The sequence below is a fragment of the Argiope bruennichi genome, chromosome X2, assembly GCF_947563725.1.
Source record: "Argiope bruennichi chromosome X2, qqArgBrue1.1, whole genome shotgun sequence".
Lineage (NCBI taxonomy): Eukaryota > Metazoa > Arthropoda > Arachnida > Araneae > Araneidae > Argiope > Argiope bruennichi.
Genome location: NC_079163.1, coordinates 101,091,522 through 101,235,700, shown reverse-complemented (window position 1 = coordinate 101,235,700; position 144,179 = coordinate 101,091,522). Strand labels below are relative to the sequence as shown.

Here is a 144,179-nt window from a genome sequence, read left to right as displayed (position 1 = left end):
TCCTTATTTTTTAAAAATTTATTTCAGAAGGTTTTGAAATACAGTAACAATAATGTTCTATCACTTTTTTGTAAGTTCTGTTCCATATCATTCTGAATTTTTTATTGATTTGAATTAGTTATTTAACGGTGCCTAAATTAACTGAAAGAAAAAAACTGACATGTCTTTATTTTCAAGCGATTACAAATGACCAAGTTTCAGGAGTAATGAATCAAGTTTTGTGGCATAATAAAAGGATTGTGTAGATTAATTTATTCAAAATAAATTTCTGTATTAAAAATACTATATGTGAAAATATTTAAATTCCGAGCACCGCCGGATATATCAACTAGTACATACACATATCCAGACAACATAAAAAAGAAAAATAATTCTAAGGAAATTCATATCACATTCGTACCTTCTGAAACTTTTCAGTTTGTTCATTTTGTATAGTTTCTAACTCTGTTAGCGAAACTAGCACACTTAGTGCTATTCAAACAGTGCGACAAAACAATCCGTGCTTTACGTAAATGGTTCACATTTGTTTAGTATTGATTTGTAAATAAGAGGTTTCAAATAGCTACGTTGTGAAGATAGTTACGGAACATGACACAAAGAGACAACAGTCAATTCAACCTCATATAAATGTAGGTACTAAAAAAAATCAGCTTGAGGCTTACTTCTTAACTGGAAATTAATGTAATAAGTCACGATCAATCAGTTTTCGAAACAAAATAATTTTACCTCATGATCGAAATAAGGACTATTCAGAATTAGCGTAAGGTTACATTGCGCCTCTTGGCAAAAAATTCATTTCATTCATATGTATTTACTTACTCATACGCAAACATAGCAACAAAGCCCAAATATGAAATAATATATATATATATATATATATATATATATATATATATATATATATATATATATATATATATATATATATATATATATTATTTTAATGACCACCTCTTGGAAAATCAGTTAATCAATCCGTTAGTTACATCCTCGATGAGGATATTGATTGACCCAAAATAATGAAATTCAATGCTTCACAGTAACCTCAGACTTAACCGCAGAAGAGCGGATTTTTTTTTAAAATTTTAGTTTGTCAAGAATATTTTACTAAGTATAACTAATAAGACCATGTTATTGTATAAAACTTTAGACAATGATTGTCTCAGGAGAGCATTTATTGATTCAAACAACATAAATTTAATTCTTTATGCCATTTAGAGTATTTTTTCTACTGCAAGAATATACCTATCTCTAGTAGTATAAATATTACATTTTATTAATATGAACACCTTGTATATTCAAGAGACAAAGAACGTGTGAAATTTCTTCCAAAATTTTAATTAAAGATTTCTTTTCAGGTTGAATCTTCTTATTACTTTTCTATTTTTTTTTGGAAGAAATTTATTTAATATTAACGCCATTTATTGAATATCCAACTGACTCACTTTCTAAAATTAAGAAAATGAATCATGTAAAATTAGTTGCTAACATTTCTGAATGTATTGTTTGAGGCATTTTTTAACTTTGATCAAGATTTACACACTTTAAAAGCTCTTAATGAAAAGTTAATCGATATTTTAACTAAATGTTCATGTAACAATATTAAATTAGATTAGTAATAATAATAAAACATCGACAGCGAAGGTTGATTAATCAAAGGGATTAACTCTTCTAAAGGAGTTAATTCCCATTATGTATTTAATTACACAATGTTGAAATGAAATACTTAATGCATTTAATTGCAAAGCACATAATTGCATTTTCTCTATTTTTCACTTAACTATTGGACACACCCTGTTTTTAGCGGAAATGATAATTATTTAATGTTAACAATGTTTCAATTCTTTGTCCTTACCTATCTACCGTGGATAATCTAATTTTCGTATATAACATTGATCTTGTGCTTTTTTTTAGTGCAAGGATCTATAATTAAAATTAAAAAATCCATTTGATATTTTCAATTCAGAATAGCTGTAAAACTATTTCTCGTAAATTCCCTTTCGGAAAAAAGAAGCCTCGAAGCATATGAAGACTATTTCATCTAAATGTGTCCTGAAATATATTAAACTATATCAATCAAGTTAATGTAACATTGACAGTGAACGACGAAGCAGGGAAATTTTCGCTTATAAACATAACACTCGAAAGCACGCTGCTTTCAGTCCAAACAGCAATTTATTATCATTGCTAATGTTTGTCCATCATGGAGAAATCTTTGTTTCTGACATTTAGGGGCTGTATTTGAATATGTACCTTATCTCCCAGTATTTACTCCAGCAATAACTTTCTGCCTTATCAGTTGTGGGTAATAGCGGTGACGTGACTTAATGCGAACATGGCGTGATAGTCTCGATATTCAAGAAGGACTCGTGACGTCCGCCACTGAATGAGCGACGGACCTTGTAAATGATGTATGGCAAGCTGCGATCAAGCGTTTATTTTTGATTTTATTAGAATCGGAAGAATTTTGATTTAATATAGATTCAGGTGACTAGTTTTTAGTACAGAGATTCAAACTGTTGTCCACAACTCTAAATGGGACTGAAAGAGCTTTCTCTGTACGCTCAGGTTTCCTATTCAGATTATGAATTACAATTCTTAATCGTTTAGATTCAATGTACAGCGATCTCTGAATTTTCCTTTCATCACTCAACGTTTTGTTAATTTTTGTTTGGAATTTCGGCAATTAATTTAAGAAATTATTTACTTGTATTCATGTTTCGTTCTCGTATTTTATTATAAGATGCGAACCATTGCATTTTTACTAGGATTTAATTACTTCACTTGACATGTAAGCATAGAGTTATTGTCGGAATCTGATTTGACTTTGTCTTATAGGCAAGGTTATATATACCTTTTTTCTTACTATGAGTAGCGAGTATCAGTATTAACATCAGTTCTAATTCTAGTACTAAGAGCTAGTTCTTGTGCACGCATTAGTGTCGTAGCAGCTTCTCGCACTCGCAATTTCTGTTGTCAGTAGTGTTATCGGATTGGACTTAGTCTGTCCGATAGTTGAAGATAGCTCGGAAAGTTGAAGATGCTGTGTGTTGGCCATGCTGGTTATTATCATACGAAAGATACTTATTTTTAGTTCACAGTTGATTATTGTGTTATTTCGAGAACACAGATATATTAATATATAATACTGTATAGAGTAATAAAGTAAAAGTAAATGTTTTGTCTTCTAATAAAACAGTTTAAACAATCTCTTTCGGTCAAGTACAATCTTTGGATTAGTTCTGCTTACTCAGTAATCAACTGTAAACTAAATGCCTTGATTCTACATATGCTAATAACAAACATGGCCAACACGCAGTATCTTCAACTTTCCGAAATATCTGTGTTTCAGATTGCTATAAGCATTTAAGAAATAGCTATCTATCGAATAGCATTAAGAATAGCTATAATAGCATTTATAACTCTCTCTAAAGTCTCTCTCTCTTTATGTAGTTATATAAAGAGAGCAGAACTAGCAGCACTACTTAGAAATGCAATCTTAAAAGGCAGTTGCGTCTTTAGGTTTCTATGAGCATTTAGTAAATAGCTACCTGCCTATTTTACTTTCTATGAAGTCTCTCTTATCTCAGAAAATAGATATCAAGGATTCTGAAGCCAATGCGTCCACTCGAATTTCTGTATTGAATTACTTAGAAAGTCGTCATTAAGTTTTATATCGAAATTAGTAATATAAGTTTGGTTTGTTATCAATAAATAACAATTTCAGTTTAAGACATGTATATGCCTCATACTTTTCAGTATTTAATGCGCAAAAATCCTGAAAATTCTTTACAAAATTTCTTTCTTTATGTGCTTTTAAATGGAGAATATTAAATGTGATGTTTATGGGGAAAGTGCTCTTTTGTATTTTGCATATTGTGCTTTGATACAACTTATGTTTTTTGTAGCATAAATGTAAAATTTCTTTGTGTTTTGTTAAGAAATGAATTATCTGGGGTTATGGAAGGGATGCATGTTCTCGAATAAGCACAGGGAATGCGCTTCTTCACGGCTTAAAATAATTATTTTGTATTCACGTGAATTCAGTTTCATTTCGGAGCTATGCGCATTATTCCTTCCTACACTTTTCAATCTACACTTGCGCAAACTAAATACTAACTGAGCTAAATTTAGGGTAAATTCCCTGTTGAAGTTATAAAACTCTGAATGCTTTTTCACACCATTTATTCCTGCTTCCTGAGTTTTCCTAATAGGAATGTATCTCTCACAGGTCATGGATTTAACAAGAAACTTTTTAAAAAATTATCTATGAATGCATATTTTGGATTACAATTATGAGGAGAATAAAGAAATTATATTAAAGAACTTGTCATTTACTTCCCTTCCCCCCCCCAAAAAAAAATTACCAGAGTCCTCAAATTTTGAAACTAAACATTTCAGGCTTTACTGAATTTTTTAAAAAAAGAAGGGGAAAAAACCGCTTTGTAATTATATTTATCTGCGAATACGTTGAGTTTTGAAATAAAAGAACTGAACTAATGAAATTTGATTATCGAGTTTTTGAATTAAAATTAGAAATTTGTATTAAATTTTTGAAGAAATTTCATCCATCCTTGAGCATACGAACATGATAACTCCAAATTATTATTGTCTACACAGATGAAATTTGGTATAAGGTTTTATTACCAGAAATGAAGTTGTGCATAGAATTTCAGAACAAATCCAGCCAATCAAATAGCTGACAGTCTGTTGTCTGTATGTTAGCGATAGTTCAAAAAATCAAACAAATTAGAAAAATGAAATTTAGTCTTGACTTCACACCACAATTTTAGATTTGATTCAAATCTCGGATTCATTTAATCATGAGCTGTTCTAAAATGCATACTCTCTTCTCTTCATTCTACTTCTTCATACTCCATTCTCTTCTCTTCATTCCATACAAGAAAGGCGAGGGAAGAACTCTTCCACTTAATGGATTAATTTTTGTTTTTAATGTAGGTTGAAAAAGAAAACTATAATAATAGACAATATTATTCAGAGATACTCATATTCACACCTATATGTTAACAAATTGATTTATTCAAGGTAAATGACTCGTTTGCACTAATTAACTTTAACGATATTCATAAAAAAGGTAAATTCTGAGTGATGCTTCACAGAAAGGTGATCGGTTATATATTTCTCTTGAATCTTCTAATCCATAAATCAATGTCAGTGCCTTACATGAATTTGCAGCTCATTGTGCATGAGTAGTCGATAATGCTTCAGAAAGCTTACATTAATACTTACGATCCTTCATTTGAAACGGCATCCATTTCTCAGAAGCAAAACATTTGTAGTTTAGAAGGGGATTCAATGCAGATATCCACTTTCCCTTTGTAAAAGTTGTTTCGACAGTTAGTGGATTATTCTTACTTATGATTATAAAACTCTAATAATTAACAAACATATATATCGTTAAAACATTTCAGAGAATTTGTGAATATAAAACCCTTAACATTTATAAAGCGGTTATAATTTACACATGGAGAGTTTTTTAAACCATAAACCTATAGCCGACTCGTGCAGAATAAGGGTTGCGAAATTTCTATTTAGTCTATTTCATTTTATTGTTTGCAACTTCACTGTTTGTAAGGAAAATCAATTGCCTTAAAGCTGTGTTAAAAATTACTTGTAATTTTATTTCTTTTGAGGAATCATCAATTAATTCCTTTTCAATATATAGGGCCGTGGTAAACATTTTTAGATTGATATAGAGGTCAAGAATGTTTCTCCAACCAATAAGGTGTTGCAAGTTGGAAAAATATATAAATTCCTAGTCTAATCAAAAAGCAGAAAGTTTGACTTCGGATTTGGACTGAAAAAATCAGCTTTGAGGAGAATTATGATTTCCAGTTCAATAAATTCGACAGAAAAATATTTAATTATTTTACGTAACCACCAAATACATGACCGAACAGCATATGTTATTTTGATATGGTAATATTTCTTTTTGATGAAAAACTGAAAACAAGATCATTCCAACGTATCAATGGATTATGAAGTAAGGATGTATTCCACTACCCACAGCATGAGTCGACACACTTTTCCATAGAGTATAAGACAGTTAAACAGCCGAGAGGGATGAGTTCACATCCTTTTTTTAGAAAGCACGCATGTAATGTATTACATTCCCGCAATACGTAATACATTACAATACGATACAATAAGTAATAAAACATTCCAAGTTACAGATTGGTTAAAAATCATGTATTGTTTACAAATAGATAAGCAGAAGCTGAAGCCACGAACGAGAATGCTCCCAAAAAATAAATAAACCTATGCAAATTATTATTCAAGTATAAGGAAATCACAAATTAGATAACAAATTTCCATAATTTTTGAGAGCTTAACAAACAGAAAATAACTTTTGCTTAACTGAGAACTTTTAAACCGACGGGCTTGTCATCAAGAAGTTACAAGATGAAAAACAAAAGGCTTTGCACCATAGATTTCTCTAAGGGCAAAATTTTATATTCAGTAAATTTTATATTAAATTTACCGAAGACAATGCAGCTAAATTACTAATTTGCATCTGAAAGGATAGGCGGGAAAGGTATCATGGTTAGTAACAAAGAAAATGTGCGGTCGATTAATGATTAGGGCTTTAGTATTAGCTTTGAGCAGAAACTCCCAATGATCTCAAAGTCTTTACAGTATATATTGCAGTTCGAAATCATATCTTAAAAGCAGCATTTTTAAGGAAAGAATAGTCGGGACAGTCAAACTTTGTTCACAATCAGTGGCAATTTATGCAAAATGGTTTTACAACTGATTTTTTGGGTTAATAACATGCTCTCGAATTCAGGTGAAACTAATAGACCATTTGTCCTAAGAATATTTCATTTTACATTTAAAAATAACTTTTATTTAATGGAAGTTTAAGACAAAATATTGATCAAAAACCAACTATCTGAAAAATGTTTAATCTTAACCCTGTTTTCGAAGGCTCAGCGCATTGCATTATCAATCGCCAAAAGCTTGGCCTCAGCAGAATTAAAATAATCTAACTTGAAATATAAAACGGCTGAAGATTACTATTATCGAAGATATTCACCCAGAATCCAACGCTCTATCATCGGTGTACACAGTGATATCTTCCCCAACTGGTGAATTAAAATCCAAAATCTTAATTGTATAATCAGTCTGTTCCTGGATCAGTACATTTTTTCATCCTATTGATATCTGACCTGTTTAGTCATAAATGGCCTTTAATAATAAAATACATATGCTAAAATTTTGCTTTCTCTATGATTTCTAGACTGGCTTCCGGGACCCACTCTTTTGTGCGCTATTGTTACTTAAAATATATCCATCATCCATTCAAAATTAAAGAAATGCACGATTATGGAAATGAAACACAAGAAAACAAAAGAAAGTCATGTTGCGTTTCATATTTCAATTTTGGATAATTTCCATAATTGAAGTGGATTCGATAAGCTATTTTTAACATTTTAAGGTAAATTGTTTGTAGAAAGTAAGAACATTGAGAAAAGCGGTATGGGTAGTTAAAAGGTTAAACTCCAGAAGAATTAATCTTCTTTTTTTTTTTCCCCTTCAAAAAATTCTTATTCAAAGTTTCGTTTTCATCGTATGCACTCTTTGAATAGACCGTTAATACAAATTCAAGATTTGTTAAAAGGGAAAAAAAAAAAAAAATGCTGTCAAATATCTTACATTTTACTAGGCTTTACTCTCATCACTTTATATCATTGTTTTTAAATTTCCCTGCCCATCTCACTCTTACTGTCAGAAGATTAATTTATCCATTTTTCTTTGTTATACTTTTATTACAGGCTGCAATTATAAATTGTTTTGCAATTTATAATTACAATTACAAAAAGCATGTTGCCTTAGAATAAGTTTATTCCCATTATTTTATTGGATTTTACTTACGTAATATGCTAGTCAAGCTGTTCTGAAACATTCTAGTCCCTGGATCTTGAAACCTCCAGTTCCGAAAATTACATTGTGGTGCGAACAATTCCATGCAAATTTTATATAAGGCCTTGATTACCATAAACATCATAAATACTTACTGTACTGTATTTAATAATACTTAATAAATACTTACTGTACAGTACTTAATAATACTTAATAAATACTTACTGTACTGTACGTACTGATCTGTCTCAAAGTCATTGAGGTAACCGCCTTTTCTAGATAGGCAGATCACATGAGCGACTTTCATAATCAGAGTCAGCATTATTGACCCAGGTGTGTTTAGTTATGATCTGAAGTCGCGATGCTGCATGTCAAAGGCCAACTCAGTGCAAAGGTCGACCAAATCCTCTCGAGTTTCAAGATATGAGCAAACTCTTGAAAACCAGTCCTTAAATCAATTTCAGGAGACGGAGGTCAACACTCGGAGTTAGTAGTCGATATCTTTAAAAGATACAACTTCTTTGTTTGTTCCCTGGGCATCTGCTCAGAAAACATACAGAGGAATTAATGCTTTTTTTTCCTCAGAAATACCTCGTAAATGCTGTTTACAAACATTCGATGGCTGATAAATAACGGAAGTAGAAGATGATTTTATACAAAACTATGGGAAATGATTTTATGTTGAAGTTAGTAAATCAGTGTTTAATAAGATCAGTCTTTCAGATACAGTCAGAGCTACTCGATATAAAAAAGAACGGTCGATGTCGGATTACAAGACATCACAAAGAAAATATATTTTTATGCAAAATATCCTATACCATGCACTAAGCTAAATTACTTGTATGATATATATAACACTATAAAATTATTATAAATTAAGTATAAATTGATTATTAATTAATTATAAATTGATTATAAATTGATTATTAATTAATTATTAATTAATTATTAATTGATTATAAATTAATCACCTAACCCTATATTTTTTAAAATGTTTAACATCATTAAAATGAAACGATAAAGGCAAAACAGTTATGTTCTAATTTTAAAAAAATATATTGATAGTAAGTTACTTCCCCGACAAGTGATATTTTCTGGCAACTATGTCACAGAATATTACGGAAAAGCATCACGCTCATACCTGATGCTTCCTTTTTATATTTAGGGTATTTCAGAGTATTTTCATTTCCGTTTTGTCTATTCTTATGAGCCATTTGAACACCAACGATCTCACTGAGCTGTACCGCAGGATTACACAAATAAAAAAAGCAACTATTTTTACTTTAGTTGCCAGAAACCTAGAGAGGAACAAATGAAACTCTGATTGATTAAAACACGAACACAGGCACAAAATATTACCAGGTCGGTGACACTATCGCAGCCATTTAACCGGCTTGATGTCTCCAGAAACAATAAAAGTGCGACAATCTGTGTGTCATTTCCGTTTAACACCAACCAGACCCACTGAGAGGAAGAGAAGAGTCGGAAATGGCTTGAGCAAATAATGTTAAAAATACCAGCAAAATCCTGGAGGTATTGGATAGGAAAAAACATGTTTTTCTTATTTTCAAAAGTATTTTATTTTTACCCATGATTCGGTAGTTCAGCATGAATTAAATTACATTTTTATATTTATTTTGTCTGAACATAAAACTTATACATTTTCATTATACTAATCTAATTTATATAGTGTCGAAGTTAGATTTTGCTAACTCAACGTGATATGACTGATCAAACAGAAATAAAACATCTGTCTGATCACTGGTCTTCACATCATAAGTTTAAATTATCAAGTCTCAATAATTAATATTAGTGGCGGGCGCGCACTAATAGTATGCCCCAACATTCGGCTAAGCTCTCGACAGCCCTGTTACCAACCAGTTTTTACGCTGCTCAGTTGAATACTATAAAATTGCAGGGTAAATTTTTCGATTAACGATTTTTAATTTGTTCAGAATCGATATTAATTAAAGCAGAATACCCCATAATAAGATGCTAATTCTCAAATATTCGAATTCGTATAAAAGAATTGCTAAGCTATAAACAAAATGGAAAAATCAAATTATAGGGCTAATAAATATGACTCCGCCTATTTTTAATTTGAATGGAGAATGAAAGGAGAAATGTTCAAAATCCTGCGAAAGACATGGCAAGGCTGTTTTCCAACAATACACATGTTGCCAGACCAGTGACAAAAATTTCGCTGAGAAGTGTTGATCCATCCGTTATATTCACCAGATTTTGTTCCTTCAGACTACGATTTGTTTTGCTCCATGCCGAATGCTCATTCTGGAGATATGTTTAATTCTTTCACAGGCATTAAATATTGGCTTGATAACTGCAGGGCATTTAAACAATCGCACTTTTTCTTTGCGGAATTCTTTTCTACCCGAAAGATGGGAAATTACTGATGTTACTAAATGCAAATATTTTCAATAAATCAATCATTAATTTTAATAATAAACAAGTGCCTTTTTCTAACTTAAAATGACGGAGTCATATTTTTACCTCCAATAGTTCTGTTAATCGAATGGTTTTTTTCCATTTACTTTTTTTTTTTAAATTTCATTCAATATTACAGACTATGGTCAATTAATACAGAATTATTTAAGAGTATCTAAATAAACATTTTCCAAATTTCTTTTAAAGATATTTATAAAAATGAAAGAAAAAATATTTTTAAATTAAAAGATATATCTTTCACAATTAAGAATATTTACAATTTCAAGCAACAATTTTTGATTTTAAATTATGGGCTTAGAGCTGTTTAAATTTCAAAAATATCTCTATGAGATAAGAGCTTTAAATTTACCACATCTCGCACATGCAGCAGTGTCAATTCTACAGAAAAATATGTCGACAGTTACACTTAACATTTTATAAGCATTAAAACATTTAATATCTTATAAGCAGAATTCAAGGAAAAACCAGAAATTTTCGTTAAGCGCATTTAACTTTCTATTCCCTTCATGGATTAAAAACTCTTCAGAAAAAATTATTAATTTTATAATTTAAAACGTATAAATGTTTTTAATGCAGACTCAGATGGCGATAAAAGTAATGAAAAACTGTGCGGCACAGATCTAGATTATAATATACTTAAACGAAATAAAAAAAATATAATATATTAAGAAAACTTTATCTATTGATCCAAAAGAATTGGCACATTTGAAACCTACCTTATAATTATAAAAACACTATATTTGTTATCAAAAAACTTCCTGTGCTGAAAAAGAACACTACAATATTAAGAAATCATAGAAAAGAGCATTTAATTCGAGCTATAACAGATTATGCTTCAATATAGATTCTATATGGGTTTATGAAATAGATTGTGAAATCATATCTACAATCATTTTTTTTCGGAGTTCTGAGTCGTTCAATTTTTCTAGCTAATTCGATATGCCCCTAAAGCAACAATATGTGTTTACTTTAAGTGACATTTTAGTGAGAGAATTTTTTCTCAATATAACAGAATTGACTATTCAGTAAGTATGACTTTGGATTTTTCTTCTGTCTCCTATAAATTTCACCACCTTTCTTCTTATACATTTATTCTTCTAATAAATACTGATCAAAAATTTATTCTTATCAAGCGCCTTTATTGAAAGTTTAAAGACGGCTGAAACTCTTTCCGTGGATAATATTAAAGTGGGATTCTTGTGTTCATTTTCAGTCGTCAAATAAGCTCTGTTCGTATATATATATAAATTTCCTGCTAAGGATAAATATATATATATATGCCTGCTGGTTTATTTAATTTATTCCTTTAAGAAGCGAGGCACTTAAAGGCTTTTACTCTAGATTTTATTATTCAGCTTTTAGAGTAGCAAATTTAATTAAAGCAGAAGAGGCAATCACTCAAACTTTCCTTCTAAATTTATTACTTTCTCGCGTGAAAAGAGAAAGTAATGTAATCATCGAAATATGTGACTTCGACATTGTGATGAATCTCCACATTTCAAACCTTCCTAAGTCCAAGGCACACATTTTTGGAATTTTGTTTGTTTGTCTGTCTGTGAAGGTGATAACTCGAAAACGTTTTGAGGCAAATGGATGAAATTTGGTATATGGTCTTTCTGCAGCATTTGCAGATTTATTTCAAATTTTGAACGAAATCCGTTCTCAAGAAGTGTGTTTTGCATCTCTATTCAAGTGCAAGTGAGCGTGATGACCACAAAGTGCAAAATTTTAGATGAGTAAAATTTGGTGTTTTAATTTAGTATCGAAAATGTAGATCATTAACTAATTTTGACTTAAAACCGGTGGTTGGTTTGTCTATTCGCATGCTTGTAAACCCAATATTTCAAAGAGCAAGAACTCAGATAAATATAATTTGATTATTACTAAAATTGACCTTATTACTAAAATTGAAGCTCTTTGACAAATTTTGGTTCCAATCAATTGAAAAGAATTCACAAAAATAGCATTTTCTTTATTGTACTACCAAGTACAAAATGCTCATATGCTGGATTCTGAAAATGAACATCTGAACACTCATCTAGTAGTTCACGGTCTTGCCAAAACCCATAATTTGTATGCGGGGAAAAATGAGGATAACATTTTCAATGGGGAGTGTATGAGAAAATCTTGAGGAAACCGCTTCGTTAGTTTTTGAAATAATTATTTCTATTGAGGCATAAATTTTATCTTTTAGATTTTCACTTCCGTTTGCGCAGTTAATCAGCATGGCCTAGTGGCAGAGTTTTTTCTTCAGGGTAGGACAATCATGGGTTCGAAACCTGCTTCAACCAAAGATCTGCACCATGTATTAGCGTGGTACGCGTTGAATATGCTATGGCAGACCAACTCTTAATCTTTTGCTCAAAATGTCGTAGTCTATTCTGAAATAGCCTTCACGTAACCTTAAAAAGGGGAAAATATTAGGACTAAACTCCTGTTGTTTTTATTGATCCCACTTTATCTAGATGCACTTTCTATCCAATTCCATGTTCCAAAGACTCAAAATAAAGGAGAATATGACAGTATCTTTTGGTTAAAGAACCTTCCGCATACTAGAATTACAGTCTGTTTTCAACTTCAGTAGGTCGAAATAGATAGCCCTACTTGAGAAATATCAGGTGAAACTAGCCCACATTTAAGTTCAACAAGTAGTCAACCTTCCAAAGATCACATTAGTCTTACAACTTTTAAATAATACCGATTAAGAGCACATCATGAGGAGTAAACTCACAATCTTTCAGCCAAGGTTAGTCAGATGTGCGACGTCTAAAGCTACTGGCTACACTACTAATCTTCTTAAAAACACTAGCAATACTAAATGCGTAAAATTTATTCTTTAGAAAAATGTAACCATTTCTAATTAGCGCAATCGTTGTGAATAACTTCATATATCTGAATCATGTATCGTGTCTGAATGTTTTCTTTTAAAGCAGAAAATATCTTTTTGTTTGAAAAACAATTCATGATTAAAAAATGACAGGAACATTAAAAAACTTATTTATTATGTTTTAAAAATATTCATAGTTAATATGGTATATTTAATTTAAATAAGAAGTAAAATTGTCTCAAAATGTACGGAACGCAATTACGTACTAATGAACGTTTTGTTAGCATAGCTAAATAAAGTATAGGCATAAGTCAAATTTAATTGTAAAATTATTTTTCTATTGTTTTTTAAATTCTTATATACAGAGCTACACGATGTAGAATTTAAAAGCGATTAAATAGCGCAATTGCTGTTTATTTGTTCTCAATGCATTGATGCAATTAAGTATTACTCACACTTATGGTAAGCTACACAAAAATTTACTTAGCTCTACATTATTCCTTAATCAAAAAAAGAAATAAATAAAAAAGAAAGAAAACGCGTTTCCCATCAACTGTTGTATTTTTGAGATAAAAAAAAGTGTGCCATTTTAATTACAATTTTATTTTTAATTGTTTTCATTTGTTGTTTGATGATTTGATGTTTTCATTTGTTGTTCCTTAATTATATTCAATTATTTTAGAAACATGCACAATAAGATGAAAACTGATTTTGAAAGTTATTTCCTCCGAATTTCTGCGAATCATCAAAAAAAATGTTATAAATTTCACAACCTCTATTCTTTTTACTCCCTCCAACTACAATTTTAAGAAATTGTCGTAATTAAGAAACAGAAAAGAAAATTACCTATACTTAAAGATGCCAAGATGTAAGAAAAGGAAGATTAAATTGCTTCGAAGAATTTGTCTGTTGGAAGAATAAACGGCTGCATCTGACACTACATTGTTAGAAAATGCTAATTGAGTTATTTCGGTTTTGTGTTCCATAGCTGTAAGGGATATTTTCACAATGCCTGCTTTGTTCATTTTTATAATCTTACATGAATTTATCTTATTATTAGAGATGATAAGATTTAATGTAATATTATTACGATCGAAAATTTGGCTTCCCAGTATTTAAAAAAGAAAAGGGAAAATTCCAGAAATTCTCATCTTGCGGTAATTTAAGAGAAATTTTTACTATTTATTGAAAAATTAATTAACAGACAGTTCCAATTAAGCACTTTTTCCCTTAAAAAATATTAATCTTTTTAGTTATTCAATGTATTAAGGATTTGTTATGATACAATTAAATGAATATCTTTGCCAAAATATTTTTTAAGAAAAATTGTTAGTCACATATTTATGATATTAGCATGACTTTTCAAATACCAATGTGTTCGTTCTTCAATTTCAATCTTTTTAACGACGGAACTGGTCAAAGTTTATTCAAACTATAAATACAAACGCCGGCGTCCTGGCATAGGGGTAGCGCGTGTTCCCCGTGATCTGGGCGTCCCGGATTCGAGTCCCGGTTTGGGCATGGTTGTTCTTCTGTTGTTCTATCTGTGAGATGTGTGAATGTGCCCTCCTGTAAAAAGGGGTTGTGCAAGCGAATGAGTGATGCGTGAGTGGCAAAGTCGTACTCTTGGCCCTAGTTGGCGCTGCTATAAAAAATAAGAGACGTTCCCCCTCAGGCTTAAATCGCTGTCTTCGTAACAGTGGGCTTGTCAGTGGCAAGTGCCATAAGTAACAAACAACAAACAAACAAACAATAAATCCAAACTTCTTTTTCAGGAAGAGAAAAAAAATCTATCAAATAAAAATGTTTTGTTGACCTGAAAGGTTGTGAATTTGGTTCACTCTTTTCATTTTGAAGCTTTATCAAATTTATTTAAGTCCGGTAAAGAAAGAATGAAGGCTGAATCGGCATTAAAAAACTAAAAAAAATATATTATTAAATGGATTGATTAAAAGTGCAATCTACTTAGAGTGTTTACTTTTTACTTTACTTTGTTTACGACACATGCTTTTACGTACATTTGTTTTGATCTACAAATTTTTGATTAAAAAACTATTTTCACATTTTAGTACAGTGGTAAAAGTCTGCTTTAATTTTTTAACCAACACTTACACAAAAATTAATTGAAGCTTTGTTTGAAGTTGAAAAATTAGGCTCTTAATTATTGAGACAGATGATTTTTTTTTAAATTTTTATCAATTGTCCTTTGTTGATAAAAAATTTCCTAAGATTTGTGGTGTATTTTTTCTTATAAAAAAGAATATGAATCATACAGCGAATATAGTACTATTATCATGAATTAAGTATTATTTTCTTATCTGATCTGTAGTATTAAGTATTATTTTTTTATTCGAAAGATTACTGTACACTGGTCAGCGCATTCCGAGAAGTATAAAAATTGTGATAAGAAAAAAGGTTATTGTCAAGTGTGATGTTGTTGAAAGACAATCGCTACCCCTTCCATTTCAGTTGCTTTTTACTATATAGGTACCAACAGAGAGGGACAGAGACACATGCATAGAAACAATTAGAAAGCAGGATGAGAACAATCACGCACTGATACATTGTTTCAAAAGCTTCAATTTATGTCTGTGGAGCTAGAGTTAGTAAAATTTACAGTTAATCAATTTAGAATGCAAAAAATACAAAACTTTGGGGATTAGTATTATACCTGAACTTTCTGAGAGAAAATCTTTCTTTACACAGTGTATTAGACAATATGAAACTTCTATACAAGTTTTTTCATCGATTTTAAAACAAGCATTGTTTTAATGGTTTTTGGCTTAAACGTAGGTCGATGTCATAGGTATTTTGTACTTAATCTCACGAAGTTTTAATTTAAGTTGAAATTTTTTACAGATCATCTCTTCTGTAGTGATATGAAAATGCTTTGTTGAAGTAGATTGTAAAAATTCAAAGTATATGAGGAATAACAAATATTTTATAGAATATACGTACAAACTGTATGCTTCATAATAAAAAGGCAACAGCGAACATTTTTTTCACCAGTTCATAACTAAGAATACTGATAAAATGAATTAAAAAGCTTTCTCTTAAATAATTACGTACACGCATGCACGCGCGCGCGCACACACACACACACACACACACACACACACAGATATATATATATATATATATATATATATATATATATATATATATATATATATATATATATATATATATATATATATATATATATATATATATATATATATATATATATATATATACTAATGCGTTTTATTGTAAGATTTCAATCTCTTAAATTTATTTTGAGTTTTAATCAATTTAAAAATAGCAATCTCTTGATAATTTTTTTTAATTTAAACCTTGGTTAGTACCTACATTTAATTAAAAAATAATTTTATTTTTTATGCTCTAATATTTTAATTATTCAGTAAAGGGCAAAATTTAATTATAAAAATATTATTTATTGAATGGTGTTATATTAAAGTCTACAATAACCCTGCTGTTATAATGAAACAGCTGTCCTTGGTGTTATGTGTTGCATTGCGACGTACGGAGTCCTGTAATCTTCGGCAAAGTGCACAAAAGTGTTCTAAATTAAATCGGTGTGACTCACTAGAAATGATGAATGCGAGTGAATTTGCCTTGTTTATTTCCATGTTCCAATATTATATACAAGTGTCTAAATCCATCTTCTAATTATTATTATCTATTAGATTAGATTATTAATTATTATTATTTTAATTATTATTATCTATTTCCTTTTAATTATCTATTATATTATCTATATCCAATTTTTCTAATATACATTCATTAGTCTTGGTATTGTGCTGGAAAACATATGAAGGGGTACGAAAAATGCTCTGCTCTAGTCAGAGTTAATGACATCCACATTTTCCCAGCAAGGGACTTATCATGCCACTAACTCACTGTAAGTTCCATATTGCCAATGGAATCTCCCGGGAATATTTTATCTACCGTTAGTGAATTTTTTCGCCGGGACCGTTCAATTAAGTCCCCTAGGAGCCCTGAGGCAAAACTCAAAGTCCCTTTTTCTCCTCCCCGAAACCAGGTTTTTATTTATTGATTTTAACTTAATAGTTATAAGCGGTTTAAACAGCAGATTTTGACAAGCTGTAATAGTAAAACAATAAACTGTGGATCACTTTTAAGAGAATTTGCATATAAAAAAGGCAAAATTTAAATTCAAAACTAGTTTTATGCAGAATAGTAAAAATAAAAGAAATGAAAACATTCTAATACGATCTAAATGCTATTTAATTATATTATATATTTTTAAAACGAACGCCTTTAGCAAATCAGCTTTATCCCCCACTTAAGGCTGTTAAACTAAAAGTTAATTTCACATTATTTGATAAGATTATAAAACATAAATTTAATTAAATCAGACAAGTACAAACTATTGAGCATACAAATAAAAAAAGTAGTTATGCTATAAACTAAAAGCGAAAATGAAAATCCTCCTTGATTTGAATTAATGTTTGTAGAAAGCAATTATTGTTTTATTTTTATTCTGATACTGACTAAACCATGCGAGTGAATGTTTGGGTGGGTAAATTTCACCATAAGATTAAAAAATTGTTACAGATCATGCATCAAATTAATTTTAAAACATTTATTGATAACGAGGAAGGAAATTGTATGGAAAAAAATTGATATCATTAAAAAAAGTAATTTATTACTTTTTAAAATTTATTTACAGTTACAAATTATATACATACGAAATTAAATACATAAATTATGTACTTCCACTTAAAAAAAACCTGTTGAAAGGGTGCGGATGATTGGAGAGAAGGGTGCCAACTCAACTGTCGTCTGACATTGGCTAAAAGTTACAGATCCATCTCAAAATAGTTATCGTTGTAGCAGTCGCATTACTCTATCTTCTCTTATTGAAAATAGATGGCGATGTCTGATTAGATACGCAACCCATAGTACATTGCGATTGTAATTATAATCAGATGATATGCTGTTCTGTTAAGATGTGCGCGCGTTAATGTCTTGTCTTGTCTTTTGTGTTTGTGTTTGTTTTGTGTGAAATGTGATCATTAAAGAAATGTTCCCGAAAACATGGATCCTCTTGCTTTCACTGCACGGATCATAACGATCTTCATTCCACCACATCGTATAGCTTTAAAACGGCACGTTAATTAATAAGTTAAACTAATTTGTAAAGAAACTTGACTTTTTCCTTTTCTTCATAAGGTCGCTTTTTCTAATCAATTTTTCATTCATTCTTGATCTTTAAAGGCTCTGAAATTGTGCGCCTTTGCTTATTTGTAAAGTTGAATTATAATGGTTTCAGTAGTTAATGAGTACTTATGATTAATTAAATATTGACTCTATACAAGTAAGTCATCCAGTAGCAAAGAAAATGTTTTCAAGATTCAAAAATATTTTAAATATGAATTATAAATTAAACATTAAACCATAGGAAATAATTTTTAAAAGTTGTACTTTTTCAGAACGTCAATAATTTTTTTTTTTTTATTGTTCTTTTCTTGGGTATTACATGAAATGCTACTCATGCAAGACCATTTCTCTCGCTTTCAGTGGGGAAAAAAAAAAACATGACATGGAGATTCCTAAAATTATGAAACAGTTAAAATTGCTAAAGTACGATAATATAGATAAATTTATTAAAATGATACCTTTGCTTCATCGAGAATATGCTGTTTGTGAAAAAAATTGGGTTTATTGATGTATTTGAATATAATAATTATTGCAAAAATGTATAAGTTTTGACCAATAGGGCAAACTATGAGAAATGCACCACTGCAACACTACATAACATAGGATTAAGTTTGATCGAAATGAACTTGCTACTCTTCATTACATGAGACCCTCGAGAAGCATTGGTCTTAGTTTAATTTAATTATATCAACGTCATGTTTTTAAGTCATATAAGGGCTGTTTCGGAACGGATTTCGTAATTTCAGTTCGCTATCAGATGATGAGAACGATGCCAGAGTTGATGTCTCCTTCTCTAAGTCTTCACACCACACCAGCGAGAAGGTATTTGATTCACCGATGCTTGATTTAACGAGCATCAAGCTTACTTACATGAGGGAATTTTGGTGGAATCGGGTTTATTACAAGGAGCTATTTGAAGTCTTGCCGCTAGCCACAACAACCACGCGATATATTGGAATACATAAAAATAAGTTATTTCGTATTTTATTCGGTGGTATTTTTACTCTCTCTTTCATGTACTATGCAAACGGAAAGTATTGTGGTTGCAAAAGAAATCAGCCTCGAAAATCTGATGAACGTTCATTATTCGTTTTGATATTACAGCTATTTCGTCAGCGGTCTTGCCTATGGCAAGTGCCATGAGTAACAACATATTACAACTGTAAATATGTATCAAAATTTAGATCCAACTAGTGGACGGGGAGAGGTTTTGGTCAATTCTTATTCGATTGTCTTCACAACAAATTTCTATGATAAATACGAAAATGCTAAGTGTAGGAAAATCCCATATTTAACCAAATCTCCTTTAGCTTGTCGTTTATCAGCTCATCATCTCTATATTTATTATTATTATGCTCACATAAATATTTAGAATTGCGATTTTCTTTCACCGATTGTTTACAGATAAAGTTGTGAAACTTTTCTTCGCTAAAAATATGGTTGCAAAGATTGGAAATTATTTAAAAAAATTATCTATAATTTAATTGCATCTTCTTCATAGCTTCGTGATTTAGATATCAAAATTTTGGGAAGATGTGCGCTTCCGTTCATCGCTGAAATATAAAGAAATAAACAAAGAACATTTTTAAAAAAGCAAAAACTAAACCAAACATTTTTTCTGCATTAGAATCGTTCAACAGCGTGACCTCTGAGCATCTTACACACTTTCAAAGACGTTTACTTTCTCCCTTTTACTTTCTACTCTCCACCTCCCCTCTCACTTTACTTTTCATTTTTTCTTGACTTTTTTTTTTCTACATTTTCAACCTCGGGAATGAAATGAAGGGCTACAGCGATTTGTATGGTTCATAAATATAACAGGTTTTGTTAAAAATCATTTTTATCTTGACACCCCTTTCCTTTCAAAGTTACAGAATGGGGGCGGCCCTCTCACAGCCCCAAGGTGTGAGATAAATCATGTGACTCCACGACTCCTTCCCCTCCTTCTCCTAGTCTTAAAGCGAAGCAATGTCAACACAGAAAGATGGCTCCTTTTATCGCTCATTCGGCGACGAAAATGTCTGCCAAGATTGTTGACTTAACTGACTGTTTTGGATAAGGAGATAGGCTGAGTTAATTATCGCAGTTTAAGCCGGTGTTCAAACAAGGAAAAGTGAAAAATTACAAATATTTCTGCTGTCGTTTCAATAAGATTGGATTTTTTTAACGACGCGCTGGGCGCCAAATAAACGCACTGGCGAATTAAAATTCGCGAAATAAAAGCAGTTAAAGCAGAAAAATTAAACTAATCTGAAGCCGAGAGTGATCAAAATAATTTGCAGTTTTCGGACTTGAGCAATCTTTTTATGCTTTTTTAATGTTTTCAGCTTTTTGAAGATCTTTAGAAATTCTAATTTGATCATACTGTATATTTCAAAAAATGAAAATATATGGTGTTCCTGTTTAAAATGGCACGTCGTCCAACTGGGACAGTTGCAAAGTTGAGATATCTCACACAAATTGCCTTTAAAAGAAACTGTTTTTTTTTCTTTGAATAATATTTCTTAAAGCTTGTCGTTTCTTTTAAAGTTTTAATTAAATAGTTCATATTTTTTAAAAAAAATTAATTTACCTAATTTTTCCATAACGGATTTTCCCTTTTTTGTTATATGTAAGATATAGTCATAGTAGTTCAAAAACAAATACTGGAAGCATAACATAATTTTTTTATTGTGATGGGCTTGACTATCATTATTAATAATATTAGGACAATTATAGTTTTTCCATTTTGTCTGGGATTTAAATTTTATTTCCAAGCGTCTGGAACGATTGGGGCCCTAATTTGGTCGTTCCTTTCAGCAAATGTCCTCCCGTAGGTGTATAGCAAAAGTTGGAGACAATTCTCAGAGTGCTCATTACCATTTGAACATGGTTCAGAATTCTGAGGTTAATCCGCAAATAGACGTATATATATATATATATATATATATATATATATATACAAAAGTATTAGAATCAAGTTAATAGGAAAAAAAAATCAAATAAAAATTAAACCAAAAAAATTATTAAAAAAATATTAAAAAAAGAATCCGGCCTGAAGATTTTTTCAAGGGTCACCCTCAGGCAGGGATTAATAAAGGGATTTTTTCTGTGAGGACATACAGACATTGTCTAATAATGATTCCTCGTGACCCGAAAATCCCCTGAAATTATGCTCAAGAGATATACCATTTTAACAGAAAGGAAATACAAAATAACAAATTAGAAAAAAATAACCACAACAAAGTAAAAATACAATAACAAAAATAACAATAAAAACAAAAACAGCATTAAAATTAAAATCAAAAACGAAAAGGCCAGAACATACCATCCAACAGTCAAGGAAACTTTAAACAATCGATTGTGATTTCCTGTTTTTAAAAAACGGTAAATTATGTAAACAGAGGTAGGCACCCAGCGCCATCTATTGAGTGATCCAATATGCAAGTAAAGTTCTATTTTTATTTAAGCCAAAGGATTACTCCCAAACCATACCTTGTTTAATTAAAAAATTGACAATATATATATATATATATATATATATATATATATATATATATATATATATATATATATATAGTTCTTGACCTCTTATTATACATGAACGTAGATGGACTAACAGACTATCTTTCCCTTCACCGAATTACTGCGAAACAAGAATTCAGTTAGTTATATCAACATGCGACTCCTGGGTAATTTTAAGGCGGAGTTCGTAATTTTGAAGAAAACCAGATGACGGGGACGGCACCTAGGCTGGCTATACTCTTATTAAGTTTCCTCTCCACATCCGAGGAAGAATATGTGTACCATGGTATCAGATTTGGCGTGCACTACGTGCGCATGCATGTGATCTTGAGGTGTTCGAACCCAGACCCCTCAGATACCAAAGCCGCTATTTTATCACAAGGCAGTGCGAACCGAAGTTGCGGAAAGAGATTTATAATTTGGGAGAAAAAGTTATGCATTAAAATCACCTATCTCTCATGTTGTATTTTTGAATTGTCACATTCTCAAACAAACAAATAAATAGAAAAACAAAAACACTTTGAAAAATTTGATTCAAGATTTAATCCAATTCTAAGTTTTTTTAAAAAATGTTTATTAATCTTTTTTTTCTTTCAGTTTTGCTGTTAATAGAAAAATAGAGCAACAAAACTTTTTTAAATCCGGAAAAGCAATGTGGTTAGAAAAAGTTAATTAACAAGTTATCGTAAAATATTTTCTTTTCGAAATTTTTAAAGTTTGGTAATATTTATTTTATTTAAAAATAGTCTTAGAAAATAGAAAAGACAAAAACCAATCAAAACAGTCATTTTTAATTCTTTACTGGCAAACATTTTTGAGATCGACTTAAAAATAGCAATTTGAAAGCTAACAAATTAATTTAAGATTTTTTTTATTTACCTTTTTCCACAGCGTATATAATTTTTTATCAATTTTTTAAATTCAAATTTTCAAAACTTCTATTCATTCTATTTTTTGTAAATGTTTAGGAAGAATATAATTTATTCTCACATCATTCATATTCCACAGTTTACATCATTCATATTCCATAGGTTACATCATTGTTATTCCATATCTGCTGCGCTCTTCCCATTATTCATATTCCATTTCCTAGTTAATGCGTCTCACAGGTGGTTAACTATGTTCCTTTGAACTCTCTATACATAGTGTAATTCAGAACGCAAAGAAGTGAATATAAATTGTCCCATCCTCTTACAATTTTCTTCTATACGATACTTGAAAAGAGAAAGAATTATAATTGTAAAAAATCCAAGCTCGGGAACGTGACGAATCTTCAAGTCTAGAGCACGATAACATAAAAATTTTCCGGAATAGATAGATCAAATATGGTATGCGGTCTGTACACAAAAACTGTAGATTTTTAGTTTGGATTTAAAATTTTGAGTGTAGGACTAAGTCTGTCAACGAGAAGTCTATTTGCGTTCACTTCTATCTATAGAGGCGAAAATAACACATGAAACGATTCTTTTTAATAAAGTGATTCTCCATAGTGTTCTTTCGAAATGACGTTTCGTTTGGCACAATACTTTCTTTTGGAGCTAAGCTCCAAACTAATCCTACACATGCAAATACACGATAAAAGAATTATTTTTCCTCTTATAAATTCTCTTCCGAAAAATAATGTGCGTTAAAGAAGTTTACATTCTACAATCGTCTTCGCAACATTTTCAAATCGTATATAATTGGCAGAAGTCACAGTTGTCACCTCGCTTATGAGAATAAATGGGAAAGAAAACCATTTTTAAAAACAAACTTTTATTAATGTACTAAAATGTAGTTTTTAATTTTAGTTTTTTTTCTAAAATCGTTATTTTTTAAATTTTTTTTATTCATTATTATAATTATTACGGATATTTGAAATTTATCACTTTTCACCAATTTACTACAAGGTGGTGCCTTAAAATATGAAATCGAAATTTTAATTTAACTAATTGATTAATTTGCAAGTAATTGAATTATGAAAATATTAATGTGTTGCCATTGAGAGCGCATAATGGAGCTAAACTTCAAAACGATAGCACGACAGGAAGTAACCGAAAATTCAGTCAAAAAATTCTCTCTTTGAAAGCATGAAACATGTCGAACTAAATAAAATTTTATATAAAACTTTTTGGAACCTCCTTTAAAAAAATCCTTTAAGTAACGAATACATTAAATTACTTTTAATGAAATTTATTATAAGACAAAGTTTTATTCCGTAATCATAACGCTGTATAGTTTTTTTTTTATAAAAATCATCTTATTTCTTATTTTATGTAAATAAGTTTTTGATCTAATCTTATATATATTTAACTGAAGTTGATGCCACCAGCGTCACAGCAATGTGACTAATGTCATGTTAGAACTTTTCATAAGCTGCGACATCCTCTTTCAAAACGGACTGCAATGAATTTACGTGCTACTATGCACATTTTTTTTTTTGTATCATGAGCATGAATTTATTCTACTGTGTGGTGCTATATTTCTATTGGATTTCATCACACGATATAGAAAAGCCGTATAAGAAGACACTTATTAGCCTGTTTACTTTGCTTTAATTAAAATGAGGTTTTAATTAAAATTGCATGTTCATTATATATTTACATGTTTAGAAATTGCATGTTTAAGAACAGAAATATCAAATCAAAATAAATTATTCACAATCTACACGATTTTTTATTAGGGGAGGGGAGTAATAATCCTCAGTAGTGTAAATCTTCAGAGCAGAAAAAGGCATTTTGAGCATAAATCCTTAGTTAAGCTAATTAAAAGTTATAATTATTCAATTAAAATTTCTTTATTAGAAGATTTTCTTTACTTCGAGTAAAAAAAGTATTAAAACATTATTTTATTAATTAATTATTAAATCACTGAAAATTTATTTAAAAAAAAAAACAAAATATGAGGCTTGCAAGTGTGCAGCGATGCACAGTGACTTTTATGCATGCTAGAAATGTGCATCGAATAATGAATTTAACGCATTTTAGATAACTTTGCATTGCCTCATAATTTTAACACATTTTGGATAACGTCACGTAGCTTAAAGAATTGAATGAATTTTACATAACCTATATAGGAACATTTGGAACCTATATTACTAAAAGATGAAATAGAAATCTCGAATCTAAAAACGAATGAAAACCATTTCCTCAAAACATCAGCAATGGTCTATCGTAATGCGAAATCTCGCGTCAGAGTAAAACATTTATATGTAATTAGCATATTTAATTTTGTCGATTTCATTCTTTAAAGTTCAGATTGCCTAACGATTTCAATGTATCTGATTTATATGTCTGACAAGATTTATTATTTAGATGGCCATCAGATGAGGTAGAAATAAACTTAGTTCAGAAAAGATTTTTGAGACCTTTTCCTCAAAAAATTAATGATGGTATTTCTAAGTGGGAAGTTTCCGTCAGAGGAAAACATTTATGCGTGATCAAATTTATTTTCTTGCATTATTTTCCTAAACACTGAAGATACGATTTCATGTCTTTTTAGCTAAACACCACAAAAAGGATCCCGTATTTATTTTCCCACCTTTCCATTTTGGGATAGAATGAAATATTCTAAAGCCGAAATCGAGACTTTTTGGCGTTTTATGTTTCTCATTGAATTTTTCTCTATTCTCTTATTCAATTTCAATTTGTGTTTAGCTGCGATAAAATATTCTTAAAACTGAAATTCTAACGATATTGAATACTTAAAAATACATGTAGTGGGTGTAGTTATATTTATATACTACGAAAAAAACCGCTGAAATATTGAAAGTAATAGCTATGATAGGAATGTCAGCTTATTGAAAAGTTTGTATGCTCTCTATCCAGAGGCGAACAAACAATCGAAATGTCGAAGTAACTGTTTAAGTCGGCCGAATGGCTGCATTTGGCAAAATAACTGACAGATTAACAAGATGCCGATTCTTTTTGGTCGGTCGTTTAAGAAATCAATGCGACTGATATCGACGACATTAAGTCAGCAGTATTTGAGATATCTGATGCAAATGTTGCTCATTTGACTTATAATTTGCATTTCTTTTGGCAAATGAACCGTCGAAGATGACAAGTGAATAAGATATTGCATTTTTGCCGTCTGTTCTTTGTCTTTCCGCTAAGATATCATAATTTATGAAAGATTAAGTTTTAATTTTCATTCATTCCTATAACCTGTCGGTGGAATACTAAGAAAAACTGAAACCTTTGCATTATATATGAATAGGGATATAGAGTTAATTTCCTTGATTCCGAACTCACTGAACAGGTCGGAAAAGAACCGTCATTTAATTCATATAATTGTTACTTCCTCGGTAATGAATTTGTAAATTTTTCTAAAATATTATGCTTATTTCACTATGATAATTCTCTGACTAAAATCTGATTAATTGTTAAAGAAATTTAATAAAACATAGGCAACTTTTGTTGATACTCTTTTGCAATATGCATGCTAAGAAGCAATGCTTTGCTATAACCAAATTAAGTGAATTAATTATAAATTAATGGGACAAGTAAAATGTGCAATTAGGTTTATTTAATAGTAAGATATCTGTTTTTTTGCAATATAATTTATTAGGCTGCAATTATTTCACAATTGAAATTTTACCGATTGCGATTGACAATAAAGAATAAATATATATGATATAGTAACTTTTTAGCTACAATAAATGAACTTTTTCAAGTATGCATTAAATTTGTTAAATAAATTAGTGCCTAAAATTTTCAGATTCTACATTCAGTATTATAACTATTGAATCAGGAAATGTAATTTTTTTTTTCTAATTTTTTCTTTCGGTTACTCTTCACGATAAAAACTACATAATTGCAAATGCATCAAAATTTTGAACAGGTTTCGGATAAAAGTGTTTTAATAAAACGATGATTAAAATAGATATTCATAGAATATTTATAAATAACACATTATGAAGAAACAATGCTCGCAATTGAGAGAAAAAAAAATTTTTTTTGTTAGGTGGGAGGAGAAGAGGAACAGTAACTTGCAAATGCTCTGAAGAAAAAAAGTACTTAACGATAAGAACACGTGCTCAAAAATGGAGATAGGGAATTCAATATCTTTTTTTTCCCACTAAGATACATTGGTTTTTAAATCACTGGCTAAATATACTCGCATAAATAAGTATATGAAGAATCTATTGTTTAAGTGATTCATTTTTTACATTTTCAATTTTCATATCTTATTAAGCATTAAATAAATGATTAAGGTTGTGCAGATATTTATAAAATATTTTCTCTAGCCTTCTTAGAAAAACATAATTGCATCTTTTCCGCCTTCTACATTGTTTATAACTGAACAGTAGTAAATTTTTATTCGTGCCTTCAAACTTATTCGCATCTTCGCATCATATTCGAAACTCATCTGAATTCCTGCTCGTTGTTGCAATCTTTAATTAAATTTTCTTTTTCCTACGTGGCTATGCTTTAAAAAAATTTAAAAAAATAAAAGCTATTTTAAGTGAAAATATCGAATATTTTTTTATTAGTTATTCTGTATTTCTATTTTTTTTTTTTTTTATACAGCCGTTTGAATTTAGTTTCTACATTCATTTTATAAAGCTTTCATCTAGCAATACATGCATTCGTTAGATGCATAACTTGCAATCCGAACACAATCGATGCAGAGATGAATACGTTGTTTATCAAGAATGCTTGTCCAAGTATATTCCAAAAATGCTGATTGCGCTAAAAAACGCATGAGCGTGAAGCATGCCAAATTAGTACAGGGTCTTAGGAGGGAAGTAGGAGGGTGAAAAGGAAGAATCTATGGGAAATTATTTCATCAAAGATAATTTTTTTTTTCTTTCTTTCTTACTGAATTGGAAGGAGCTTAAGAAAATTAATATGATTTATTATTTTCGGTTTTCTCTTGCGTTGTCAAAGTTTATACATGAATTCTTTTCATATAATTCTACATTGCAGAAGCATTGTTCACTTAAAAGACAATTAACTAATCAAAAAATATATCTTAAATTTTTTAATTTAATTATATCTTTTTATAAAGTATTATTTGAATGTGTTATCATTATTCAATATTTATTATTACTATAGCCCTGTTCGATTAATTAATTTTTGTTGCTATTTGGAATATTCAATGAGCATTAAAAAATATCCAAATCATTAAGAATTTTGTCAAATTCGAACCAAATTCAAAGAAGTGAAAAACATATTCCCCGTTAAAATCCAATTATATGTTTTTATAATCATGCTGCAACAAACTAAGATGATTTAGGGCTGGCTACAAACTGTATTTCAATCTATATACTAAAATCTAGAATGGAATATAACTATATTTTTTTCTAGAATAAACTCTCTGTGCAATTAAATCTCAAGAGTCTCATTAACAATAGATTCAGATACTGACAGTATTTTAATGGCCAACAAAAGAAACTGTCAACATTGTTATATAAATATCTTAGCAGCATTGAGAGAAAGATTTAGAAGAGTATTTGAAATAAAAGAAAATTAAAAGGATACAGAATTTTAATGAGCTAATTAATACTTAATTGACTTTTATTAAATGTAAAATTAAATATTATGAACTGTTTTCAGACTAAATGTAAAAAATTGTGCTTCCCTCACTGCCGGTTTTGCCTCCTCGTCATCGATAAATCTCTGCCGCCACCTCTGATATGAAGCTGATTGCAGCATTTCCAGAGATGAATGCTGTAAATTAAAGATTTTATTAAGGATTAAATTAAAGAAACTACAACAGATAAAAAAAATTTGAAGGTCTGGGCAAAATATAGTTATGATGAGAGCACATTGTTGAATATGAAGGAGGACATATTGATCAGTTTTAATGTTGCTTTTTTATATTATTTAACATTCGTAGAACATATTAAATGTTTTTATGTGTATTACAGCTTTACCTGCCTCCTGAGTTTAGTGCTATTTTTTATCTAATAAATGTTAAGAATATTATTTGAAATATCTGTAGTTCAAATTTCTATCACATTTGGACCAAGATAATGAATTCTAGAGTCCTCAGTGTCAGCTTATAGCTAAGTTTAAAAATAAAACTAATTTTAAAATATTTAATTTATTGCACAAAAGATATCATCGCAGAATTTTGGTTTATCAATTATTAACTTTGAGAAAGAATTAAATATTCCAAATTTGCTGGCATTTTTTTTTTTTTTTTGCTTTAATTATAATTATTTCAATCTCTTGAACTAATTTTTATAAAATTGAGAAACAAGCCCAAGCTGTGCACATTAAATAAATTCAGTTAAAATTAATTTTTGAAAACACAGTTTTGTTAGTATACTAAAACAGATTTTTTTTTTCATTTTAATTATCTTCTATTATTTTTTAAGCTCACTTACTGGGGGCGCTTCTAGAAGGGCGCCAATATATAATTTAATTAAAAATTCTGAAAATATTAAAGTTGTGGATAATCATCCAGAATGCTCAAGTGTACAGAATTTCTGACCTCCATCACAGTATTTAAGTGAATGAAAAATCGAACAAAAATTCTATTTTTACAAGTATTGCAAAAATAAATAATTAAATAAAGTCATTTAAGTAGAAGAGTGAGCAGTTGGGTACGTAAATTTGTATGTATGCTGTGTGTTTAGGTAATTTCGGAAAGGTGTAATTTCAATTTCAATTTAAAAATTCTAATATCTTGCATATAATGAGCCTTTTGCAGTCTGGGAGAGAAGCTGATTTAATTAATAATACGTCCTCTTTGTTAGAACTCTCTAAGAGAAAATTATTTTATTGATAGGTTTCCATCTTATCAGATGCTAGTTAAACAACTAGATATAAGAATTTTATTTTTTCAATAAGAAGTTTTTTTGGAAAATGGGGATTAAAATTAATAATTATCTAGAAATTTGACTTAATTTTGCTTAATATGTCTGAAATATATTTGAAATAAGCTTAAAAGAATTTATAATTTAGCATGAAGATCTGACTAGTTGTACAATGTCTCTTAAGCAAAGAATATATAATGATTGAAATAATTTATACTGCTCATTATTTCAATAGTCTCAAATTTTTTCGGTAATCAGTTTAGCTTATTATGTATGGTTCTAGGAATAAAAATGGAAGAATGAAGGAAGGAAATGGAAGAAGATAAAAATTAAACTAAGAATAAAATAGATGCATTTGTTTTTCTTTTTTCTTTTTTTTCTCTATTTCTTTGTTAAAAAAATAAAAAATAATCAATCTTTACTTTGAAAACTCTTGACTAATACTTGATTGGTTTCAATCCGTAGCAAATAAGAATCCAAGCAATTTATAATGTTTATTTCTTTGTGTTTCATATGAAAAAATTATATTTAACGAATTTATCTTCCTACCTTACAAATAAGAAATTATATCGTTAGGCGCGCAATACTAAGCAAGCCAATTGGACGGGAAAATGTTCCAAAACAAATCGATCTGCTGTCTAGAAATTCTCACCTTTCCAATTTGACGCCAAATATGGCAGCCCAGGTCTAAAAAAAAGCAACCCTATTGGCAGTAACAACTCTCCGCCTGCAGCTAGATAGGGGCACTCGCACCTCAGTCACGGCGGAGCCGTGTTTAGCAGCACAAACGGTCCTTCACTTCAACAGGTGTCATAGTAGCAAGCGCATGTGACAGCCAGTGACCGGCTTTTGTTTATATACGTATCTGAATTTCGAAAAATATACCATAGCGCTTGTTGACTTTCTATCGCTCAACTTTAGTGCAAGAATGCATTAAAAAAAGTTTTCGATTTCTTGATAGATCTGTCAAATATCGCATTGTTTTCGAAAATGTCTGACGAAGTCTTTATGAAGGAAGAGAGAAATGCGGAGATGTACATATCTCCTCAAAGATTCAATGATGTGATTCGGTCGAACGAAATCCCAGTCATCATTCTCGATTGCCGATCGGCAACTGATTTCTATGATAGCCACGTAAGAGGTGCTATGAACGTTACCATACCTGCATCTGTCATCATGCTCCGAAGACTGGCAAATGGCAAGATGAGTATTTCAAGCATCATCCGTGGAGTCGAAAACAGGGAAAGATTCAACACCCTTTGGAAAACCCACTGGATCGTCCTCTACGATATGAACACCGAATTGATGAGAGCCACCGGCCCCTGCGTGATCAGCACGCTGTTTCGTAGACTGAGACGTGATGGTTGCCAAGTTGTGTGCTTACAAGGTAAGGACATAATTTCACTTCTAAAGATGTTACCTGTCACTTTTCAAACCTAGAAGTTTACAAAACTTTTTTCTTGAGAAAGTGTGTGTTCTCAAAGAACATGTATATGTTTGGAGGGTTCTCCGACGAGTCTTTTGAATATACAACCTTCAGAAAATTTCTATCTTTTGTATATAACATTTTAAATATCATGATGAGTTTCTGTTAGGAAATGAAAATAATTTATCTCTGAATTCATTCATAAGCTGTCCACACTAATTTTTTTCGAAGAGGCCGTGACTTTTCGCGAAAGAGTTTTAATAGATTGGTTTATTTTTGGTATTTGTTGTTAAGAATGTATGTATGTATGGTAATGTAATGCATAGCTTGCATGGTAATATAATGCATAGTTTTCATCTTAAATATAATGTATAATTTTCATGATAAGAAGATGGTGAGGAATTAACTTTTTCTAATACGTTAATTTCGCTTCAATGAAAGAAAAGTTTTCCTATCTAAATATTCATGGATGAATTTGGTGCTTTGGGGATTTGTAAAGTTGACAGTACATCTTTTATTTACATATTCTTTTATAGTGTTTTGATGAAAATAAAAAATTGTAATGACAAATCGGCATTAACCCTTTCGCCGTCCTCTCCCGTCAGCGAAAATTTCTGTTTTTCGTCGCATTAGAACAAACAAAAATAAAAACTGAAACAAGTAAACATTTACAAAGCATTTTAAACGTTTAAAAGTTTTAAAATGTAGAAGAGCGCTTGAAGCGCATTACGGTCACTTTGCAGAAGTTTCACTTGAACGCGCTAGACTCTTTACGGATGTCGAAGAGGTTAAATTAAAATTCTTTGTTTAAAATTGTGGAAGGTATTCATTCTAGTTTGTATAAATTCATCAACTTTGAAAAGAAATTATTTAGCTAATTTATATAAACAGAAATATAATTTAAGATAAAATATGATGTACCGAGTCATTTTAACTACGGACGGTATTTTGGAGGAAGAGGTGGATTTTTGATAATTCCTGTTCTCCATCCTCTCGGAGGACTTCCGTTGGCTTAGCCTTCTTCCGAAACGGAATCGGGCACAAATGAAACACATAACGAATATTCGTCGGTTTCTATTGATTCATTCTGAAAGACTGAATGTGTTGATTAGATCATTAATAAAGCAGCAGCCGAAACCGCTAGAGGGACGTGAGAGGACGTAACTAGTCGCGAAAAGGTTAAAATACATTGTTTTAATAATAGTATTTATAGTTATGAATACATAGATTCCATAGCAATGTATTGTATAGTTTGCACGGTATATCATATATAGTTTGCATGTTAATATAATGTATAGTTTTCATAAAATTTTAATGTAAATTTTGCATTGTTGGAAATTAACTTATTCTAATACCCTAAGTTCGGTTCAGTGAAAGGAAACTTCTCTTATCTAAATATTCATGAATGAATTTAGTGCTTCGGACGCTTGTGAAGCTGTTAGTATATCTTTTATGTAAATATATTATTTATTACATATTGTTTCAAAGTGTTTTGATGAAAATCAAAAGTCGCAATGGCAAGTCGACATTAAATTAAAATTCTTTGTTTAAAATCGGGGAAGTATTCTAGTTTGTATAAATTCATCAGCTTTGAAAAGACATTATTTAGCTTCTTTATATAACCAGAAATATAATTTAAGATGAAATATGCTTTATCGACTAATTTTATCTACAAATTAAGGCGAACGCTATTTTGGAGGAAGAGTTGGATTTTCAATCTCATTCCTTTTCTCCACTCTTTCGGAGGACTTCCGTTGGTCTTAGCTTTTTGCCGAAACGGTATCTATCGACCGCAAATAGAACGCGAAACGAACGTTCGTCAGTTTTTGTTATTTCATTCGAAAAGTACTGAATATGTAGATAAGATTATTAAAAACGTAGCTGCTCAAAACGCTTGAGAGACTTAAGAGAAGGCAAGAGGACGTAATTAATCGCGAAAAGGCTAAAATAAATTGTTTTAATTATAGTATTGACAGTTTCGAATGCATAGCTTCCATAGCAATAAAATTTTTTAGTTTTCATAGCAATAAATGTAAATTTTGCATGGAAAGAAAACGGTTGAAAATTAACTTACTCTAATACCCTAAGTTCGGTTCAATGAAAGAAAAGTTCTCTTATCTAAATATTCGTGAATGAATTTGGTGTTTTGGACACTTGTGAAGCTGTTAGTACATCTTTTATGTGTATATATTATTTATTACTTATTGATTTATTATATAAAATTAAGGAAGGTATTCTAGTTTGTATATGTTCATCAATTTCGAAAATATATTATTTAGCTACTTTATATGATCAGAAACATAATTTAAGATAAAATATGTTGTATCAAGTAATTTTATTTACTAAATTAATGTGAACGGTATTTTGGAGGCAGAGGTGGATTTTTGATCTGATTCCTGTTTTCCATTCTCTCCGTTGCCTTCCGTTGCTCTTGTCTTCTGCCAAAACGGAATCGAGCACAAACTGAACGCGAAACGAATGTTCGTCGGCTTCTGTCATTTCAAGCAATAAGTGCCAAATGCATTGATTAGAATATTAACAACCTTTTATGCAGGCTCTCGCGTTCTGCATAAATTAATTTTGTTTGTTCCTATTCTCAGTTTTTCACTAACACAAATCAACTGCCTTCAGGAAATGTTTAATTTCTCTATTTGAATAAATGCCTGCCATTTCATATTTTTGTTTACGTTTGTAAACTTTTTTAAAGCGACAGGTGGAATTTTAACTTTTATTTTTATTTTCTGTTTTTTCCGTCATTTGCCAAATTTCGTAAATGTAATTTGTATACATTCTGCAATTTCATAGACAGCGTAATAGCTCAAAGAGTAATGATGTTGCAAAGAAAGAGATATAAAACATTAATAATAACATACGGGAGGTTTTGCCGACTTATTTAATCTACTATACTAAGGGGAACGATATTTTGGAGGAAGAGGAGGATTTTGAATCAGATCCTTGTTCTCTTTTCTCTCGTATGACTTCTGCCGTTCTTCGGTTCTGTCTAATGGAATCGGGCACAAATGGAATGCGGGACTTGGCGAATGTCAGTCGGCTTCCGTTATTTCATGTGATAAGTACCGACTGCGTTAATTAATTAGAATATTAATAACGTTGTAGCCGGCTCTCGCGTTGCGCATAAATTAATTTTGTTCGTTCCTATTCTCATTTTTTCACTAATACAAATCGTCTTGAGGAAACATTTATTTTTCCTACTTGAATAAATGCCTACCCATTGCATAGTTTTATTTGCGTTTGTTAACTTTTTTAAAGCGACAGGTAAAATTTTAACTTTTGTTTTCGTTTTTTGTTTTTTCCGTATTTGAGCACATTTCGATAAATGTAATTTATATGCATTCAATCATTTCATAGATAGCGTAATAGTTCATAGAGTAACAATGTTGCAAAGAAAGTCATATAAGACATTTATAGTTACATACGAAATGTTTTGCTGAATAATTTTATTTTCTATACTAAAGTGAATGATATTTTAGAGGTACAGGAGGATTTTGGATCTGATCCCGGTTGTCTTTTCTCTTGGATGATTTCTGCTTTTCTTCGGTTCTGTTTAAACGGAATCGGGCACAAATGAAGTGCGGCACTTGACGAATGTCCGCCGGCTTCCGTTTGTCGAATGTCCGCCGGCTTTCGTTTGTCGAATGTCCGTCGGCCTCCGTTATTTCTTGCGATAGGTACCGACTGCGTTGATTAGAATATTAATAACGTTGTAGCCGGCTCTCGCGTTGCGCATAAATTAATTTTGTTCGTTCCTATTCTCATTTTTTCACTAATACAAATCGTCTTGAGGAAACATTTATTTTTCCTACTTGAATAAATGCCTACCCATTGCATAGTTTTATTTGCGTTTGTTAACTTTTTTAAAGCGACAGGTAAAATTTTAACTTTTGTTTTCGTTTTTTGTTTTTTCCGTATTTGAGCACATTTCGATAAATGTAATTTATATGCATTCAATCATTTCATAGATAGCGTAATAGTTCATAGAGTAACAATGTTGCAAAGAAAGTCATATAAGACATTTATAGTTACATACGAAATGTTTTGCTGAATAATTTTATTTTCTATACTAAAGTGAATGATATTTTAGAGGTACAGGAGGATTTTGGATCTGATCCCGGTTGTCTTTTCTCTTGGATGATTTCTGCTTTTCTTCGGTTCTGTTTAAACGGAATCGGGCACAAATGAAGTGCGGCACTTGACGAATGTCCGCCGGCTTCCGTTTGTCGAATGTCCGCCGGCTTTCGTTTGTCGAATGTCCGTCGGCCTCCGTTATTTCTTACGATAGGTACCGACTGCGTTGATTAGAATATTAATAACGTTGTAGTCGGCTCTCGCGTTGGGCATAAATTAATTTTGTTCGTTCCTATTTTCATTTTTTTTTTCACTAATACAAATCAAAATATCTTTAGGAAACGTTTATTTTCTTTACTTGAATAAATGCGTGCATTGCATATTTTTGTTTACTTTTGTAAACTTTTTTAAAGCGACAGTTTGCATTTTAACTTTTCTTTTCGTATTCTGTTTTTTCCGTACGTTGCCGAATTTCGATAAATATAATTTTTATATATTCAATAATTTCATAGATAGCGTAATAGTTCAAATTAAATGCTTTGTTGAATAATTTAATATACTAGACCAAAGTGAACGATATTTTGGTGAAGGAAGTGGATTTTGAATTTGATACCTGATCTCCGTTCTTTCATATGACTTCCGTTGTTCTTCGGTTCTGTCTATACGGAATCGGGCACAAATGAAATATGGAATTTGACGAATGTTCGTCGGCTACTGTTATTTCATGCGATAGGTACCGAATGCATTGATTAGAATATTAACAACGTTGTTACCGACTCAAGTGTTGCGCATATTTAATTTAAATTTTTTCACTAATGCAAATCAACTGTCTTTAAGGAACTTTTATTTTCTTTATCTGAATTAATGCTAGCGCATTAAATGTCGCTAAATAATTTGGTTTATTTTTGTTAGCTTTTTTAAAAGGAAAACTTTAATTAAAATTTCTTTTCGTGTACTTTGCTGAATTTTGATTCGAAATTGTGTATTCGGAATAATTTCACAGATAGCATAATGACATTGCGATGTTAAATGATTAGAATTGTGGGATTTCTTAAAATTTATTTTCTGAAAATGTTTGATGGTTTTAAATTATTTCATTACCGATTTATACGGAAAGTTGAATTTTAAATTTAATTTCCCTGAAATTAATATGCTTCAGTTTGGTTTTGAGTGAAAAACATGGAGAAATATATTTATGCGTGCATTTTTTGAAAACTAACATATTACAGTTTCCAAATATAATTTTTAATTCATTGTTTCTACTTTTTGAAAATTAATTTCACTGAACATGATTAGAAATACTGGTATTTTGGCTTTTGGTATTTCATAGGTAGTGATCTTCAATAATAGTATAATTACTTTTACTTCAAAGTCACCGTGGGATTGAAAATCTTTTTTTTTTTTTTTTTAGATATATGTGGATATAAATGAATGTTTTTGTATGCAATATTTATTTTGCAATAATTAATCATATATTATAAAGAGACAGTTAACATACTTTCAGTAAAATATATAATAATATGACATGATATATTTGGCAGGCAATATTACTTCGTCATTTCTTACTATTTCGTTTTCATCGAATTTTGACTTGTACTATTATTCAGTTTCATAGATTTGAAATTATTTTAATCTAGAGGCGTCATTTTTCGATACATTCGTAAATAAATGATACAAAACAAGAAATAAATAAAAACTCCTTCTGCCATTATTAATTATCTTTGGTTTTGGCAGCGCCTGACGCGACATTTCAAACCATTAATGAACGTTTGTAAGAAAAGTACTGACTTATAAAACGATAAAAATTGTAATTACTCAAAAGCAATTCTACTTATAATTGAATAAATTAAAATAAATTATTGTTATTGTAGAAATTATTGTCAGAACAAATTTAAGTATGATGTGAATGATTAAAACCGTCTTTGTATTGTTTCAAATTATTACAGTAGGGTTTCAGTTATCCAGATTAATTCGGACCAGACCGAACTGGAGGATCTAATATGCAGATAATTAGATAATTAATTTTAAAAAAAATTTTAAAGGGGGGACCTGTTTTACTTATAGTGCATTAATTTAATGACTACAGAAAAGATTTGGCTTACATTTTATATAGTTACATTCTTTATTAAAATATCACTGTTTGAACATATCAGTTATATTTTTATTCGTTCTTACCTGAATAAGATTTTATTTGCTGATTTTTTTCCCACATCGATGGGATAGTTGACAGTTTGGATACTGGAGTTCTCGTAGTTAGAATTCTACTGTATGTGTATTCCCGAATGTACCGTCGTATTTCAGGCATATTTGGAAGCTAAAAAATATATAATTTATATTTCAAAAGTTGTTACTTCATTTTGATGCTGTGTTTCATCAGTTTTTTTGAAAATCTTTATTCTAGCAGAAATATATTATAATAGAATCAATTCATATATCGATTCTTGGTAATCTAGAATAGAATTCCAAATCTCCGTATTGTCGGAGCTATGACAGTTGCTAAGCGTCAGGCATTGTGCAAAAAGAAATCGCCGTTAAAATAGATAAAGGAGATTAATTATTTTAAATCTGAATGCAATAGCTAAATCCTTTTTTCATAAATGGTCTTAAATTTTTGTTGTCAAACATAAGTTCTCTAAATTGCATTTGTATAGATAAAAAAAAAAAACACCTTGTTATGAATCTACCATTGTGTTTCTAAATATTAACGTATTGCGTTCTTTCGTCTCTCCACTTCTTGAATTATTGAAATTCATGTATTTTTCTCGTTTGTAAAACTTTGTACAGATCCTTTTCAAATTAAATCTCTTTGGTAGAGATGATGACATTTTTTTTTTTTATGATGTATGTTAAAAAAGATCTTCAGGACAACATAGTGTTTCATATGTAATCGAATAATTCATTATCTTTATAGCGTTCTCCATTACAATCATTTTAAGATTAATAATGAAGACAGCCAAACTAAAACATAAACTAGCTTCCTGTTTAAACTTGTGTTAGTTCTATGCGAAAGATTTCGCTTTGATTTTGTTGCAACCTTTTTTTCCTCTCTTACTGATCTTGTATTTTACAGATGAGAACAAAGCGTAATTTTCATCTATTTAACTTTTAGGTAAAAATAATAATGATAATAATAATAATAAAATAAAGAAAAAGAAGGGGTGGGGGTTGAAATATGTTGATGATTATCATTTAGAAATAGTTTTTTCATTTGAATAAGTATTTTGATAGATTTTTTTTTCCTTCACTACTACGAAGGGGAAAAAAAAAAAAAAAGATTATGGGTGTTCGAGTACCACTGAAAGTTAAAGGCAACTGATGAAATGATTTTCTCTCGAAGTGTTCATATTAGACCAACTATTATTATTAACATATTAACAACATATTAGCCAATTAGGAAGCAGAACTGAAAAAAAAATGAGATCACTCCTTTTGTGTTTCTTTTTAATTATTCAGAGTACATTCGGATATTATATATTTTATTTTTTCTCATCCTTTTGTTAAATAATTTGAAAGAAAAATATCGATGTTATTATTATCAATGAAAAGGATTGTTTGTTTCATATAATTATTTACATATTGAATTTTTTTTTTTTTTTGGTAAAAAAATTTACGTTTTAGGGCAATAAGTTGCTAATTGTTTCCCATTTTTTCCCCCGCTATAAATTGTGAAATAGCTAAAAAAAACTTTTCTCTTATTTGCTTTAAATTAACTTAAAAATTTTATATTTTTTCTTGGTGTTATGTAAAATGATTTAAAAGAAAATGTTATCATTTTATCCCTATTATCATGTCGCATGTATTTACTTACAGATTATCTATATTCTTTTATTAATATTATTTATATTTCAAGAGTAATTAATAATTAGTTTGATTCATTTGCGCGTGTTTCCATTATGTTTTATATAAGTAGCTTTATGAATTATCTTTGTAAAATAGACGTAAAAGAAAATAATTTATATTTATCTACATCATAATTTTTGTCTCTTTCCATTTTATATAAAACAGTAGCTGAAATACATAGCATTGCTCGAAATTAAAAAAAAAATCTTTTCATGTATAATATTTTTAGATTAAAATTGCTTTTGTATAAAAGATTGTATTATACAAAGTGTTTTTATTATCTTTTAATTAAAATATCAATTAAATCATATGATTTATTGAAACCACCGACAACTAATTTTCACCATAATTATATTTGTTAGTACTACAAATTTTGGTCATGAATTCTGAAATATGAGAGAGATTGTCTTTTTTTGAGAATTGATTTAAACCTAGTTTACCACTAAGAAGAGGGATTGTACTGTGGTCGGTGATGGCCATTGAGATTGCACCTTAGTTCCCGTCTCAGTGCTGTCACGATAACTGTGATTAAAATCACCCCATATGCGTTATTGCTGGTTGGGGGTTGCGGCACTCCAATTACATTAAATTAAATCCTTTTCACAGCCGTATGAAAAGAAAAGTGAAAAAAAAATGTTCATCAATACATTTATTCACAAATACGAAAAACAAGCATTCAAATAACCGTTAATATATTACCAAAAATTTTGAACGAGTATGTGCGAGTATAAACAGTAAATAACTACGATAAGAAGTTTCACTTATTCACAGATCAATCACTCCCCCCTTTTTTTTCTCTTATCTAACGTGATTTTTAATCCCTGATTAGTTTAATTAGCACATGTTTATGACTACTTGTTTTGCTTTAAGAATATTTAGAACAGTCAATTTTTTCCTATAACATGCTGATGTTAAAATAATTAGAAATTATAAGTTTTCAGAATAAGTTACAAAAGAGTTCTGTAGAGAATATTAATAAATAAAATTCTTCAGTTTTTTAATTTATTTCATATTTTTGAATCGAGTGATCCTCATCTTAGGGAAAAAACATTCAAGCTTAATCTTTTTTCCCGATATGTAGAGCATGCCGAGTTAAACAGAAATGCCCATTTTATTTTACCATATTAAACAAATAATTGAAAGTTTATATTCTAAGAAGAAAGATAAAAATGTTTCTGTACCGAAAACTATTAATCAAAATATTCTTCTTGCATTTTCCTTTTGTCATTTTGTGCAGGTATTTATGATGAATATGATTATTACTTACTATGAATAACATGCAAAAGCGCTTCGTATTCGATTTACATGCAATTTCAATTGCACTATTTCAATTAATACGATTAGTTATTTAAATAAAAAAATTAATAATTATTTAACTAATAATTAATAACTTAAATAATAATTATTTAAATAAAAAATAATCTATCGCGTTTTTAAAACAGACTAAAAAGTAGAAAATCATTTCTCCTAGTCCCATATAAATGTTTTGCTTTTTAATTTATTCATTTTAAAACGTGATATATTTAAAAAAATATTTAAATGATGCTTTTTAATGTTGTATGAAATGTTGCAATTGAATTTAAACTAACTTGGACTAACTTTAAACTAACTAAAGAGTTACCGATAATGATAAATTTTAACCGATTGCAAAATTTGTACCTAACAGACAGACAGAATAGAAAGTGAGTTAATAAAACGCATTAATAATAATAATTATTAATAATATTGAAAAAATTCATGCCTGCACAACATTTTTATTTTCATTTATAGCCATTTGATATATTCAAACTTGAACTTGTTTAAAGTTTCAAAATTCTGACTTAAACTATGCCTTTTCTTTTGTTCTAAGATATTTTATAATAGAATTTCAGAGCATAATTACGTGACCTCTTGCTCAAATTATTTAGATTAAGGTATTAAGTAAAGATTTGAAAGAAAAAATCGTTTATTATATCTTTTTTTAACACAGTTCATAGATTGCCTTTGAACAATGAGTTAGGAAAAAACACAAGTACATACACACTTCTGGCGTTGAATCAATTAGCAGTAGTAGCGGTAGTGTAGATAAGTCACTAAGAATACGAGAAAAGGAAAAAAACAAAACAAACTTAAAAGAGGCAGCTGTGTTGTTGACAAATGAAAATGAAACAGAATAAAAAGAACTTTGAGATGAGAAAAATGACAGAATATACAGAAAACATTTTCTTCGTTTTTATTTTTGTACAAATTATAATATAAAAAAAATCTTCCAAGAATCACTTGATACATACTTTAAAATAATAATAAACGAATAAACGTAGTTTCGTAAAGATTTATTTTAGTTAGTTGGATATCTCTTTTCAGAGTAAACATGGATTCAAATTGCAAATCTCATTTAACACTGCATTTTTAGTAGAACTATTAGTGCAAAGATTTCGATTGAAATGTATTTCATAATTTTTTTTCAGATCTTGTTGCACTTGAAAATGTTTCAAATCATTTGTTGATGAAATTATTCTGTTGAAAATCATCATTATTCGCAGATTTACCCGTAATTTACCATTTTAAATTTGCATATACGAAGTTTATAAAGAAAACATATTGTAATCATTAAAAAAAAATTCGAACGTGAGATTTTGACGAATCTTTACATTTCAGATCTCCCTGAATCTGAAAAGTTATCTTTATTAAAATTATCTCTGTGTCTGTCTGTTGGTAAACGAGATAACCCTAAGTCGCTTTGGGATAGCTGTATGAAATTTGGTAAATAGCTTTAATACCAAATTTATAGATTTCTGTTAAATTTTAAATGAAATCGACTCAGAGGAAGTTTGTCTGTCTGTCTGTTTGTCCGACTTCAAGTAAAGTCTATAACTAAAAAACATAACTAGCTAAATGAATAACATTTGGCGCACGGTTTTAGCATCTGAAGTGTAGATTCGTGTCAAAATTTAAATACAATCCGTCAAAAATTTTATGCTCTGTTAGTCTATAAATTCGGATGCATGCAATCGTTGTAAATTAAAAACGCAATGACTTCAATTAATGAAATTTGGAATCTAAACTTGTTGTTAAAATTTTAGTTCTGTGACAAATTTTTGGTTTCCATTTGTCAAAAAAAAAAAAAAGCACCTAATATGCGTAATTTTTTTTCACTATATTACAAAGCACAAAAATTCATGTACTCTAAAAATAAAAATCTGAGCACTCGTTTTATTCAAATCTTTACTTATGAGCCAAGATTCTTATCTGGAGGAGGAAAATAATAACTTTTTTATGGTGTATGCGAGAAAGTTTCAGGGAGAATACTTCCTCTGGTTTTATTTATTGAGAGTAGCCTCCAAGAATTTTAAACGTTTGTCTTTATTAAATACATTTAAAAATATTTTTAGAAGTAATCTTTATTATTATCTAACTTATTAGTCTGGTTGATCTCCCCAAAGTTTTCTAGCATGCTATTTAGTAAAATATTTCGCCCTATTTAAAATTTTGGAGCTTAAACAGGGATGGAAAGCCACAATTGCTCAAATTTTTATTTTCAAAGTTGAAACTTATTTTCATGGTATTTTGTGTGTTTCGTAGTATAATAAAGAAAATTGAATGAGCATTTTGAGCACGTTTTTTATCGACCGATTGTAAGCAAAATTTGACACAAAATATATATTTAGTGTCAAGATCGCATACCAAATTTCGTTAGTGTAAGTCGTTGCGGTTTGAAGTTATCGCACTTATAGGAAAGCACAGCCTGATAGGGTTCAGCCTATTGACGGATTTTAAAAAAATAATAAGGATCTACAATTTAGATGCGAAATATGTGTACCAAATTTTATCCATCTAGCTCTTCATGTTTTGTAATTGTCTCGTTCACTTATCTTCGGATAACAAACTTCCTGTGAATGAATTCAGCTGAAAATTTAACAGAAATCTATAAAATAACCACACACCAAATTTCATCCATCTTGTCCATAATAATTCCAAAAATGTGCTTTTTCTACTCAGAGAATTTTGAAAAATGGAGATTCGTCAAATTATGAGTTTTAATTTTTTCACGATTACAATATTTCATCTTTGTATATTTCGTGTACAAGAAAATAAAAAGGAACGTATACTGAAAATAATTATAATTTTCTTTTCGAGATTGTAGAATCGCATTTTAGGGGGTTTGCTTCTTCCGAATTTATGCAGACCTGTTGCCGATACCAAACGTTCCTGTCTTTAGTAAGTTTCTTGCTTTAGTAGCATCCTCACCATCTGACCAACGTTTAAAACGGCAAGATACTTCCTAAACTATTCCTAGTACAGCTTCTAAAAGGGTTTCAATGTACTAAACTGCCATATTTTGCACAATGATTTTTATTCGAATAAGCTTACTTGTACTTTTAATAAATGTTTCATTTTAATTGCTAGTTACCTTGTTTAAACCACATTTTATTCCATTGTGTAATTCATTATTCTCAAACTTATAAAAAGACGATTTAGGCAAGAGATAACTTTACTAGAATACATTAGAATGTAAGAATTTATTATAGTCTGGAAACTCGGTGAATGAAATTTCAGAAGACTGTTTGTGCGACACAAAATAATACGTTCCCTTTTCCTAACTGTTTAAAATAATGGATTGTGACAGAAACTCAAATCTGTGGAAAGGAATCGAGAAATAGCTGTCTGGAAAGTTTTGATAGTTAGCTTAAGTTCGATACTGGTCATAAATATTTATCTCAAAAGGTTCCGACAAATGTTCATCGATTGTTTTTGTACATTTGCCTAGTCTCTTAATTAATGAATTGTAAATGTGCGTCTTTTTCTGCTCTCAAAACTGTTTCAACTTATAAGTTTTTTTCAAGAAAGCATATTTTGTATTTTTTATAACTAATGGTAAAAAATGCTGAAGTGTGAAGTGGGTTGTATTAAATGTGTTTGGATAATTACATATATTGAGTAAATGAACAGCTACTGCATTCTTTATTTTTTTAAACTGTTGGCTATCCTAGCATTTATTACTACTTTTAGATACTTTTTAAACTCCCTGAAATATTAGTAATCCGATATTTTTAGAGTTCATACGCGTCTAGCTTTTTCTTCTCGGTGCGGTTATTTTAATGAACGAATAAATGAACTATAACTGCTTTAAAAAAATGTTCGTGGAAAAATAAAATATTTAAATATGCCGAAGCTCCAATACACTGGACTTCCAAATTTCATGCTTTTGAACAAAAGTGTGAGAAATTTTATATAAAAGATATTTAAATTGAACCCAATCAGCCAAGGATAAAGAAACGCAAGATTTTAAAAGGTTAAAAAGTTGTCTTTAATTCCCTTCTGATCAATTTCAACAAGAACACAGCAAAAGATCCTTTAAAAAAATTTGCCTATTTGCCGAAATGAATCTGCAGTCACTCTGGGAAATTAGTTGCAGAGACACTAAGTGTGAATGATCACCAATTTTGATAGCCGTTTCATGACCGTTGTACCTACTTATACTTCCTTCCAGCCTTCGGCTTTTCGACCTTGATGTCCCCAAAGAAATTATTTACTCACAGGCACGCTGTACTTTTCACTTTGTCAAAGACATTAAAATTTTTGCAAATGGCGTGCGTGGAGAAGTTTTTGACCTACAGAATCCTCCAGTGTTTACTTTAGGGCAGCTGTTGCTGGTAAATTGTTTCCAACGTTTCCTCTGAGAACTCTGTTTGCAGAGCTGTGTTAATTTATTTACGCACAAATCAGTTCACTGAGCGTAAGAGCTCGTGACCCTGTGATCGTGTTCTTAGATAGCATAATTAGGGTGTATGTTATTTTCCTTTGTAAAAATATCCTGTTTTGGACCGATTAGTGAAAACCATATCAGAACAGCTCAGATTAATCGTAAGCATTTTTTGTGTGTTGCTCAGATATAGAAGGATAATGTTGCTGTTGAGAAGAAAATTATTAATATTATTTGAAATTCAGATATATCGAAGCAAAAATCGTTTCAAAATTAATTTCATAATTAAGAAATTTTATTTTGTTTTCCTACTTAAAATGAAGCCCTTAGCATTCTGGATTTTTTTAGAGGAGAAAATTATGACAAATTAACTCAAATTTAGCATCAGGAATACCGTTTGCTCATATAAGGAAAAAAATATATATACTTCATAAAAAAAGAAAATTATCTTTAAATATCATATATATATATATATACATAATTTTGGTAAAAAAATTATTTTGTAAAGGAAAAACAATTGCAATCATCATAGTTTGCTAATTATTCGCAATTTATAATTACTCAAAGAAAGCATTTTTTATATCACCAGAATTCCAATGCAAGAAAATTATTCATGTACCAAATATAATTGTCAACTATCAACCATAAAGTAAAAATGTTTAAAATAAACATCAAAAATTTGAAAACTTCAAAAAAGAAATACGATAATCTTGGGGGAAATTTTGAAGTTTTAATTAAAGTAATTTAAATTATTGCTTTCTGTATTATTTTGGTTTATTCATAATTTTTTGTACGTCTTTATTTCATATGTCATTTTAATCGCCTTTTCAGGTCTTAAAATATTGTTGAAGGCTATAAATGTTCTATCCATATTTCAGAGATAGTAACAGTTCTGATAAATTCCATTCAATAAATTACAGATTCCATTCAATAAATTACAGATTCCATTCAATAAATTACAGATAACAAACAGATTCGCATTAAATTCAGTAGTAACTAAGCTACATATATAAATATAAAAAATAAAAAAAACATGCCTTTTTTTAAGTATAGCTTTATAGCATTGAATACGGAATGACTTTTTTTACTGTTATCTATATTTGTGTTTTTTGTACAATATGTCTTGTATTCTTTTGTCGTTTGTTACTGTGTTGTGTGCATTGTGTTTTGTATTGTACTGTCAGTTGCATTCCATGCGTTTGGTGTTTTTGTCTTTGTAGCTTGATGACTCTAATTATTGTGCGGCATTGTTCTGAAATTACACCACTATATTAATGTAACTTTCCCTAATAGATTTAGAATTCTTAATGTTAATCTTTATTAAGACAGTCATATACCCAGCAATCATCAATGAAATTTTATACGTATTATACTCTTCATTTCGAGAACCTTTTAAAAAATAACATCTATTTTATAAGCAAAAAAAATCACAGTTGCAAAAACGTAATTTTTTGTATATATATATATATATATATATATATATATATATATATATATATATATATATATATATAATCTATCCCTTAGTTTATGAATGTGTATTGTTGAAGAAATACAGTTAGAAGAAAGGTGAAAAAAAGCGTATTCCGGAATGACATAAATGACATCGTACCTAGTAATTCGCAATCATGATTGCCATAAAATTCGTTCTGTCGTCGAATCATTAGCACTTGTCTTCCGAAAACGGTCATCCACTTCGCAATTTAAAAGGGAGAAAAAAAATCTCCGACCTTGCTAAAATCTCCTGATAACTTTGAAGGCCGTCGAAGTTGCTTGCTATCTAAAAAAAAAGTTCTTTTCCGATTTGCGGCTCATACTTCTGGAGTTTCCGCCTTTTCTTTGAAGTGCTTATTTGCGGAGTTATCAGACGATTTAAATCACTGGAAAACTTTACTAATACATGCTAAGCGCACGATTGACACTGTTAATAAGTTAAAAATTCAGTATCGGTAGAATTTCTGCAACCGAAATTCCCTTTTTATTTTGTATTGTTAACCGTAAGGAATTTAATAAATCTATGAGAAATAGTATTGGGTATTTTTTTTTTAATTTGGCAAATTTGTTTTACATAAATATTGATTCGCCTTAGTGAAATAAATGGCCTTTCAATGATCGTGTGCCTTCTTGCTACATTTTTATATTTCTGATGAGTTTTCTGGCATTTTTATGTTTGAATAATTCAAACATCTTAAACTGAAATTCAAGACCCTTATAAATGAAATCTGCCACTTTTGCTATAGAGTATTAAACGAAAATCTTCTCATTCAATTACTATGGAAATCGGATTAAATGCATACTAACTGCAAATTTTAGCTTATTAAGGAAAACAGTGGTCTATTTCTATAAAAAAAATCATATTTGCTTTTAGCAATTCAGCTAAAAAAAAATACTCATAATTTGGGAACTTATTATTTTTATTGTTAGCGCTTTCTGCTCTTTAAGTACATTTCATTTAAATATATTCGATCAAAACTCAATAACGAAGTATTATTTGTTAAAGTTTTTAAAAATATACTGTCAGAAATGTATGGGAACTAATCAAAATGTTGACTGTTCAATACAAGCATAAAATATGTGCTTTATTAATAAAATTTTACTTCTATTCTCAGAAATAACTGATGTTCGTGAAGCAAACTTATAAAATGAAACGCTTCCCCAAATAGCAGCCATACAAAATATCTTTCCAGGCAATCTGTTAGTGACAACTATTTCAGAACTTCATTATCTCTTTCTATAGAAAGATTCCGCATCTTACACTTTTTTTTACTATATCTTTTCAGTAATACTCAATTTTATTTCATAAAATGTCAAAAACGTATTTTTTTCTTCATAAAATCTGAGTTTTCTATGAAATTCCTTGAAATATGTGGTAAACAATTTTCATACCACACAAATTTCATATTTTGCCCTGACGTTCTGAAGAATGGATTTCTTCAGTGTCAGGCATCGCAAAAGATATAATGAAAAGAATTAGATTTTTAATCTAAATTCAGCCACAAAAGCTTATATATTTTAGTCATCTTTTTCATTACAGGCTTCAATAATTTCATTCAATTTTTCATTCAGGCTTTCAGTAATTCTCAATTTTATTTCATGAAATGTCAAAAACGTATTTTTTTTTTCTTCATAAAATCTGAGTTTTCCATGAAATTCCTTGAAATATGTGGTAAGCAATTTCATACCACACAAATTTCATATTTTGCCCTGACGTTCTGAAGAATGGATTTCTTCAGTGTCAGCATCGCAAAAGATATTATGAAAAAAACTAGATTTTTAATCTAAATTCAGCCACAAAAGTTTATATATTTGAGTCATCTTTTTCATTACAGGCTTCAATAATTGAATTTTTTTAGATTTGTATTACAGTATCATTTCTTGGACTTTGTGTTTTACCCGTTTATGATCTCCGCTTTAGAACAAAATTAATATTCGTGCTCAATGATTTAGAAGGAAAGTAGGAAACCTAAAAAGCATTTCAAATTTTCAACAATAAATATCAAATTTTACATTTTGAATACTTATTTAGTAATCTAATTGAAGTATTTACAAATCCCATGCTTGAAAATGATAAATTTTGGCCTTTTATTGAAACTGTCTTTTTTCTAGTATCCTGAAGATACTGTACAATATTTTGCGATATCGTACAAAATTAATTATATCACATACTACAATATTGTACAAAATCATTTCTACGAAGATTATGTAATATAAATTTTTTATTCCTCTTCAACGAAAAAATTATGACTTGCGTAATGCATTGAAATCTATGAGATATTTTATTTTCCCCGTGATTTGGGCGTCCCGGAATCGAGTCCTGGTTCGGGCATGGTTGTTCTTCCCCTTTGTTCTATCTGTGAGGTGTGTGAATAGGCCTTCCTATAAAAACGGGTTGTGCAAGCGAATGTGTGTGTATCATCTTCATTTGAGCTAGAAGTCAAACTTCTACCCTTGTGTGCTCAGGGGTCTTTACCCTCAGAAGCTACTGCACCCCCTTTCCGTGTTAACGCGAACACGACATCATTATCATGATCATCAGATATTTTATTTTAAAGCGGACTATTTAGGCACTATGGATGGTATTAAAATCAGTCAATCACTTTATTAAAATTTGTTGTAATTCATTAAACATTGCAAGAATTAAAATGTCAGTCGGTTGTAACTGACGAAAAGTCATACTGAATCAGTTATATTGCAAATTACTATCATCTTTCGTAAAATGTTCAATTGAATAAATTTTGAAACAATATCTTTCAGTGCGTTATTTTTATTCTAATAATTTTCAATAACTGGCTCTTCACCAAACAAATACTACTACTATTGTGTTGTGAAAACAGCCAGTTCTTTCCTTAAGTTCATTTAAGACTATACCAAATAATAATAATAAAAAAAAAACAATTAAAGCAACTATATTTTCTTCAATGATTCAGTTTGGATCAAAAGTATCAATTAATTTATTCTTAAAATTATTTTAATTACTGCCAAAATCTTTTATTATTTAAACAAACATGAACAAACCCTGTTTTATATCCTTGAAACCATAATTACTTGTTGTTTGCAAACTTCATTCAAATGTTCACAACTCCACTTCAAATTTCAGTCCAAGTGAAAAGAATTTGAACAGCTTTGCTAATCTAACAAGGTTGCAATCTAGTCAGCGCTACAGATTTGTTTATGTAATTAAAGCATAACTTTATCGGCAGTGATTACTCGTGTGTTATTGGATAGGACTTGTTATAACCTTCCTACCACTGATAGGCGCTTGAACGATTATCAATTACTACGTAGAGATCAGAGATCTTTTGAAGTGTGTACTAACACTTCAAGTTGGTTTTCTTGTCTCATTATTGCAGACTGCTCGACGCTTAGTCAAGTAGAGGAGAGCAAAAATAGATAGTACCTTTCATAACTTCAATCCCCATCAGCATTTGCAAATATTGATTTAGCTGTTATCTTCTTTTGCTTTGCACACTCCACACTTGTGATGATTCTGAAAATGGTCGGTGCATCAACTAATGCACGCAAGCTGGTTATCTTCTCAACGTTTCGTTTTTCGAATGTCTTCAAAATTGGCGAGAAAAATAATAAAGTGTCCTCAACTAATATTTCATAGAAAGTCATTCCTTTAAGAAGAAAAATTGAAAACAAAAAAATGCGATTCAGCTTTTTTTTTATTATTATTATTATTCGTTAATTCAGTGTATAACCAGTGTATAGCTGTCGTGTGGCTTAATTTTATAAAACAGATGGCACTGAATGGGTCTTAAGACTTCAGGAATATCTGGAAATGAATAATTTTCTCCTCCGATTCAATTAATTTTATAATACCAGCTAAGCGCTATATATGACATCAAAAATAATTGTATGGCTTAATTTCCTTAACAGAAATTAACAAATGGTTCTTAGGACTTAAGGAATGTCATGGATAATTTTCTACCACAATTCCACTCAATTTTATTTTAGCATGTAATTTAAACGCTGTATATATTTGAAAGATTATTCAGAATTGTTTCAGTTTCGTTGGAAAAAAATTGTTCTGACCATATGTTTGTTCTTTCATGACAGCATTGGAAAAGTCTAAATTAAGACGGATTTCTTAAGAATAAGTTAAATTTTTATTTTAGAGTAGGGAAGGCTGAAGTCGCACTTCAGCGATGTTGCCACCTTACTTGAAAACAGTCGTCTTTTACGTTAAGGAGAAATTATCTAACTACCAAACAGAATTTCGTCATTAGCTATGATTATTAAAAGTTAAATCACATTTTTGCCAGAGATAAGAAAATTTAGCATTATCCAACATTATATTATATTCAATGGCAACTTGCGAGTTGTAATTTTGGAGAAGGAGCTGCCTCCTCAGTCATCTGCTTCGCATTCTCTGATATTACGAATTTTAGTTCCTATATTCTACCACGTATTCTCAAAACAGAATGGTAGTACTACAGTACTAAATCTCATATGTATATAACTTCTATCTTGTGTTGTGACGGCTTGAACTCTCCTGGCTATATGTCTAACTGAGGGGCTACTGCAAAGGTAACGATTGGCTATCGGTTTTCGTGAAATCAAACGTTTTGCTCTTTTATTAGCAATCCTTTTATTAGCAATTTATTAGCATCTTTCATTAGCAAATTGATGTCTTTCAACTCAAAAAATAATTCTTATTTTTCGACTTGATCCGAATAGCTGAGGTTACTGTACTCTTATTGCAAATTTCGAACCTCTCCAATATCCATCTTCTCTTTCCAGAAAGTTGTGGGCTTTTTTCTTCAGAAATCTTCCACAATTCTCTTGTACTCGATGGGGCAACTCTTTTCTTTTGCGCTCATCTTGTATGATGATCAAATTGTTATTCTCTTTAAATTGTTTGAACACTGCAGATTCTAATTATTTTCGGTTTCGTCTTTTCTTTTTCAACTATATGCTTGTGTTGTATTCTCGTTGGTTTGATTCACTAATTAAAATTATGGAGCCCATCTAAGTCATTATCTTAATTAGGGCTTTGATGGTAGGGTTGGCATTGCAAGTTTTCTGTAAATGGATGCTTCTGCTTATTTTTCAATTCGGTCCTATTTTTGGAGAAGCACGATGAATGGTGTATAGTTCTTAAAAATTCCTGATAGAGGTATTTTTCAGTCATGCTTATCTTGCCTGATTACTTTCTTTTTAAACGATGCAAGATTTCGAATGCGGACTTAAATTACACCATAGATAGGGAAAGTTTATGAATTTTACAACCCCAGGTTGTGCGCATAATGTGAACTCTCTTTTAATAACTATTCAATTTAGTTTTATATTGCAACAAACTTTCAATTTAATCAACCTGATTTTTAACTAATTTCTTTATTTTAATAATTTTGTAAAAATATATATGTTTTTAATTATCTATATCTATTTTTTAAAATGTATACCAGGAAATAAATTAATGACAGCAAAATTAATAAAATTCTTTAAAATTAGCCCAATTATTAGTTATTGGTTTTCTTCCTAACGATGAATTATTATGATAAATTTAAAGGAAATTATAAATTTCAAATCAATATAATATTAAAAATGATTATTTTCACAACCTGCCAAATGAAAAGAATATAATCAGTTAAATGAATAATTAATATTCTAATATTCTATAGATAAAAAAATTAATTATTCTTTATTTTGCTTAGTAATGATTTTATTAATTAAATACAAACGCACGCTGTATCCCAATGCTTTAAAGTCGGTAGAATTTCTATTTCTTATATATTTATTTGGTTACTAGACTAATAATATTATTTAATCGATAAGACTCTAGCCCTCAGCAGCTCATCGGCCACTTCCAGCGAATCAGCCATTAGAAATTGGTGATAAAATATGGGAATGATGTATTCAAGTATTATTGTGTAGTGTGTAGGGGGTAACTAATTAACTTGGTCTAAGAATTATACAGACATACGCTAACGCAGGCACACACACACACACACACACACACACACACACACACACACACACACACACACACACACACACACACACACACACACACACACACACACACACACACACACACACATCCGAGCGCGCGCCACTATAAGTTCCTTACATTAATATAAAATGGCTTTTAACAATTATGGTTTACCGAACACGCATATCCATGAATCAATGAAACTTAATGGTTAAAGTTGACGGATAATATTTTAAGATTCTTCCTTTGCCAAGATCATTGCTGCTTGGCATGATCTGAAACTTTCGAGTTTCAGAGGAAAGCAAACTTTTGATGTATTTATGCATAGGAGTGTGAAGATTGCCCTTACAGTTTAATTAATTCAGATAGACAGAAATTGCCGTAAAACTCCAGCTTTTCTTTCCAAAAGAGATCTTTCTTCCCCATCAATCATTTCTATATGCATATTTTCCTCCTCAACGAGTGGAACACTTGTTTTGCGAGGGAAATTAGCGGTCTGCTGATTCATTTCGATGGATTTTCTATTAAACATATGTTATCTAATTCACCTATTCGATTTTCCAATTTATCTATCGATTTCCCATCACCATATAATATTATCTCCCCTTTTACTTGCTTATATATGAAGTATTTAAAAAAATGTATTGTAATCATTGAAAATTTTGGACTCAAGAATTTTATGAATTTTCCTGTTCTGGACCATCCAGAGGCCAAATAGACATTTTTAAAATTATATTTATTTGGATACTGAGAAGCCAATATGTGGACACGATGATTCACTAATGTGAGGAGCAGGATGGGTAAAATTCAGCTAAAAATTTTATTTTCTTGTTTTTAATCATTAACTTTATTTCTTTTCTTGGATCATCGTTGCAGTTCAATTTTGACTGAATTCCAATTGGTCATAAGTTCTAAATTTTCATGGTGTTGTGATAGTGGAAAAAGAGATTATTTTATTGTTCTATTTGTTATCATGAAACAAACAAGAGAAAAAAATGTCCATTTTTTTTAACAGGGAATTTTTCAAATGACTTCCACATAAATAGTCGATAAGAGAAGAAATGTCAGCTTTAAGATAAACAAAAACTATAAGAATTGTATTTTTCCCACGATTTTGTTGAATTAACATACTGAAGAAGAAAAATTATACATTTAGATAAAAGAAACAAAAAGGTTTATGAAAAATCCAGAAGCAAAATATCTTACAATCCGCACTCATATAACCGGCAATATCCTAATAAACCAACTTTTTGATGTAAATTTAAATCCAGACTTTAGTTATAAGAAAAAAAAAATGTAAAAAATATATAAATCTGAAAAATCTTTGTAGTATGTAAAGCTTTGTCCCATGTCCATCCGACTACCCAATATAATCTTTCTCCTTTCACAGTTGTCCTATGCATCGTTGGTTTTTGAAAAGTAAAAATTTTTTATATATTTTAATTTTAAATTATCTATATGCGATTTTAGATATTTCTTATGACTTCTAGATAAAAATAAAATAAAAAACGACATACGTAGCTCGCATTCTGCAATTTTCACGCATGAGTTTACTAAATAGGAATAATTAATTTCTAGAAACATTATCAAATTATCCTGAAAAATCTCTTTCCGGCATCGGCGAGATACTGCCAACCAAGAGATTAACGGTTAGTAACACAGTTATACTGGCTTTTGTTATTAAAATTTTTTCGCTCCTACTTTCTTTCGAGTTCTACTTCATTACTTCCGCAGGTTTCAGTAGGTGGACTGACAGACCACAGTTTAACCTTGGGTGTACGAATTTTCTCACAATTTGCTTCGAGTGTTTCTTGTAATTTGTGTACGAGCATCCGGGGTTTAGTTCCTTCATGAAAAACTGTTGTTGCATTTGAAATTTCCTTTTTATATGAGTCCCAAACAAAATTTCTGCAGCACAGAGTTTTCCACTCCGATCCGCTTCTCTTTTTAGAAGATACGGCACCTCCACTTGTTTGCAATTATCGTATTCAGTGAAGTGATGCTAGGGTCCCTCTCTTGACGGGAAGATATTATCCTTCCTAATTTGTTTTTATTGCACTTTTTTATTTCCGTTTTCTTGACTTTTGTTGACTCCAGTGTTCCGAAGCACATGGGAGAAAAATGACCCCCCTCTTTTTTCTTCTTTTTTCTTTTTCTTTTCTTTTTTTTTTCTTTTTTTTTTTTTTTAACGTTTGTTGGCCTAGTCTATGTAAATCTAAATATTTCAACTCCGCTCTACAAGCTGTCTTCCTCAACTATTTTTCTTCCTCCCCTTTGCGGGATTCGCGAGTGACCGTCATGGAAGAGTTGAATTACATTGAATGTTTGATGTTTTTAATGATTTGAGTGCGAAACTTCTTTAGCGGTCTCCTTAATCCGAACGGCACTGACGCTAAAAATTGGGTTATCCATTCTAAAATTTGATTACGCTTTGGATCTATCTTTCATTCTTTCACTTAGGTCTAGCGAGAAAAAATATATTAGCTCCATTCTTCCGATGTGTTTGTTTTTGTGGTTTTCTTAAATGACCTTCATGCAAGAGTTGAATTACTTGCATTTCGTCTGCCTATAGCTTCAATTTAAAATTGCTCGGACGAGTCCTGTTAATCCTACATTACTTATTTATTAATTCGGTTGATGGAGTTGGCTCATTTAACTTCACATTACAGTAACAGATGCGACTGCACATACGATCTTAATACACGCTTTCTTTCACTGTACTCTGACGTATTTTTTTCCTATAAGAATCACAGTAATTTGCAAATTTAAATTGATGTTTGTATTCATCTGCATCTCTTGTGTAAGGCATTATTATTAGCATCTTTATTTCCCAGATAAGTATTATTTGGTGAAATGTAATAATGGAACGGTTTTATTTCTTTGTGGTTTCTTGTTTTATTTGTTGGGAATTGCAAGAAACTTTTCTGATTCGATTCAGATGATATTCGCGCATTTTGAACTTCGCTGACTTCAAGTTTGTTGGTGAAGCATGGATGAGCTATAATACATGGCTATCGCTCTAGTCATTTGTGCACAATTTTAAATTACGAGAATGTCATACTTTTCTTATTTCGATCATTCTCAGCCTCACTTAGATTTATAAAACTTTAGACCTTGCTTGTAAATTTCAAGTATAATGCTGACAGTGATTCTGAGTTTATGTCTATTCTTGGTCTTTATATTGCGAAAGAAATAGATTATTAATCTCTCTCTGATGTTTAATTCTATCACCAGAAACGAGAACTGAGGGACAATGTATTTACAACTGTTTTTCAGTTGGCGCATAGCCCTGTCTTATGACTGTCGATACTGCTACGTTCAGTGGTGGCGGGGTGGTCGGCTGTACACAAGAAACCCCGTCTTATGAATAATGGCGGTCAGACATTCTTATTAATCCAAGTGGTTGAAATTGTATTTTATATTTATGAGTATAGGGCAATTTGCTGTATTGCAATTGCAAATTGAACGCTTTTTTTCAAATGGCATAATTGAGAAAAATTCAAAATGCTCTTTGGCGGCAACTTACTTCTTTATCTAAAATGATGCCATTTAAATTTCAGTAATCACAACTGTTTTACTTTTCTTACATTTCTTCCTAGATAAATGAGTGCTTGTGATACTTATTAGTTAATCAACACATGTATTAAACTAATCAGTTTAATAAGTCGTTTTAGTGCATAAGTGATAATTACCAGAAACATGTAAAATCTAAAAAAAAAGTTTCTAATGGTTTCATTAACTTTAATTGAGGAAAAGGAAAAGGAGCCGAAGAAATTACTTTTTAAGCCAGTTTGCTAATGGAAAAAGAATTTCACTTTAAAAAGTTAATTTTTTATTTCCGTTAAAGTCTTTTGACTTTTTTTGGATTTTCGATTAAAAGTGTGGTCTGTGTGGGAAATTCATTAAATGTTGTGAAAAAAAACATTGTATACCGTAACTATTGAATTAGGAAATTAAAATAAAAAAATACAACCACTGAAACATTACCAAGAAATTTCTTAGTAAATTAATAATACGTTTCGAGCTTTTTTAAAATTAGCTCAATTGATTTTTATGCAGATATGCAGTAGCAGTAAAACTGCTAGTTGCCAGATATGTTTTAGAATTATTATGTTCACATGTACACAGACGGGCAGAAAAAAAAAAATTTTTTTTTTTGACGATTTTCGTTGAAAATTTTACTTTTATATATACTTACTTATTAATCTACAATTTTACTCTTAAGGTCGCATAAAATTTTTTATCCTTTTAACTCATAGCATTTTTTAATTATCGTGTTCTCAGACGGATAGAAAAAAACCAAGTGACATGCATAATTCCAAAAATATGTTTTTCGGAAACGTGGAGCTTTGTCTAAATCTTGAGCTTGAAGTTCTCAATAATTGCAATTTCTATTTATATACTTCGTTTACAAGAAAGTAAACACTAATGACATTTCTTTTACTCTATTCTGTAAATCAAAATTACAAAGAAATAAGCTCATTCCAGCCTCAAGAATCGGTAAAAATGTCCGATCAATAGTTAGTTATTTTATCCTTATCATCTTTCATCTCATCGAGGCATTTGATTTTTATTTCATTTAGATTACAGTGCAATTCAAAAATGATGTTTATACTTGTGAAGTTCTAAATATTTTGGGGGAAAAAATATAAGCCATTAGTCGTATTAATTTCGACAGCTACCATATTTTCTTTTGCTATATTTAACAAATGAGAAAGCAAAACTTCTAATATTGCTGTAAGCATTCAGATATATTAATCAACCCTCTCCTTTTGTGAACTTTAGATGAGCGTTCTCTCAAATCAAGATCCACTAATTACCATCCTTTGAGGGTAGCAGTTCGACCTTTGCTTTTCCGAGCTTTGAGAAAATGAAAGGAATAAAATATTTGCTATATATTTGAGAGACTCGTAAAGAATGCGTTGGTGTGATCATAAAAACGTCTTTCAACGAGGTTTGAGCTCTGAGAAAGAAAATTGAAACCTGTTTCTTTACAGATATTGTGTCTTTGTCGATTGTGTGGAAGAAATGGGGTTATTATAAAAAGTTGCATTTGTAGCCAGCTCTGTGGGTAAAAGCTCAAAAATGCAAATATACTTTTTGGGAAAATGGTTTGGAGCTGATGGTATTGTGCATGAATTCTTGGTGAATGTGGGTGGATATTGCTTAGGTTGATATATTTAGACTTTTTCCAGAAGGAACACTTTGTAAGGCGATAGCTTATTCTTTACAGTGCACTCGCTTCAGTGGTTACTAAAGTATATTTTTATAACACGAAAATACAAATGTTATCACATCATGGCATATTTTTTATTAAGATTTCTTTCAGTAAAGTGTACTGCAATGCTGTTTTCAGTCTTTGCACGGAAATGTTTGTTATGTGGTTTCCATGAAAGTAAGCAAAGTTTTACTCAACGGTTAACACGGTTCTGCATTTTATAGTGTTTGTGGATTGCTTAACGCAAGTTTTTGAATGATAGAACTGTTTCTCGAAATAGAATCGGATATAAATTTAAAGCTGCAAAATGTATAAAGGCTCTCACTTCTATCCATTTTTCTAGTCCTTGTATGTAAGCCATAAAGTCTGGGTTAAAATTGTATTTGTAAAATTGCCAAAATACTTTTACTGAATAATACTCACGTGGCATGGTATGCGCTGGTCACATATTCAAGTAATGTCACAGCGATGTGACTGTGACATCAGGTGAAGGAACTTCATTAAAATACCTGGGCGGCGGTTTCCTGGTGGCTTCGGAACCGGAGGGTTTCAGATTCGAGACCCGATTCCACCAAAGAACCGTCATGTAAGTGGGCCTAGTGCACATTAAATCCGTCCGGGCCAAACGTCCTCCCTCTGCTGTGGTGTGGAGAGGGGTGCCAGCTCAGGTGTCATCCTCGTCATTTGACCGAGGTTCAAAATTACGAGGTCCGTCCCAAAATAGCCCTAGTGTTGCTTTAAAATGGGACGTTAATATAACTAAACTAAACTAAAAATTAAAATTCCTTGTATGTATAATTTAATTTGCAAAAGAACCGAATTAAAAAAAAACTAAATTATATGATAAGTCAAAGCAAGTTGCAAACCAAAATTTATATAATTGATAACCATTTTTAAAAAGTCTCGTTTCTTTAAAATGTAAATAAGATTAGAAGAAAAAACCATTTGTCTGTGAGATGCAATTTTTGATTAGGATCAATAGGAAATAATTCGTTTGTTTTTTATATATTATCTGATATTTTAATTGGAAAATAATTATATCAATGGCTTGAAATGGCATGACATTTAACCAATATGATAACTAACAACAAATCTTTTTTAAGTTTATAGAAAACAAAAAGAAATTATTAGACTGAGTGATCATAGAATATCATTGTAACTGTTAGTTATTAGAAAAATGTAATGAATTTCATACACATATTTCTTGATTTATATAAATAAATCTATGGTTGGTAATTCAATAGTTTTATTTATTCTAATTTCTTAATTGATAATATTTATTGTTATGTTATATTATATATTTATATAAACTAAAAATCTTAATTTTAATTCCTGCATAATTATATACAAATGGAAGATAAATAAGTGATCTCATTTAAAATCAAACTGATTGAAGTTAGGGTGACTGAATTTTATATTCACCAGCTAAGTTTGTAAATTCTATAAATTTGAAAATAATGGTAAAAAATGATGAAAAAAATTATACGTGTTAAATTAATTAATTAAATTTTAATTGATAAATCAGAGTTTATCAAATAAATTAAAATTGAGAATTTGAAATTCATTAATTAAATTAAAATAACAAAAATATTAGAAATTAAATCAGATTTGCGGATTTTATATAGTTATGAGTCGACATTATTCTAAAAGCTTCAGTCATGAAACTTTTAAATTATTTGCACTTTTGAATTTTAAAAAAAAATCTGAAATTTAAAGCGTTATTAAAACTTCTATTTTTAAAGACCTTTTACAAGGACACTGAAGACTAGGCAGTTGCAGCGTACATAAAAAATCGGATTCTTTTTTTTATGTGTGTTTATAATATTAAAATTCCACATTTATAACGTGCAAGCAGAAAGCATAAGCATTTAATTTACAACCATTTAATTCACACGTGATAATTCTTCTCGAATAATTCTTTCATAGAAGATGAAAAATGCCATATGTATTTATGATTTTAAAATAACTTCTTTGATAACACAGAGCATTTTTATTTATTGTTTCGATTCGTGAATGTTAAAACATTCCTAAATTCCAAAAGTGACAGAAAATAAATTACGTTTACGAAGCGCTGCGTTCATTTATTAGGATAACATATCTTCGCGATAAAAATGCGTGCAGCTTTAAATAATGATTAAAGTTCGGAGGGTTATTTTCCCCCGTCGGTTGGGCTGCTCTAAAATTTCAATTGATCGTTTCAAGTTTCAAAAAGACATTGCCATTTGAATTCTTGCTCTTTGATTTGGAATTGGGCGTGCATTGCATTTGGAATCGGGGAAAAAGCGACAAATCGACTGGTTTATCGAGGTTGTTCAACTGCTGGAACACCCTTTCCTAAAATGAGCACTTCTAGGTTTGCCCATTTATTTACTACGACACTCGCAAGACGCCCTCGCAGGCTCGGATTCGGAATGCTAAGTAGATAGATCGAGCTTTAGTTATTCCAGGAACGAAACTGCATGCACCTAACTCATGATATTCATTGATAAAATTTGTCGTTAACATTCACCATAAAATTGGACTCTCAGATCCAGCTGGCGAGACATTGACTCGGATGTACGAGAGACAGAATAGTTAGAATTCATATGCCCTTGTTTAGAGCTCTAGTTTTTGCCAAATTGGTCCCTGTTTTTGAAAACTGCTTTGTGCGCGTAATGATCATTTGAATGAGGTCTTAATTATTATTCAAATTACCCATTTCTATTCTTTACCTTCTTTCTTAACCCCGTAAACGGTACAACTAGGTTTTCTAATTTCTCTCTCCCTATATATATATATATATATATAAATTTCAAGGTTGAAATGATCAGGGTGGTTTCAGAGATTTTATTAAATACATGAAAAGAGAAAAGCATCCTTTTATTCAAAAAAGTTAGTTGTTCAGACCTACAAACTGTTAGAAAAAAATAATATGCCTTCAATTAAAAAAAAAAAAAAAAAAAACTCAGAGGGTAAAAGAATTTTTCTTTTTCGCAAAGAATTTTTGCTCGCTCAAAAGATTATTTTTTTTCGGTCCCCCTTTTTTTTTTTTTTTTTTTAATTCAGCACACTTTTCCAATTTTAATTAATCACTTTAGGGGAGTTTCCCATGTGTAATTATTTTCAGGCACGGATTATCTAATAGGCAAATTAGGCAATTGCCTAAGAGCCAGAGGTCACGAGATTATTTTGCGGTATTTTCAGAGTAGCTTAATTTTTTTTTTTTTTTGCTTGTTTGGCTTAAGAGACAGTGTACTCGAACTCTATCACATTAAAATTAGTTATTAACTAATTTTTATTTTTTATTTTTGCAAAATAGTGTTTTTTTTTTTTTTAGGACAGATTTACAGGTTAGCAAACCTTGAAATCTTTGAATTTAAACAATTAAATTCTGTTGGGAAAACGTTTTGTAATTTTCTTTAAAATAAATTTTTTACCATTTTTCATACTTGAGATACTGAAACATACTCTCGTAAAGGCGACACCCCAAGGAAATATTTTGTAATTCAATTCGTCATAATATCTGTTGTTTAAAAATACTCGCGCATAGATTAAATTAAAATCGTTGAAAATATCTAATTTTGGATATTGGGTAAAGCGAACAGCGAACCTTAAAAGACCTAAGGGTTTAATCTAGCCTGATCTGTCCTCAACTCTGTTTATGACGAAATGTCTTTGCCAATATTAATTAAACCCATTCAATTTCATTAATCACATAAATGTAAAAATATCTATTTAAAGTAATTGTATTGATATGATGGTGTAAAGTGATCAACGGTACTTCTTTAAGTCAACTCGAGAGTTTGAAAGATAAAACCTGGTTGTTATAAGAACAGTAAATCTCGAATAATATGCACTTCAGAAAACAGGAAAATAAATAAAATAAAAATTTAAAAAAAATTATATAAAATATAAAATATTCAATAGAAACATATTTTTTTCTGTCGTTGAATTATTTATCTTATCATAACTTATATGCAATATTTAAGTTAACATTTAGATATTTATGACAATTGCGAAAATTTTTTGCTATTATATATATATATATATATAAAGGAACGAAAATCACTAAGTAAAACCACGGCTGCAAAGTATCTTTTATGAAAGATTGTTGAAAAAAGCAATAAATAAGAAAACTAGCTTGCCTTACCTTTTTCCTCATGAGCTGCACAGATACTGCACCAGTCGATTTTATTTCTCTGGTTCCCCTGCTATATCACTACGCTATGAAATCGCCACATCCCTTGCATATTTCTGTAATTTCCTTGTAAATAATTTTTTCCTATTGTATTTCTGTATTTTTACGTATATGACTGCTAAATTGATTATTAAGGAAGAAAAGCAGGGGAAGAAAAAGATATTTTACGGTAGTCGAAAAACATGAAGAAATAAACGTTCCAGTTATATGAATGAGCTAAAAGCATTTTCTTGTTTTTCTTTGTCAGCATATCAGTCCTACAAGGATATATGAGATTTCAATAAGCTGTAACTTATTTCAATAAGCTTACTATAGAGGTAAGATCTTTCAAACCTTGAAAAGCATATTAAGTGTCATCATGTTATTTCTACCATTTTCCAGATTTTTTTCTCTTTTTTGTGTGGTTGTGTGTGTGTGTTACCACATAATATTTAATAGCCGAGCACTTTTGAGATTTCTGTTTTAGTCAATGGACTTGTACTCTTAAAAACTAAGTAGACAGTCTTATTTCATTGATGATAGCATTATCTTGAAATTTAATTTTAATTAACAGTTTCTTAACATTTTAGAACTTCCCAAACGAAATTTTCCCAAGAATAATGATGACGAATAAATCTGAAAAACATTAATTTTCATAACTGGATAAAAATTGTACATTCATCATATTAATAAGCTATCGACATTTATTATCGATAACAAGTTATTAATCGACGTTTCCCCTGCCCTCTAAAATGTCATTTTTTTTCTGGATGTAAAATAAATATTCTTTTAGATAGCTATGTACTCAAAAATGGCTAGACGACTTCGTAATTCAAATGTGTTCATATAAATTCATTATTTTTTAGGTATCATTTTCTAAAAAATCATTTTCTTTCTTGAGTGAAAAACAGAAATTTATCCTAATAATCTCATCCTAATCCTCTGCATATAAATGATTCGATGGCTTTATTATGGAGCAAATGTGTTTGCATCCAAACATCTATAATTCAAAGGGAGAGCAATTATTAATTTTCATGCTCGTATTTTGCTTTTTGTATTATTCGAATAACCACATTATACGAAATTTAAAAGAAAATCGATCCTGATATACCATTTTATTAGTATTATATTACCTTAGAATATGATCTCTTCGCGTTCAAACACTCAAAATTCAAAGAATATTTTATTTTTATGGCTCCTTTTTTATATTTTATTTCTCAGCGTAATGAAATATGACTCGTGCCCCTTCCCCTTTACGCGACAGATTCTCCTCTTCAAATGCGACGTCTTTCTTTTTAAAAACACTGTGCGCATTCACTCTGGGATCTGTGGCAATGAAATTTCCAAAAAACATCCATTAATCTTGACAAAAATAGTAAAAGAAAGGAACTTCAAATCATTAAGTCTTAGTGAGTCTTAAATTTTCGATAATCAACAAGTGTGCTAGTCATCTTCAACTAGGTTCGTGACGATCTCGGACCATGAACCAGTTGCCAAAAAACCAGTTATCGTGGGTGGGGTACCCCTAAGCGAAAAGAAAAGAAAGTTAGGCGACACCTGTTATGTGGATACCTGTGTACATGGGTGTTATACCTCGCGAATCTTTCGGGTTGCCCTTTCTTTCTACGGCTGGTTTGTCTAATGCCACGGCTCTCTCCTCTCAAGGTCGTTCCTTGTGGTATACAGAGTTTTTCTTTTTCCTTTTTTTGCGGTATATACTAGGTATGAATGCACTTATATATGTGTTACTTTTGCGGTGAACGGGAGGGAAAATTGTTTTTGAAATCCTCTCCGAATTTTCTGGCATCTGAGAGCTGCGCGTGTTTTGAATTGTAATGGTAATTGCTTTTTATGATCACTATGTTGGAGCCCCAGAAACGCCTTTGCTGTTTTCATCGGGGTGCTTTTTAAAGGGTTCTTGTAGTGACTAGGGTTATGAAGGTTAATGAGAAAATAATCTTACGGTAGATTTGCTTTTTTTTCGGGGGGGGGGGTAATATTAGATACGTTAATATCAGAACGGAAGACGACTAAAGTACGATAACTCTATACTTTGTTTCTGGAAAGGATTAATTTGGAATTTTGCTGGATTGCTTTTATTATTATTATTATTGTTATTGCATAGCGGTCTAGATCATGGAGCATTACAAAGCAATACATATCCCTTATGTACTTTAATTTTAAACTTAGGTTTTTTAAAAATTACAATTAAGACAATATTTCTATACACTTAGTGCTTATTAAAATTATCTAACATAGGCTAACATAATTTTTATTTACATTTAAATAGGAGAAACACTTTTATACTGTGCTGCGTATTCGAACAGACAGAAAAATACATAGAGGCATTTTCAACATTTTTTCCCCTGTTGGCGGGGTGCTGAAGTTTAGTGAGAAGTTCCAGCTCATGCAACTGCAGATGGGATTCATTTTCGTTATCTGACCACGGTTCAAAATTACAAGGTCACTCCGAAATAGGTTGCTTTAGTTAAGTAGCATAAACTGGAATTAATATAACTGAATTAAAATATTAACAAAGCACTGCTGCAATACATTTCAGACAGAAAGGGCTTTAAAAGGTATGCTTTTGAAATGTAATAAAAAACCACTCCTTGTTTAAATAATTAAAACGTTTTGACACAATCTTCTTAAAATGGATAAGATTTGTAAATTGTATTATACAAATAATGCATGTGTGTCGGTATCCAACGGTCTAAACTTCCACGTCACATTCAAATTTGACATTTTTTCTAACAGTTTTTGGTGGAAAAGAGTCCCACACCAATGATGCTGCAAATAGAAAGCTGGATGTGGGAGCTATTCTTTTTATGTTTTTAGAAGTTGCGTCTGTTTATACATTCCAAATCTACCAAAACTTTTTTAAAAATTGAATTTTTATTTTCATGCTATTAAAAAAAGGAGTCTTCTCTGCTTATACGAAAATTAATAGCTTATTCTCAGAAAGAATAATTTACATTTATCATATCCTAATGTATATATCTCATTTTAGATGATATTAAGCTAATGCATACACTGTTCTCTAAACATAAACCACAATAATGCAGATATCGAATTTCATAATCTTTTGAAAGGAGGCTTGATGAAATTCTTCAATATTTTTAAATATCTTCTATTTACATGAGATTGAAAAAGGAACTTATTTCGAAAATTTAGTTCGAAACGTTCATAATACTTAGCTATAACAATTTTGAAAATAATTTCCATAATTTTCGTTATTTATTTTTTTTAATCTGAAAAAATGGATATTTTTAGAATCGTCAGCAGATTTCGCGAACTTCTATTATGTATTAACTTATGAATATGTCGTAAGCTATTGTTTAGGAACACAGGCTGCAACTCCTACCCTCCCACTTTTCTGGGTTATGAAAGGCTAGAGTGCACTTACATAAATTGGATCTTGAGGCAAAAAAAAAAAAAAAAAAAAAAAAATCTTGTATTTATGATAGATTATTTAGAAATACTTATTATTTTCATTTGTTTCTTATTTGTTAGGGTTTAAAATTGATTAAATTTGGTAAATTAAACGGGCTTTACATTTGGTTTCACATTCGTTAATTTTTACTAACGCAATGATAAATTCGCTATAAAATGTCTGACACTCTTTATAGAAAAATAGATAAAATAGGGGGAAAAAACTTTTATCATATGAAAAGGAAAACCAAATTTGCGCGAATAAAACTCCAGATGCAGAATAAAGATAGAAACAATTTCAATATACAATATGAAAAGCTACTTTACGGTTGCGGAGTCTCGGCAGAATGACGGTGGGCTCTGGGTTTGAAACCCAATTCAATTTTATTCCTATCGTATGCATGGCTTAGTCCGCACCCTGTCCGATGCTGTGGAGATAATGATCTCCAGCTGGTGTGACGTCTAAGGGGGACCAACTACGTATTGTCCTCGATATCTGACCGCGTTTCAAAGTTACAAGGTCCATTCCAAAGCATCCCCAATGTTGCTCCCGAACAGGACGTGATTATAACTAGACTAAACGGAGCTAAACTTAATAAGTTGAGTCGCTGATAATTGAATTGACTTTTTTGAGTTATTGTCACGCCTTTATGCAGCAGTATAACTGATGCGACTTAATATTGTCTCTGAACTAAGACCACTTTTTGCAAGGAAAAAAAAGAATTCTAACTCCTTTTCACATCTGATAATGCTCATCGCACGCTCATAAGTGAAGGAAAAAAAAAAAAAAAAAAAAAAACCATCGTTATTGGTTACAAAAAAAAAAGTATTTACTTCTTCCTTTTGTGAAATTTTGATAGGCGATGTTGTTTGCACATTAGCACCCTGGAAAGCAGGTATAACCTATAGTTCAATCAATGACTGCTAAATTAAGTTACGAGAAGCAAATCATTTTTTTCCTTCATTTTTCGGTTTAGTTAGATTAACGTCCCGTTTTTTAAAGCAATAATAGAGATATTTTGGGACGGACTTGAACCATGGTCAGATGAAGAGGACGACAATTGAATTGGCTCTCCTCTCCTCTAAACTTCTACACCGCACCAGCAGGGCGATATTTTTTCGGAATAGCTAATTTATAATGGAATATTAATCTTGAAAGTAAATTTTCAAGCGTAAAGTATAAAAGACTCCATACTCTGTAATATCTGAAGGGAAAAAAATAGTTTACTGGTTTCACTTACCGTTAATTTTACCAACAGCGTGGAGATAAGAATGATAGCATAGATGGTACGCAAACAACAATTATGTAACAATTTTGAATCTTGTTCTCGGGTAAATATAAGAGATGGAAGAGTCATTTTGTTGGGATAGAATTTCATTAGTTCGAATTATAATTAACGAGATCATGAAAGTGTATTCTTATTTATGCTCTAATCTTTAACATTCCTTTGTCACCAAAAATTAATTAGATGCGTATGATGCCTTGCTGCTCGCATTGGATGGAAAAATTCCTTAGAAGATAGCGTAATTACTTTGATTAGCAACCAAAATTAGAAGTTGCAATATCAGTAAAGGTCTATCTATACTGCTTGGATAAAAAGTTTTTTTTATTAAATGTGATTTAAACCGGACGTATGTAATGCAATCCAATGTTTCTGCAGTGGCGCCAGTTGAATGCTAAAGGTTAAATGTCCTTTCATATTTTACCCCTAGTTATTCAGGAAAGATATTAAATGGCATCAAACTGTGGGCGTTGGATGGAATTGCTATTAATAATTTTGTGAGAACGGCGTTTTAATAGGTTCTCGCTAAACTTTCATGTCAATTTTTGCGCCCAATTACCCACGAAAATCATGTGACAGAAGAATCATCATACTAGGAATGAATCTCGTTAGTTCAATTTATAATCAGTGTCATAAAATATATATGTAAGTTATATGTCATAAAATAGCATTGAAGGCATCTATATCATAAATTTATTTCATAAAATATATCAAGCGATGCAATAATTTTATTGTCACGTCGTAGAAAGGAATTTTAATTTAACTTTTCTATCAATCTCGATTACAGGTTCATTTTTTTTTCTTCGCATTCTGAAAAACATATTTGGTATAGGAAATTGTTGTATTTTTTTGGTGATATTAAATTTCTGTGACTTCTATTCATAGAAAAGTAATTAATACATTCCTCGATGCAATTCATATTTTAATTGGAATTAACTATACTCAAAAATGTGTTTAAACAGAAAAGTGGACACGTAAATTCCTACGCGATGTTATATATAAAAGCAATCGATTCATAAAGAAATAAGAAATATCGTTGAAAACGACACCGAGAAACGAATTCAGAATCAAATTAGTTTCTCACAAAACTTTGACTCTAATATATAAAAACAACTGATTCATAAAGAAATGAGAACATTCATTGGAAACCTCACAGAGAAATGAATTCGAAACCAATTTAGTTTATCACAAAACTTTGCAAGTGAACTTTCATATTAAAGCGAAATTTTATATATTTTACAGTGATTCTGCCGTCATCCGCTAAACAAATATTTAGTGCTTTATTTGCCCTTAAAATAGGATTTTTTAATAACTTAAAAAGTTGCAAGGTAATTTTTATGTTATACACATGAACTTAAGAATTATCTGAAAATATTTTTATGTGAATGAAGTATTATCGGTGTTTTAACGTTTTACTAATTTTTATTACGTGTAATTTGCTATTTTTTTATAAAGATACAATAAGATTTTACATTAATCATGAGATTTTGCATCTATCCCTATTTTTATGTAATTTCATCACATGTTAATTAGAAATAAATGACCACTCGACATAACGCAATGGGCATAACATGAAAGATTACTAAAAATACGTAGTAATATAATAGTGGTCAACTTAGAAACATTCGAGAACTCCATTTTTCCATTTCGGAATTAATTTAATATGACATTATTGCCTCTTGGAAGAAACTCTTGATAGCCAACGTTACGGAAGAGGGCCAGTATATGACTAAGCAATCAAAATTATTGTGAAATTTGTTATTGACTTCGTGAAATCGGATAACTATTGCTTTTCTTTTTGATAACTTTTTTTCTGTGAAGCTAGAGATCATATTTCTAATACAGATTCCAATATTCCCGAATGGTTATTCAAGGTATGTCTGGAAATATTTCTTGATGACTAAAGTAGAAGAACAGCGGAAATAATTGGAATTCATCTATGCTGTATAGTAGCTATTGAGAAACCTTGCATTTTTTCTTTCGTTCAAACTTTTGTCTTATATAAGGTAGGCTTTATATTTCAAATAATAATTGATTTCCGCAATAAAATGTATGGTATTCAGTTTCAGTCACTTATGAACGTTATGGATTTTCTGCATTTGTATTTCCTCGGCATTTGGGTGCAGATAGACATCTGGAAAAGTTGGACATTACTGCCTTTTTTTTACTTAAATGCTCAATATATAATTTTGAACTTGAACATCTAATTTCATTGGTATTGAAATATTCTTTTGACAAGTAAACAAAGCTGAAATATGAAATGTGTAGCTTTAAAAATTTTCCATTTTAACTACAATGAAATATCGATTTTTGGCAAAAATATAGATTGTTATTTTATTCACCATTCTTAAATTTTGAAAAGTTTTCATTATAAAACTGTTTGAATTTTGTTTGTATGTTCATTCTTTGGAAAGATATATTCATTTTTTTAATTTTTGCATAATGGACGTTTTAATACTATTTCACTTTTTCAAATGTTATTTTCACAACCCCTTAATTTTGTTAAAATCTTCGTACTAATAAACACCATGAATTAAAATGTAATGCATATTGTTTTGATTCAAATTTTGTGTAGTAATTTCTCAATATGTTCTATAACTTCTAAAGTACAGAATTAAGTAATCTATTCATTTAAGTAATCTATTATTTTACAGTTGTTTGTTGCCAAAAAAAAAAAAATTGAAACATTCGTGTTACTTATCAATTGAACCCCTATATTTAAAAATAGATATGAAAAAAGCTTCTTTGTTTTTACAATTAATTTTCTGCTAAAACTTTTTAAAAAAATATGAGTATTTATTGTATGATATTGTCCAAAATATTTACCCCTGACTAACATTCCACAAAAAACTTTTTTTCTTTCAGGGGGATTCATGGCATTTCAACGCCGTTTCCCTGAATGGCTTGAGAGCCTGCCGGCCGATCAAAGAGATGGAGATTTGAGCCTGGATAACCTGAGAATTGCCCCTGTGGTTGACAATGATGGGGAAGAGTTATTAGACAGTGGAATGGCAGGTGAGCCTACTCCTAACGATCCACCATTTCCAGTGGAAATTCTGCCGTATTTGTTCCTCGGAAATGCTGAAAACTCGACTGACCTGGAGGCTCTGCGACGTCACAATATAACATACATTTTGAATGTTACTCCTAACCTCCCCAATGCTTTCAAGGATGAGGAGTTCGGCATCAGATACATGCAAATTCCTGTTCAAGATCACTGGTCCCAGAATCTTTCACCATACTTTCCGAATGCTATTGCTTTTATTGGTGAGTATCCTTTCCTCGTTTCTTTTCTTTTCTTTTTTTTAAGTTTTCAGGTCTTATATTCACTAGAGGTAAGGTACAGTTATATGACACTCCCTGCCCCAAGAAACTAAAATTAATATACCCAAAACCCTCAAACGACATCTCAAAACTTGCACACATTCAGTAATGTACACATTGAGGAGAATAAAAAAATGAAAATGTCAAGTACATGAATATACTGAGTTTCCCCAAAATAAGTGGAGCAAGTGTTTATTTTCCCAAATATTGAGCTTAGACATATACTTCCAGGTACAAAGTTTCATTAAATAAGGTGGAAAATTGTATAGAGATACTTTGACTTCTGTTGTAGTTGATAATGAAAATCTAATGAAATTCAATTTATATAAGGCCCCTATACTTGTCAATTGCCAAATTGTTTCTCTTGCATTCGTATAAGTTTATTCTCTCTTCATATCTCTTGCATTCGTATATAAGTTTCACGCTACTCTATGCAAAATTTGCAGATACATGTTTATTTCTAATTTTAGAGGGACTTGCCACACATTTTAATGGAGATATTTATATTTGAAATGAAAATTTGTCAATGCAGAAGAATCATTATTTATTTAGTATAATATTTATTAGTATTTAGTAATAATATTTATTAGTAGTACATCCAATAATCATCATGACTTGAAAGAAATTTGCAAAATATGCGTTCTGTTATTGCCTTTGACTGGTCAACAGTTACAACTTTTACTTTGTAAAAAAAAGGTTTAGATTGTTATATTAACGTACCGTTTTGAAGCAATGCTGGAACTATTTCGGAATAAACTTTGAAACTAACTTTGTAACTTTGAGTCATAACTTTGTAACTTTGAGTCGTAACTTTGTAACTTTGAGTCGTAACTTTGTAACTTTGAGTCGTAACTTTGTAACTTTGAGTCGCACTCATTCTTGCATACTGAATTTTGTGCATTTTGTCTCATCGCCAAATTCTGGAAAGAAAGTTATTTCCCTTTCTGATGATCAGAACAACACCTGAACTGGCGCTCCTTCTCCAAACTTCCTCACCTCACTAACTGGTACATTGGCGGTTTTAGCTTGTACCGGGCCTGCGTGCACGGCGGTTTTTCGATGGTATCTCTTTTCAAGCCTGGAACCCCCCTGCCCTGAAACTGAGAACCATGTCAGTGCTGTCCTTGTGAAGAAGGAAATAGAAACTTGAGAAATTGATTATTTAAGATGCAAGGAACGTCCCGAAAATAAGTTTAGTTATACTTTTTGTCAAGGAAGTTTTATTATAAACAGAAACATACCTTGGCATAGCAAAATACAAACTTTCGGATATTTCTCCATGTAATTGTCACCGACAACGATACATTTGTCGTGCCATGAAATTAATTTTAAGAAACCAACTTGGTAAAAATCGATGTCTGTCGATTGAAGAAAGATCATCAAAGCAATCTACACATCTTAAATTTTTCGGAAGTGACAACTCAAACGTGTTGACATCAATGAAGAAAAATTGGAAATCTGACAATTCAAGATCGGGATTGTAGGCTGGATGTCCCAGTCTTTCTTATTCCAGGCGATGGGTGTGTTCTTCTGTTTACCTTGCTGTATAGAGTCTTGAATTATTGTATAAGAGCAAAAATTCTCTGGAACCCTAGTCTCTTACATCGAATCACACTCTTCAGTTTGGTGAGGGTATCGCGTTAGTGTGCTGTATTGATAGCCCTTGAAGTGAGGAAATAGATGACAATCTTCGAGTCCCGAAAGACTGTCAGCATATCCTTCCTTGCGGAATGTGACATCTTAACATTTTTCGTCACAGGTGAATAGGGATGTTACATTGATACGGACTTGGTTCCTGGGGTGAAGTTGTGCACTCAAGTCTCATCATAGAATCCTGAAAACAAAGTTATTTCCCTGTATCTCATACCTCATTAAGTGTTTGAGGTTTTTCGCCGTTCTTGCAATCTTGTGATAAAGAGTAATACATACATACTTCGACATACATCTTATCGACACCTTTCGACAACATAACCCATCACGGATCATGTGAGGAGCTTGAGCAGCTTAGTACCCATTGTGGATACAATATTAGACACAGTTATGCGCCTGTTCATTAACTCTATTTTTCTGTACTCTGTCGATATTTGTTACAATCTTGGATATGAAGAGGTGCCCAGATCGGTCTTCATCTTCCGCACTCTGCCTTCCTTCACTGAACTTTGAACATTAACGCTCAATCATATCTCTATTTGAACATTAACGCTCAATCATATCATATTATTGTATCTGTAGAAACGCTTTGTTTATACAGACGCAATAAATTTCTGAAACACTAGTCCCTTATGCTCATTCATAGCACACTACAGCCCACGCTTCCATTTTGAATACTGATTTGTATTGGACTAAATTTGGGCATAATGGTCTATTGCCTACCTCTTCATTCATTGCGTCACTGTTGCTTTTATGTCTCTCTTTCTTTCGTGAAATCGGGAAAGGTTGTTTGTTATTACGGCGATGCATTTTCTCACTTATTATTACATCTTTGCCCGTGAATAAATATGACAAAACTTAGTTTCGAATCGTTCTCTTACCTGGAAGAAGTAGTGAAATACCGAACAAGAAAATAAATTCTTTACCCACAGTTATCCCCTGGATATTAACTGGTGTGGTGTGGAAGTTTGGAGAGGGGTTAATTAGCTCAGGTGTCGTCCTCGTCTTCTGACCGCGGTTCAAATTTACGAGATCCGTTCCAAAATAGCCCTAGTATTGCTTTAAAACGGGACGTTCATATAACTAAACCGCAGGATATTAACCTCTTGCCCTACGAATATACCTACCTATGAAATGAGAATTATCTACGAATATGCCTCATATTACCTACAAATGACACATCCTACTTGGAAATTTATTTTTATTTGACTACTATGATAATAAAAGGGGCGTTTGAGATATTGAAGAGTTTTCGTTGATTCGTTGAAGGTGTATTGAGATTCAAAGTGCTTTTGCAAATTAAATTACTTAATTACAGACTTTTTATAAGTGATAAAGAATTTAATTTTTTGGCATATTTTCAAGCTACCATCATATTAGTTTATGAACAGTCTATTCAGGGCTCATTACTCTAAAAAATGACAGTGTGTTAATTAGCATACTTTTTTTTAGTTTAGTTATATTAACGTCCCGTTTTAAAGCAACACTAGGGCTATTTTGGGACGGACCTCGTAATGTTGAACCGCGTTCAGGTGATGAGGACGGCACCTGAGCTGGCACCCCCTCTCCAAACTTCCACGCCACCGCAGTGGATAACGTTTGACCCCAACTAATTTAACGTGCACTAGATCCCTTTACATGACAGCTTTTCGGTGGAATTGGGTCTCGAACACGAAACCTTTCTGTTCCGCAGCCGAGATCTTACCATCAGGCCCTGTTGCCCTGTTAATTAGCATACATAGAGTATCGTGAGCTCATAGATGAGTGTAAGGTTAATATTTTACTAATTGGCATTTTTTTCAGTGTAGGGGTCACATAAAAATACAAATTTTAAAACTTTTTATTATCAATCCCTATAGAAGCTAAAATCTTTTGATACTATTGCTCTACTTTATTTAATGAAACTTTGCGATTGAAAGGTTATCTCTGATTGTAACATTTAAGGAAATAAACGCTTGCTCAGTTTTTTGAAACACCCTGTATAGAGATGGAAAACTGTTGCAAAAATCATATTACACATTTTTATTCTAAAATTGAACAGTACAAAAATTTCATATGAAAGAGAGAAAAAAAAGTAGCTGCTATTGTTGTTCTTATCGATGCTTAGCCATTAATCTGTTTTACATTTGCACGAATTCATTAATTATAATTATCTGAAGTTTATTTTAGCTGTATAAACGTCGGATTTTGGAATAAGTTGCTGGTAATTTTGGGATAGATTTCGTAATTTTGGAACGCGGTTACATGACAAGGAAAACACCAGCACCGACACCCCTCTTCAAATTTCCACGCCACACAAGCGGAAGGAAATTAGACTCTGATTAATTTATCATACACTGGACGCACTTGTTTGTGATTCTTCGTTTGAATCATGTTGCAATTTTGGAATCTTCCGGTCTGGAATTTGAGTACTTGCCATCAAGCTACCACGGTCCTTAGATTCTGCTCACAGCTTTTCTTGATGCATCGCTTCAGAAACCAAATATTGTTCAAAGTGTTATTATCGGCATACCGCATGCAAAATTATACCACTAAATTTATTATATGTGTAAAACTTTACAAAATAGCTGGTTATCAGCTGCAAAAAACAGAACGCAATGGTGCTACCTTCTAATTAAAGTAAATTACTTTATTCTCTATTTCTCAATCTTTCATCAGTCTTGAATGAAAGAAGATGCACCTGTGATCTCCTATTAAAAGCCAGAAAAATTTCTTCTTGAGCTACTTAAAATAAAAATCAGGGAGAGAGAGAGGATCTTTACTTAATATCGACCCCCAATAGTTGAAAAATATCGATATCCAACTGAATTGAACATGGGTAGACAGAAACGGCACCGTTTATTCAAAATCTTAAATAACCAAATTATGCTTATATATCTCATTTAAATTCCATTTAATATTGCCTCTTATGTTTGCAAACTCAGTTTAGATATATTATTATTATTCAATTATGCCCTAATAAGAAGCCAATTGCACGTGACTCCATTGAGCGACACTAAACATTGCCTTACCCCTTTTTCATTCATGGTTGGGCTTCCCACCTGTTTGCCCCCCACCAGCTACTCTGATTTACTCACGAGTGCCGCCCACCTAAAAGTTTGCGTCATTCATTGCGGTACTCCAAAGTGACGTCACGATTTGAAGGCGGCGAAGGTGTACATGTGCTTTCAGATCGATTTCCGACGACGCCGAGAGAGCTGGATTGGGCCTCTCCTAATTTCTGCCCTTGATCTCAAAGCTTAGCCCCAAGCATGTACGTGCAGGTAACCTCTGCATATGAAAAGAATGCATTCCCTATATGCATATCGACCTGTTCTGAGCCATACCCAGATCTGAGAACAACCACTGGCCGCTCGCAGAGCCATGAATGCTTCCTTGTTTATTCTCCAATTTCAAGAAATCGGATCACATCCGTCAAAAAACAATAAGCTCTGGAAGAAAGGATTATCTGCTAAGGTGTTCTGGACGTGATTAGAAAATTTCCTCCTCATAGGTTATCTGAAATGTGGTAGCTCAGACAATAAAGACCTTAAATTATTCAGTCCCTTCAATGTTGCAAAAATATATTTATCCTTGATTATACAGCAGAGAGTACTGAATGTATCCCACAATGCCTGAGTACGCTATAGGAAGCAATTGCATCATATATGTAGAATCTGCAATGCTTTCTCTTCCTTCCTTAGCATTAGCATCGTTCGTAAATAAATAAAACTGCAAATCAGTAGATTTTAAAAAGTGTTGACCATAATTTTTATAGTAATGCTTTATTTACATCATACTGCATAGTGAAACAGCGAGAAGGTCTCACCGAAACTCTCTTCCATTCTCTCTTACAAAAGCGCCCCACCCTCCTCTTCTCCCGCATAAAATTAAGACCTGGGCAGAGATGGATGTTTGGATATTTATTTTCAGAGTCCTGCACCTTCGCACTTTGTTATATAGAAAAAGAAACAGAATGTGCATCTTGGAGGCCCTTTTTTCAATGGACCGAAACCAAAATCTGATGCAAGAATTACAAAATCAGATTCCAAATTTCATTGAAGTCATTGCGCGTTTGCATACATGTGAAAGTGCAGAACGACGAAGAGTCAAAATTTGAGCAGATTTAGTTCAAAAATGGATGAAGACCTGCAATTGAAATGCTAAACCATTTTAACAAATTTTATCTATCTAGCTCTTCACGTTTTGTATTAATCGTATTTGCTTGCACTCGGACAGATAGACAAACAAACTTCCTCTATTTGGGTTTCGTTCAAATTTTGATAAAAACCTACAAATTCTGTGCGAAGGCCACATACCAAATTTCATCCATCTAGCTGAAAGCGTTTTTTGAGTTATCGCGTTTGTAAACAGGTAGCCACTGAAATAATTACAAAAATTGATTTTTCTGACTGAGTAAGGTCTGAAACGTGGATATTCATCAAATTCTGGAGTCCGAATTTTTTTTTATATGTATCAATTTTGATCTTTCTATTCTTTGTATACGAGGCAAAAAGCGTAGTGAAAAAAAAAAATCCTATTTATTGAAATATATTTTTAAATTGCTAAAAGAAAGTTTGCATAAATATGAAGATAATCGTTCGTATTGCTTATTTAATAGCAAACGGAAGAATAACAAGTATAAAAAGATTACCTTGATCCCATCAGTTGGGTAGAACAGGATCCGATTATTACAAGGATTATGGCTCTTACACATTTGAATACAGGGAAATTTGAACCTCTGAGTGAGCCTGGAGTAGACAGCTCCAGGGGAATTTGGGAGACTATTGTAAAAATGCTCCTCTAGTAGTGCTCTAAAAATGGTATAAAATTCAGCTTTAAGCTAAGTTTTTACCTTCCGAAACTTTATTGACTGAGCTATGGGGAAAATAATGCTCTTACAGACTTAATAGAGTCGAGAAGATTATGGATGTTGGCGGGAGAGTACCTCTATAAAAATTCAAATTCGATTATTTTGTAAGCAATACAATTCAGGCTCTTTTTCTAGAATTAATGTCCGTAAAAATGACTCTTTTAGAGATTAAAAAAGAAAAACTTCACATGCTTTTTGGCAGCCCTCTGCTCAAAGAGGCTGCAAATGCACAACTAAAATAATTTGACAATCCATTTGAGATGACGTTCCATACAAACAATAATTCGCTTCACTGTATATAACTGGGAATTAAAAACAGACCATGATTTGTTCCTTGTAGAATCCAGCATTTTTGACACTTTTTAACGACCGTTTGGAACCTAAATGTGGCAGAGAACTGCAAATTTAATAAAGGAATCACAAGAAGTCATTGCTTTTCTTAGTTAAAATGTTTTACATCATGTTTTCAGTTATCATGTTTTGTATACCCAGATATACAAACTGACAGACGGTCAACCTTTAACAGATTCAAAATTTGATACAGATCTATTCTTTAGATGCTGAAACTATGCACCAAATTTTATCCATCTAGCATTTTATGTTATGTACTAATGATGCTCTTAGGCAGACACTATTAAGTTTCCTGTGAATGGATTGCTTTGAACATTTGATAAAAATCTACACATTTGGTGTTCAAACCACACACCAAATTTTATCGGTCTAGCACAAAGCTTATAATGTTTGCAGATAGACAGGTATAATTTAAAATCTGCCTTCTTCGTGTTCGAATATATATATATATATATATATATATATATATATATATATATATATATATATATATATATATATATATATATATATATATATATATATATATATATATATATATATTCTTTTTATGTCTATGATTTTAATTATCAAACGTGTTAAGTAGGGTTTATACAAAAACCGACTTTTTGAAAAACCGGTTTTCGAATTCAGTATTTCCAAAAAACTGGTTTTAGCCGGTTTTCGAATTTTTGTCAAAAAAAAAAAAAAAAACTGAATAGGGAAAAATATTTTATTTTATATAAAATAACAAAAAACGAAATCAAAGTCAAAATATAAAAAAATGAAGGATCACATATACATATTGCTTACACAAAATAACGAAAACTCAACAAAAAGTTTAAATAATATTTATATTATTTTCACTCATTTTAATATCTACTAAGAAAATAGGATTTTAAAAAACAAAGTATCCACTGAACGGTGGCTAAGTCTTGTTCTTATTTTGGACACAATATTGCCTGAAATTGAAATTACTCGTTCACTAGCTACTGAGCTGGGTTTTATAGTTTTCATGGCATCAAATAACAAATCTAAGTTGTTTTTTTTTATTCGTTGTCTCAAATAATGAAAATTTGGTTTACAGTGTCTTTGGATTTGTATTCCAAATTTAGAATTCCTGTTTTGCTAACGATATGACAGGGCTAATTTGATTTTTGAATTCAACCTAACGCTAATTTAGCCATAATGGCATTAAACCAAGCAATAACTGTTTAATTCATCATCTAATGCATTAAAAAAATTGTTATTCTAAAAATGCAAACACTTTTGTTACATATCAATTGATATCTGAAAGTGTAGGAACCTTTAGTGAACGTTGAAAATACACGGTTGTCATAAGAAATTAATTTTGAGTTCCTTGGCTCACATCTGATATTTGAGAGCTTTTAATCTATTGAACAGAGGCTTGATTTTTTGTAATGCAACAAATGCAAATTAAAATCGATACTCAAGAAATTTAAAATAACCACATAAATCAGTATTGCCATAGAATTTTTCTGTTGAAATCTGGGTATGTTAGGCAATTCTGCAGGTGAAGTAAATAGGGAAGAAGGTCAAAGGTTTTCTTGCTATTTTTATTGCGACAACTTAGAACTTTCTACATCTGCAAAAAAAAAAAAAAAAAAAAAAGAAAAGCTGAAATATCGACTTTTCTAAAGATATTTCTAGGTTAAATCCTTATCTCTTACAGTCTAATGACATTTTTTATTGTTTGAAAAGTTTTTTAACCTTCATTATAAATGTCGCAGGATCTCTTCTTGAGCAACTGCAAGATATATTGATGTATTATCGGAAATCGAACCTGCACCTCAAAATATCCGACAAAAGACCGTAAATCCAAGGGTCATCAGTTTGAAATAACATTCCCCCCCCCCCTGCAAATGAAGCTTTAAAAGCAAACTGTCGCGTGACCACTACTGATAAAGTTCCATTTACTGCTCAAAGTAGCGATGCTTTTAAAGTAGTGGAATATAATCTAGTAGCATTAGAAATGATCTGTTTCAAATTTTGAGGTAAACGATGAGAAAAAAAAAAAACCTAATGGGAGTAGAAATCCTCATTTTTTTTTTTTTTTTGCATGTCTTTATGCAGAAAAAAGGTAAAAGAAAAGAAACTTTTTATTGTAAACGGAATAGCCTTGATTTTTAATTTTGAATCTTGCATTCATCACACCATTATCCACCAATGATGGTGAGGTAAAATAATATTCACATTACCTCTGATAAAAATGAGATGCGTTTAATCTTGATACTCAGTCAATGATAAATGAATCAAATGCATGCTAAAGAAATAAATTTTTTGAGACGGAGTTTCTTAAAGACTAGCAGTAGCCATGAATATCTTGCTATGATTCGCAATATATCTATGAGCTTTCTTTTTCATTACAAACTGACAGCTGCATATCGATTTAATTTTCATCGCCATCAAATTGTCTTTAAAAACTGAAACTGATCGAGGAATATTTTTTCCTTTATCATTTTTCTTATATTCATCGTCTTACTTCCACTTCAAATGACTGATGGAGGCCGTGGTAGCCTATTGGTAAGGTCTCGGTCTAAGACCCGATTCCATCGAAGAACCGTTTTGTAAGCGGGTCTGGTGTACGTTAAATCCGTCAGGGCCGAACGTTCTTCCCCTGGTGTGATGCGGAAGTTTGGAGAGGGGAGGGGGCAGCTCAGATGTCGTCCCCGTCATCTGACCGCGGTTCAAAATTACGAGGTCCATCCCAATATAGCCCTAGTGTTGCTTTAAAACGGGACATTAATATAACTAGACTAAACTCGAATGACTGGTGCTGCTAGTCAATTTTGAGAAGCAAGAGGAATTTTCTGAATTCGTATGTTAAAAGTTTGATTTAATAGAGGCTTCAAGTGAAATCTCGAAATTGAGAGGTTGTGGGTGAAACGACATCCAACAATCATGGGTATAACATGAATTTATATTTAGTTTTTGTCGTACACAGAAGTATACAAAAAAAAAAAAAAAGAAAAGAAAAGAAAGAAAGAAAGAAAAGAAAAAGGAATTTTAATCTTCAAAAAATTCGATATCGAAATTTTGATGAATCTTTTTTTTTAAAACTTGTTTTTGAAATTATGTCTGTTTATCTGTCCATTAAGTCTGTCTGTCTGTGTGTATGTGAATGCTATAACTCAAAAACGAATTGAACTGGAGAAAAGAAATCTAATATGCGATCCCAATGCAAAATTTATAAATTTCTATCAAATCAAAATCCATTGAATTGTTGAATTGAGGTCTGTCTGTATCTTCGTGTGCATGTAATAACGATTAATTAAAAAAAGCAATGACTTAGAAAAAGGAAATTTAGTATGTGCTTTTGTTACAAAAATTGTAATTCGATGAAAAATTTTGGTTTCAATGAGTGAAAAAAAAAAAAAAAGGCGTTCGAACTCTCCATATGTTCGAAAAGGCTTCAAACTACGAAGCACAAAGCGCTCACATGGGAAACTTTTAAAATAAAAATCACTCTTATCATTTACGGCCTTGCTCAGGTCCACTATTTTTATACAGGGGAGGGAGAATAACATTTTTATTAGGGAGTATCAGAGAACGTTTCGGAAAGACCATTCTCGGTGGTTAGATTATTGACTAAGGTAGCGGTAGCTTGGTGGGAACATTTTAACTTCTTTAGCGGAAGATTCCAGACTCGAAACAGGACTCCATAAAAAATATCTGTCGTATATATGAGTCTTGTGCAGTCTAAATCTAACGAGGTGATTTCAAGTGATTTTCCGCTGGCGAGGTGTATAAGTTCGAAGAGGGGATTGATTACTGAGGTGTGGTACATGCCTTATAACTACGTTTCGAACTTTTGAAATTCAACATAAAATATATCTGGTGTTGCTTCAAAATAGAACGTTAATCGTTAATGTAACTAAATTATTCTTTGATCAAAATGCAAGGGTGTATCAAATGAAAACAAGACAGGAACCACAGAATGAAATCGCATAGTTTATTTTTTCAAGTTATCACTAATATTTTTTTTGGTCACGTGGTACATTTAAAAAATCTATAAAATGCGCTTATCCCACTCTTTCACAAGCGACTAATACATTGTAAGTGAAAGTTGTTTGGCTAAGATGGAAGCTAATTTCGACAATGTCCATGACTTTGCTGTTCACGTAAAAAAGATGACCATCCAATGCCTTTTTTAGCGGAACAGACATATCAAAGTCACCTGCTGAAAGATAAGGCTATATGATAAGTGCTACAACAATTTTCGCCAAAACTTTGTTAGCATGTTTATTAAACGAGTGGCTGTGCATCTTCATGAAGCAAGACCATCCCGAAAGACGTGGAAACGCTTGTGCCAGTCCTTACACAAGTCAATAACAGCCATCGTCCTCCTTATATTTTTTCATTCGCCAATGCGACTCTCAAAATCCAACATCTTCTGCCACTAAAGAAACGAATAAATTCACATTGGTCTACTTTAATCGCAACATGATACAGACGATGTAATCGTCCAGAACTACATGATACAGGATTGCTGAACAATCCTGTTCACCGCCCGCCCATGCATACCATATAGTTCTGGACGATTACTTATGACCAATCTATTCAGTTTTAGGGGTTCTCTTTCTTATCTCCTTCGTTATCTCTACACATCATTTTTGTCCCAATTACACAAAAATGCATCAAATTATAGTCATTGTTCTATTTTCATTTGACCCGCCTTTATACATTCAAATAATTAACGACAACTAAAGCTCACAATTCGAAGATGGCTAAGCAAGACTACATCACTGATAAATAGCAGCATGTGCATAGCTATGTTTCTTAGAGCTGTAGAATGAACTTGAAAGTAAACAACCTTAAAAACAAAGAGTGTCATTGTATGAAGTGTGAATGGTTTCAAAAACAACATTCTGTTCATTATATGTGATTTTTTTTTTCAAATTCTTTCAGAATGTATTCAAGATTATCTAATTTTTTTTTATATGGGTTCTTATATCAGCTTTAAGAATAAATTGTTCTTGAACAAAAAAACATTTCATTAAAATTTGCTACAAAGTAATTTTAAGCTGAAGATCTTTTCATTAAACACTGATTTACTCAATTTAATCTTTTTTTTTTTTTTTTTTTTTTGGATGGTGAATTTCTATTCCTTTAGCAAAACCAGGAAAAAGGACAAAGAAACGAACAGAAAATAATTAAGATGCCATGTTTTCATTTAAGGGTTCTTTAATTGTTTTTGCTTTCGAAACTTCCACACGTGCGAAAAGTTTCGCAACACTGTTTACATGTAAAGCATTCTGTTGCGATTCCAAAATCGAAAAATCTATACTAATATACTCGAAGCATTGTACACTGATAAATAAAAAGGAATTCATTGTGAAGTACTAGTTATTTATCAGTAATTATTGGTATGTTTCATATGAAGATTATTTTTAAAAATATATTTTGCTTATGAATGTTAAATCTTTCAGCTGTTTATGTTGAGGTTTCCATAGATTTTTTTTTAGTGGTTATTTTTTTCTGCTTCCCATAATTTTCGCGAACTAACCTTTTTTTTTTTATCTTGTTAATGTTTTACTATAAGAGATTAGATTTATATAATGCTATTATTGAGTGGCACATTACATCAGTTTCCTTCGTTTTACAGATATTTAAACTTGTTTACAAATGTTATACCAGTGATTTAAAAAAAATGTCCCCAGTTTGAGGGTTAACGAATTTGAAAGATGGAAATAAGTTAATTTTCGTGATAATAACATTGCTCCAAAATACTCACATTGGTTGTTCTTGTTTTAAACAAAAGTACTGTATTCTTATTTTTTGTGTCAGTACTAAAAGTCATACATTGTTAAGAAGTCCTAGAACCGGATCCAACATTGGTTGACCTTTAAAAATTTGGATTCTGTGGAAACCCCTGAAATAGGTTGACTCGAGAATGGTCCCCCCCCCCCCCGATATTTGGGGTAGTTTTTGCCGAAGAAATGGCGCTGCATCCTCATTATTTTTCGAAGCAGTAAAGCACGTTGTAATGAAGTCCTAGCACAGGCTTGAACATTGTGTTGGCCTTGGGAAATTTGGATTCTGTGGAAGGCCTGAAATATGCTGACTCTAGAATTGTTTCGTCCACCCACACGTGTTTGGTAGTTTTTGCCGAAGAAATAGATCTATTAAAAGGCGACTCGGGGTGGAGTTGGCGTGGGTCACTCAGGCCAGCTGGAGCAGTTTCCTGTCTTAACCACGGGAAACAAGCATAATAGGATGTCAGTGGCCTGCTACACACGCATGCGTCGCCCATTCAGATGTATAAATCGGGTGGACTGAAAACTAATATCCGTGTTTATTCTCCCCTTTTGCCAGTACTTTTCATCACTTTTCCCCCGGCTTTTAGCAGATAATTTATCACGGAGTTTTTTTTTCTCCCACCAGGGCCTCTTTGCTCACTGGGCTAATTACTTTCTGCGCAAAACGGATTTCGAAAAGATTGCTTTGCCTTGCGGATTTACTTAAATTGACCAGAACTGCCGAATGAAAAGGGACAGTTTTGGTGTTTTACTTATAGTTTCGGATTTGAATTATTTGCCCCGGATTATACTCGTTTTTACTTTTAAGTGAGTACTTCATTTTAGAAAAATTTAAAAGAGGATTCACTAAATCATGTTTGTACGGATTGCGCTTGCTTTTAATTTTCAGCAATTGATTTATTTTAGAAAAGTTTAAAACATATGTCACTAAATTATGCTTGTGCGTATTGTCCTTACTTTTACTTTTAAAAAGTTAAAAATGAAAAAAAAAAAAAAAATTACAAATTCGGCTTCTACTTCTTGTATCTGTACGGATTGTATCTGTTTTTATTTTGAAGAAACTACTTTAATTAAGAAAACTTTAAAAGGGATTTTTTAAATTCCATTAAAAATATTTAGTTCTGAAGAATTTCCCTTTTTTATTTTTCCTATTTATACGTAATATAATAGTATAGAAAAGCTCTTGTGTTAAAAATTCTTGCCTTGAGTTAAAAATTCCGAGGTCCACCTCAAAATAACCCCCGAGTGACTTTCAAATAGGACGCTGGTAAACTCAATAAGAAAAGTATTATTGTAAAAAAATATTTAATTGTGCTTTGAAAGATTTATTAAAAATAGGAAAAAAACTGTACTGAAATAAGATTGATATCACTGAAAAGCAAATTTTTTTAAGTTACGTAAAAAGGGGGTTTTGAATAATAATGTGCTCCGAAATTTTTAAGAAAAACTTTAAAATTTTGAAATTATCGAAGAAAACTTTTAAACTTTTTAATTAAAAATCTCTTCAAAATTTGACAAATCATTTCCTGGCTAACACCTACTATCTATGAAGTAACTATCTGTCAAATTGGTAGCTGTAGGTTTATTTACTGTATGCAGCGTTTTGAACGATTTTTTTTTTTTTTTTTTTTCATCATGCTTGGCTCAGTCACACAATTTAGAGATCGCATACAAGCCTGTAAATAGTAACATTTTAATAGTCAAAATAGTAGTGATTTGTATATTACAATTTCTTGCCAAATGAATTCTTTTGAAGAATTTTCATGAAAATATCTTTAAATGTTTATTTAATTTTAGGATATATAACAAGGCAATAAAAGAACTCCTAAAATCAAACTCCTTTCTTATTAAATATGGAGTTTCATTACTCATTATATAGAATAAATTTATCAAGAGTCACTCACAAATCACACTAATTAGTGTGACTGAAGATTCAGCGGATGATCCATGCTTCCTGTTTGTGCAGTTTCAATCTTTTTTTATGAGAGAATTCGCCCGATTCTCGGTTCACTCGAGTTTGATTTGATTTGCTAGATTTACGTTTCGTATTGAAGATACAAGGGCTACTCTGGAACGAACATTGCTATTTTAAATCGTGTTCAGGTGACCCATTCATCTCAGTAAAGTTAAGATCGCGTTGACTTATATTTATGCTGTAACATAACACCGATTTGGAAAAGTGAAAGAACTAGAAACTTTTAATAAATTAACAATTTTTACTACTTAAAAAAGTGACCCAAGTAATCCGTTCTACATAATGTATACTACTTAAAAAAATGTTTACTGCTTAACTACTTACTTAAATTTTAATTACTGAAAAAACGAACTGTTCTACATAATGTTATCTATACGCATATGATAACTGTCAATACTTTAATTCTTAAGAAATTGATGCATGAAATAAAGAGAAAATTGAATGTCTCATTAAAAAGATAATATATAATTTTTTAGGCATATGAATACCCTCATTGAATTTATTATTTTCCCCCCTACAAAATATCAATGTTTTTTTTTAAATTTTAATTGGTAGATTTTTCTTTTTGCAGATTCTACAGTTTTAATAAGTTTTTTTCTACCTTCTTTTTTACAATATAATTTATAAAGTAAAATAGGAAAAAGATAGTTAGAAGAAATAAAATAATTGAATAAAAAACAGTAAAATTAAGAAAATTATTTTAAGAATTTAAAAAAAAATTGTCCTTTTATTTTAAGAAAAAAATATCCTTTCGATAGATTCCAAGTAAACAGATTTTTTTTCTAGGGTTGATGAATTTTAACAAGGAATGGGGCTCTAATTAAAATTCCATCCCGTTTATTTGCTTGCTATGTCATATTGTAGAACGATCATATTTAATAAAAAGATCAAAAGCGGAAATTTTATGAAATTCGCTTTTTAAAATTTTTTATCTAATTAATATTTCCCTTTTATTATCTTTAATTATGCACTAATTGCTTGTGAATTTTATTGTCATATTTCCATTTTGTACTATTTTTGCACAAACCTTGGGGAGGGAATCGTTTTTCTGAAAATCTTATCGGTTTTTTTTTTCGCCCTAATAGATACGAATGTTGAATTTATCATCTTTTCCCAGAAATGACTAATTTAGTATTAAATAAATCATATTTGATTAAATATGTATTTATAACGTAAAGCTCTAAATTATTAAATGATATAAGCTGACAAGTTTACTCATTCTTTGAATATGATTTAATTGCCTTTTAAGTTAAGTCATTGTATCCTTATTAAACACATCCATTTAAGACTTTTGAGAATTCGTAAGCAAATTATATTTTTGGGGTCTCTTCGCTGCTCACTTTATTCCAGTTAATGCAACATGCAGAAATTAATGGAAAGTACCCATAACTAGTAAACACGACTAAGTGTACCTCTTTAAACAAACATGTGAAGATTCTAAATACTAGTTATATTTAACCAAAGCAACATATCGAAAGCTTGTATTCCTTTTCAGAATACTACCTATGAGATAGTGTCCATCACTAGTAAACACGCGTATCATTAGTAAGAGGCGTAAACGTACCTCTTGAAACAAACATCTAAAAGTTATAAATGCTAATTATGTTCAACCAAATATAACTAGCTACATATCGAAAATAGTTCTGCGTCTCATTACGGAATACTACTTCTGCGATAATTGTTTGCCTGGGAAGGTCCTCGGTTTCGAAGTAGGGAGACCAATTTGAAAGATAAGTGTGGTTTACAAAAATATTTCTATTTCCGATAACGGCATCTGTCAGCAAAGCACTATCTCTAACCTTATCTTTAAAGCCCTTTTAGCTACCGATAATCCACGACGTGTTTTTCTAAGGCCTCACAACTTATTGCAGTGATGGTAGAAATAAGTTGAAATGCATTTACAGTATTATTTTAGACCTCATCGGGATTTTTGTGTTTGTTGTGTTAACGATAGATTATTTTTAGCGCATAAAATAAAACTTGAGATAAGACAGCCTTTCTTTTTCTTTTTTTTCTCTCCTCTGTAACTTCGAAATTGCCGTTGAAAGACAGAAAGTAAACAGTTTTTTTTTCTCTTTTACTTCTCTTTTCGATCGTATGTGGAAGTTAAAGAGCGGTTTGTGATGTTACTGCCGCTCTTTTTAAATTGCATAATCCATCCTTTTAACCGCAAATGTATTTTTACTTACATAGTTTACCCAAAGTTCAAGAATTTGCTTTATTGAGAGATTGCAGTGATCAGAATATTTAAAGATCCATTGTCAGTTATATAAGTTCGTAAGTTATAAGATTTATCTAGATAATTATAATTTTGTACTTAGTTGACTGTCGATGACATTAAACTGGTGAAATAATTTCATAACTTAATTATCAACTAATCGATTAATTTCATTAAATTTCCATTTCAATCGAGTGGTGTCATCTAGAAGTTACTTTGGTAAAATTAATTAAAATATTCCAAAGCATTAAATAATGAATTATGGATTAAACATTAATAAATAGAAAAATTAAAATAGGAGCAATAAAAAAATAATTAGCATCGGAAAATAAGATGATGCAAAGTCTTAATTTAATGAAATTTGGTATGAAGTCTTTTTATTAAATTATTGAACCAGTATCTAGTTTTGGAGAAAATCAATTGAAAGAAAGATTTTTAAATTGTATACTCGATTCTCTTTACTATACTACTCATTACAAAACAAATATTATGTTATTATACGAGAAAGTGATTGGAAAACACTTCTACTAGTTCTATGAAAATAATAAAATTTTATAGAAATAAAATGTTTTCCCGCGTCATTTGACACATTTGAATAAAGTAAAATTATGTGCGTTACTGAGTTTAGAATTCTAACATGAATATTATTAGTATAATGTACCAGAGAAATTGAATAATTGCCAGATTAATTTTTATGGTATATTATGATTTAATAATGAATTAAACAAGAAATTTCTATTTCATTTCTAATTTTAGGATTAATTACAGAAATTGCACCACAAAACGCATTGTGTCGCCTCTCGAGTATAAAAAACTTACATAATTAAAATTAAGGAGTGAAAGACAGGCAAATCCATAGTTGAATATTTTAAGTTGTCAGATATTCACTCATTTAAATAAAGGAAGTCGCGGGGCATCGCAGTGACGTCGCATTTGGTTACATTGTCGCATGACGTCACAGAAGCTTCATTTTCTGATGTCGAGGCGACGTCAAAATGACGCTTTTTTTGTGATGACAACGTGAATACTTTTATTCTTGTTGTTACTCTGGCCGCTTTCTGTGTCTGTATGTAATTCTAAATGTACAGTAGCAAGGAAGAAAATTTCATCAGTATTCTGCCAGCGAGTTGTTTTATACTTTTGTAATGATTCTGTTCGTCGTTATTTAGCTGCTAATCTCGAACTTAACGCCATATGAAGACCATATTGTCTTTGGGATCCTACATTTCATATTATTGTTTAAATTGGAAAAAACTAATCGACTCGATGTTGGAGGAGAAAAATACGAAACCATAAAGATCCCCCCCTCCCCTCCTATCTTGCATTATGTTCGGAGAAATTTGAATGTCCAAGTCGCCAAGAAAATTTAAATCGGTACTGTAGTGAAAGCATAGTAGCTCCAGTTTCGGTGTGGCTCATACGTCCACTTTTCCTGCAGAAGTACGACCTGTCATCGGTGTAGAGGTAAAAGCTCCATTTCATTATTGCATCCACTAAGGGAGCCAGAACTAATCAGCAAACCTACATTTTCTCATCCCCATATCTAAGATCGGGGCTACATCTTCGTATCTATTCGAAAATAACTTTCTAATTCCTTCCATCACCTCGAAACTTAATTAAAAGAAAAACCTTTGATAACAAACGACCCTTTGATTTCAAACTCTTGCTAATGGATAGTATATGTGGGTTGGAAATTGTTTACAAGTTCGTGAAATCATATTGAGTTGTTTGATGAAACAAAAAATGAACAAAGGAACGCGTTCGGTGTCGACACGACAGTGGAATAAATAGGATGTTGAACACTAACGGATTAAAAGGAATCATATTTTTCAATTTAGATAATATATCAATCCATTTATTTTAGTTCACATTAAAGAAACTTATTTTGTATTATTTTATAAAGAGAAACATTATTATTATTCAATAGCTTACATTTTCTTTTTATTTGGCATTTTCAATTTCATTGTGTATGTTTAACGATTCTATTTTAAACATCAAAGTATTAAACGAACATCAAAGGATTAAATGCAAATATTGGAATACTAAGAAAAATATCGCACTCGTTAATTTTTTTAAACTGAGAAATAAGAAACCTATATGGGAATAATTTTTAGTTGGAATGACTTCAAAAATAGTTATTTGTGTTAGCTCGGTAGGAAATGAAAGAGTGAAAATTCACCAAACGAGATTGGAGATACTTGCACAGAACTTCTTAATTTTAATAAGCTTAGTTTTCGCCATCGATAGTTATATGAGGTTATTAATACCTCTGTCGGCATTTTCTTTCATACTTACGCTGAGATTTATGATGCTATATTATTAGCGATTGTAGTTCTATGAAAATAGGGTAGGGGATCCTTTCTCTGAATATCTAAACAAGATTAATTTGATGTTTCCAGTATCTTTTTAGCTTCTATCAGAAATTCTGCCGACGCCCTGGTTCATGCGTGCCTCCTCTTTGTATATAAAGGAAGAAAAAACACATATACCTACGTTGTGATTAACTAAGAATAATATCGACCGCTAAGTGCCGTGAATATTGAAACTTCGTTAACTAATTACGAATATTTGCAAAACAACATCTTAAGCACCTCATGTGCCGTATGGCTGGAAAATACACTTTTAATGGGAATTTCTTCCAGAATTTTTACAACATAAAAAGCTTTAATATTTAATTGCATTGTGTTCATGGAGAGAATTTAACTCTGCCATCTATTTATAGGCAAAAGTGCTCAACATAGTTAAGTGCTCGAATAAGTAAAAGTCCTCATCTAAGTGCTTTGCCCCAGGCCTCTTTTACTAAACAAATACGTTTATTTAAGATTTTTAAAAAAGTATTTATTCAAATATTAATTTTTCTCTCAGGAGAATTTTAAATTTTAAACCCCATTAGTTGCTAATGGCAATGAAAGTTAATTATCTTTTAGAAATTAATTTTAGAATCCATAATGGATTCCAGATTCAATCTTCAGCTGATTAAGAAGTTCCTATGCGAAACAAAGCATCTTAAATTCAGGATGTGATTCAGATCTATAACCTAAATGAGATTATTTACAATTAATTGACTTTGCAAGCGTTATAAAATGCCTCAAATACTGGATAGCTCTCAGATTTCCAGCTTAAATCAGGTTGCTTGTAATCAACGTTTCAGTTTATTCAGGAAGCATGATAAACATCTTAAATGCTAAGCAGTACTCACATAATGAACTGGCAGCAATATACAGAAATATGAATACAGATAGAAATTTAGTTTACATAAATACTAAACTATTCTCAAAACTTATCAGTTTAAACAATTAATTATTATTATTATTATTATTATTATTATTTTTTGATTCTGTATAAGTGACGACTGATGTTGAATTTGAGAAAGATTTTATTTCAAGGGTCCATTATATTTATAATAATGCATTATAAACATTAAAGATTAGAACAAAGATTATTAAAAAGATAATTAAAAAGATCATTAAGTATTATTAAAAAAATAAAAAATTCCTGCTTTTTATTGTGCTAATAATAGCATTTTTTTAAATGCTTTTATGAATTTTTATGATAGTTCTTCGTTTTAAGAGATTTTACACCCTCTTAAACTTCTGTGAGAGGATATAAGTCCTCAAAATCGAAGCACTCTGTTTCTAATTTATCAGTACAAAGACACTCCGTGTCCAATTTTAAAACTTGGATCAAATGCTTTCTGAAAAAATGTCACATCTTTTTATACGAGAACAACTTGTCGCTCATTAAAAGTTGTAAAGAAATAAGAAAATTAGAGCTGTTATTAATTAATGTTTCATAAGAAAAAGAAGCATTAATGAATAATTTGAAGTTAAATTACTCAAAAAATTTTAATGAATTAGTTTGCATCAAGATGAACTTTAAGATTTTTAATTAATTTGAAGAAATTTGTATTTTTAATTAATTTAAGAAATTTGTACAAACCAGATTTAGTTTAGTTATATAACGTTCCGTATGGAAGCAACACTATATTGGAATGGGGCTCGTAATTTCGAACTGCGGCCAGTTTATGAGGAAGACATCTGAGATCTTAGAAAGCATCCACACCTCACCAACGAGATGACTTTTGATCAAAACGTGAGAGTTAGTGTACATCTGGTGCGCGTACATTACTGAGATAAGGCGGCACTTTCACAATTCTAATTCGCCAAAAGTGCAAAAAGTCTTGATTAAAAAAAATAATTATAAGATTTTTGTTTCCTGTCATAGGTCCTGATTTTTTTTATCCTGTAGCTCCCCCCCCTTTTTTTTTTTCTTAAAGTGAAGCGTAACCGTTTCAAATTTATAAGTTTTAAAAGATTGTTGAGGTTAACGAAAGTTTGCTTGTGGAAAAGATTGGTATGAGATTGTTGCGCCATCATTAATCAATAAACTATCAGAGCTTTTATTGTAAAAACGAGGACTAATCGACTTTTCGACTAATTTGCGGCGTTCGTTTGATTCGCCTTCAAAAATGTTCATACACATTTATGGACATTACTTCTCCGTGACGTTTTCTTTCTTAATTTCTATTAATTGCGTTAAGCTTCAAAGTAATATCAATTCTTGAAAAGGAGAAACAGTGATACAGTGAAGAAGTTTCTTATGAGGGGTTTGAGAATCATATTATACGCTGTAAACGTCATTTATTTTAACTTACCTCTATAAAGATAACTTTCAACAACCATGCAGTTTGAAAATTAACAAATCCTGTTTACAGCAGTTTTAAAATTGAATTAATATAGAAATATTTATTTGCTTTAATTACAAGATTTGCGCATAAAAATTATATTTAATATTTATTATTAAGAACGGTAATCAACTAGATTCCATTTCTTTCCTGTTTTTTTTTTACTTTAAAATATTCTGAATACAATTGTGAACAAATCTAAATTAGAAAATAAAACAAATTTACAAACATGGGTTGTTAATTTCTAGTTATTATTAGCATAACGAAGGTTATTAAAGTATAAATGATAATACTTTTGATAAATGAGAAAAAACACACACAAACATCTTATTAGATAAATATTTGACATTATTTAAAATTCTAGAATTGCGATGAAATTAAAACTAATAAATGCAGGAAATGTTTTAATTCTAAAACTAAGTTTTTACAAAAAATTATATTTACATTGGGTTGTATTTTATTATTATTCACACGATTATCTTTTACAAGAATTGTTCAATTGTATTTTTCTGACAGACAGTATTTTTCTGACAAAATTTTAAACAGGGGATAATCTATTTGTTATTGGATTTACCGATAAATTAGTAAATACCTTAAAGACTAAATTGAATTGTAGTTAATAATAGCGTTTATCGCTCATTAAAGTATTTCTTTTGGTTAACTGAAAATAATATATGCTTTTTACTCTGGGGAATTAATGAAATTTTCAATTTATAATTTTGTTTTAATTTATTTAATGAAAAGTTTTGGTAATGGTGTTTACTTTGTTTGACAAATTTGAAATTCTGCAAGCAGTTTTTGAAATTTTGCTTTATATTGGAATTTTAATAAATTGCTTTGTGTTTTTAATCGCACTTTTCTGAACTTCTAACTTTTGAAACTAAAATACAATAAAATCTTTTTTGTTTATTAAAGTTATAAAATTTATGCTAGATTGTAAACAATGTCTTGTTAGGTTATAAGTTATTATCAGTTTCGAAAAATAAAAATTCTTTATTTCATTAATTTTTTCTGCTTTTTCCCTGTCTCATCATTTAAATTTTTTTTAGTTTAATTTGATTTAATTATGTTGTTGTTTCTTATGGCACTTGCCATGAACCGAGCCCGCTGTTACGAAGACAGCGATTTAAGCCGGTGGGGGACCGTCTTTTGTTTTTATAGTAGCACCAACTAGAGCCAAGAGTACGACTTTGCTACTCACGCGTCACTCATTCGCTTGCACAGCCCCTTTTTACAGGAGGGACGCATTCACACATCTCACGGATAGAACAACTATGTCCAAATCGGAACTCGAACAAACAATATATATATATATAAAGAACCCTTCAAAACTGAAATTTTCAAAATAAAATAATTTGTAACATAATAGTAAAATAAATTACAAATAATTGTTTTAACAAATCTTAATACTATTTAATTAGAAGATTGGACGCTTTTAAAAAATAGTAAAGCAGTAGGCTGTTTAGAATCATAAAATAGCATCATTTAAAATTTTCAAAGTTTAAGACAAAAAGAAAATAAGGTAAAAATAATACTACATTTTTGTTGTGTGATTTTGGGAAGATATATCAGATTTCTAATATTTAGAAATTCCAGCAATAGAATTGTTTTTCATTTTATTGCAAAACATATTTCCCAGTTTAAAAAAAAGAAATGTGTAACATAATCCGTTGAAACATTTTTTTTTAATGCCAATAGCGGTGTTTCTGTAATATAATAACATATATATATAAACAGCAAAAGTTTTCCATATATGAAATATTTTTAAATTGAATAGTAGCGCTCATTTTGCTCATTTTAATCGACTGCAGCTTAAATCGAAAAATGTTTTTACTCTTTGCTTTTTTTAAAATTTCGCAGACTATTAAAAAAATCATTATAGATTTTCCATTATTTTGGAAACAAATCCATTAACATTCAAAAACATAGCATATAAAAGTTCAAACATTAAACTCATTTTGATATATTAGTACTACCACATATTTTTGATGCGGTGTTCAATTACAAGAGCTGTTTCATTCCTAAATTGCTTCCCTTATAAAAATGGCATATTTTTGCTAGAAATAGGAATTTTACAGTAATTTAAATGTCTGATTTATTTTCCGCTCCAGGTAACTCTATTAAAGATGAGCGACTGAGCTCATATTACCGTTATGAAAGTTAAAAAAATTTCATGTTTTTCACTAGGCAATTTTAAAGTTTTTAAAGAATTTAAAAGAATTTTAAAATGTCAGTAGTCGGTGTATGTTTTCGCATAAAATAATATCAAAAGTGAGAATTCATAAAGATTTTCATAAATATTAAAAAAAAAAGTCAGTTTTATTTATTTTTAGGTTGTAAACGGTGCAAAATATTTGAATTTTCTGTACTTTTAATATATTCGCACATTGATGCTTATTGATAAGGAGTAAATTTATGTTCACAGGAAACATATTGAATGCGCCGAATTAATTTAATTCTGGAATCCAATATAATAAAATCCAAAATGTAATATAGCGTGCTGATAAATATCAGAGCTCATTGATAGGCTTTCATTACATGGGTAATATTTATTGTAATATTACAGAATATATGCGTTTCTCTAAATGTATTTACATACATTTGTAGCAACTAAACTGTATCAAAATATGTAAAATCCGTGTATGTCTTGACAAAAAAATGACTTGGAATTCAAATTGTTTTTTGATGATATTTCCGAATAAAGCATGACATCTGGTTTTCCAAAATCCACACGTTAATAACATCATTGCTCTTTACGAATTTAGGTTTATTTAATTTTAGTACTGAACTATACTGCTTTATGCTATTTTAATTAAAATATGAGTATCGCTCCACGAATGCGTGTATTTCTGAAATAAATGTAATAGATCGTAATAAAATTTTGAATAAAAGTTTTGTGGAATAATCTTTAAAATTTCTATTTCTATACAATTATTAATAAAGGATCTTAAAGTTCTCTGAAATTTTAAGCTTTAGATGTGAATTTGAAACAAAGTTTGAAAATTTTCCAAAATTATCTGAGGAAAAAATATTTTTCCTGCTTTCATCGATCTTATCTTTAAGCATAGAAGTAATATCTATCTAAATGCAAGCTAAGATAAACGAAGTCTAATGCCGTTCAAATTTGAAGGTAAAATTAAGTAAAATTGAGTTGCCTCAATTTCCCAAATATTCGCTAATCAGGCTTGAAAAACTCTCGGAAATTGGCATATGAAATTATTTCCGTGTTAGAAGTACTTACTATGCAAGTAATTATTTTCATTTAAGAAAGGATATGTCTCTTTTTTTGATCAGCGATTACTTACATTCACCTAGTTCATATTTTGAAAATAGTCATTGTGAATAAGATGTCCTCTGAAATTGACAAGATTTGTTGCTTTTGTTCTTTATATATATATATATATATATATGAACTTTGACATTTCAAACTTGGTCCTTGCAAAAATTCGAATTTGACATGCTTTCTATAAAATTTCTATCATATTTTCAAAACCTTTTATAATATTTAAGAATAAGAAAGGAAGAATTAAGCTCAAAATAAAACATTTCATTCATTTTATACGAAAATTAAGTGACTAGAGGTCCTGGGTTATACGATACAAGCCTGACATTTAGTCTTGGCCCTCTATTTTAATTAACTGTCCTTTATTATCCTGTTTTCACTTATTTTTAAACTTTTCATATTTTTCAAAAAATTATGAGATTTGATCCTTAAAAGTGTTTGATTTTGGAGAATTCTCCATCCCAAATTTTTTAAAACATTATATAGTGATTTTCTAATATAGCCATTGCTCTTTCCATTTTTGTGATTTTTATATTAGAAATAAGACTTATGAAAAATTAATAGTAAAAAGAATTATGAAATTAATAAATTGTTGTTTTAAGCAATCATTAGGTTTTTTTTCTAAAGAATATTTTTAATTACGTGATAACTACTTAATTTTAATTTCTTTAATTAATTAATTCACTTCGCATTTATTCAGCTATGTCTTATAGCGTTTGACTGAAATGCGGAAAATCTGGCTGCTTTATTTAAATAATTATTTATAATTTTGATTTTTAGTTTCTATTTTATTTTTTGTATTTTATCCTAGTTCCAAGCCTCGTAGGATTCCAGGATGCAAGCCGTTGCTCTAGAGCATTCAGTTTAGAAAATCTCGTCACTTTATCAAATCTCTTTAAAATAGGCGAGAAAAAACAAAGCAAGGCAGAAAAATAAATATGAAAATTTTCGTCAAAACAGCCAGATGAATGCTGCTAATTTAAAACGGTTTACAATCTCTTTAAATTTAAAAACAATCTTGTTGATTGTTTTTTAAATATTTTTCATTACTTGTTTACTCGATGATATCTAATCAAATAAACAATTGGTTAAAAATTAAAATATTTTGAGAAATTAATCTTTTTTTTACATGCAAAGTCTGTTTGCTGATAAAATAGTATTAATTTACTCAGAATTTCGGCAGTAGAACTGGGGAATTATCGTCTCGATTTCTGAGAAAAATGCATAAACTATGTTCATCGCAAAACTTTTTTTTTTCACAATAAAGCCGAAAGTGAATGCTTATTTCTTTTCTTTCTTTTTTTTTTTTTAGGATTTAATAAATATTCGGGATTAATCATTTTTTTTTTGTATTTTTATTTTGTTCATATTTTTCTACATTTTCCATGCATCAATATAGGAATGCTCTATTTTTACATGGTCTGGCGAATGAATGGCTTTATTTTACATTTTTATGAATTAATGACTTATTTTACATGGTCTGACGAATTAATGGGTTTGATTTAACATAAATCCATTGGTTTTACGCAAAGAAGAAACCCTCACATCTTTTTTTTTAAATATCATTGGTATATCCCCTCCTCCTAACAAGAATTATATCATGTTATTCTTTTCATAGTATCTTCCCTTTTCGTTTTTTTCATTTGCAATTTAATTTTTTGTATGCATATATATATGTATGTGTGTGTAATATTACTTCATAAATAAAATGTACGCATACTTGAAGAAATAATAAAACTGGGAAGCTAAATTTGTTACAAAATAAATTATGCAATAGTCGTATGCAGCGGCGTAATGAAGAAAAATAAGCTATGTGCAGAACAATGTTTTTTAGCTTCTTTCCTAATGCTTGACTGTAAAAAGTGAACTAATTATATGCATGAATATTTTGTATTGTTAGTATCCGCTCTTCGTAATTGGTGGTTGTGATATATACTCTCCCTTTGCATCATCGCATTTTCTACTAATTCAGCTATTTGAAATTAAACCAAATCTTTATAATTTATTGATTAACATCCTAAATGTGATTTCAAAATTCTTGATGAATAGTAATTTTTTACTCAGTCTTCGATGTTAATCAGCAAATTTAATTGCTTTAAAATATTTTTATTTGATTTTAAATGCAACGATGCCATTTACAAATGCATCATGAATCATTAATAAATTGTCTGTCACTTATCTCAGCGTATTTTCTTAATATGTGTTATATTGAGTCGAACATAATTTCTTTGCGGAAACCGAATCGTGAAGGTTTATGGTACAAACAAAAAAAAAGGGGGATTGCAGGGAAGAAGTATTCGAGAAAGCGTCGATTAAGCCATGACTAAGTATCAATGACTTCATTAATATCATAAAATCCGATTTTATATAGGTATCAAATACAAGAACATGCTACGCCTCATCTGTAAACCATCTGTATCCACCCACAGCACGATTTTTAAGTGCCTCTTTATCTTAATCATCGTTCTCGACAAGCATCCTTTGGTGAAGTTTTGTTTATCTGGATTGCTGGCTCTTTGCCAAACACAGTCCAACTGCCAAGGTTTTCAAAGCTCTGCACAGCCCACCACTATGGCTGTCAAACAGGCGACCAAAATGCAGGAAGAGAGAGCTGAAAGATGGATGAATCAAACTTTCTAGGAAGGGAGGATGTATTAATTAGTTAGGTTTCCGTTCCAGTTTGTTTTTGCTTGGCTTGTCATTCCCTCCTCTCACATTACTACTCACAGATGGATTTTTTTTACTATTATTGTTCTTATTTCCATCTCATGTATTTTGTGTTATTAGAGTTACTATTTATTGCGTGGTACGGTTATCGAACAGAATGCCGTTCCGAGAATTTATCAAGAATCGGACAAACCTCAGCGGATTGTTGTGTTTTAGTAATAATACAATGGTTAGTTATACCACGTGAATCGGCTCTGAAATTTTCAGTTTTTGTTGACATCGTTTTGATTACACTATTATATGGAAGTCATCGCACGAGGACTAGTTGTGAAGAGAGCTTCTATAATTTTTCCCATGCTCACTCTTCCTTGGTTGCAAAAAAAATTCCGCAATTCTCATTTGCCAAGTATAAAATAATAATAATAATAAAAGCAGAAGAATGGAGCAACGAAGTACAGGAATAACAATAATAAAGGGAAACAATTATTAAAAATAATAGTTCTGTTCATTAGGGATTTTTTTCCAAGTTATTTGCATTTTTATTTCAACTTGCATGGACCTCTGGATGTTCTTGATTGTTAATATTTAAAACACTCAGTGATTTTTAATCGTCCTCTAATTTAAAAAATAATACTAGTGTTTTCACTATAGATATAGACCGATAATTAAAAAAAAAGGCTTTTGTAAAATTTCCAGTAATGCAATGCTTCATAACAAATAAAATTTCAGATAAATAAAATAAAAGACTGATTTTCAGATTAAGTTTCATTCGATTTAAGCATGTTTGTCAATCACTCTATTAATTTGTTTTCAAGACTTATTTTTAATTTCATGTGTTTGCATAAAATGACAAATACGTACCAGATTAGTGAGGAATGCCGTTAATTAAAGAATCTCAATGCCGGATTAAAAAAAGGTCTTATATTTGACCCAGTTTTGAAAAAGACAATTAAAAGTTTAAAAAAAGTTCCTTGCTGAATCTGATTCGCAGAGCAGATGTCATTTGATTTTTAAGTATGTTTGCAATTACACAATTCGTTAAATTAATTTGCTTTCCTGCCTTACTTATTTTTAATTTTACGTGTTTACATAAAGTTACTCGACGTACCGGATTAGCGAGGAATTTCTCAATTAAGAGTCTTAATGGCCGTTTGAAATAAGTCCACTAATGATCGAATTTTGAAAGAAATCATGTTCTGAAATCTACCATTTTCATTTTTAAGTAATCAGTTGACCTTGATTTTTGGAAAAGATTAATTTGATTTAAGTTTAAAATGCTGGCTTCTGAAGAATTTATAATTTTTATCGTAATTAGAATATAGTCTCTCTATTTTAATGAATAATCATAGTTTCACTTCGGAACTCCTTTGAATATATTAAATTCCGGGTGTATGATTGTGCTCTAATTAATATCATTGGTAAAGTTACAAGATAAAATGAAGTAGTTCAGGTTTTCGACGTGTTCTCCTAGATAAAAAAAATTGCCGTCTTTGCCCCATTTATAAGTTTGTAAATAAATTATTCATATAAAAACCTTAAATGATCAACAAGATTTGATTAATAAAACGTTTCATAAATTCCTCTTTCTAATTTTTATTATATTATATACCCATAATTGTTGTTGTTGTTTATAATGGCACTTGCCATGGACAAACTCGCTGACGAAGTCAGTGATTTTAAGCCAAGGGAGCGTTTCTTGTCTTAGTAGCCCCAACTAGAGCCGGAAGTATGTTTTAGCTACTCATTCATCACATTTGCTTGCACAATCCCTTTTTACAGGGGGGGGGGGGCACATTCACACATCTCACAGATAGAACAGATGAAGAACAACCATGCCCGAACTGGGACTCGAACCCAGGAGGCCCAGATCATGGGGAAGACGCGCTACCCCTATGCCAGGACGCCGGCCCCCATATTTGTTTTAGTGAATAAAATTTGCTCTGAATCTTTTGAATATTCGTAATTACTATTAAATTTGCTCTGAATCTTTTGAATATTCGTAATTACTATTAAATTTGCTCTGAATCTTTTGAATATTCGTAATTACTATTAAATTTGCTCTGAATATTTTAAATATTCGTAATTACTATTAAATTTGCTCTGAATATTTTGAATATTCGTAATTACTATTAATTGCCGATTTGCGATTCCAGACATAAATGATAATGTAGTCATTAATTCTGAATTATGCATATCAGGCCTGTTTTTTAATTTTTTTTCCTATTTTTCATTTGGTGAGTTTTAGATATTGGTTTTCTAATATCTGAAATATCCTGATTGAAATATGAAAAATCTGGTCACTTTCTGAATATGATTATTGAATATCCGGGGTGCGTGCTTTGTTTATTGGAGATGCTCGTCTTGTTGGATTTGGAGAACAAAGAATTTTTTTCAGAACTCTCATGAGATTCTGAATATACATTTGTTTATTAACTGTTATCAAAGTTGAGTCCTCTTTTACATGTCAATCCATTAAAAGCACGGGCTGTCACAGCGGTTTTTGAGGAGGAAAGGAATGGATTTTTTTTTTTTTTTTTTTTTTTTAAATTTTTGAAATAGAAATTTTGATTTTCAGTATTCTGAGGTACTGAACTCGAATGATCTTAGGAATGAGACATTTAAGGCAGAGTTATTGCAAATATCATAGATATAGAGACACAAGAAGTAATTTCAGCAAATTTAGATAATTACATACAGAACATGCACGTGGCTATAAAATTCTCATCCGTGGCTACAATCTTTCATCGGTATTTTTCATTTCAAACATCTGCAAAATATGGGATGTACAACAGGCTGCTTATTGTGTGCTATTTAAGTGACCAAAGGGCTTTTACTTTAATTTCTGAGAAGCTCGGAATTTCGGTTTTATCCACGCCTCTCAAAATCTAATTATTATAACTTGAATTGTTCTTCATTGATCTGTCGTTTACCATGTTTAGGTTATTTGGGAAAATTCCTTTTTAAATTCATAAAAACCTAAACTGCTTTGACAATTGCCTCTTTCGGCTTTGAGCCTTCATATATGATAATTATTACGTACACAAAGAAAGATTTAATTTCTTACAGAACTTCTTTTGCAATTTTCTTCCCATCGTCGTATACTAAGAATTTACAGCTATTGTAACCAGTGCAATTATTTTTGAATAACCCTATATTGTACGTATTTACCATTTCGTAATACATCTCAAATTCCTCGGTTGAATAAAGAAATTAATCAGTAATTTATTGGTATATTATCTTATCATGTTAGATCTTAGGGCAGGAATATTTGGTTTAGCTCAAAATTCATCTCATGCTCCAAATGCACTGGAGAGAGTACAGAGTCTCTCCTACCAAATTGATTACTAACTGTAAACTTATCAATATTAAGTTATAGCTCTAGCTAAATAGCTTTATTCAAATTAGTGCGGCTGATGCAAAACGAAGGAGTTAAATACAGTTTGTTAACTTTCCCCGGTGATTATCGTTGTCTGAATTTCCATTTGGGGAATTGAACTCCCGAGACATAAACAGTTTTAAGGTTAAATAACTACACTTTATCCCTAAACTTTTTAAGGCAAATATTCTTTTTCTGGTCGATGACATTTCATATACTCATTAGAGAGTTCTGTAAATACTTACATGTTTGAAGTAATTTTTTTATTTTTATTTCTAATAAGATTCTTGAGAATTTTTTTTCACTGGCTGCCGAATTTAACGATTCATAAACGAGAACTTAAAAGCTTCCTTAATTTGATAGCCGATGTCACTAACTGAAATTAAAATGCGTCTAATGTTTAATGTTTGTAACTATATTCGCTGCTTATTTTTTAAAATTAGTTCTAACTACTCTTAGTTTAATTAAGTAAAGAAGTTTGAAATATTTCTTTCGTAAACATTGAGTTTAATATTTTGTAATAATCGAATTTCTGAAAAATAGCATTCCTAACTATTTTTGGGAAAAAAGTAATTAAAAATTCTGTATTCAAAAAAGTATTTTTGGAGTATTTTTTTTTAAAACATGGTTTATTAATTATTCAACTGAAATTTTAGATTTTTTTAGTTCAAAGTTAGATTTTTTAAATTTTAACTAAATCAACATGATGTAAAATTTACATTAAGGAATTATAAGTTAAAGAGAAAAAGTAGAAAATAATTAAAATAAAAGTATTAAATTTTTAGTATATCTATAAAAGAATCATGTAAAACTTTTTATTAAATATTATTATTGAACTATTTCGAGGGCTTAATGCTTTGATCATACATCCTTGTTTGAATTTGAAGCTTAAGCACTTCTTTTTCGAAGGCTCATTTGATTATCCTTTGACAAAATGACCTTTTTTAATTATTTTTTATGTGTTTTCTATCTAGAATTAATGGACTGCTTTAGAAAAACTAAGACAAATATTTAATACGGTAATATATAATTTCGGTTTTTTTTTTCCTTCTTAAATTTCAAGAAATAGAGAGTTTAAAGAGAATGCTTGCTTTTTGTTAAAATTCTTAATGCAATATAAAATTGCATTCTTTTTCTACTTCTCCTCTTTTATTATTTTCACATTCGAATCACATTTAAGTGATATTAGCGTAAAGTGTCTGGTATAATATACCTGAATGTAACAAAAATTCTTTTGATCCGAACTGAAAATAATTTTTTTTTCGCTACATTTACGCCAACCTACTGCAAATATGATACGAAATTTTAAAAGGATTATTTTTTTATCTACTGATGATTGTTAAACATTAATAATTAAAATTCAACATTGTAACAACGTTTCTTACCATATATATATATATATATATATATATATATATATATATATATATATATATATATATATATATATATATATATATATATATATATATATATATATATATATATATATATATATATATATATATATATATATATATATATATATATATATATATATATATTATGAATCCCATCTTTGATCTTCTTTAATGATTTAAACAGAATAAAAAGAAAATATTAGCTGGATAAAAGCTTATTTTGAATTCAAAGATAGAAAAAAAAAACTCTTTGAAGAAATTTTGAAAACCAATGTTCTGATAATTCCTTTTTCAAATGAATTTTTAGTACTTTTGAGCTTCAATTTCTGTATAGTTTAAAATTCTGATGTGTTTCTAAATTACATTTTTTCACTGATTCATTTTCCATGCTTCTGTTAAAAGATTTCCTTTTACGAATTTTACCAATTACAAAGAATGCTCATAACATGACTTTAAGAAAATATTTGAATATTTGAAAAATTTGTTTCTTAAAAACATTTTAGCGCTTTGCTATTGCTGTCTTATGAACATCAGATTTAGAGTAATTTTGATTGGATTTGAAGTGGTGAGAGACATATTGTTGAGAGGGCAAAAATCTTGGACAAGTTCTTAGATGGATCATTTTGCTGAAAGAGGGAGGAAAGAGGATGAAATTTTTCATTTCACTGTAACTTCTTAACTATTAACAATAGATTTTTTTCAAACTTATAGAATAATTATCTCGTTATTATAAACAACTTTTATATTAAAAAAAAAATTTTTTTGATAGTCGCTACCCTTCAAATGTATGAATCGATAATCCTATTTGTAGATTAAAACGTCACAATATGCATTTGAGTTTTGTTACTATTGTTTAACTGAAGACACAATGGCCTCCCAGGAAAATCTCGGCACAGCGAAGAGATTTCGTTTAGATATCCATTCCTCGGTATACCTGTTTTTAATTTGAGTCAGTAGGTACTATTCGTGGCGGGTAGTTCTAAAATGTGGAGATGCGTCAAATCTCGGGTTCAAATTGTTTGACGATTGCAATACTTTTACTATGTATACTTCGCATATGAGAAAGTAAAAAAAGATAGACAACAACAAAAACTTAAATCATTGTTTATAGAAAATCGCGATTATTGCAAATGATACGGATTTTATGAGAGTTCTTATAGCCCTGGGAAGAAATCCATCTGAAATTGCGAAAGGGGATATTCTTTGAGTGTTTAGAAGAAACCAGTTTGTATGGAAAATTGTTTCTTGATGATTTGCCTAAACTTCTGCTTAAATTAAAAAAAGACGTTAGCAAGCTGAGATAGTTATTGGTGATAGCGAAATGCCACAAATAATTCAAATCGCACTGCAGATGCTCAAAAATTGCAATATTTAAGTCACCCACTAAAACGATTTCGAATTGAATTCATTCTAATAGATAGCTTCTAACCGGACAAAAGATCGTATTATGATGTATCGATCGCCTGACAAAGAACGGAGCCATTGATTTCGGACCAAATGAGGTCATTCCGAATGTCTCTCAGTTGTAACAGTGGATGTATTTGTTCTCCTTCATATGTTTCAAGTCAAACATTCTGGCCCCTATCATCTCGGAATACTTTGTGTACTTTTGATTCACCGATCCTTTATAATTTATGAAATTTCATTCATTATTCGAATATTCGGCTTCGTTGTTTTCTCGTAAACGAAGTACTGATATTATAGTTAAATATTTTATTCATCGGAAATTTTGTTTTCTTTGTTTTGATAAATTTTCAATTTTGGTTTCCCGAAATCGGAAAATATCGTTTCTAGAATTATATGTGAGAACGTCGGAACTCAAAAATTCAACGAGGAGGAAGGATGAAACATTTTTTATAATTGTAATACTTTACTGTAAAATTATAGATTTCTATCAAATTTTAGACAAAAATCTGTTAACTGAAAGTCTGCGTGTGAGGTCAAATACGATTTACTCAAAGATGAATTGTTGAACTTTTGTTTGCAGTTTCATCACCAGAATTGCAGATTTGTATTAAAATTTAGACTGTCTAACGTTTGGCTATCTGTTTATTGGTAACAAATAAATAAATTAGAAATTCCTTAACTAAATTTGAACTACTTTTTTTTTTAATTCAAAATTTTCTTCTTCTTCTTTTTTATTTTTTTCTTCAGCTTTTATTTACAAATATAGAAAAATCTGAAAAACGGTGCTTTTATAACATCGACAACGTCAATGCTATTGAATGCAATCCTATTATGAACGTGAAGAAAGAAAAAGGACAGCGGTTTTATGACTAAACGCTGCATTATCCATTCACAATGAAATGTAGGTAGCTTGAATGAATAAAACTTCTTAAAAAGTATTAGTAGGTGTATTCATTCTGAAAAGCACCCCAGGATATCTAAGAATAGGTATTGTGCCATAAATAAATAATTTTTTACTCTATTTTTTTTTTCTTTCAAAGCATAGAAAGAGAAAGTATTATAATAGCTAAAATGCTCAGCCTCCAGAATTTTGACATCTTTGCATTTTAGAGCTCCTAGTGTTTCCTCCCCCTCCCCCCCCGAATTTTTTTAAAAATTCTCTCAGCATGTTCATGTACATAGAATTATGATAATTCAAAGAAGCGAATCAACTAGAGGAATGAAATATTTTTGCATGATTTTTTTTGCACTTAGAACTGCGGATCTGTACCAAATTTTGTACGAAATCTATCAAAGGAAATTCTGTCCATATGCATTTACCTGATATGATAATCATAAGAATATCAAGGGATACAAATGTATTGATCTTTCCACTCGAAATAAAATCAAGAACAGATTTAACTCTTAAGCGTGTTTTAGTAGTAAAGGGTCCCCATAAATGCATTTATTTTAACTTTATGTTTCATGAATTTTTTTATGTTCAGTAAACTGTTGCTTAAATCACCATGAATAAAAGTAAGAAATGTAGCAAAAATTATGGAAAAAACTTAATTTACATTTCAATTTTTAATTAAAATCAATTTAAAATTTGTAACGTTAATTAAAACCTTAACCTTAATTAAAATATATTTATGACAAATAGTCTTCATCAAATCAAAAAATATAATAATTTCTAATAATTAATAATTAAAATAATGACAATTTATTAAACAAATATAATTTCAGTTCTGCAGAAATTATCACTTCACGATGAAGGAAAAACTACAGCATCACTATGCGCAATGCACGAGTCGTTACTGATCGTCGCGAGAGAATAACAGTTGGACATTATGTATTTTAGCGCTGAATTCAATCCTAATAGGTGGTATCAATATTTTCATCTATAGAGAGATGAATGCTATCCGAATTGTTTGAATTGTCCTGTTTATACATTCAGTTCCTTCCCATCTGATAATTTTTTTGGAGCTCAATTTGAAAATGTGGACAAAGGACGAGAGGAAAAGTAAGAACTGAAAATGCGAAATTTGAATTTGTTTTTAAGAATTCAATTCTGAAGTTGTCTTAAATGACAATTACTATAAAGTTACTGAACAAGTCTGCACCTTCTTTACTGCTATATAAATTTTTTTAAGTATATTTCCTCAAAGAAAGAAAATAATAATGGTATCAATCATATTTTTACACGCTTTTATGTCTACAAATTATTTACAAAACTGAAACCATTTTAATATAGCATATGAATTTATATTAAAAGAATTTTGTATAATGTTTTTGTTAAATTATGAGCAGTTTGATGGGATAATTAACATTTAACAAACTCTTTAATTAACATCAAATTAAACCGTTTAACATTAAAACGATGACAAACTATTAAAACAAAAACTTTTTAAAATTAAAAGCAAAATTAAACAGTAAACATAATTAAAATTCTTTTTTTTTTTTCGTTTTCCTTCTTAATCTTTTAACGAAAAAAAGAGATGTCTTCTTTTTTCAACCCCGAAGTAAAATAAATTCCTTAGTTAAAACAATAAAAGAGGCTTCCTCTGATGAAGTGATGACATCATTATTTTTCCAAACTGCTTCCTACATAGTCAGTCATGAAAATTTTATTCTGACTAGGTATTAAGAAAATCTATAAATAAATATTTTTTGCCATGTTTAAGAAGATGATTATCTGCAATTTTACGAAATTATTAATAATTCATGCAATTATGAATAATTATCCATTTTCATAATTACCTTTTTTATAATACTTCGCACACTTCTTCTCTTTTTACAGTTATATTTTTAATTATATTTCCATTCAGTAAATTCTGAGGTGGTGCTGTTATATTCAGCATATTCTTTGTAGACGGTGAAATTTAGTTTTATCAATGAATATTATCAAATGTATATTGCATGAAAAAATTATTTTCAACATATGCCAAATATAAATCTACGATGTGATTTTATCAGAAATTTATGTAAAATTTGATTATTAATAATAATGGGAATAATATGAAACTGTGAATTTTATTTTATAAAAGGAAGAAAAGTTATTATCCTTTCAAATCATATTAAATTATTTGTGGCATTTTATTTTCTTAGACATCGTCGCAATCGGTGCCATCAACAGATGTAAATATTAGTTTTAACCAATTGGCCAATAAGCGTTGATGAGGATAAATTGTCATTTTACAATACTTCTGATTAACAACCTTCTGACAACGTTTTTTTTTTTTTTTTTTTTTTTTTTTTTTACTGAAACGGCTGACAATGTATTAAAGAACGTAAAAAAATAAATTAGACGACAGAAATATTCATAAAATAAGACATGAGATTCGTGGATACAATTTGTGATCACACTTCCGCGTGTCGAAAGAACTCTCAGTGGAGGTTTTTTTTTTTTTTTTTTTTTACGAAATCAGTTGAAGATCAGTATGAATGAGATAATTTCAGCGGTCTTTTTTATAACAAAAAATAGCTTCGCTCTGAGTGATTACTAACATTAATAACCAATGAATTTGATATCCACATTTTAGTAACTCGATAACGATGATATCACTTTGTTAATTGAAGGCCTCAACAAGGACAAACAGATGGTTCCATTGACCTTTCAGAAAAGAATTTTTTTTTTTTTTCATGTCATAACATCCGATCTGTCCGGATTTTGCTTTTAAAGTTGTGTTATTATTTACATCGCATTTAAAATCTCTGTAAAAGAAATACTTTTCATGGTGTTAAAGGTCTTAGCTTGTTACGATCAGCGATTTCTTTCTTTAACAAGCTGTATTTGTCTCAGCGTTCAGTATTTTGAACTTATCAAATCTTAAAGACTGGAAGTCATAGATGGGTCGAGACAGACGCGGCTTTCGATTGTTTTGTCCCAGATTTCTTTCCAATCTTAATTTTTCATTTTTTTATTATCGACAAACAATTTATTTATTTAATTCTAGTTTCTTCTTTAACATTCCGATGATGTAATCTTTTTATATTAACGCAAACAATTAAAAATTTGAAAATATAATTTAAAGAATTAATTTATCATTTTATTTTCTGATTCATTGAAAAGTGAAAGTTTTCAATTTCGAGTTTTTTAATTGTGATGTTTATAAAATGCCATAAAGATATTTGATTAATAAGAATAAAGATAACATAAAGATATTAAAATGAATAGATTAATAAGAATATTAAATAAATTAAATGTAAGAATAGAAACATGATGAAAGTAATTTTATTTCATTCTTTTCGGCACTTGACATTCTGGAAGGAAGGGAAGTGCTTAGATTAGTAATAACAGATGTTAGGTAAATTAAATTTTAAAAATAAATGTTATGAACTTAATTTCAAATAGTTTATTGCAAAGTTTTTCGAAATATAGTTGTGCTATAAGATGCTTTTGAATTTTTTTCTGATAATTTTTATTCAAATTTTGAAATAAAGATAAGAAAACTTTCTTTGATAAGATGCATTCGTTTTTTTTTTGTTATAATCTTAATCTTAATTGTAAAATTTCATTACGTCATTTTCATTGAACAAATAAACATTTTAAAACTATTTCTATTCTGAAAAGAATTTTATATGGTGCATGTCTGTTAAATCTTTGATAAATTTTTTTAAAGATACTTTGCTCGGGATATATTTAAAAAAAAGTAATTTCATCTGAGAGACTAACCAATGATGTTGAAATTTCTATCGCTATAAATAACTGCTTGAAAGAGTTATATGATTCTTGCATTATGATTCAACTTTTCAATTATTACATTAATTGGTATTTGATTGGGGTGATTTATAATTAAAAAATCATTTATGTACTTCTGTACAATTGATTTAAATATAGCTTAACAATTCCATGCATCCCGGCAATCGTTAACAGCAATCGCCGCTAGGAGATGGGGAATAGAAATTGATACATACTTCTTATCCATCGCTAATTTACAAGCACATAATTACACAATAAAGAAAGCTCTTGCTAATGAGCGAGTCCAAGTAAAACGCGATATTCCACTGATAATGGGTGGTTTTGAATACGTTGGTCTGTCAGACGAGGCGGTGGCACGGCGAAACGCGATGGAATTCCCACGAAATTTCCTTGCATGACTGACGATTATTTGCCAGCAACGGAAATGCTGTTCTTTTTGCCTGTGCGCTGAAGCAATTCACTTTCTTCTTCTTTTCTTCTTTTTTTCTTTCTTATTTCGTTTAACTTTCTTGACTCCTTGGGCGGGTTGTTATCGCTTTGTGGTTAGCAGCTGGGAGATGCATTCGAAGCATTATTACTTTTGTAGTCTTCGTGGTTTTGCGTGTTAGATTGATCTAAAACGTTTCTATTTTCCGCGGGGTTTTATCATTCTTGGTTCATCTGAAATAATGCAAAAACAATGGCTCGCCACTTTTAGAAAGTATCTGATTTTTGACTCGATTCTTCTTGAAGTTAACCACAAAAACAAAATGAAAACACACACACACATTGTAAAACAAAAATAGAATTGTCATTTTTAGAAAGAATGCGATTTTTGTCTCCATTATCATAAGTGATTGATCCCGGGACCCTTCTTTTGTTTTGTACTTTAAAAAAATGGTAAATATCCAAAACTGGAAAAAAAAAAAAAAATCGAAATTTCCCAAAGTTTGTTTCCTAAAGTATTTACATAGTATGCCAGTTTCATATGAAATAACAAAACTTACTTAAACTTAAATGGTGAAACTGGATTCTAAATAATCGGCGCCAATTCGTTGTATTTAACCGATAGGGTTAAAAATTTTAAACTAAAGGAAATAATTATTGAAAATTAACAAATCGAATTTAGTTGGTAATTTGAAGAATGCGAACTTCTTTTCTATTCACTAATAACTATTTTTTAATACCTGTTATTTTCTTCCGAAGTGAATGACAAAGAAATTTTCTGTAGTAAACCATTTTGTTGCTTTTTTATACATTTTGCAGCAATATTTAAATTATTTATTCTTATCATGGTTAAAGGAGTATTCAGCATTTTTGTTCAGAATTAAAAAAAAAATAAAATCTGAGATGAAAAAATTGACAGATTTGTATAAAATCTTCTTGAACTTTAATTGTAAAAATTTGTTTAAAAAAACCCCACTCGTCACATTAATTGCATAACAAACGCAGCATTAGAGCTGTAAGCATAACTTGAAATTATTTATTAAGTTCCCCTAAATTTTTTCGCATATCTTTGTAATTACAATGTTACAAGTAACAAATTTAGTTTTCTTGCTAATTAAAATCGATGCCATCATATAAAGCTATTAAGTAAAATAATAGTAACGAGGCTGCCGATGTAAAAAGAAGTGTAAAAACCAAATTAAAACGTTAAAAGTGACTCATTTTAGTTAGGAGTAACTTCAACATTTAAACCTCGTAGACGCAATTTGCATATACACTGCTTTACACTGGATTTGTGTAACTCGCGTATAAACCATATCGTTTCCTCATGATTCTGTCATTATGCATTGCCCTTTAATATAGTTTCTAACCAGTCATTCAGTGACTGTAATGACAACCAAACATTGATGACAGATATAGTAGCTGCATATTCGATTTGCGTAGTGTGTTGAGGCATATTCTACGTCATGTCGTCGTGTCTCAGTTAATACTGCCAATACATAGCTTCCCCAAAAAGTAGGAAATGCAGGCATTTATTTCCTAACTATTGTAATTAGATATATACTTCTAATTGCAAAGTTTCATTAAAGAAGGTACCCGAAAGTATGGAACTATTTTGGCTTCAATAAAGGGGCATAAAAATACAAGAATTTAACTTTTATAAATCACCCATAGCGAAAAGATATAAAATATTTTTATAGTGTGAAATGAAAAAATATTTTTTTCTGATATCCATCTATACACATACAAAATTTCATATATATGTATCTGTAAAATTTGATGAGATATTAAAAGGCAAATTTATTAACTTATTTAAATTTATTTTATTATATATTTTTGAATTATAAATATTTAATATTGCATTTTTATTATTTATTATTGAGAAGCCAAATTTATTGAATATTTTTCCGTACAACTTTTGTTGCAATTTTGAGGTTTAAACTATCGGTTTTCGAATATTAAATTCTTAATTGACTGTTCGCGCACTATATAACATGAGGGTAATTTGTAAGATAAGCCAAAATGTCAATATCTACAACACGCATTCAATGTCTCATCTTTCGCTTTCTTTGTAGAAAAATAAGGGTTCTGTAGTTTGTAATCTCAATGTCGTTCTATAAACACACTTTCTAGAAGGATGCCAGGAATTCGAAAATCGTCATTTGTATTTTTTGTGCAACTAGACCGGCGTAGATTAGATATTCAACCATTGATGACAGATATAGTATATATGTATTATGGGTCGAACGATTTATAATGATTACATACAATATAAATCTTTAGCATATCCATATGTTCCTTTTTTACTGAAATATATCATCTTTTTAGAACGTACATAATTGAGAACAAAGAATTTTATTCACCCTCTCGTCACTCAAATATTTCTTTGAGATATTTTAAATGTTCAGCTTCTGTGCCCTTCGTTATTGAATCAATTGTTATTGTCAACCAACGAAAGTGAACTACATTATGTGTGATTAGCAAATTTCTTTAAAGTCATGATGACTGGATGACACGGACAAATATTTACATATGACACTTTTTCTGTCCTGAATAATTTGCATTTCCTAAATAAATGTTTTAATCTAAATTTGTGATTAATTCCTCTAAATTTAAAAATAAGCACGCTTCTGTAAAGTTTTTAGATAGAAATGTGAAACTTTGCGGGTATATACATGAATGTAAGAAAATCATTTTACCAATTGTCACTTTTCCCTATGAAAGCAGTATAAAAATTTAATTTTTTAAAATCTTTTTATTATCAACCTCATACTCAAGCGCATTCGTAAATGGTCTTTTTAATGAAACATTTTAGTTAGAAGTATATGTCTATATGCAATATTTAGGGGAATAAAATCCTGATCTATTTTTTGGGACTCCCTGTATATAGATCTCTTAGTGCTATTTCAAACCAATCCATCAATGCCCATAGCTAGGATTTTCAGGTACAGACTTGTGAAATAAACACGCCGCCCGGCAGTTCTCTTGGGAGATTCAGTTGAGAAAGTATTTGTTTCAATATTATCTCCCCCAACTCTGGCGAGACCAAATCCTCCCTTTCTTTTGTTTATTACCGTGGAAACCTGGAAGAATCTCTTTTATGGGTCGAAGAAGAGCAATGATCTCGAAATAGGATTGGAAGCCGTGAAGTGTCTGTGATTGGCCTCCAAGGAATAAGAAAGGAAAAGCGTAACCATCTTCATTAGGGTTGTTTGCGTTCTTTGCTTCTGCAGGGAAGAAGGGAGCGCCTATCAGTAAAATTATACCAGCCACTATATTTCATGAGAAATTAGGAAAAATTCTAAAAAAAAATTGGCATATTTAATCTGAAAGATTAACAGACAGAAGCTATTTGTAAAGACATGTATAAAAGTTGTTAAATTGCATTAAATGGCTGATACGATGTCCCCCCCCCCATCTTAAAAAGTGTTTTCGCCAACTTTATAATTTCAATCATAGCTTAATACTAATGCACTGAATAATTTGGCGTCGTATTTTTTTTAAAGAATCTTCTTAATTAAAATGGACAGCTTCCCAAATTAGCTATCCTAATTTTGACTATGTTTCTTTTAGAAATGGAGAAATTTTGTAATTGGCATTTTGCTGAAGGATGGAAAACAAACCCGACACATTAATTTGTTCTGTTAAATCTGAAATCCACTCCAGAACATATCGTAGACTCTCTTCTGTATGCTACTTAGTGGAACACAAAACGCGCTGTAGTGTATAAATAAGTATACGAGAAAGTGTAGGGGGGGGACAAACTCCCACTGATTTTCCTGTCTGTTGAAATAAAAAGTAGTGAAATATATAATTAATATTTCATGACCAAGGAAATAACGTTAATTATTATCTGTTAAAAAGGTTTACATTTCTTTTCGAAACAGAGAACTGGCAGATTTTTTAACTGACTTTTTATTGAAAGGAAGAGAGGGCAAAAACTCGTGCATTTTTCTGTTCAATTATTGCTTTTAATAGCTGTAGGCTATCCGTGCTTCAATGTTAGTTCAAATAAATAAATCATGAAAATTAAAAACCCTTTTACTGAATGAAATTTTATCGTACATTGATGCAGTAACCCTTTGATCTATGAATTTATTTAACCTCCTAATTAGACGATACATCCTATTTGAGATAATTACTTCAATCTATATAAGAACGTAAAAGACACCTGAGACACTTAAGCGTTTCCAAGTGATTTTTTTTACCTTTTACATTAATTGGCACTTCAACTTAATACAAAAATATTTTCTTTCGATGTATGAGCCAGACAAGTGGTTACATGCAAGGTGGTTAATTGTTTAATTTCTTGCTGTAGGGGGGACGCGTAACAATATTTTAAAACTTGATCATGAGAAGAAACGCTTAGAGTTTCGCTGACGCATGAATATCCTTAGGAGAACAATCATTCTGTAAAGAAAAAAAAAAAAAAAAAAAACGCCATTATAAGAAGGAACGTCGTCAGACAGCATGCATAAGGTATGGTACAACATATTTTGAATTGAGTATTTTCAAAAATGGATGTCTAGACTTTGCAGGACTATATTTTCAGTTGCTGTTGATCTAAATGACAGCTTGCAATTGGCAAATGAATATTTTTTTTTTCATTTTATGCTGGAACGTATCTAAATTATCCATTACAGTTATATTTCTCATAAATGAGTCATGCATATAAAATGCGTTTAGAAAACTGGGCTTATTGAGATAATTTGTTTTCTCTAACATAAAAATTATTGTAATTGTTAATACTATTTCTGCATGACAAAACATAATTTATCGTTTTTTAATAAGATATTTATTCTTCGAATCTTACAGAATTCGATAAATGGGGTGTATTCTGTCTTTTGCATTGATAATTGTGTCTGATTTTTAAAATATATTGAACAAATTTGTTAATTATTTTATAGTCTTAATTTAATAACAAGTATATACTGTATATTTACATTTATAGACGTGGCTTTGCTGTTTTGTAAATATTCTCTGCGCTATTTTCTGGTAAATAAATATTTTTGATTGAGACTTGCTTTTGTCATATTTGCATTTTGTTAATTATTTATAAAGTATGGTATAGTGTTTACTGATTTTGGACGGGATTGAGGAAACAAAAGAAATGTGAAAATAGAAATCTTTTAAACTGGTTACACATTGCTTATAATTATAAATGTAAATTCTTTTAATACACTCATCAAACGGTGGCACATAACGCAATATGATAATACATTATAGAAAATTCTACAATTCATCTTATATTTATTTAAACAATTATGTTAACTCTTATGCATGCTTTATTTACTGTATTTGCTTGATATATATATATATATATATATATATATATATATATATATATATATATATATATATATATATATATATATATATATATATAAACTGACTTCCTATCTATCATTATTTTCTAGCTGTCAGATCAAGCGTTTATTTATGTTTTTGCAAAATGCGAATACATGCTTATGTTTACATGGAATGCTGTGCGGCATTTTTCACCCCTCTTAAAAGAATTTCTGTTTATGCGAGAGCTGTTTTATTTTTAATCCAGATGCTAGTTCATGATTTGCAAAACAAAAGTTCCTTTGCAGCTGCCTTTTACAGCTTTGCAATGTTCATCAGTAGGTTTTTGGTAATAACTAAATGCTTTGATTTCTTATTTTAATGCACATATCAGCTGAGTGTCCCAATATTTATTGGTCCTGAAGAGAACAGAGGCGTTGCTATCTCCGGGATATCTTATTTCAACCCACGTATTACCCGGGACTCGCAGTTAAATAATGCTAAGATTCGAGGGTGCGTCTTTCGGATGGGACCTTGCCAGTTGCTTCTTAGAAGAGGTGCTTGCAAACAGGGGACAGTTTTAGTTTTGAAGAATAGTTTTTGTTAGAGCAATTGCTGCAAGACTTGGGAATTGAAGCCTAAGCTGTTAATGGACTGCAGATGTATTAAGAGGGATTACGAATGCGTTCTATGGGAAGCAAACGGTTCATCATCCTTTTAAAGAGATACTAGCAAAAGTAGAACTCCTTTAGTTCACATTCGGTGACAAGTTTGGAAGATTAGTCCTTGTCGTAGGTTGCAGGCACTTAGGTATCAGTGTATTCAGCTGTTATACCTGAATAGCCAGCAAAGGTAGATTTAGCCAACTTATATTTTAGAACTGTGATACGTAGTGGACTTTATATATATAGTGTGCTTTGCGAATTAAATAGTTTCACTATTTTAAAAATTATTTTCAGTTACACACCAATTATAAAAGCCAATAGTTAATTACTAAGCGACACATATATAATAACTTATAGTTATAATTTAATTATTTAAACATTCCGTTTGAAAGCAGTACGAGGCTATTTTAGGATTTGTAATTTTGAACTCCGAACAAATGATAGGGTCAACAACTGAACTAGCATCTCCCTCGTCAGACTTAGGCTTCACACCAAAGGGAACACGACTTCAGATCTGTCTTCCACCAGGTCCGCATACACAATGGATCTTCAGTAGAATCGGAACTGAAGCTTGGGGGGTGGAATTGGAACAGCTTGGGGGCGGAGTTTTCAAACTTAGAAACCTCGGAAACCTCCGCCCCCAAGCTGAGATTTTACTGCTAATAATTATCTGATTGCATGCTAGGCAAATTAACTTAGCGAAAACGGAAGAAATCAAATGCAGTTTCGAGTTAAAACCAGATTCAGCGAAGTTGAGATGCTTGAATTTTACGACTATTTGATATCAGGGCTTAATCAGATTCGAAAAATGATATTTTTCACCTTAAATTTATGATTACTCTTTAAGAATTAAAATTATTAATTATTTCATTCTAAAAACAATTATACGTTAAAAGAAACTAACATATTTATAATATGCAATATAAAAACCTTTACAAACCATAAAGGAATGATTTTTTTTTCATAGAGCTACAAAGATATATGAAAAAGGGACTTACAATCTTAAACTTGTGTCTGATTACAAAAACATCTTAATTACCAAACCCTCTATAAATTTCTACACCATCCTAAATAAAAGACCTTAACGTTATTTATATTAATGTATTTGGAGGAAACATGAACGTTATTTTGGAACGCATCTCGTAAGTTGAACGTCGGCCAGATGAAGATGACAACACTTGAGCTGGCACCCCTCCTTCAAACTTCCACACCACTTCAACATATGGAAATTTTTTCCAAACTTTACCAGGCACCCATACATGACGAATCTTAAATGGAATCAGATTTCGAACCTGGAGCCCTGTAGCACCGAAGTCCAAACCTTACTATTAAGATTAATGTATTTGGAGGAAACATGAACGTTATTTTGGAACGCATCTCGTAAGTTGAACGTCGGCCAGATGAAGATGACAACACTTGAGCTGGCACCCCTCCTTCAAACTTCCACACCACTTCAACATATGGAAATTTTTTCCAAACTTTACCAGGCACCCATACATGACGAATCTTAAATGGAATCAGATTTCGAACCTGGAGCCCTGTAGCACCGAAGTCCAAACCTTACTATTAAGATTAATGTATTTGGAGGAAACATGAACGTTATTTTGGAACGCATCTCGTAAGTTGAACGTCGGCCAGATGAAGATGACAACACTTGAGCTGGCACCCCTCCTTCAAACTTCCACACCACTTCAACATTTGGACACTTTTTCCAAACTTTACCAGGCACCCATACATGACGAATCTTAAATGGAATCAGATTTCGAACCTGGAGCCCTGTAGCACCGAAGTCCAAACCTTACTATTAAGATGCCGTGGCTCTGGGAAGGGAGGGAAAAAAAAAAAAAAAACCCTTTTTATTAAACTTTTTTATATTATATATTTGTTTATATATTATTCATTTCAAATATTTAAATCCATATATTTGCTTAAATATAAAACTCTTATATATCTGCTGTGCACCAGACACGTGTACATGCTTTAGCTTTAGCGGAACAGAGTCTCAAAATAGCGAACATCCGATCTCAATGCTAGGATTTTTCTGTCGCCACATCGTTGACTAAATATGATTAGCTCGACAATATTGTGCTATAGTATGGTTCTAGCGAGATAGCGAGTGACTTTGACTTCAGATAGCCGAATTGCATTCAGTACTTGTGAAAAAAAAGTATGAAATGAATAGTCAATCGCAAAGAAATAATTGAGTGTTAATGAATATGATTGTGTTGAATTCGGCGCATTTTCTCTACTTCTCTTTATCAATAGAGAGGAGTCTAAAGCAGTCATATCTGGGAAATTACATTCATGTCCCTTTCTATCTTACCACAATAGATTTGCATGATTTGGCGCATTTTTTATGTCACACCCGCCAATTTGTCAGAACCAGTCTTTTTCTGATGACGGAGAGCCAAAATCAGATCTAGTATTGTATAATTTTTTTTCTTGTAATCCTTTGCTTTTGCTTTTTTTCTGACACTGAGATTTTTAACACATATCAAGAAAGATTTTAAATCTATTGTCTATTTTTTAAGCTGTTTTGGCATCTGCATGCTAAAAATAAAAGAATATCCAAAGATGTGTTATTTTAATTAATGAATATTTCATGCTTTCTATGTAATTTGTTCGATGGTTAAAAATCAAGAAAGTATTTAAATTAATTTTTTCTTGAATATAATTAATACCTTTTTTTTAAAATTTGAACATACTAGAGGATTTGAATGAAGCCACGTCACGCTTTCGTTAAGCCGATTAAAGAGAATACATAAAAATTAAAATATTATAGATTCAAAAAATAATTACATGTGTTTTCCTCTGATTTTTGTACAAGATATATTATTAATCATACTTTTTTCTTTAATTCTTTGGTTTCAATACTCCTTGCTACTTTGTAATTAGTTTTTTAATGAATATTCATATTTAGGTACTTTGGTTAAAAAGTTTTAGTTGACCTTCAAAGTATTAGTTAGCTTTATAAAAGAAAAAAAAAACAATAAAGAAAATATAAGTTAAAAAAAATTGCAAAAGGAGAATTTAAAAAAAAAAAATTAAAATCGCCTTTGAAAAAAAGAGATTTGACTGTCAACAATTATCAAAACCCGGTAAATCTGATATATAATTTTTTGTGTGTGAGAAAAGTGAAAAAATAGGTATTATTACGACAAAAATATAATATATTTATAACTTGAGTGATAATGAAACACAGATACAATAATCTGATATAGTAAAACTAAAAAAATGAGTTACTAGGATTATCAGTTAATCAAATAAACGATTAAATTCAGTAATAAAAATTGATTTAAAGAGACTAAAATGTTCAATTTTAATTTAACTGGAATATATCCGTAAATAATTAATGAAGGCGAAATAATAGCAAATGAAATTTAATATATTCATGAGTTGCTCATATTTTTCCAACCGATCTATTTAAAGCTATCTATCATCATTTCGAGTTGATTCTAATTAAAATGCCATCCTTCTTTGTGAACCGTATTTAGTTTGCAGTAAAAATCAATTTCTCCATTCATTTTACGTATTTGATTCATCAAACAATGGAAAAGGAAATATCAAAGTTGAAGTTAGTACACTGAATAAAATTGTAAGAATACCGTACTTTCAAGTATTTGAACACGAATAACTTGCGATTAATTCTCACTAACGGCATTTTTTATAATGGCTTGTTTGTATTTCTTTATATTTCACGTGAAAATATATTTCCTCATAATTTTTCCTCAATAAATAAAACTTTTTTTCTCAATACCTTCGATTCTAATTTTACTTCAATGAAAATATTTAAATAAATTACATTGGTGTAGTTTTTGCTTTCATCCGCAGCTCTATTATTAGACAGAATGTTTATTTGAAGAGTTCTTCATTAAAAACATGAAAAGAAAACCGTCTGTAGCATCATCTCAATACCAATGCTAAATATGAAAAAGAGATCGTGAGAAAGCATTCAGAGTTAATATAAGCTGAAAAAAAGGATTTTTCTTGCTTAGAGAAATATAGCTGAGCGAGAATATATCTAGGAGCGTGATTTCCATGTGATATTGCTCCTAAATTGTCAGCTAAAGTCTTGATAAGGCCGGTAAAGTCAAATGTCAATGCAACCCACGAGTTAGAGTATTTTACTAAGTTTGAATTTAAGTGGGTAGAAAATAATTAATTTGACTTATTAAATATACACATTCACAGATGAATAATCTTGTTTTATTTACGAAGCAATTACTATATGTAGATTAATTATGTCAGGTAAAACTTTATGATGAATATAGTAAAATGTTCAACATCCGAATTCATTCAAATTCGATTAACCGAAGCAGTTTCTCAAATATTGCTCTGCTCTGAATAATCACATGATTATTGTAAAAATTTGCTCTTCAGCTATCAGAAATGTTAGGCCAATCAATGACCATTTCGAAGTAGTGTCATGTGTTGATTAGTGAAACTTCCTGGAGACGACAATTAAAATAATCTAATATAACAATATTCACAACTCAGGCAATTTTTTTCCGCAAAAGAATGAGTTGTTTTTGTTTAAAATGTTATCGTCTCAAGAGTTTACTGAATAAGACTAATAGAACCTGAAGACTATATAAAAATTTGGAATTGGAATTTTTTCAGCTATTTATTTACTAGCTAAAACTTCCTAAAAATATAATTCTTTGCATCATTCAAAGAATACTCCCAGCTTTAACTATATGTTTATCTCTAACGACATAGAAATCAGCTAATAGACCATGATTAAAATTAACGGTATTTACATGTCTGAATAAAAGTATATTAAAATAGAAGGTTAAATGGGACGGCCTTTTACATTCCTTAATGGAATTCATGGAACGACGTCTTATATTCATATTTTTGAAACATTTTCCCAAAAATAATGTTTCGTTAGTGGTATATGATCGTCAGTTCAGATAGTAAAGACATAAAACGTGCGTTTAAAGGAAATAAAATAAAAGTACTTGATTTCTGAATACAAATCAGTTAGTGGATTTGTTAGTATACGATTAATGAATTTTTATGATAATATTTAGAAACAAGTTATTGAAAGGATCAAAGCGAAGTGAATGTCAGTTAAATCATAGTCGGAATTTGTAAAGACATCCTTTGCGTCTATTGAAAAAGAAATTATACTGCGCTGATAGAAAGCCCAAGGAATGAAACGACATAAAAAAAAATAACCTCATGTCAGTGTTAATGCCTCGTTTTTCGAGTTATCTCTTCTCATCTTGCTTTTCCTTTTTGCTCCTCTAATTCCCCTCTTTTTTTTTCTTGTTATCGTTTCTTCCTTCTTATCTTTTTTTTTTTTCTTTATCTTTTTCCGTTCTTTTTTGTCACTTGGGAGCGAGAGAACCTGAAAGTTTCTGGCGTACTGAATTATTTTCTTTTATTAAACTCTAGTGGAAAATAAGTCTAGGCGTTAGAAAATAAATATGCCTTTTTATCTGGGTTTTTTTTTTTTTTTTTTTTGGATGTGGGGAGTGGAGGGATTGCAGTGGAGATGGGGCTAATCGTTTTGGTAAATTTGAGGAAACATGCTGGAAGGTGTTAGTAGCGTCGAACATTTTGTGATGCAGATTTTATAAAATCTCTTTTAATTTACATCATTCTTGTAGCTTTATTTTTCATCTGAGTAAAATGAGTAGCATAGTAACAATAAGTAAATGAAACCATTCGGTGTGATGAGTGTAATTTCTTTTAGTTGCCCAAATGCCTCATGTGAAGAGTTAATTTTCGGAAGCATCCATCTTACACAAGTGGCGTTTAATACTTTACTATCATTTATGGAATTTTCGATAAACTTGATAACTATTTTATTAAAAGATTGAATGTTGTAATTTTTTTTATTTTTAGGAAAAAATGTAATAATTTCAACTGTGTAGTGAAACAATAGCATTATATAAGAATACTTTGAAATGAAGCAATATCTTACTCCATAGTGCTATTTTGTAAGAAAAAATTCAGCCATATCCATTTATGCCCATTCCTTGAAATTTTACCTGCCTTCATATTTAACCTTTTTTCTTTTTGGCTTCATCCTTAAATAGATTTCGTCTTTAAAGAAATTTAGAACTAGTTAATGTTTTCTACTCTACCGAGGAGTATGAATATTGATTTGAGTTTGAAAAGAAAAAAATCCTTCTAATGAAAAGTATTAACACTGATTTTTGGCATTAGATAATTTGTAAAACTCTTAATTTTCAAAATGCGTCAGGAGATTAAATAATCATTTAGAAAAACACCATTTTTCTGCTTTTCGCAACGCGTTTCGCAGTTGTAATTCTAAATAACCATTTTATGCCTAAAAATACAAGCTAACAAAAAGAAAGTACTAAATGGTGACTTATTTATTTTCCAATATCTAACGTTGATGATTTTAAAAATTTGTAATTTTCCAATTTAAAGAAATCCTGAAAAAACAAAACAAAAAAAACACCTGTGAAATTCCAGAAAAGATTTTTTTAGACTAGGATACCAGTGCTCTTCATTGTAAATTAACTTTGTTGTAACTTATTAGTTTTAATTCAGTATAATTAACACAACCATATGTATGGCAAATTTGAAGATTCAATATCAAAGAATGTTTGGGATAAATAAAGTATTATTTTTAATACTACTATTTATCCTTCACATGTTTAAATCAGATTTTCTCAGGTTCTTGTACACATACCACTAATGGTATATTACATTATTATGATAATGCAATTTTTACATAAAAACATTTCAATGATTATTCAAACAGCCCACATTGGGTCTGTATAATTTGGTGTGATATAAAATATAATTGGTACATAAGTTTTTGATTTTTTATAACAAATTTTAAAAGTTTCAAAATGCCTTATTAAATAATTATTTCTACTGCCAACCTTATTATTTTTTTTTTAGGTTCTATACAAATTTTTATTTTTGTGAATAACAATTTAATACAATACGAAAGAAACAATGAAAATAGTGCAAAAGAAATAGGGCTTCAAAACGTTTTTGTTCATTATACTAAAAACGTTGAAAGTATTTATTGTATAAAATTTAACAATTTATACCCAAAACTATATCCAATATCAAAATGTTTAGCAAAATGAAAAATGCAAAAAAAAAAAAAAAAAAAAAAAAAAAATTAATAAAACTTTGTTTATATGCATTTTTAAGTGCTATAATTCTGACCAACTATTAAAAATATTTGGAAAAATTTATTAAAATTAGAGGAAACCTGTACGGAAATAAAGCGGATAAATCGTTTTTTGAATTTTAAAGCGGTATGAAAATGGTTTTATCTAATAATATTCTCTGAAGTTATTGAGAATTTTTTGACATTTTAATTAATATTTGTTTAAAAATATCATCAAAATATAAACACCTTTCCTTGTGAGTATTTATTGCCCAAGAAACAACTACATGCCACATTTTGTAGCTCTAGCTGCACAGATATGCTCTATAGAGCGTTTGAAAGATTTTTGCCTCATACATGTCGCATCACGCATATTGTTATTATCAGATAGTGTGTCAGTTTATAAACATTATCATATTAAAATGAAGGGGAGGGGAGTGGCTATTCTCATAATCTTACATCTTACTTAATGTATATATATGACTCCACCCTTTTTTTAAAAGATGCCGTTTGTAATACTACTTTCCTAAAAATAAACCAAAAGAGTTGTATTTGAAAAGTTTGACAGCAGCCTTTAAAAATGAGTGTATGACCTCTGGTTAATATATAAAAATCTTCTTTAACGTAGAAAAACATGTCGAAGTTTATGTCAGACAAATAGCATTTTCCGGAAGTCATGTTATATTATTCCATTGCAAAGAAAACTTCAGCAGAAACATATCAGTTGCTGCTGGATATTTATGATAAACATGTCCCTTCGAATACAATTTGTAAAGAATGATTTCGGCAGTTTAAAAATTATGATTTTAATGTACATGACAAAGAGCTTGGTAAAGCACCAAAAAAGTCCGAGAAATATATTTAGAAGCAATATTGATGTAATAATCAATGGCGAACGGTACGGAGCAACATTGATCAATCCGGCCAGAATATGTCGAAAGACATGACAAAGTTGTATTCCATCTCGATGGCGTGTTGTTAACCCACATGTTGCCAAACCAGTCAGAGGAACTTTAGAATTACTTCTCTGGGATGCATTGGCTCACCAACCATATCCTCCAGATGTTTCTCCTTCAGACTATTCTTTGTTTCTCTCCATGTAGAGAGACTTTACTAGAGAGAGATTCAGTTCCCAAGCATATATCAAAAATTAGCTTAATAACTGTGTTGAATCTTCATAGGTTGAAACATTCATAGGTTTCCATTTTTACCATTTGATTGGCGCAGTTTAGCCAAACATGGCTCTTGCACCATTAAATCTCAACCAAGCAACCTGAATCTAAACAATAGGATGTTTTCCTTTGCGGAATTCATTTGTTGTCCGAGAGGTAGACAGATGTTGCAGTTTCTGAAAGAAAATACTTTGAATAAATCAATCTTTAATTTTTATAACAAACAAGCATATTTTTTTAACCTAAAAAAGGACGAGTCATATTTATACATCTAATATTAATCTTTAACATGTTTTTACTGTTTTGTGTTGTATGGTTAATTTTTCCTGAAGTAATTTAAGTGATGCCAAGCAAGGTAAGAGGCAAAATATTTTTTTATAAATTCGCTAAGCTTTGTTGAAATTTAAATCAATATCCGCTAATTGCTTGCAGTCTTAAGTAGCCAGTGTGAGGAGAGGATGTGTCATTTTTAAGACATGGACTTGTTATAAATCGTAAGTATTTAGACTTTAATCTTTCAAAATAAAATAAAATAGTTTTTGAAATGTCAGATTTCGCCGTTTTCGGCTGAAATGTCTCTGAACAAAGTTGCATGTATATGAAATTATATGAAATAAAAATTTTTGAATGCAACTTTAATTCTCGTTTGATTAATTAATTGTCAGAATTTCATTGATATGCATCACTCCATTTTGATATATTCTGAGTCGTAGGTGGTGATTTAAAAGCTTTTTCAAACGAGATGAAAGTATTTTGTTCTCAGAATAACAAATCACATGACATCACATGACATCAAACTGACATTTCTTTTGGCTTTCTGTATTCACAACCAGATACTTCTACAGACTGCAATAATTAAATAATTTTCCAAAGAAACTTAAAGATTGTAATATTTTTTCTGTGGCCATTTTGCGGTTGGTGATTTAAAATCCTAGGTAAGATTTAAATTTCCTAAATGGTTTCACTTTGGTCCGCAGCTGGGATCTGTAAAATAATAAGAATTCGTATTTTTGTAGGTATTGGTAATTTAATACTTAAAAATATTATAAAAATAAGTATAATTATTTTTTTAAAAAAATCATGAGGATGAAGTATTTTTTAAGCTTGTCCACTGACACAAAAACTCTTTTAATCGCCATAATAAAGTAGCTGTATCTAAAATCAGAAGTCCATTTCGTTTAATTAAAACATGAAAATATGCACAAACATGTAGCCAAGACTGACAACATTATTCAATATCACAGCGGTTAAATTGACTTGTAGCCTCTTATAATAGTAACTGTATGACTGTTCAGGTAGCGCACTAACTTAGCGTGCTATAAACAGCGAAACAAATATTCATTTAACAGCGGGGAAAACTACAGGCTTTATTTTTTAATTAAATCAGAAGCAATACCGGTTAGAACAGAAGAATTTCGGTTATTTGATGTTGGATAGCTATTCTTTGCATATTTGAAAATCCGGGAGTTTAACTCGCAGATCATACAAGATTTCTTTTGAATTAAGGTGAAATAACTGTGCACAAGAAAAGAACAAAAAATGTTTTGATCTATAAATAATTTTATTATAAATAGCTTTAAAAAATACTGATTTTCAATTTTTAGCAAAAAATATCTTCACATTAATAACCGGACATATTAGACGATATTTTGACCTATTTTTGTATAATTTATCATTCATTTATAGTAATAATTTAGTTTATAAAATGATAGTTTACAAATGTTTTCGCATAGTGTTATGTGGATGTAATTTCTTTATCTTTGATATTTTCTTGAAAATTAAAACTTTATTAATTTCCCTATTTTGCGCCACATAGTTCCTTGAAGTTGCCTTTAGACATGGTATAAATACACAGCAGCATTTTTACTGCGTTAATTTGTTGAGTAGGTCATCCAAAACATGCGTAATATCACACACGGGATCCGGACTGGAGCGGAAATTGAAACAAGGGTTTTTCACGGTTAAATAAAGGGTAATTTTTCTGAGAGAAAAAGTTAAAAATCAGAAAGTTAAAGGAATTTTTCACAAAAAAATTATTAAAATTGAAAAAGTTATTTTATTTCTTTTTAATATTGAGCAAAGTTGTTCCAATTCTGCTAAACTGTGTGCGATGCAGTGGAAAAATATATAAGCTCTCAAACAGATATTTGCATTGTTTTTTTATATTAAGCTTTGTTGGAAAAAAAATGCTGTCGAAAAGTGCCTATAATTCGTTGCTCTTCTATTCAAATTCCAGGAGCGAAAAATAAACTGTTATTCTAAAAGGTTTCTACAATTTCAAATAATTTCCATATGGTTTTTATTCAAAAAAAAAATCGTAAGCATTAAATTTCAAGTTAAAATTTTAGTTTCTATAGAGTGCTTCATTGTAATGCTGTATAATTAATTGAATTAAATTTGTTTTATTTTTTACTAGAATTTGTTTCATAATAATATATATCTTTTAAACTTTTTGCCACTCATTGACATTAAAAATTAACCCTCAATCGTTTCATTAATTTTGCCGACGACATTACCACTACCGCTTTATTATCACAGCGTTACATTTAAATAAGAATTTGTTTCTATGTAAAAGATTTTTACATAAAATTTAGCTTCTATGTAAAAGATATTTCGAGACGGTAGAATTAAATAGAGATCGGAAGTAATCCTCTGTTTTAATGAAAAGAAAAAATGAAAAATGATGAAGAAATTATATTAAAGAAGGCAATTCACTTTAAAAAAAATACGTCTTTTGTGGAAGAGTGCTTCTTTGCATTAATGGGGAATTTGTATCAACCTGACAAACGCAGAAAAAAATAATAAATATATTTGCTTCCATTTGTTACTGTTTTTCAGTTAGTTAATTTGATTCTGCGGATAAATCACCTTCTCCAAAATGTTTCATCCAATTAAATGCGTCGCAACGAAAGATATATACTTTCAAATTTCGGATGCAAATTTCTGGTCGCCTTTTCAGAAATTTAACAAAAAAAAAGAAAAAAAAAACTTTTACTTTTTCTGTAGAAAATCGTTTGTTTACAACAAAATCCTTTCTATGAAATAGAATTCAATATATTTTATTGCAAAATCTACTCCTTTAATGCTGCGATGGAAAATATAATTAAATGCCAGAGACGTTTTACGTTTATAAAAAATAAGTTAAATTGTAAAAATATTCTGCAATATCTTTCTGCTTTGTTTTTTTTATCAAGCAGATAGATATGTTTTGTAGTCTTTTTGATAGATTTTAAAACTATTCCTTGTGGAAAATCTGCATAAAAATGGAAGAGATCTGTTATTTGATAAGATGTCGTCCTATATGAAAAAATGTATGCATTTTTTTTCCATATTTCGTGTTACTTAAGAGCCAAAGAAAAACCATGTTTTCTAAAACATTCTTTTTATATGTAAATTCATGCAGGTTTTGTATGTCTGTTATGCTTCTTGAATATTTTTCTCTGAAATGGATAAATGACAAATGAATCTTTCTGGATATGAGATTTCTCCACACCATCTGATATTCAGCAATGAATTCTTTTCCCCTTTCTGTATTTTGAACTTATCCATGTTTTCCCCAATTTTTCCGTAACCCCTTGACCTATAAATTTATTTATCCTCTTTTTCAGGTGATACATTGTGTTTCGGGCATTTGTATTTCAACCCGTATAAGAACGTTAAAAATGTTTAAAATTCTTATGTTTAAGTCAATTTTTTCTCTTTTAGATTAATTACGGCTTTGACTTTTTAAAGATTTAAATATCAACAATTATATTCACCAGTAAGATCACCTTTCATTTCGATTTCTTTTTATCGTGTTCTATTTTTCTGGTTTCTCTCCTTAACTCATTGACCTATGAATCAATTACTTATTTTTTCAAGAAGAATTTTATTTTCTCATATAAGAAATATACAAAGGGAAGAAGAATTGTAATCATTAAAAAAAACTTTTGATTGTTTTATGAATTATATATGTTTATCTATGAGACCTTAAATTTAAAAGTTCAACAAGTTAGATATGGAAATTTTATAAACATTTATATCAAAATTGCAGATTTTATCTAATTTTTTTTACGAAATTCTCAACAGGTGCACTGCCTATTTACTCTTCCTCGTGAAATGAAAAGATTGACTCGAAAACTGAAAGATCTAAATAAATGAAATTCAGCATTTAGTTTTATCATAAAAATTGAATGCCAGCGTCAAATCGGGACAAATTCTCCCAAAGATCTGACTGTCTGACGTTTTGCCTTTTCATATGTGCGTGAGTGCGATTACTCAAACAAGAAACATGCTACATAAATGAAATTTCGTATATGGCATTGACACCAAAACTATAAATGCATACTAAATCGGTAAAAAAGGAAAAAGTACAAAACGCATTCTTAATTGTTTACACTATATTTCGAAGTACGGTATTTTGTAAGTATCCGAGATAGTATTAGGAAGAACACGTGCTTTTTTTGGACACATTCTGTTGAAGTTAATTGTTTTAGGTTTAAAAATTAATGATTTGACATAAACTTGAAAAATTGGATTCCTAAAATCATACCAAGTGCAAATGAAATTTGATATTATAAAGTATAATGATATCAATACTGATTTTGCGTTTTAATTTTCAATCAATTACATGCTTGGAAACTCTGAGAATAATAAATATTTATTTAGTACCTAATTGATATAAATACTGATTATTTAAAATCTGAAGTCCATTAATATCGATAGAAATTTAGAGTTTATAACTACACTCAACTATATGTGTATCCATTCAGAAAAAAAAATATTTGTTGTATTAGATACCCTGAGTTATAAGACATTTACTTCAGTTATTATGACTCTAATTGCAACAATAGGAATAGCTATGCAAATTATTTTTAAAATATGCAAAACATATTTAATTGTATATTTCTTTTGTTGGCACGACACCACTTTTCAATCGTACCTCCAAACAGAACTATTCAGATTATCTGATGATGTTAGTACAAAGAAACATGAGTTTCTTTTCTTGCATTTGGGAAATGATATTTATTAGTGTCTTCTTCATAGGAATGATTTAATAGATTAGTCACATAAATAATTTCGATGGTAAATCTTTTAAAAAGAACGCTTGAGAAAGTCTGTAGCGGGACATACCAAAGGAAGAGTAATTATACTAACTGCCGTTGAAATGTAATAGGGAAATTTTGTTAATTACCGTTTTCTGTGTACGAAATACCTCTTTACTTAGAAGATTAGGGTATCAAATTAAATTAGCTAATTCGATGGAGTATGAAGTTCAGATGCAGCGAATCTGTCTGAGTTCCTTTTAAGATTCTTTGAAAGGTAGTTTATTTTAATTTTCCTCAAAATATTGCCTAGGTTCCTCTTATTCTATTTTCTTCGTTTTAATTCTTTCGATTGTTTCGATTTCTAAAGGTTTAGTAGTACAAAAACATTTGATTTGATTTAAACGCTTATTCCCTATTCTTAGATAATATAGTTGACTTCATTTCTGTCTCTATTTGTTTCTTATGATTCATTATTGATGTTACTCGAGGAAGTTTAAGATAAATATATCATTATATTTATCTTATATCATTCTTTTAAAATGTAGAGGATTGAAAGGTTTGTGATTTCAAAAAATTGATTTCTCATTAAATAGGGACGTTCCACTCATTACAGAAATGTATAATGTGTATAGATTTGAAAAGTTGAAAGTTCCTAAATTAACTTTTAAAAGGGTATTCTATGAAGGTAAATTTGTAAAGGTAATTGAAGAAACACTTTATATCTTTGAAATTTGAAACTCATATACGACCTACCATATACGGATTTCGGGTTCATTATTAGAAAATTTGCCATTTGCTAACTAAAATTGAACCAGCTCCAGTCTACTCATAATATTATAATGAATTTTGGAGAAAAAATGAAGCATTAAACCTTTTTCGTTAATGTTTAGCAAGCTAAATATAATCCGAAATATGTTTGTTGTAAAAGGTTCATCTATGGAACATTTTGTCAAATATTGCACTGATTTTTTTAAACAGCATTTTTATTCTTGAAAAATGATAAAATAACGTATTTTATCAAATGAAAATTTAAGAGTACTTTAGATAATATCGTTCGCTTCTGTAACTAGTTTTAAAATGTTTAAAAATTAGTTATAGGAATTGAGATTAACAAAATTTCAAATCCAGAATTCTGATTCTGATAGACTATCAATTCAATGATGTTCTATCAAGATTTAACTATCTATTTAAAACTGAATCAGGTTGTCATAATTTTTCTGACTCAAGTATATAAATTTCTGAAGCGTGCCAACAACTTTTAAAGAATTCTTTCCCTAGTAACTGAAAACACAAGAAATCAGAGTACAGGATTTTTATTTTGAAAAACTGCATTTAAATTTATCTTAGTTGGACTTGAAAGTAAGTGAAGTGTGTATTAAAATCGTATATATCTGTGTACAGGAAAGAAAAGGAGATATTACTAATTTATATTTTATTATTACACGTTTTTGTGAAACTTGATTTTTTATATTTGTAAAAAAGAAATATTATAATCAATTTTTTTACACTTACTTCCTGATACACTAAAATTTTCAAATTTCCTACACTTGCGTGTTCTCAGTGACAATACTCTGTTTTAATATTTTAAAACTCAATCATCGGTTAATCAATTAATTTAAACAAATTTTATTCCAGTGAATAGAGTCAGCTAGTAGAGAATTTGGAAAAAAAAATGATTAAAAGATTCCATAATATTTCTAATAATAATATTATCAAATATATTAAATTGTAAAGATAGAAAATAAATCCCATTTTAAATAAATAAAAGCGGAAGCAGAATAAATAATTCCGCTTTGCAGTACACTAATAAAATTCGCTTTTATTGTAAATGAGCTTCATGAAAATTCACTAGTAAAAAATTACTTAGTTCGCAAGTTGATGACAAATTTATGCTTCAATTTAATATTTCAGATATCAATTTATTGCAAAACTAAGTTGCAAAAGTTACTTTATAATATTTGATACTCATTTTTTATAGTGAGTGTTTCATTAAAGCATTCGAGGCTATGACCTAAGCATATTGTCTACCAGAATTCTTTATTTCATTTTTATGTATGTCACTTACCCCAATCTCAAAAACCTAATTTTGTCTCATATATTCTCTTGTGGCATTGAACTATTTTCTGAGAGATTACCGCCGCAGTATTTGTAATTTCGGTCTCAGTCTTCTGCGGTGAATTGCCTTGAAAAGAAAAAACTTTGGAGAATATTGAACATTAGCTATTAAGGAAAAAGGGATTGTATCTCTTGAGACCCAAAAATGGTCTATATGAAAATTAACCCTGGTTGCTTTCAAAATAAAAGGTCCATATTTGGTATATTTTGCGTAAGAAAAATTCTATTCTCAAAATAATGCGACAGGCTTTTGCCCGAAATTTAGATATTCTTTAGAATTAATTATACAATGTGTGTACACGAATCGTAGCCCGATAACTTATTTCTGAACTTTTAGAAATAGGTATATATTTCGTAGGTTATATAGGTATATATTTTCAAAGGTTAATGACGTAAATAATTTTATTTCATTTTGTTCAGGTCAATAATTTATTGTTGAAAAAGTTTAGTTTATTCTAATTTCTAAATTATTTTTATAGTTTCTCGGTCTTATCAGCCATATATAGCAAGAACATTTAAAGTATAACGTTGGATGTATAGCTACAAAATTTGAAATGTATTTCATCTTGAATGAGTTGTGGATGTTCTTTTTAAATTTTAATTAAAAATGCCAATATTTCAATTTTAATTGATAAACTCGACAACTCAACTCGATAACTCAACAACTCAATAACTTCGAGGTACATTATCGCTCAAAACCAATTTTATATCCTTTTTAAAATTCACATTTTTTTTATCTTTTTACTTCCGTTAACGTTTTTCTAATTTTTTTTAAATAAAATTTATTTTACTAATGCACTTTTTGTTGTTTAAATCACTGCGTTTATATTCACATCCGTTGCCACAATATTCAATGCCTTTTTTTCAATGTACGCTGACTTTGTCATTATTAAGATTAAATATCATATTCTCGACACATTAAAATTTCAAACAACATAAAAAACGTTCTTCGCTTCTGCGAATTAAACTGGCTAAGTAACGTAGCTTTGAATATCACTATTTTTGACCTTTGCAGTGTCTGCCGCTTGGAAGATCCACCAAACAACTGGCAACACTTGCTGCAGGTGATGGTTGATTGAATTAAATTAATGAAATTCACAACTTTTTAATTTGGTCAGGTTTAGTCTCCGAAGAGTGGAACATCTTTTAATTTAAAATATTTGGCAAGAATTTTTTACTAAATATGGCAGATAAGACAGGAAAATGTAGACTATAAATTTTTTTTTCATCGGTCTATTTTTCATCAGTCTATTATTTAAACACCGCAAAATATAATTCTTTATACCATTTAAAGTATTTTTTTTTCAATTAAAAGTAAGCGTCAGTTTTTAACAATTTAGAAAGTAGTTATTAACAAGCACTAGAATAGACGCCCTTATATTACTAATCATATTTTATTTTAGATAATTTCTCATGTTTTATGAAACTGGACTGCTCGTGGGCATCCCATGTTTCGCTCACATTTGTTTTCTCGTGGTTCGAAAATTAAAGGGGAAAAAATACAAAAATGAAATATTAATTAATGCTAAATAAAAATCAAATTCTATTTGAATTTTTTTTAATTCTACATTTGTTTACAAAATATGAATGCGGAAGTTTATCTGGTATAGTATATCTATATGTTTTAAAAGCTAATACTTTTCCGTCAGAGCATGAAAGAGTGCTTTAACTTAAATAAATGCGTTTGAAACTATTATATCAGGGCTTTGTAAGATATGACTCATAAGCACAAAAGAGGTAAAAAAAAATATTCACAGTAAAAGATTTTGTTAAGATCTTCAATACTGGAAATCAAAAATAGCAATAAATCTCTATTCTTTCCAAGTAGTATTTTACTAAAAATAAGCGTTTTTAACTCAATTTCTTCTTAATAATCTTTAATTAATGTTTCAGTACACTGTCTTATTTTTGAGATTGTAAAAAAAATTCTTAAATGGGGTCAATGATTAAAATGATTTAAAAACCCTGCATTAGAAACATGAAATGAAAGAAACGAGATTTTTCTACATTGGAAATATCAATTATTTAAAAACCTATTTTTAAAAGGAATGTATAGATATTTTGACGAAGTCGAAATTTAGGAAAAGGGTTCTTGAAATTAACAATAATGGTGTCTCACTTTAGAACAAAATTTTCTGTGTGGCATTTAATAATTTGCATTTCTATGTATCGTTATTTTTTTTTTGTTTGAAATTCGAATAAAAATATTTCTCAGGGAGAAATAAAATGAATCCAGAGAGTCACGCTTTGCTAATTAACTTGCGATACTGTTTGTCAAATCAGAGCAAAACTGGTCTCAAAGAGTGCAAAACTAAAAATCCTTATTAGTTAAAATATTCACAATCTCTTGTGCAGCTTTGAGTAATTTATAGGTCTGTAGGTGGCATTTTGCTCTCCTAAAAAGAAATGTTTGCTATAAATATCTCTAAAGTCTATGAAGTGGGTGTAAAGAACAAAATAAAAAAAACTCTGTCGCTCTCTCTGTTTTAAGAGTTTTACATTATTAATGCGTTGATTCCGAGCTCTGCGTAAGATTTTTCTCTCAATTTGTAGAGACGTCGCAACGGAGTAGAGATCGATTTTTTCTTTCCGCGATGTGGTTGCTATTTTTAGATCTCATCTTGCCCTTTTTTTTTTAGCCGGCGGGTATTCATATTTATGCTGTTTCTCTCATTTCCATATTCCCATGTCAAAAAAAAAAAAAAATATATATCTACAGTTCCTGAAAATGAAGATTTTATTTATTAATTAAATGTATTCGGAATACGCTGTCATGAGTATTAAATAGTTCAATTTTATTCTGAATACAAGGCTATGATTTTTTTTTCTAGAATTATTGTCTGGGTCTAAAGGGGTTGCGGTGTTTTCTTTTGGCGCATCCCTATTGCTTGAGGAAAAACAATTAACATTTTTTTTGTCATATATAAAACGCTGTGGTAATCATTTTGTTTTCTAGTATATTGATTAGAGCGCATTTAAATGCTTGTAAAAAAAATTCTCATTTTGTCAATCTTTTTCGACCTATGTGATTTTTTAAAAAAAATAACACGTTCCTTTCTTTCATAATTTTTTTTATCGTATTTAATAGCATTTGTTACTGTTTTTTTTCGGGTTTTAATGATTGGTGATAAATATATATAAAAAAACACCTTGATTTTGTCAAAACCTCGCTAATATTTGTTTTTGTTGTTTTCTTTCAAAAGATGCTATCATCACATTGAATAAATTTCTTTCGTAGCATAAAAGTTTATAAAAATATTTTTTCGTAATTTTAACATATTCCTGTTGTTTGTGGAGAAGATTTAAATTTTCTTCTCTTTTTTGACTGTTTTTTGCTAATGTAATTAAATGCTAGCAAAACGATTTTTTTTATTACTTTTTAAGTCACATGCTTTACAAATTTTTTTTCTCTGAAAATATACAATCATCTCACTATCATATAAAATTGTTCTTGTTGATAAGTTTTATAAGTTTTGGTAGGTAAATTTTATCTGTAACGAGCTCATTTTTTTCTTGTTTTGATTAATTAGTAATGTCATTAAATGCAGATAAAAATAAATATAATAAAAATAATTTTTAACAATACATTTTTATAATGTGCTTAAAAGTAGATTCTTTTACTTTAATTATTTTCCATTCTTTAATCTTCAATTTATAATTCATCATTTTACATGATGTAAAATATTATGGGGATTTTTTTTGAAGTTCTCTACTAGATTGTGTCACTAACATGGAATCAAAATTTAATTGCGTCAATCTGTTAATGGAGAGTTTAATTCTGAAAAGATCAAATTCATTTATAGAAATCGAAAATGCATTTCACAAAATTTCAAAACTCTAGCAAATTAGGAAATGAATAAAAAATCGATTATAAAATTACATCTTCACAAGCGTGAAAAAAAGTGTATAAAGTGTAAAAAGTGTATAAAATGCTAACTAAAACTGTATAAATGCCTTAATTTATTCAAAATAAAAAAAAACAATTTTATTTAAAGAAAATGAATTACAAATTCTTTTTTATTATATCACTCACAATCATGAACAAGTACTAAAAAACTGCTATTTAAAAAAATGAAAAACTTGCTCAGAGATAGAGGCAAATGGTTTCTTTCAATGCAGTGACGAATTCTTCTCAATCACATATTGAAAACTAATGTATACCTGCACTGAATAAATTCTGTCATGCCAGTTCAATTTACTACAGTTAGGTGTTGATGTTACTCGACTGTTACTTTATTCTTTTGAATTGAATGAGAAGTCTTTCATCATTCTTGCCAAAGAGATGTCACGGAAACTACATCTGTGATCTATAAAAATCAAAGTGATACAGTGCTCCCGTTTTGAAAGATAGGTTTTTCTTTTGACACAGGAATAAAAAGAAAGCTCAGTCGTTTGATCTTTCGTATTTTCTTTTGATTGCTGTGACATATCTATGGATCTCTGTGATAGCGTGCCTACAATTCCTTTTTCTTATCCATGCGTGAGTTAGTTTGAAGGCTCCATGGGTCATCAGATTTGCGCACTTACATCTCTATTAATAATGAAAAAAGAATGTGTATCTTTCTGTCTATTGGCTAAGAAATACCAATACTATTTGGAGGGTGAGAATGTGCACCTCGGGGTGAATTTTTAAAAATCAAAATTAATTAGAATTTTAATTAATTAAAAAATTAATTTAACTTTGTAATTTTTCCACAATAACTTCTGAAAATATTATCGCAAAAAAAAATGATTTAAAATTAAAAATTTGTGTTTTTAATGACAATGATTTAACTGCTATGCAATTTTTCCAGAATTTTAATAATTTCTTATAAATATTTTTTGTTCAATTTTCAACAATACTTATTATTGCTGGTGAATCCAAATCTTTTGCATCATCGTTGCTCATTCAACTATTTAATCACGTGGTTGCTGAAAGTTAAGAAAGAAAGGTATTGCTTATTATATGCTCATTTTACAAGATAAAAAGGAAATTAAGTTACGGTATTGAGAAAGACAGCGCATTTAGAAGACAGATGAAATAGACGGAAAGTCTAGTTTTTAAAGGCCTTGTGATGTTGTGGAATTTCACTACATTCGGAAGATTTAAAAACACAATAAAAAGACCGGACGTAAAGTTAATAATAATACTATAGTTTTAATGCCAATCACAATTTTATGAGAAAATATTTTATTGAATGCATCATGCACATCAAGTTATGCTTTAGAGATCTTATTAAAATGAAACACAACCAATATTTCCGGCAAATCAGCTGGTCTCTAAACACGGATAGCTGCAAATAATCCGAGTGATGCTTGTATTGTAAAATGCATGCATAATTTACTTTCATGAGAAGATTTATAAAATTTGCTAATTGTTTGTTTAACTAGTTAAATGTTTCGACCTCTTCGGAAAACGTGTATCTAAATTGTCATAAGCATATATATATTATGTAAATATAATAAATAATTAATTTTAAACATAATAATTAAACAATTATTATATAAATAAAATAATTGTCAGTGAATAAAGTCGTCATAACGCAAAATGGTGCACTTTTTCCATGGCGAGTATACTCTTCGAAAACAGTTAGCTGGTTAATTGGAAAAAGGTGGATATTTTTCCAGAGCATATACAATGAAAACATTTATTTTCGTTAATATCATGCCATAAATAATATATTATTACTTTGTACTATTGTAAAATTTTCAAAGAAGATTTCTCAGCATTACGCTAAGATGTTGTTCTTAGCTCACTTTGCGCCATACTAGAGAACTAGACTATTCAACATCTCATCATTTAATTTGAGAAGACAAGCATTAAAATTTAGCATATAATACAACAATATATTTGATTTTATAAACTATACACTGCATTTCTTTAATCAATACTTAAAGTTATTAAAATATAGTGCATTTAACGAATTTTTTTTTCTTTTTGTACTTCAATCAATTTTAAAGCTTAAAAGCTAGGTTTTAAATAAATTACTTCTCTTCTTGAAAAATTTTAATTATTTGTTCTCTATGATGGAGATACCCGAACCTCAACGTTTGGGGTACGGGAGTCGCAACGGAAATTAAAACGCAGGCTGTGGTGAACCCTTTATACTTCCCCACTCCTCTAGTTACAGGCAGCTGATACGCTCACCCTTCATATCGCGACTTGAGGGAACTAAATTCATCATTATTGTTCTCAGGGAACGGTATTTATAAAAGGAATTCAGTTATTTTTCCTTTCGATCAAACAAAATAGAAAACTACTGTGCAAAACACTAATGATTGTTTCCGTTCTTCTCTTAATTGGAATTAGGATTTTTTTTAATGTTTCATTGATGAGAACTGAATGCATTATAAATTTAGTTTTAAAAAAATCGAAAGCACACTTAAAGTTCTTACTGTCTACTTAAGGTCGTTGTTAACTGCTTATGGACGCAACCCAAGATATTTCTATCAACGCTTGTGTGTATACATATGTCAATAAAAATATGGCCCGAAGCGTTAAAATACTTCTGAATTAAACATGTATTGCCAGATAGACTTTGTATTTAACTTATTTTTGAAATTCTAATCTTTTATTTATAATTTATCATAGTGGACTCTCGGACAAAGAGGTCTCGCTTTGAATGAATTAAGATAATAGCAGACCTTGGAGAATCGGAAAATTTATCTGCACAAGAATCTATAATAAATAAATTTTTATTATAGATCCTCAATAATCTCAATCTCCAATCTCAATTTTTTATAACGATTGTTCATATTTACGAAGTTTGACTTTCACAGTGCTGAACGAGAGGCTGCTATATTATAAATTCTTTTAAATACTGAAATAAATAATACGTCTATATATTATATTTTTTCCCCACATTTTACCAATATTCAAATTTACTTTATGTTGGCGTCATTCTATAGAATTTAAATATGATTAAATCAATAAATTTAAAGGCTAATTAATCAAAAAGATTCAACAGAAGGTTCTATTTTTGTAAAATTGTGTACTCTACAAAAGGCCATTGTTACAAAATCTTCCAAATTAGAAACATGGATACAAACGTTACAATCATAATCGTTATGTTATTCTATTACATTGTTACGAACTGTACGAACATGAAACTGAACTACTGCATTGTTACGAACGTGAAAGATGCGATGTTAACTAAAAGTTTTTAGAAAGCACATTTAGTTTTATCATTTCATATTTAACACTTTATATTCTCTGTAGTTAAAATTTGTATTTATATTTCTTCGGAACGTTTTTAGATATTTCTATAACATAATCAACTAAAAAATGTTGATTATATCTTTCTAGTGCCACCCATATTTATCTAAACGGGTTCAAATATCATTTTGTTTTTAATTGAAGTGAATCTTATTAAATCCTAAAGATGAAGTAAGTGAATCTTATTAAATTAATTCTGAATTTAAAACAAAACAACAATTTAATTCGTAACTAATAAAAATTTTGGTGTAGCATTTTCAGCCGTGTAGTAAAGTGCCTCAAAATAATTTAAAGTTCGAAATAATCTCTGAGGAGCTGAAAAAAAATGTCAAGTTGGCATGATAGAATGAAGGAGTCATGCGGCGTTACAAACGCATCATCTCACGAATGTGTTTTTTAGCAGTCTTTGATGAGTGGCCAACTGGCGGCAAATTCGTTTAGAAGGTCGCAGCTAGAGACAGAAAGTCGCCTGTGGCATTTCTATTGTTAATTATTACACGTAGCTAACGACTTAGCTGAATTGCTGTTTGTTTACAGAATCCATTTATCGTCTAAACACTTTATGGCAGCTAATAACAAGACTGAAAGTTGAAATAATTTTCGCATAAAAACTACCAACTTGATTTACTGTCATAAAACGGATGAATTTAGAAAGAGTAATAGGTAGAGAGATATGAATCCTACAAAATCTGCAGTTTGGTTTGTTTTCAAAGAGGGAGAAAAACAAGAGATATAAATCGCATAGATTGATGAAAAATACGTAGAATTGATGAAAATGCCTTTGGTAAAAGTTTAACTTTTTTTTTCCTTTGGGAGTTCTTTAATTCAGAATGTTTCGCATTAAATACTTATTATGCCTCGCTTTTTTTCAAAATGGAACGCTAACATTACTAAACTAAATGTATGTCTTTATGATTATATTTTTTAAAATTTTATATTTAATATAAACTTAGATTAAAATATTCAAGTGAGAAAATGAAATATTTTTTATTATTGGTGTTCTATTTTTCTTCTTCTTTCTATTATGAAAGAAGAAAAGAATATTCTATTATTTTATTCTTTCAATTATGAATGGTATTGTTTTGAAGAGTTAATTTTATCTTATACTTCGTAATTTTTTTTAATTTACAGGGGTACTTGTTTAATTTTTTATAAATGAAAAAAAAATGAATACTGAAAATTATCAAAAAATATTGTGAGCTTCAATTTTTAAGTAATTATTAATCAATTAAATAACTTTTATAATTTAATTAGTATTTCTTAATTAAAAATCTTCCACACTTCGTGTCAGAAACTTTATAAATTATTTATTTATTTTAACATTTTCAAAATTAATTTAAAATGATGCAAAATTAAGTGCTGAAAAATAAATCCTAATTTTTTTTTCAGTAAAATATTGAAAATTACATTTTTTTTAACGATGTACCTTTGAGATGTTTGCTCCCAAGAATAAGTAACTAGATTTTTTTATTAGTCGAATAGGAGCATTGATTTACGAAAAAACTTTTTCATTTCGTTCCTGCACTGCTCCTACTGGATCCGGAATAAATTTTTTCTGAAAAATTTGTGTGTTAAAAAATTAGTGAAAAGATTTCTAAAAAATTGTTTGATTGTTTTTTGAGAGAAATCCGATACTCTGTAGAAATTCTATTGTATTTAATGGATTCTAACAATTGTATTTACTAGTTTTCGCCCCATTTCGTTATTATTTTTCTAGTCTTAGGACGCCTGTATACAATAATATTGGTGACTCCGAATTCCCAACCTTCGGGTAACATTTTAATTCAAAATTGCGTGTCGCATATTTTTCCCTGTGAGGACACATGATACTTCCTCGCATCCTTGAGAAACGTTTGAAATTGCTTCCGGTTTCACTGTCGTTGCATGCGAAAAAAGATTAGTCTCAAAACCCTAGAGGTCAAGTCCCCGCACCTCGCTCACATCTTCGACCGATCAGATATTGACCGCAAACAGTGTTGGAACAGCCACATCATTTTTGCTGTTTAAATCTTACTTCGTGTTTCTATTTTGCTGCCAAGAAAAGATGATGGGTACTCTTCACAAACAATACCTCATTAAACACTCAGGGAGTGACAACGTAGCGTTTTATCACGTTGGCTCATCGTCTTTTGCATAATGTGCGCAACTTGATGAATAATATGCCGGCTTAGTGAAATTCGAAGTTATTTAAGAAGAAGCAAGAATGCACAATTAAAGAAGAAATAATTTAAACTTGGCAATTAAGAGGAAGAGATTAAGGATTTTTTTAGCGTTCATAAACTGCCAACCGTAATTTTTTATTTTGTTTTTTCATTTTATGTTCGTTTATCTGTATTAATTTATCCTTTCCCATTCGATTGTCCAAGTTGACAGCAATCGAATTCATAATATGATATTAATTTGTTGGTTTAATTTAACTGTTGAAATGGATCTAGCATCAACCACAGAATATTTTAAGCAAATACTTAAAAAAATATCTTGGGTAACAAATATATTTTAAAGCAATTTTTTCCTGTTACTAAGAGCTAATTTAAATTAAAATAATGAAAATTTTCACAAATTAATATATCAAAGTAACTTTTTGTCGATTTAAATCTTACTCAGTATTTAAAATTTATATTATTGCATTATCAACAAACATTTTAAAATCACACATTTGCTTAAATGATGGTATTACTAAAGCGTAGACAAGTAATAAAATCAAAGTAAAAACTATGATAAAATAATAATTTTTTTCGATTCTCCCACCAAATGTTCTTTATTTATTCTAAGTTCAGTCTTTCAAAATTTCTACTTTACAGTGTAGCTATGTCAGTACGACTAGACTGAACACAGCGATGTTAAATATTGCATTGCCCAGATCTTCTCATATTTATCAAGCATCAAAGTCTAATGAAAATGAAGGCATTTTAGATTTGATCTTCGTTATCTGAAATGCTGATAAGACTTCTTCCAATAGTTTAACATGGCATCTTAATTCGGTTCTAATTTAACAGAATTAATCCAAATAAGCAATTTTTTCTGCATTTTAAAAACATTAATTTTTGAAACAAAGTGTCAATAACTTTTTCGAACTGGACGACGAGATTTTGGTAATAATTCTTCTTCTTATTTTTTTTTTTTTTTTTTTTTTTTTTCAGATCGGGCTCGCCAAAACAACCAGGCCATTTTGGTGCATTGCGTGGCAGGCATCAGCCGCTCCGTTACCATTACGTTGGCTTATCTGATGCAAAAGCTGAGGATGTCCTTGAATGATGCTTTCGATTTCGTTCGTCAGAGGAAGGGTAATATTGCTCCAAATTTCAACTTCATCAGTCAACTGATGATTTTCGAGCGCCAGCTGAACCTCGGCCCATCATACTGCTTGTGCCAAGCTAGTCCGTGTTATTGTGCGTTCCACTTCCTCCCTTTTACTCATTCAACCCCAGATTCTGGGGTCGATGTTAACCTCTGGTCGTAAGTGATTTGAGCTTTCTGGAAGCACAGGAAATTCTTCAAGAATTTCCAAAGAAAAATTACCAAATTGATTCATTCCATCGATTTCAGTTGTGTGAATTAGGTGCCAACTATTTTCAGTGTCATTATTCCAATAAGTGTTGTTGATATTCATTGTTACTTATGGGAAGAAAAAAAACAACATTTTCTTTAAAAAGATTCCTAAAGCTGCTGGTGGGAATTTTAATTATTGTTGTTATTGATTTTATGAAGTAAAATTAATGCATTTTTAATGATTTTTACCCACAGCCTGGATTGTGCCGGCACAATTCAACGGCTTCATGCAGCAAGGAAACTGATTGGAAAAAGTTCTTTGTTTCTTGCATGAGATTCCCATAAGGTCTATATATTTAATCTAGTCTGTGTACATTATCTGTTGATATATAATATCTATATACATATGTATCGTATCATTTGTTAAATGTCATTCAATTGCTTTTTTGGGGGGATTGATCTATTTGTAAAAAAAATTAAGTCACTCATTATATACCTTAGTACAAAACTTTTACTCATTTTACACTCCTGCATGTTTGAATTAATTTTTTTAATGTGCAATAATTTTTTTTTAATTCTTGGCAGCATGAAACGAATGCGATGAATCGGTAGATTTTAAATGGAATGAAATATAGTTAGTTAATTCATTTTAATTTACATCCATATATTATAAAAAAATTAACTCATAACAGTTTAGCATTAAAAATAATTATTATTATTAATCTGTTCCTTCCGGATTTTATTTAGAGTTTGATGAAGTGCAATGTTTATGAAAAAGAATATTATTATATGAAACAAAATATAATATATAAATTGTTGAGGGATAGTGTAAAATTATTTGATTTGGAATTTATTCTTGTAAATATTTCACTTGTTGCGAGGGCGCAATGTCATATCGGCAGCTTATCTTTAAAAGTTATGAATTCAAAATTCATTATTTATTTTGATGTACTGTAAATATGCTAAATCAAGATTTAATTATCATATTTTTTTATAAAATATCTGTATAATGATGGATTTATCTACTTCATCGCCTGAGAGTATAATCAAAAATGCTAAAACTTTTAAATGTTTGCTATTTAAAAAGTTAAATACACATTTTAAAGTCATGTATTCCTGTAAATATTTTATGAATATTCGGATCCATTTTAATCCTGGTTCAATGGTTAATTTCTAAACAATTAGAAATATGTTCATAGTCCTCTGGCTTATTAGCCCTATATAGAAAAATGTTCTTTGGCAAATTATCATTTAAGAAATCCACTCTTCTGCCATTAAAATTGACCGAGTTATGAAGCTTTAAATTTTGGGGGGTAATTCTTTCAGTAGGGCATTTATTGGCTGAAAGAAAGTATAATATAATTCTTTAACTCGTTTAAAGTTCTTTTTCAATCAGAAATACACGCCTATCTCTAACGGTTTAATAATTAGCTGCTGATCCAGAATTCGAATAGACATCTTGCATAAATTCTGCATAAGAAACAGAAGTCAAGATTGTTTGTGATAAAGAATTTAAAGAGAGAGTGAAAGAGAAAATTAAGATAATGAAGTCCAAAATTAATTTAAATAAATAATCATAAGAAATTATTTTCATAAAGGAAAACATGGATAAGACATATAAAGACAATTCTAATAAAACATATTGCAATTATGAGTTGCAATTTTTCTTTATATTTGCGGGATAAATAAATATGATTTTTAAAATAATAGCCTTGATTCTTTTAGAATTAAATTGAATTTCTATCTTTTTTTTTTAATGTTTCAGGCAGTATTAACCAAATTAATTACGATTAGTTTTTTTTTCAGACATTTCAATTCGCTTATAAAACTTATTAAAGCGCTTTCAGTTCTTCGAAATGTTATTAAGCCACTTTATTACTTCTTTTTCATTGCGAAAAGTTTTCATTTGGTTCGATTTATGTGCTCATTATTATTATTATTTCTAAATCATTTTACGTACTTTAAAATATCTGCAAATTATAATTTGTAATGATTGAGAAATGATATGTTTATTTAACACGTCTGCTTTGCTTAATCTTTTAAACATTAGTACAAGAAAAATACTCTAAATATTTAATATTATTAATTTTGGTAATTAATTTAATTAAGTAAATACAGAATATTTCTGTTAATTAAAAAAGTACATTTCAGAGAGAATTATTATTTCAATAACTATTCGTTTTTGAGCAGTTCTTAGGTTTGCCGTAATTTTATAAACTAGTTCTATCATGATAAATTTTTAAAGCGTGTGATATGAAATTATTAAAAAAATTAAGGCATTTTTATGGATCTTATACTTTCATGATTGAAAATTAAGGCTGCAATTATTTCATTACTGTTCATCACATCAAATATTTATGAGGTATTTAATATTATCACCAAGAACAGAAAGTAATGTCTCCTATTGTATTTCAAAATAATAGTGTATTTGCTTTCATTTATATAACAAACTTTCAGTAAAATATAAATTATATTAAATATATTTTTGTTTTGATTTGCTAATGTTGGTGAATATTCATTTTAAAAAAATATTTTTTTTTGAATAAAGCATAATTATTTAAATAAATTTAAAGCTAGTTGTTTTTATAAAAATATTAATTTATTTGAAAAATAATAAATAATTTTGTAAATAGTGATAAAAAATTATAAAAACATTGGATAATCTCTGTAATTATATTTTTTCTTCCAAGATTACCACTAAATTGCTTATTAATTTAATCACCTATTTTTTCTCTTTTCATCACTGTTCATAAATAGATAAAAATTATTTTCATTTTCTTGCTTTTTAATTAGATTATTAAATTTATACGTCTTTACTGTTTAGGAATAACAAAAATGTTTTCATCATTATGAAAACATCAATAATGATGTGTAATTTTTATCAATTTTTTTACATGCATTTGCACAAATTCATACATCACGTTACATCAAAATCATACATCTTAAATAAAATTAATACAATTTAGTAAATTTATCAATATATGATCGATATTTATATACCCAGTAAATATTTATCGCTTTCTTTCCTCGTAACAGTATAATTTTCCTTTAAACAATACATATGCTACATCTAACATTCATATAGAAAAAAATTCAAGCATCATATACCTAAAATATAATTTTGTCACTAATTACGCTGTGATAAAAATATTAATATTTCAATTTTTCTGGTTATTCTATAAAAGCATTGTAATTAGTCTCATTCATAATGCTGCATTTTCTCTCTCCCAAATTTATTATTATAAAAAAAAGAGACAAAAAAACATTAATAATTTTTTAAAAAGTTTTAAGACTCATTAAGAAGCGCTTTTAGGTAGACGCAATATTCTGTTTCCATTGCAGATATTTAAGCAAAATGGACATATTCTTCCGCTCAGAGGATACCAAAAAGATGAAGCCAAAAGCATTTTAAGGGCGCCCTTCTAATGACCGCTCAGAATTACAGATGACGAATTTTGGACGGAATCGAAAATTGTGCAACAAATGTAAATAGAAATTGTCTTCTAACGGGTTGGGTTATCCACCACAAAGATACTTTATAATATTCACGATATTGTTTAGTCAGTATAATAAATCTAAAACGACATTAAAAGCGTTTGAAAGTATTTATGCTTAAAATGTCAGAAATTATCTATTATCTTAATATCACGGATACACATATAAGATTTTTACCATATTGCTTAATGATTGAAATTTTTAACAATTTTTTTTTTTTAATTTCACAACAATACTGTTGAATATCTTGTACTGCCTGGAAAATAAAGAGTTTTTGAACTATGGCAGTTTGTCGGGAGTAACAGAAGTTTCGATGAAGAATATGTGAAATGAGTTAAGTTTTATGAGACATTTATCTTTCATTTTCCTAGTTTGCTACTAATTTTTCTTTATTTATGGAGTC

At 30.0% G+C, this 144,179-nt stretch overlaps 1 protein-coding gene across 1 annotated transcript; it reads left to right on the top strand.

The window, feature by feature from the left end:
- The first annotated feature begins 30,379 nt into the window (after nt 1–30,379).
- On the top strand, nt 30,380–141,954 carry LOC129959931 (dual specificity protein phosphatase Mpk3-like). The gene is made up of 3 exons (XM_056072837.1): nt 30,380–30,999; nt 69,040–69,441; nt 139,933–141,954. Exons 1-3 carry the CDS (start codon nt 30,603–30,605, stop codon nt 140,250–140,252), a joined length of 1,119 nt encoding a protein of 372 aa, XP_055928812.1. The 5' UTR covers nt 30,380–30,602; the 3' UTR covers nt 140,253–141,954.
- Nucleotides 141,955–144,179: the final 2,225 nt, after the last annotated feature.

Coding starts and splice junctions, on each gene's coding strand:
- LOC129959931 (XM_056072837.1), top strand. CDS start 30,603: ATGTCTGACGAAGTCTTTATGAAGGAAGAGAGAAATGCGGAGATGTAC. Junction 31,000..69,039: donor CCAAGTTGTGTGCTTACAAG/GTAAGGACATAA, acceptor TTTTTCTTTCAG/GGGGATTCATGGCATTTCAA. Junction 69,442..139,932: donor GAATGCTATTGCTTTTATTG/GTGAGTATCCTT, acceptor TTTTTTTTTCAG/ATCGGGCTCGCCAAAACAAC.